Genomic DNA, 125,926 nt, shown 5'->3' on the forward strand with positions numbered 1-125,926 from the left:
TGAGGTAAGGAAGCTAAGCAAACAATCTTTGGGCACAAGGCGTTTATTTTTCTCTTACTGCTCTTTGTGTTGTGTCGGTATCAACCCATGGGCAGAGGAGCACACATGAACAAACACCCCTGTGAGGCTGTACTTTGTGATAGGCATAAAGAAGTATGTGAAGTACAGACTTCATCATGGAAGTGGGTCCAGATGGATAAAAAGTTCTGGAAGTGCTTCTGTACACTTTTGAATTGGGCCTCTGTTGCGATATCATGAAGGATTAAATCACGATTCCTCACTTCATTTAATACAATGAAATACATTGAATTCTGTTAACTGATGATTTCAGTCAAATCTGCAGTAAAGCTTGCATGAGAATCATTGTTTCATGTTAGAATAAGGTAGCATGATTAAGAGTTTCTCAAGATGTAATGAATTATTGATATTGTCTTTATAATGAAATATTAACGTTAAAAACCCTGTCAAGTTGAAAGAACAAAAAGTCAGGTGATGTCTATATTCAAAATACATTAAAATCAGGATTGTTCTAGCCTTTAGTTATTCAGTACCTGTATTTATAGTTATGATCTCACATGCTTGAACCCTTTAGAGTCCCATCATAAATATATTTTCAACATAGGTCAGAATACTTGCAATAGAATGCTGTATTTTTATGGTTAATATGCACCATTATGTCATATTCTAGAAAATGGAGGGACATAATTTTTGTTCTTTAAATCCAAAATATTTGAAGTGGGCAAACCAGACTCTCTGGAGTGTATTTGATTTTTTTTAAAAAAATAATTTTTCCTCTCCTTACTTTGGGGAGAACGAAGTTTGAATATGTTCTAGCTTCCCTTTCTATTGTATGAATAGCAGTTTTCCACCAGAAATTTAATGTGCAAGCATTGAAAAAGAGTACCTTTGTTTCTGACTCTTGATGCCAGAATACTGAAATAGTGAAACGTTCTGACAATATTCAATATTCTGAATAGAATATTTCAGTGGAAGGGACTTACAACAATCATCTGGTCTAACTGCCTGACTGCTTCAGGGCTGACCAAAAGTGTTCTCTGTGTTTTTAATTCTGAGAAGACTCAGGAAAACTTAAGAATCTGTCATATGCTAGCTCCTCCATTCTAGATCTTAATAGCAAAAGTATTTCAGAAACAAAAAAGTAAACATTTCTTACAAGTCCAAATATAATAATGATGTTAAACAGAGCTGTCTGATGCTGTGGTAATGGTGTAATAACTTTGATGGAATAAATAGTTTAAGAGAACCGAATGTTCTAAATCATCTTCCCCCCCCTCCCCATTTTGAAAGGATGTTGAATGCAACTGCAGTTTACTTAATATCAGCAAAAGTAATTAGCGCTTACAGCCAGCTTAAGAAGAGGAAAAAGTGCTAAAAGAGCAATACATTATGTGCAAGCCTTTTGCCTTTAATGAGTTTTTAAATGAAGAAACATCCCTTTCCTAAACCTCTAAACTATCTAAAGGCTATTAGTCAACATGCTTGGTGGGGAAAAAGACAGCACAGATGGAAAACGTAACTTGTATTTCTGGTGCTGAGTCTTAATTACAACCTGATCGATGAAATTTCATACTGTATGCTTAAGTGATGCAAGATATAGCAACCACTGCCACTGCTGGACTGTTTTGTGACAGCATTTGTAGCTGCCTTTGTGACTACAGGGTCATAGCGCTGTTGGGAAGAGTTACTCTGTAATGGCTGATCCTGATGCTGCTATTCAGAAAATAAACGAGGGAAAAAAAGGAAAAGAAGAAATGGGGTTTAGGACTTGACCGAAACCAGGAAAGGGCTGATGGCCTTGGAGTCTTTTTCTAGTCAGGATCTCTCCCAGGCCAGCACAGTGGAGGTCGATGATGTTATCCTGCATGCAGGATTTATTAAAGATGGGGAAGATAGAGGGAAACAACTGGGAAACTGATCTGTAGTTCTCCTGGCTCATAAAATAATTATGAGAAGAAACAAAGACACCAGTTGTACTTGAGCAGAACTACCCGGTGTCCTTGTGTTGTAGTTAACCTTTACACGTGTAAATGAGTACAGCTACCAGCCTTGAATCCCTAGTTTGGTTTGGGAAATCGGCGTTTTATACTGCTGGATAACACTATGCATGACCTACGACTACTGTTGGGGAGTGTTTTTGAGTTGTGTGTTATCTTCTCGCAACCACCTCTAGCTGGCACTCGTGTCAGTGTTTTGTGCCAGTGGAGATTTCCGCCCCCCCCCCCCACACCCCCCCCCCCGCCTCGTATCCCGGAGGCTTTGGTATTTCCTTGGGGTGGCGGTGTGCTGCTTCATGCATGTCCGCAGATCAGCACGCACCAATTCTAAACCTTCAGACCCATTTGGAAGCTCCGTCAAGACAAAATCAGATGAACCAGCTACGCGCAGCAGCCGAGTGTGTCACCAGTTATAATGGCGTGGTTATCTTGCGCTTTCCATTTGAGATTTTCCCAGTGTTTTACAAGAGCACTTTCTAACCAGTTCACCTGGAAGAGATACACTTGTGTACATTTTTTTTTTCCTTGACAGTCAGCCCACACTACTAATTAAGGCTGTTACGATAACGGCATGCAGCTGTTAAGGTTACTAACATTTCTCAGCTTGCAGGCTTCACTTTTCTAGGAAGCTCTTTGGTGACACGTTTCCCCAGCAATCCCGAGTCGCTCCCTGATGTGCCGAGGGTGCGGGTGCGTATGTACCCATCTGCGCTCGCTCGCCATCGTAGGCGTGATGCACGCGTTTGTCCCCCACAGCCCGCCTGGCAGCAGAAGCCTTGAAGCTGTAGTAGGGTTAGAAATTAAAGCCTCCATAAATATCTTGGCATGTGCAAGTTGCAGCCTGAGATCTTTGAGGGCAGAAGTAAGAGTAGTGTTTTAGATGTACATTGCTAGTAATACTGTATGTTATAGTATAGAGCAATACTGTAATACCACTACAGTATTACTACATATATAGTATACTATATATAATGCTACTACGGCTTGAAAATGGTTTGGGTTACAGACATGGCAGTTAGTTTTTTAAACATTAACAGTTAAAATCAACTACTAATACGCACTACGGGGGTATTTGGTGGTCTGTGGGCTTCATCAGGGTCTGAGGGAAGGATGGAGACGCCTATTAATTTCTATTGAAAGTGGGAACACAAAATGGTCAGTTGCCAATAAATAAATGCAAACAAATTTACAAAAATACGACGCTATTTATGAAAATGCCGGTTGAGTCACACACACACACACACACATGCACAGCAAAATGATTGTGGGGTTTGTGGGTTTTTTTCGCATTATACTTTTTCACCTACACGTTGCTGCGTTTCTCCGAGGCGGCTGTCCCTGAGCCTGGCGACAGCGCTGACTCGGGCGTGTGTAAGCGCAGGCCCCGACCCCACCGGGCCGGGCCAAGGCGGGCGGCGAGGGAGCGGCCGCCGTCCCCTCAGCCCTCCGCCGCGGCTCCCTCAGCGCCGGCCGCCCGCTCCCGCCCAGCCCCGCGGGCCGCCCCCGGCCAATGGGGCGCCGCCGTGGCCCCGCGCCGCCGGGCAGCGCCCAATGGCGGCGGCCCCGCGCTGCCGCTGCCCGGGGGGGGGCGGGCCGCCACCGCCTCCCCTCAGCGCGCTGTCCGCCAGCGCGGCCGGCGGCAGCGTCGCCCCGCGGAGCGGTTCCGCAGGTAGGTTCCGCGGGGGAGGGGGGGTGCGCGGCCCCGCGCTTCCCTTCCTGGCAGCCGGGGAAGGGGGCTGCCGGCCGGGGGGCGACCGGAGCTGAGGAAAGCTGAGGCGAAGGCAGGTGCCGGAGCTGGGGCTGCAGCCTGCCCCCCTCGCGGAGCTCGCTGCGGCGCTGGGGGCTCGCCTCGGCTCTCCGGCGCCTTCCCCTGGCCGGGGCTCCCGGCCGGCCCCTGCTGCACCCCCCGGCCCTCACAGCCTCCCCCGGCGCCCGGCGCGGTGCAGGCTGTTTACGGCAGGCAGCCTAGCAACCCCCGGCCATCTTCCCCCGCGGCAGCGCTCCCCGCCTGGCAGCGGCCGCCGAGGGGTTAACGGGCCGTCACGGCGTGTGCAAGCTGCCGGTGGCCACCTACCCCCCCGCCCTCCCCGCCGGCACTCCGGGCTGGGGTTTTCTTTTCACCAGTCCGCGGAATCGCGCCGGTTGTGAAACGGATTTCTGCGGCTGGGATAGCGCCGGGCGAGGGGGAGCCGCCGCTCCTCTGGCTGGCGGGCGTGTGTCTGCGCTGTGTAAATTGGGGGTTAAAAGGCTCAGCCGGCACGTTTCCGTGCAAAGTGCGTTTTTGTGTTGCTGTACGGCCAGGCAGCCCCTTCCCTGGGAGTTTGCCTGGTTGGTGGGCGAAATACCCTTTCCGTGCTGCAGCTCGGCTTTTCTCTGCTGGTTTTTGTTGTCTCGTTAACTAATTGCCTATGACCAGACTCAGCTTTTCTGGTTTATTTATTTTGTTCTTCGCCCATGGTTTAATCCTTTTTCAGACTTCAGTTTTTCAGAGAGAAACGAGTGGGGGAAAAAAAATAATGCTGGGTGCCTGAGACGCCGGGGCGATGCCTTACAGCTCCCCGCTTCCCCGGCTTGGTCGCGCCTTTCGCTGGGAATTATCCTGGCAACAACTCCACAGTATCGGTGTGAGGGCATTTTTAGTATTGTCAAGGCAAAAACCGGGCAGACGTTGCGTTTCTTGTGAATCGGCTGTGAATCATTCTTGTCTGCCATGGAACGTGCGTTTTGTAAACTTACTAGTTTGGGCAAGTAAATTTCAAGCTACAGGTTGGTTGCAAAATGTTTATGTTTGCTAATTGTGACACATGACTGATTTCTCCTTTATTTATTTATTTTTTTCTCTGCTGACATGATTGAAACATACCTTCTGACGTGCAGACAAGCGAGCTCTGAACTTTGCCTTAATATTTTCCGCATAAACACGTTTACGTTGGTAAGCCAAGTTTGTGTTATCACGAAGCAGCTTGGAGAGTGGTTTTCCCCATCTCCAGTGAGATGCATTACATGGGATTATGCAACACTTATGACCTTCCTAATTATTTAGTTTCCAAATGGCTAGGTTCTCTCTTCTCCAGGAATTTTCAGGTTTGATTGATTATAACATAAAGCTGTATTCACCGTGAATTATGCTTAATCTGTTATGTCATGCTTCTGTCAGGTAAATCTTTGACTTTTTCGGTATAAGAGTAAAGGCTTTTCATGTTACCCCTAAGCAGATCTCAAGTACAAAGCAAGTAGCAGTAACTCCCAAGCAGAGTTTCCTTAGATACAGGAGTACAGCTGGCAACTTTAGTGATTGCTGCTTTTTTATAGTTGTAGCTTTTAAATTATTTTAAAAATATGAATGCCATCAAGAGCATGACCATTAAACTTTCCAGTAGAGAGAAAAGTCAGCTTTTTTCCTGCTCTTGCAATTTGCACTGTATCTCAATTCTGACTAGCTGTACTCTCTCACAATTCATGTCCTTAATTATCATTAAGGACTTAACAGCATACCTTGGTCTTTAACAGCCGATCTCTCTGTTACCAAGTTCCCTGAATCCCTTGCTACATCAGTGGCATAATTGATAACTCAGCTGTGTGGTTGATTTAGATAACAGTCCAAGGGACACAAAGTAACAAAGCAACAGCTACATCTCAATAGTGGCAAACTCCCCATCTCCAGTCCTTGTTTGTGGCTACCTTGCAGCTATCTTGTTAAGAATCAGCAGTTGGTACAGTTCCCTGGTTGAGAAACCCAGACTCTGAGAGGGTTAAAACCATACCATGAGTGGGCTGAATACATCATGTTCATAGAGTCCTTTATTTTCAGCTATCTGAAGTCAGCATCCGCAAATGAAGATGAGAAATGGTATCTGTGTGTGTCACAAATCTCTCAAGATGTTCTGCTCTGCAACGCTTCTGTTGCCAGTGTTGTGAAAATGGTGACTTTTCCAGTCAATGAGGCAGTTGCCAAGGTGGCATCAGCTACAAGATCACAGCTTGTGGATTCTTCTGCTTTGACATTTTGCTCCTGGTAGTACCCTTTCTTCATGCATCTTTTAGCCCGAGCACTGCACTGAGGCTTTGGGCAAAGCACCTGTCATGGTCTTTGCCAATAAACTAGCAGAATAAGTGCATTTTGAGTTGTTGAAAAGCCCTGTTCTTAAAGGCAGACTGAAAGTAAATGTTTTATCCTCAGAAGCTTTGCAACAATGTTAGCTTTCCTTTTGAAAGTTGGAAAGCTAGAAAAAGTAACAATCAGAAAATAAGCTATAGAACTATAATGATTCGTGTGTTGATGGCAATCTTCTAAGGTAATCTTGGCCACCTGAAAGTTGCATGTTTCTAAGCTAATTACTTAAGTTTACTCTGCAGTCAGCTAGGAAAGGAAAGCCTTCAGAAGGCAATTCTTGGGCAATTTGTCTGAATGGGTAGTTGCATTATAAAAAAAAAATCATAAATTATTCAGTGGCAAAATTAGATAATTTTTTTCTTGTCCTCTGATTTCTTAATACGTTTTCTTTGGAGTCCAACCATGCTGGGTGGTTTCTTAAAGGACTGCAAATTCTACTAATGGATGTAATAATTTGACAAGTGGTTAACCTCAAGGAAGCTATGCCTGTCTGTATACATTGAGTATGAGCATGTGGTGTCTTCAGGACTATGGCTGTAACTGTGACCAGATGAATTTGAGTCCTAGGAAACATAACTAGAAGCCTTACAGCTCGGCTGATATGTCTGGAAACATTAGGGGTTAAATCTTTGCCTCTTTTAGATGGTGAAAGTTTTGCGAGGATCTTAAACAGGGCCAGAAATCCATCTGAAGGTGTCTGTATGGATAAGGTTGCTTCCCAGGTAGGGATTATGAATCACATCTTGACTTCTGCCATCAACTTTTACCATCTTCTAAATGTGCAAATAAGGTGAATGGGGTGGGAGGCTCTATTTCTTTCAGACTTCAAGGGTGTAAAATTTTAGAGACTGAGACTGAAAAAACTGAGAAAATGTGGTCCTGTGGAGGTAGCAGGGGACAAGCATCAGGGTTTCAGGATTCCCTTCTTTTCTGAATAACTACGGATGCAAATACATTAGTGCATTGGTTAGAGCAGGAACGCACTTGAAATGAATGTTCTGATCATTTGCACTTACTGCACTTCAGTTTGCATCTCAGAGCACATAAACTAATTTTGTCTGGGATAAAACTGAGTCAGAAGAACTCCAGGAGCTCATTTAATGTACTCCAAGTGCTAATGCAAATTCAGTTTACAGGATGAGATTGGAAATAACTGGAAGTAAAAGCCACAAAAAAGTGCTGTGAAAGCTCTGCCCTTGGTGCCAGGTGTTTCACCCTACAGCTCTGCTCGTATCGGTAAGGTTTTGCACTGCTTGCTAGTGTAAACTTAGGATATAGCATCTTGACAACTTGTTACCAATTTTTTAAATGTAACAATCTTCGGTATATATTTACAGAAAAGATACAAGGGAAAATATAAACATCATAGCGTGATGTTAAAAAAGTTGAGAGAAGGCATCAATGCATGTGTCCCTTGGATAACCACGGGAATAAATAGTGCCTTATTAATAGAAAATACTCATAAAGAAAGTAGGTTACTGAAATATATAGGTTTCTTAAATATCAGTTCTATAGAGATACAGTTCATGAAAGGCAAGCATAACATTAAAGAGCTTTTGTGCTTACCCATCCTGAAAACCCTTCAACAGGTACTTTTCTGACAGTAAATATTTCCTAAAATGAATGAAAATATTTTCTCAGCAATGATACATTAAGGTCTGTCAGTCTACTGCAGTGAAATGCCTAGAAATGTGTGTAAGGCTTTCCTGAAATTTACATTTTTATTTATTGGAAGATGAATGCTATAGGAACATCTTCATTAGTTGTGCCATTTCAGCACTTTGTGATTTCATCTCATATTGCTCAGGGGCATTTGTATGAAAGGAGAAATAAGTCTTCAAGTAACAAACGACTGCTGAAGTGTCTCTTGTTCATTCTTTGCAGAGTAAGGCGTGGTTCCCTGCTTGATATTGACAGGGAACGTGGGATAGACACATTGTGATCCCACTGATGTGTTTTGTTGCATAAAATGCAACAAGATATAAGATACAACAAATTATCTTGAATATTAATTCTTGCAGACATTTCCTGCCGGGAAGACAGAACAAAGTGAAACTCTTCAGAAAGAGTCCTGAAAGAAACAAATAGCAGCCCCAGGAGTACCGAACGAGGGAGCCAAAAAGCAGCATGGGAAAATAACCTGAAAGTGTGTGTGTGTGTCTGTGTAGGTGATTTGGCAATAACAATATATCCCTGCATAGAAGTTCTGTGGGATCAGGAGTGTGCGCTGTAGAGTTTGGGGAGTTAGACTTCCTGGAAGAGGGGAGGATCTAGACTAGCACAGCATATCGGTGAAAGGGGGAGTATAGGTCTAATGTTATTTTTGGCTGTGATTCAGTTGCCTTAATTTTGGTGTGAAAAAAGACATGCAAGCCTATGTTAATTGCTATAGTCTTTCTGGAGGGGGATTCACCTCTTTCGAAAATAGATCAGAAGAAGGATCCTCCGGAGGTGGTGTGTTCCTTCTATTGACTATAAACAGAGCATCAGGTGACTATCTCAGATATCTAACTGGGGTTCCGGTGTTAAATGAGATGTGATTCATCTTGCTTTATTAAGGTAACTGAACTAAATGTCTTGGCACAATTCCTTCGGCTTGCAACAGAGGATGGAACTGACCAGTACACTTCAGGAGCCTACGAAGGTGCTCTAGCAGCACAAAACTATCCTAATATTTGAAGAGCAGGCAGCGTGCTTTGGAGCGGACATTCGAAGTGGAGCTCCTGGTCCAAGGGCAGCAGACCTGCCTGGTGAGCTGGAGAGAAAGGATGTCTTTTGCTGAGCTGTGTTTCTTGTTTCATTGCACTCTTAGGCCAAGTTTTAGTTGGCATTTATAGACATGAATATTTATAGAAACTAATTCTCTCTGTGGGCTCTTGGGTTTGCCAGCTGTGAAATGAAATGAAAGAATTATCTTTAATTTACTTTTGAAAACAGGGGTGGGTATACGATGCAGTAATTTTCTTCTCTTGCTATCTGAACAAGGGGCCTCTTGTGAACAGAAGGTACCATTTTACAGAACTGCATGGTGGTTTTGTGGTTGTGTGGGTGATGGAAACACATGGAAAAAGCACAACCAAGCATTTTTGATGATGAGAAAAGGTATTACTAGTTGCATAACTGAAACTCGAGCTGGTCAAGCTCCACAGCACAAGGACAGTTTATTTTCTAATGAAGTGGTTTCAATGGAACAGCTGTAGGGAAGAATTTGGCCTATGAAGTTTAATGATTAATTGCTGTTTAATTGCTAGCTGCCTCTGAGGACAGACACTTACCACCAAAAATGCTTCTTTCGCTCTGATCCTTGCAGCGCTGTTTCCTGTTCACTGCAGTTCTGATGTTTACCTGGCTAAAAATCATATCCCATGTATAAAAATTATATGTGGTGGAAACATCTGGTGCATGTTCCTAAACATCCTTCCAAAGTATAACGTGCGTGAGTTCAGCATGAGGAGTAAGTTCTTAGCTGATAGGAGTATGGATTTTTGGGGGATATTCACTGCCAGAATATCTAATGTCACTGAAGGGGATAAAACTGAGGTAGAATAAGATGAGGCAGATCTGGGCTTTCCCCTCCTAAGTAACTCATCTCTGACCTCTGCAGTTTAATTGTCGAAGTCTCTCTGAACAGAGGTAGCGGTATCAGTTTACCACACTATATGTGTGCTCAGATTGCAAATCCTCCCTGTATTCAGTCCAGGTTATTGATACGAATATGCTTGGAGCTAAGACTGATTGAGGGTGACCACAGATCTTTAGGAGCTGCAGCTCTGAAACAGCTGCATTAAGCTCTTCAGTGACCCTGAAACAGGCCCTAACTTTCAAGCAATACTCACTTCTTTTCAGGAAGTTTGTCTTAAAACCCCCTGAAATTCTTCTAATTCTGCTAATTTTCAGTAGTTTGTAACAAACACGCTTTTGTTTGTGTCTGTGTGAATTATGCTGGTGTCAGATTTACAACTCTGCCACAGTGAGTCACCACCTGTCCTGGTAACAGAAACAGAAAGTCCCAGTCCCTCTGTGGGTCTGTGCTTTTATGAAAGAGGGAGGTAAATATCCCAAATATTCTAAAGTCAACTTATCTGTATCCCGTTTCCAAAATTTGTCTGCTTTGCCAAAGGTTAGCTGGACTCAGCTTCCCCAGAGCTGGCAAGAGAGCTGCAGTGCTGCGTTAATGTTGCTGTGAACTGGTATTTCCACATATCACAATGCTGCGCAGCTGAGGCGTGTTGTGGGCTGAGGAGCAGCATAACCATGGTCGCTTACAGCTACAGGGGGTTGGCTGGAGAGGTGGGGTGACCTGACCGTGTTACTTGTGTTTCCAGCACGGGCTCAGAAAGCAGCCATGCTGTCAAACATGCAGCCCTGCCTTATGTAAGAGGGCACGGGTAGAGAAGGATATTTGGTTTCCAAACTTTTTAATGAAAAAAGGTCTTGCCAGTATTTATTGGAGTGCCCACCACCTGTCTCTGTCTGCAGTGCTTTATACCGATTTTTCAATGACGTGAGTGAAGTCTTCATAATGTTCTTTCTGCTTTGTTTTCCTGACTAGACTCCAGAGCCTTCAAGGCAACAGTAACCCTGCTTTAAAATTCTGGGGGCTTGGGTGGGAAAGGGAGGGCTGGAGTTGGGGGGGTTTGGGGGGTTTTTAGTCTACTAAAGCACATGGATGACACACAACAGGTGAAGCATAAACCAGACTTGGTGCTTTCCTTTACAGAAAATTAGCTTTGGATTACACAACGTTTGACAGCACTCAGAAATGTAACGTGAACGAAATTCTTGTCTAAAAATCTGGGAGAAAAGATACTGCATTACCCAAGTCCAGCTGAGAGCTGAGTATGTTCATAAGTTCATTTCTCATACCATGTGATTTTTGTCTTACTCTTTTAGTTTCCACATGCATAATTTGGAAGTGTAGGTGAGTAGAGCATACTTCCAGATATATACAGTAGCTGGTCACCTAATGCAGTTAAACTGTACGCGATTTAATGATAGAATAAATGTCTGCTATTTGAAACTGTAGTTAGTTGTCTGAGAAGGAAACAATAGTGAAATGTCTCACTGTAGGTTTTGCCTTGGTTTGTTTGTTTGTTATTTGTTTGGGGTTTTTTTAAGAGTACTGATTTGATGTAGCCAGCTAAATTATTCTATATCCTCAAAAAATGGGATTTTGAAAGATCAAATCACATTCCTTTTTCTGCGTGAAAACTGGAGTTTTTTTCATTCACCTATAAATAGCAGTTTGTTTAGGTTTAGATTCTATGTACCATGTGCAAGTACATACACCTACAGCACTTATGTGCCACTGGCTCAAGCCAGGTATATGAGGAGTTGCCCTCGCAGAAGCTTCCCCAGCAAACAGCTTGGTCTGCGGGGCACCTTCTCCCCAGCGTGTCTGCACAGCCGTCGGTGTACCTGCTGTGCAGTGCTCCTTGCTATTCCAGTTTTGACAGTTTACTTTGACAATATGCCCCAACTGTTGAGTGATTAGCCATTGTCCATGTCTTTTTTTGAATTCTTAATCATTCTATGACCTGCTGGTTGATAGCCTCACGAGTGCATTGGTGCAGTGACTTTAACTGAGCCATTTCAGGCACTGTGAAACCAAGGACTGTGATACACTCTGTGGAGCTGATTCATATGAATTTCAATGTATGATACTGCATATTTGTCAGCACCCTGAATGCTTTGTATCTGGACTTTTGTGTCAGATTAAAAGACTAACATCTCACAGAAGCAGTACAATAATGTTGGTATTAACTATTTCATGCTGTTGAGCATGAGGTGCAACTGGTCTTGCTTCCTGCTGTTGATACTCAGACTTGTCATGGCTCCTCTTGTAGCTTCCACAGCAAAATACCAAGTGTGTAACAAAATACGAGTGATTTGCTGCCTCCATATGCCGCAGGGGTCTGCTTCTCACTGTGTACCCCAGCAGCACTTGCATGATCTCATGTAGATGGATGGCAATGTATCTTGGATTCCTCTTCTGGAACGTACAAGGTTGCCTGCTGTCTGACGGGCACAGCTAGCTGTCAGTGGGGTAGTCCCATAAAGATGAGCAGCTGCTGCTTGCTGAACCAGATGATGCCAAAGCGTTGGTAGTTAGAAAGCAGAGTATTCTGAACTTTGTTTTCAGCAAAGAGCCCTCCCTCTATGCACCAGAGGAAAGCCACCTCTTGTGTTCTGTTCCCTGTGAACTTCCAGAGATGAGCAAGCAACACTCAGGAATGAATATTACCTTTATTGTCATCTTACTAACCCTGCTCTCTAGGTATGGACCTGCTGACAGAAACACTACAAAACAGGTTTGCTTTTTTTCTGGCACGAGATGTGATTTGTTTTTACTAACACCACTTATTAGCCTGTGTTAGTAAAAACAAAGAAACCAAACAAAACTATAAACCCAAACAACAGAAAATGAAGGATTTTCTCATACCTTCTGTTCTACATCATGCTAGTATACCGTGCATTCCTACTCTGTTCTGACAATTAGACAAATACAATTAGACACAAAAGACAACAGTGTTGCAAACAAACTATTTTGTACTGTGTATGAAATTGACTTGTCAAGACCTTTTTTTCTATTTCATATATAGTTTTTGTAGTAGTATGTGTATATATATGTATATACTGTGTCCCTTTAAATTCAATCTTTGCTCAAGCTTTTTTTTTTTTTCTAGAGTTGCTTCTCATCCTTTTGAAACAGGCGTAGTCATGCTGAACTAACAGCACCGTCAAGTCTAATGGGCCTATATTTAGAGTGTCTAAAATAGAGAGTGACAACAAACATGATATTTGTGGGTTGCCCTGAAGGGCTGCAGTGTCCTGGTGTCACACTATGTTGCATAATCTCAATTGACTCTCCCAGACACTGGAAACGAGGAAAGACCAGTTGGATCATCCAAGGAATTTTCTGCCAGGGCAGGCTTGTTCCCTGTGATACCTCTTCCAGAGTACTGTTTTTTTGTCTGGCTTTAAATAATCAAGCAGGACTTCCTTAAACTGGGAGATAGCCTCACACTTTAAGGTTGCCTTTATAAGGGAGATCTTTTTAGATTGTTATATATAATGAAAATCCCTTTTTAAAATCTATTCCTTGGAAAGGTGCTGCTGATACAGCTTAGAAGTTATAAAGATGTTACATAGAAGTACAGTTATATAGAAGCTATTTAGACATATATATATATTGGTTGTTAGTTATATGGAAATACAAAGAAGGCTTGAACAGAAAACTGCTTTCTTGCTCAGTGTTCCTAATCTCCCTTTCCAGCCGACATTCAGCACAGGAAAATTTCTTTTCGCTCTTTCAGGGCTGTATCACTTCCTCAATAGTCCTTGTCTTCCTGATGCTTTCACAGTTGGATTCTGTGGTTTTTTCACTGCTCTGAATCTGTTCTCCCGTTTTGTGCGTACTCACAGCTCAGCTAGATGAATGCCTATCCTCTCTGTAGGCATACAGCCTCCAGTGAAGCATCTCTGTCTACAGAATCCAGTTTCTCCCTTGTCTTGAATGTAACTAGTGTTTGAGGGCTTGACTTCTTTCTTTCTTTGGTGGTGGTTTTTTTTTCTTTCCCCTCCCCCCAGCTTTCTTAGTATAAAATGAGTTTAACTGATGCTGGTTGATGGTAACTAATTATGCCCTCCATTTTCAGTGCAGATTTTTCACCTAACTTCTAGCATGAACTTTGTTGTAATTCAGAAGATAAAGCCCTGATTTCATCTGTGCAGTTGAAACCAGTCCTCAGGCATAGGAAGAATTATGCTGGCTCTCTTTTTACTAATGGAGGCAGGATCTGGTTTCGAGTTGTACGGTGAATATTTGTAAAGCAGTGATTTGTTGCAACACATACAGGCAGTGCTGGAATGTTAGTACCTGGCAGAACAGGATGGCGTTTCAAACAAGCCAGGATGTGTGTTTACTAGAAGAGTGTTTATCATCCGGCATAATATTCCAGTAAACTTACGATCGCTCACTCGCTTCCCTGTTTCTTTTGTCATTAGTTGTGGTTTAGAAGAAGGATAGATATGAACAAGCCTTTGTGATCTGGGTTCACCTCTTGATGGCTGTCTTCAGTGATGCCAGGCTGCAGTGACATAGTTGGTTCAAGGGTGATTAATTGTAGAATGTTATGCTTTTTATGTCAGTGAGATAACAAAAAACACACCTTGATAATCATCACAACAGCAAGTAAAGTACAATAGCTTTGGAGGGTTTGGTAAATGGAATACATGTGATTGGCTTGTCTGTGCACGATTTAGACAAGAACATATGAAAGCATCGATATCAGATGTGCAAACCAGGGTGCTCAGTGGGAGCTTTCTTCTGAAAAACATGTTCCTTGTATGATTCACTTTTTCAGGTTTGAAAGAAGCAGCCAGTTTTTAAACCCAGTTCTTCTCCATACTGTGGATTGGAATGTCACTTACTGTAGCATTGCGTTGTGCAGTAGTTGTGACTATTGCAAATTCACCATCCTGAAGCAAAGAAAAGCTGTGACACACGTAATGGTCAGGTGTGGAATTCTGGGATCAGGATGCTGCTTTGGAGTCCTGCCTCATGGAGGCCTTGAGAAGACAAGGAGTAGTGACGATCGTGCACCCACCCTTTCCTAAGGGGATGCTACCAACTTCCCTCCCCTGTACTGCATTTAGATTTCTTGTTGCCTATTGTTATTACCAACAGGACTTTGCTGAACAAGGAAAAAAATGATCTGTGAAGTGATTCTGAATTAATGGGACTTTCTTTTGGAAGTCAAGCCCTTAAATTAGTGTATTGCTTATTTTTTCTCCTATTTGTGCAATACTGATTAGGAAAAAAAGCCGAGATTTTAGAGATGCAAATGTTCTGCTAAACAATGCATGTTGCCCCCTCAGTGATCTTTTCCCAGTCTAGTTCTAAAGCACTGTTGCTCTATATGGTAAGAGAAGTGTTTGACTGATCTTTGCCTCAGTTTGAGTTGGAAGGCTGGTAGTTTGGGAAATTATCCTTCAAGATTTAATGCATGACTGGAGGCTTCAGTTACACTTTGAATGCATCATGGACCCACAGTGAGCTACATTTGTAGTCCTGAAATGTAGAGCTTCTACTTTCCTGATGTGACTGGAGATGTGAACTATCACTGCCAAACATTTTGTCTGGCATGCTTCCTTGGTTTCTGCCTGTTATACATTACTTCTAATTAAAAAAAAAAAAAAAAAAAAAAAAAAAAAAGATTCCCATTCTTTTCCTGTATTGCTGCTCTTTTATAGTGCCTTTCTACCTTTCTCAAATTTGGGAAGTACAAGGAATAGAGAAAGAGGCTGTACAATTTTCCTCCAGTATCAGGTTTTGAATCCCTCTAAACAGGATCTTGTCTGACCAGCTGTCATTAGGAGGCATCCAGAACCCATGAAGTATTTCCGAGGCATGGCCTTGGCAGAAGGAGAGAGACCATTGCCTTCTGAACTGCCTAAATACCCTGGTACTGCCTGCAGGAGAACATCTTTGGTGTTTTCCCTCTCTCCCTGTGTCTGTCTGGAAAACAGAGGAGCTTCTGTGGCAGGCAAATTGTGGCATAGAGAAAACAGCAGCTGTTGACCTTTCAGATAGTAGCGTTGACACAAATATTCCTGAGGGAGATGCTTATCACTTTCTTACCAACACATCCCCTGCAGGCTCTCTCCTCTTACTCTCAGGAAATGTGAGCTTCTAGCAAAGCTGGGATGTGTACTTGTGGTTGGGTTCTTGTGGCCTAGAGAAAATAAGGGCATTCCAGGTCACGTCAGCTGTAACGCTGCTGCTGCCACTGACCTGCAGTGTGGATTTAAACAGATCATATCTGTTGGAATAATTGGTTATGGCCATTAATTGGTGTGGCTGCACTGGGTCCTGTGCTCAGGGAGACCCTCACCCCTTTTCTGTCGTCCAGCATGCCAGATGGCTCTAGGCACTGTTACTACCACACTCTGCCTCACTCCATCTCTGTCTGAAGTTGCCAGGGGACAGCAGTAATGACCTACCTGGTAATGGCACAAAGTGGGTTTGACCAGGCTTGGAGGACAGAGCACTATCAAAGCTCTCGTTACCATACACTTAGGTGTAACCTGTAATGGGCAAAGCCATCCCTGCTTCCAGAGAGGCTGCAGGAGTTTCACAAAGGATGTCCCTTTGAGCCCTGGTTCTTCCTTACATATTGAGAGCTTTCATGCAAGTGAGCATGACGTGCACCAGGTAGCGACTGAGCTCCTTAAGCTACATCTATAGTCATGGAGTTTACATAAAGGCACATATGAATCAAAGTAGCTACAACCAGTATAAGGTCTAAAACCTGATGTTACCAGAGGTTTTCTTGGGGCAATTTGTAAGCTGGGGGAACTGTACACATGGAAAAAATAGGACTGACAATATTAAGAATGCAATAACTGAATAACCGAATATGACTTCATTCCTGTCATCATCTAGGTCATTCATAAGGTAATCTTAGCTCAGGCATTTAGGCCTGAGCCTAAATTCAGAAATAATAATAAAATCCAAATCCAGTTCCTTTATTTCATTGGGTTTCTCAAATTTTGGGGTTTTTTTCCTGTTGTTTGTCACTGGGGTTTGTTTTTGCTGTGGCACCCTGAAGTACTTGGGACTTTCTATTGATGCTTGAGAACCGATTTCCAGTTTGGAGTTTGTTTATTATTCAGGTCATGATGTGCTGATGGTCAGTGCTTGTTACACGCCAAGTTGAGAGGAAGAGCTGTGAGCTCTCTCTCACTTGGAGATTTGCCCAAGGCAGCAATCATTCCTCAGTTCATGCTACTTTGTTTTGTCTGTACAGGTTTGCCAAACACGTGATCAAGATAAAATTACATATTTTTCCTTGAGACTTTCCTGGTGTTAGTGAAACTTGATTGTTACAACAAAAGCCATGGTCAGAGGCTCATTTTTTACTGTCCCTTTGTCTTAGTTTCTTGTTCTGCTATGTGGAACTTAACAGCTTGTCTAGTTGTTTACTCTTCCATCGTCTCCTACAGTAACCAAATGCAAAGTACAGTAACCAACTAATGTTTAGGTCCCCAGGGTTTTAAGGGCATGTATAAGCAAGAAAACCAGTATCACTGTATGGATTATGGGATTTTTTTCCAGTGTGCTGCTGCCACGTAAGGCAATATACTTAGTCTATAAATTTAGCACAAACTTGCTATTGATGCTGCCTATATTTGCAAAACAAAACCTGAATTTAATCCGCTCAATTTTTATTCTATTTTTTTCTCCTTCTGTTTTTCCGTGCAACTGTAATCTCTGATTCTGGGCAGCAGTCATAAAGCCTACTGCAGCATGCATTATATGTATCTAACTTGAAGCAATTGGAGAAATTGCCCTTAGTGCTTAAAATGGTTAACTGTGCTAAGCTGTTTCTTTTAAACTGAGTTGAAATATACTGAGAAACAATGTTCGAGTTTGCCATCCAAACATGAGTAATTAAATACTTTAAATGGTATGTTTACAAAAACCGTTCCATACAGATACTTCTGAAGTGTCTCACAGCAGTGCTGTGAGCCATTACTACTGCTGGTGTTTGTACTCATCTGGTGTGTAAAAGTCCCACCTAAAGAGAGGGCTAATTGTACAAGGTGCTGAGTGTGAGACTTCTGGCACAAGATAGTTGTGTCACATGTGGCTTGGCAAACTAAAGGGAGAGAGGTGGTGATACATCTTTTCATCTGTTGCTGGAGTAGAGTTGTACAAAGAAGAAATGCCTATGATCTCTGCCCTTTGGAGAACTGTAAATAACTGACACCCCCTTGTCACTCAGATTTACATGTCCCACTGTGAAACTGTAATGTAAAAAAGGGACACCTGAAGCAGAAATTTCAGCTTCTTAAAGAGTTTCATTGCCTCATGGTCAAGTCACTGCACTGGAATTGATGGTGGGGATCGTTGGGGTCAACATGCATGACATCTGCGTTGCCTTGTATTTACTGTGTAATAGTAACAAACAAACTTTTGATTCACAATTTTTTTACCAAAACTCTGATAAATTAGTTCACTTTTGTTTTTAACCAAATCAGCACCAAAAGTTTAATGCACATTAATAATACAAATCCAGAAGTAACAAAATCTAAACAGATCCAAATCCCGTTAATGTAGAAAGGTGTAATGCTGGCCTGGCCTAGGAATATCTTGTTCCAAGAAAGGTGTTTCTGCCTCCTTTTGCTTGGGCTCTACAGCATAAACTTTTGCTTTAACTGTAGCTTACTTGGACTACAGAGGGTCCATTTGTTCCCTTAGTACTTGTAGGCTCTGAAATCTATTTCTTTAGGAATAGCCATGGATGTTTGAGAAGTCTGAAGGACAGGAAGAAAGATTTCAGAATTTACTTGCAGAATATTCAATGCAGTGTTGAAATAGCAGGTGTTGATTGCTTTGCTATGGAGAGGATTCGGGTTTATCCACAGTGTCAAATATGGAGCCTGGAGATGTACAAACGTACGAGTCTGGAGACGTGTACTTTTGTAGTAGTTCTGCAGATTCAGTTGTGTTAACTGAATACATGATGCTGTTGGTATTGTGCTGGGTAAGGCTCCTTGGTTCACAGTGGGGTTGGCTTAGGCTTTTTTCTAAGGAGGATTTTGGAAAGTGAAGAGAGGTGAAAAATAATGTGGGGGTGAAGTTGTATCCTTTCCACATAGTCTGCACAGGAGTTAGCTATACATGATTCATAATTCTGTACAGACATTTAGGTCGGGGGTGGGATTGATGCTTTTTTGTGAGAGCAGACAGAATGCAAAAGTCTGTCCTTTAAATATTTTTTTTTTATCCTAATACATGCATCCTCAGAGTGCCTCTATTCTGAGCATCTCTGATATTATGATCTACTCAGGCTGACTTTCTTTCAGACTGCTTGTCTAAAAGTTGTGATAACCCTGATAAGTCAACACAATCTTTTATTTACCAAACTTGGGAAGTCTGTAGAAAATTCCAGCTGTGGGGAAGTTGTATAGCTGCAGTATGTGCTTTGTGCTGCACTGCACAGTGCTCTGATGCTTGTCTGGGTTCGTGGTTCTCACTGTCCATGTTAAGGTGTTATGTTTTGCTGTCTGGTACTGAGTGGATTTAGAAAAATAAGTTTGTCACAGGGCAGTAGGGTAAAAGAGCAAATTCATCCTGAAATAATAGTGTAATTTTCCCACATATTTGAACAACTCAGGCAGGCCATTTTCTTGCTGCTTTTCATGGGGCTTTTTCCCCTTGACATTTAAAGAAAAGGAGCTCTACTGCAGTCCCTGTGCATTAAGGGCAAAATAAACTGTTTTCTTTTTTCATTTCCTGCCATTTCATGATTCTGTCAGGACTTTTCCAGGAGAAAGGAGACGTCAGTATTCAGTTGTTTGGGAAAAGAAGGCTTGGTTACAGCTATTTAAACATGCCCAAAACAAACAGTTTAATTGGTCACAGAAGAAAGCAAGTTACCGAGGTCATCCTCTTCATCCCTCCTATGGTATCCAAGTGACCCTAAACATCTGATTATTCTTTTTTTCTTAGCTTGCCTCAATGTTTAGCTTTGTAGTTTCTGCTAATAGCACCCAAAATGGGTGCTGTGCGAGGCGGGCAAGGGTGTTTGCCCACACCACGTGAAGGAGTGGGAGTGGAGGAAAAGGGGATGAGGTTCAATGCAGCTGTTCCTCCAGCATTTGGGAATTGGTTGTGTAACAAGGGAAAGAGATGCAAGGTGACTGACTGGCTGTGGGGTGGCCATAGGCTCTGGGAAGTCTACAGACAGGGGCTCAATCTTCTGGCAAATTGCACTTCACCATCAGGATTGTCTTCAGGAATCCTTTTCTGCATTTGCAGAAAACTGTACATTTTCTGCTTGATTCTGCTTGAAAAGATTAATCTTCATACAATGAACATGAACCCGTGAATTCTCTCTGGGTGTCAGGCTGGTTTGTGACTTCACACTTTTGAAATTTTCAGCTTTTTCATGCAGCTTTTATTTGCTGACCTGCCTTCAGCAGACTAACAACTTTGTGACCCTGAAGAGAATAATCATATTGGAAGCCATTTAATGATCTACTTCCTGCAGAAAATTCTTAAAGAGTGAATGCATTTAAATATCAGTCTGCTCTTTGGACCTAAATGTTGTTAATGTAGGGTAAAGAGAAGTCTCAGTGAAGTATTCGTTCTTGTACACCAACATGATTTCACTCCCAAAACCACCTTTAGTTAGGTGAGAGACAGCAGGCCAAGAGATGCCACTTCAAGCTCTTGAAAATAACCAAGTCTGAGTTTTAGTATTTTCTGGTACTTGAATACCATGGCAACAACAGCTTCAATGCTTGAGATAATAGGGGATGGAATTCACAGCTTCCCTAGGAGGAGGCAATAGTCCTCTTGAGAGTTTTTAAGTGGTCTGCAAATCTGAGGCAGTCATGGGTGCTTGTCAGGGGGAATTTCTCTCCCTGCACCTGATCTTCCCAGTTACTGGCCAACAACCAGAGCACTCTGCAGTGCCCCATTCCACCTAGCAGATTCCTAGATCTGTGTGGAGTAAGTCCTATTGGAGTGCATGCTAATTAAAGTTGCTGTGCATGTGAAAATATTTGCTGGGCAACAGCAAAATCATGCTTACCTCCAGACAAGATCTAAGACGCTGGTTTTTAAAATGAAAACGTGAAATTCCAGTCATGCGGGCAGAGTTGTAAGTGCAGCTAGCTGAGAGGGTCATCCCTTCATACCCAGATCATGGTGAGAATCATGGGCAACCCATCCCGGAACCAGCTTCATTAATATTACTGGTAATGAGCCATGCAGCTTATTGCTTGCCCTTGAGAAGGATCAGACTTTTTAAGTAGCAAGGTGGGCAAGGACATGCTGATTGATGTCTTGGAGATGGGATTGAGTTACATCATAACCAAATTTGCTAAAACTGGGAGAATCTCCTCATCACCTCACTTGCTGGGGTTATGAGAAGCATGGCTCCCAGAATAAGGAATAAAACATTGTTTTTAGTGTTCGACTGTTGTAACATGAGGATGTCTGAAGACCCTCAGTACTTTAATCAAAGAGTTGCTCAAGTGTAGCCCTCCTGGATGCAGGTGACATTCCTGTTTCAAAGGTGGCAGTACTTTTGACAGTACTGTGCCTGTGGTATATAAATTGGTTTAGTATTCTGTATTATTAAAATGGTGGCACTCATTTCTCCCATTTAATTTTCTGAAAGACATAGTTTACTCCTTTCTTATCTTAACAGCACTTGAAAAGAAAAGGAAGGGCAAAGGAGGTGTTTTCCCTTAGCGGCTCATCTTCACCGTACCTCTTCCATTCTGCTTTCTCCTTACAATCCCCAAGTGAAGATGAGTAGCCTGCTGCGAATATGACGTCTCTGTCTAGTGTCATTGCCTCCCACCAGTCTGAGTGGGTGTCCTTCGCTGATGAGCTGCTCCTCCCTGTTACCCCCCGAGGTAAGCTATCTGATTTTCTTTGAACCTTGTGAGACCTTGTTTGAATTAGACCATCTGCTGTCATGTATCTAGCTTCACAGAGCTTGTCTTCTAAGTGGAAGCAGTATGTGCACAGGTATAATTATCTCCTGCTGTCCCTATGTAATAGAATTTGGGCCAAAAATGTAAAATATTCTTTTAATGTGAGATTTCCTTAGCATAGGTCTATTACAGGGTTTGGATCTGTCCTTTGAGATTCAAGGCAGTATCCAACCAATCGTAGAGGAAGTCGCACCTATTATAGTTGAGTGTAAAACTATACCCAGTGTTAGTCTAAATACTACCTTAGTTGAAGGAAATTTTTCTACCTACATTTAATGGAAAACTTTAGATATTTCAATAAAAAAAACCCATGAAGTAACGGTGAGTCCTACCTATCTTTCTATTTTGTCTCTATTTTAGGCAGTGCTGAGGAGCCTCTGGAGAAATGTTTTTCTTCCTCAGAAACCTCCTCAGAAGAGAACCACAACGTGGATGGAGAATGTCAAGACCTCTCCCACACAGAGCTAGAAGATGCAGCTGACCAACCCAAGGTGGATGCTGCTTTGCTTGGGAACCATGTGTGTCCCAGCACTGATCTGTCGTCATCCATCAGTGCTTGGGTTCAGTTTGAAGATGCACCATGGACCAGTGTTTCATCGACCAACACACAAGCAGGTGAGGCAAATGCATGAAAATGTCATTCCAGTAACATAACAGAATACAGTGAGAGGCTACAGGATGTTTTCCTTGCTCTTTGATTTCTGAAAAGCTGAACTTTGACTAGTTTGTACTGTATTTTAACACAATTGATGTTATCAGAGTTTCAAAAAGGGCTCATAATTTTGTTCTGGGTTGAACTTCTCTTTTCATGAAGAAAACGAAAGGCTTCTATGATTCATTCCACCTATGCCTTGACCCTGGAGACTGCCAAAATGCATTCATGGGAAAACAGCATAGTTGTGTTTTCAGTAGTGACATTTCTTACATGCAGGTATGAACAGCCATCTGAACAGTCTGAACCATGTTTGTCCCTCTAATCTGGAACGGAAAGAACGGTGATCACTGACCTCCGTGTTCATAGTCTTTATCTGCTCATAGTCCCCATGCGGTTTTTGCCAGAAGCTTAACGAGACTAACAACTAGTGTGCCAGTGCCCATCGGTACTTTCTGCTGTCCTTTCATGCTATGATTTAGCAGCTGGATAATTGCAAAGACAACTGAAATTAAGCCGAATTCCAGGACTGCATGCACTTTTCTTCAAATGTAAAAGTTCTTTCATATAATTTAAACACACATGCAAAGGCTCTGGCTTGCCTCTTCAGCTTATGCTAACAGATAATGAACTACATGAACTTCTAGCTTTTCTGTACAAACAGACTTCTGTCCCTCCTCACATCAGGCTACGAAGTAATTGCTCAAAAAAACATTAGTTTACTTTTTCATGTTTAAATTGAGATTTGCTCTTAATTCCACTTCATTACTAGTTATTAAAGTAGTTTAAAGAGTTGCAGCTTTACTCTGCTCACTGAGTCTATCAGATACTCCCCGTGACATGAACAGTACTTGTGTCAGAAAACTTGGATTGGTGGTTTTGGGTTGCGTTTTGGGTAAAACTGAGGAGTTTTCCATCTGCTCTTTTTATGGGTGCTACAGGCTAGTCTGAGATGGTGGTTAGACCTTTGTGCAGGAGAAGTGGGTGAATCTTCAAGCAGAAAGATGTTTCTCTTAAGATCTGCTTAACACCATCTTATCTTTATTGTTGGCTATTCTTCTAACTTGTAAATGTTACCGATCCTGGTGATGAGGAGAAAAGGAAGAGCACCTGTAACTAAATCTGTAAAACTGAGGTGCTCTACCTCTCTATTACTAAATTTAATCCTTACTTTTATTCATACAGCCACATACTTTTTCAAATGGAGCTGTTGGTTACTCTGACACTGTATGTTCTTCCTGATGTTGTGATGTCCTTGTTGACTGGAAAACTCTGAAGTGCACCTTCTTATTAAATGGGGGGAAAAATATTTTCTCAGCCTAAACAAAGCTAGTCATAACAAAGAGACTTCTGTAAAACTAATTTCACGGTCTATTACTTGATTTCCCATCCTTAAAGGGATGCGGCCCAGTCTTAAGGTATGTGCTTAGCAGAAGCACTGCCTCTTGGTTTCAGTCACAGGGGATGCTAGGTTGTAGGCAGAGGTCTAGGATATCCAAAAGAGGTGATCAGAGGAGTCTTTCCAAAAGCATTGCAGTTTTGAAGAAGACACTAATTTGTGCCAGCATAAAGGCTTGTCCTAAGTGATCCGTGCCACTGTGGGAGTATTTACACACTAACTTCTAACATCTGACTGAGATTCTTGGAGGAGGATGGTTCCCCCGGCAGCCAGATCAGGATGTACTCCATGTAATTCTTGTGTAGGAGGCTGTTACTCTCTAACTACACAGGAACCCTAAGGAGGTGATGGTGATGTTGATACTTTAAAATCCTTGTTTATGAGTTAGTCCCGCTCCTGTTCTGGACCCTGTATTAAAAATGGCCAGATCATTGCAACTGACAGCCTCTAAAGGGGAGGTGGTGGGGCAGAAGAGGTGACAGCTTTTTGTCTCTGGCCCTCTACTCTAAGGGATATTTGACAGCAAAAGGTAGGATAAACTTCAGCCTTCTTGTTCTCAATTAATCCACAGGCCATGTCTTTTTTTCTGTGGGTGGCAGCAAAGCTGGAGACTTTGTGTTATAACCACAACACACTGACACGCGCAGTGGAAAGCCTGTGGTGACAGCAGTTATTCATTTTCAGTAGCAAAGAGCCCACATAAGAACAACAGCAAATAGCCAGATGTGGAGGCGAAGAGTATGAAGGCCAAGTACAGACAGACAGATTGGTGTGTGAGAAGGATGGAGACATTTGAAATCTGTTTCCTGTGCAGGCAGCTGTGAAGAGCAATGTCCTGACGGCTCAGCATCCCCGGCCGTGTTCCTGTTGGGGCTCCCACACTGTTAGGAAATCATCTGTCTCTCTGTCCATGCTGAAGCAGCTGCACTGCTGACTAGATAATTACCCAGGCTGATGGCCAGGCTGCCTGGAAACACATTTTGAAAAGGGCTTGCGAAGTGGCATTTCCAGAGTGCTGTGAGACTGGAGAGGATGGGGCCTAGAAGAGAGATGTGCTGTCTTACTCTGACCTTAAGGCTAAAGTATTTTTGTGCAGGCTCCTCTGAAAGAAAGTCTCTGTCCCAAAGCGCTCACAGTCTAAAAGAACAGTAATTTAAAGACAATTGCCATGTAGTGGTTATCCTATAGGAAGCACGTTCAAAAGAAAACCAAGGCTGGTGCTGGACCCTTGTTGTCCTGGAAAAAATGAAGATGTTACTAAGGGAGCAGAAATTAGGGGGACTGATAGCAAGAAACAGGGCTGAAAACACAGGCAAAGAATTTGGAAGGTGAGAAGAAAGGTCAAAACCTGAGATATATAAATGAAAAGCACCCATTGTAAGCCTCATAGTGGAAATCATTTAGGACATTCTTGTAATTCTCTGCCTGAACTTGAGTAAATGCTAGGCAAAATATTTCTTTCAAAATATTTCTGCTTTTCAGCTATATGCATAGATAACTGACAGCTGTGAAATCATATGGCTTTCTCCCTGGGAAGCAGTAACTCTTGAGCAACACCACAGAAATATTTAGTCACAGAAATGATGCATTGTGGTGCCCTCTTCCTCATTTCATTTTGCTGGGAAAAGAAGAAATTTGATTTTTCTCATAGTTACTATCAGGGCAGTCAAACTCATCAAACTAATACTGCAGAAGTGAAAAATGAGATTTTTAGGGTCCCTCAGAAGTTCCTATCACAAACATTACATAATCTGTAAAATGATCACAGTCAGCTGGTGACACAACATTTGCATTTGTTACACAATGGGTCTCCAGCTCGCAGTCTCATACTTGTATCGGTGTTAGCTGCACTCTTAAATTCAATGAGGTATTCAGCAAAGCACCAAAATTAGAGCAAGGCAAGATCTGTTACATCATCTGTTCCACACGCACCCCCTCCCCAGCTCCCCCCGCTTCTTCCCAAGAGCTTTGTCTGGTTCTAAAAGGCTCAAGTAACTTGGAGTCCTACCATGTTCCTTGGGAGGCTATCCCACAGTAAGGCAAATCTCGGTTTAACCATTTTATGTTGTTCTGTCTGAAAATAGGACGTACATGCAACATGAGATCAGCAGCTGAAAACTAGACTATGATGCTGCCCTAAAATCAGAAAAATGTGAAGTCCTCTGCGATAGGAAATGATCCTAACAAGTTTGATTGTAATACAGTGTAAGGATCAAGGAATGGTCCTCAAAACATCAGAGAGGAATGAGTGCTTGAAGGTAAATCTGCATATTAAAAGCCAATCCATTATATTAGGAACAAACACTCAAGAAAAGTAGAATGCATGTGGAAGGAAACATTTTTCAGCTTGGGAAACAACGAGTTGATTTTCAGGATGCTACAGGATTTGCATGTTAGGGACAGTTCTGGCACTGGTCTTTCAGCATAAACAGATCTCTGAGAAATTCCTGCAGCTGAAAGGCTGTGAGTCTGCATCTATTGGCATAAGATACCAAATTCCAAATTTCTAGGGGAAAAAAACCCTTACATTATTTAGGAATTTGAGCATTTCCAGGAATCTGGAAAGCAGGAGCATCTGAAGGAGGACCTAAACGTTTGTAGATGTTTAGTTTTGCTTGTCTTGCATTTTGAGATTGATACAGTTGTTTGGCTCAGCGCAGGGGAAAATGCTCTTTTACTAGTTCCAAGAGTTAGTGTTGGGGAACCTAGAACAGTTATAGAGCGAAGTCAACTGGTAAGATTTTAAAGAACAAATGTGGCAAAAAACCCTGTCCATGGTTATGGTTTTCCAAAGTGCAAGTCTCTTTCTTTAGAAAAAGAATAAATCTTTTCTTTCAAAGTGGCACCGCTTCCATGGAATAAAATTAATTTGCCCTTATTAAGAAGTATTCTGCAACACTATTCCAGTCGGTCTCCCTCTTAGTCAAAAATTGCTTTTGGAAAGCACAAAACAAGTTGTGACAGTATGTGAGTTTAGAAACACATAACATTTCATAATTAGCTTGTGTTTTTCATATTGCTGTGACTGACTTTAAATGAAAAAAAACCCCAACCACTGCAAATCTAAGATGTTTTTCTAAAATGATTCTACAATTTCTAGAATTCCAGATATAAACCTCACTTCAGAATAACTTGGCTGTTGCTACTGGTTCAGGTATGGAGCTCAGCTTTTAAGCTTGTCCTCTGTGTCCTAATAAAACACTCTGTCAAAGCAATTTCAGGTGAAGTTTTAAGGGTGGCTTTTCAGATGCCTCATGCCATGTTTAACAAAAGGGCTAAGAAAGGGACTGACAGATTGTAATTGTACAGTTGTCATCCTTTCTCTGCAGCCATCGAGCACGACACAGTGCAGAATTACTGGAGGGAGAAATGAGGGGGGTTTGGTCATGTCACTGACACAACTGTCAATGTGTGTGATGAGACAGATCTCCTGACTTTCAGTTCCTTATCCTTAGGGATGACTCGACTCAGAAGCAGCTTAGTACATTGGCTTACAGCTGTACAAATATAAATGTATTAGTGCCAGCTTACCTGAGGGTAACAATGCAGCTGTATAAAACAAATTTGCACTTCTCGACTGGCAAGGCAGAGAGCACTGGATATTCCCTCTGTGCAAACAGCAAGGTTTCCATAATGAGGTGGTGTCCCATCACACGACGTGGTTGGAGTAGAGTGTGCCAAATCCTCCTTTAACATTAATTTGCCATTTTCTTCCAAAGTATCTGTCAACTTAAGAGGGGTTGTTTATGTGTTACGTGCTGAGAAGAGAACCTCTCTGTTAGTAGTTGTGCTGTAACTGCAAGATTTGGGGTGCATGGAGATCTTTGTTAATTTAAAAGATAAACAAACAAAAAAAAGATGTACTTAGAAAACAGTTATGCTGACATTAAATTAGTATTAGTCTCTACCAATACACCTTTCCTTAGTTCAGGAAGATTATTTTTTTACCAGATTTTTTTTTTAATTTTTATTTAAAAAAAAATTTCTTCACTGGAGTCACCCATTCTTCCTAACATTTGAGTGATATTGTGGGCAAAGAGTATACAATACAAATTCATAACAATGGATGTATAATATTGTGTTCTGAGCTCTGGATGATGATTAGGCAGGACTTAACTGTTTGACATACAAGTCTGGCAAGTGAGTAGAACAGGATTTTTGCCCGACACTGAGCAGAAATATTATGCAGTTTATTCAGACTGGGCACTCCATCTTGCATGTTCAGAAACAAAAGCCATTTCTAGTTCACATCAATAGGTCGATCTCAGTTTATTTTTATACTGTTCCTCCCATGTGGAGCATTCCTGAGATGTTGACTGCATTTGAGTGGGTGTCACAGATAGGGAATGCTTAATTAAATACAGTAAAATCACTTTATAAAAATATGTGGTACTATAAAAACTCCAGTGTGTTGCACAACACAGATATTCAGATCTTGTCAGCTGTGGCAGAAACATGAAATCTTCCTGTTCTGAAAAGTCACAGCTTCTGCAGTACTTGAACAGGAACACATATGGCTGCCAGCAGTATGGGATCTAAGGCAGACAGTTAAGAAGTACTGGAGGGTAATGATGCCAGGCACTGGTGAAGCTCTGTGTGTTTGTTAGAACATAACTGTGTTGCTGTGGGTGTTGGAATTTATATTTACAGAGTTTCAATACATTGCTACAGTGTGTCTTTGGAATAGTTGTGATCTGGAAGATTGCCTGGTAAGTCTCTAACCAATACCTATCTGTTTTCTGCATCCAGTGTTTCCATCGAAAGCACCCAGTTGGACTTCTCCCTCCTCCAACTCTTCTGAGAGGCAAGCCCGTGCCTCAGAGAGCAGCTGGACAACCAACTCGGAGGACACCAGCAGCCCAAGCATTGCTCCCTCCTACACAGATCTGCAGTCAATTAATACTGAGGACTTGACCAGTGGTAGAACATCTGCAGCAGATTCAGCTGGTAAGAGGGAAGCCTTCAAGCTTCCATCTCGATCTTTTTGATGTTGCTCAAACTCAGTGCTCAGAAGTGAGCTACAGGGAACAGATCCAAAGCATAAAGAATAAACTGAAGGATTAGGCAGACTAACACTTCATTCTAGTCCAATTCCCAAAAAGTCCCACCTGGTTTTGACACATGCCTGATATAGGCAGGCTCCCAAAGTGAGATCCTAATGCGACTGTGTACCTGTTGGTGGACTTGTCCGAGTGATATGTTGGAGCATTTCAGGTTTTCACATACCACATCATCTTATCTAGGAGCTAGGTCTCACTGTATTGTGGGAGAGGCTGGATGCCCTTCCTAAACTTCTGTGCAGCAGTTTTCTGAATTCACCACTGTATTCAGCTGAGGCAGGTCTAGCTCTGCATGCCCCTCTCTGTTTTAGTGAGTGCCAAGTCACAGATCCAGGCTGCTGGATGTATTCTTTGCACTGTGCTTTGTACTGTTACTTTAAGGTAATGCAGAGAGAGTGTAAGAGATGACAGAGGGTGATTCAGCAGCAAATTTTGATCATTTAAGGATCCTTTATCTGACCTTGTAGGGATCTATTCAGATGGCATCCTGACTGTGGTGGAAAAAAGTGCTGCATGGCATTGTAGCTCATTGCTCCCTGGATGTACTCTAGATGGTCTCTGAAGCAGGGAGAAAAAAGCAGAGTGATGCTACCCCTGTCATGCAGAATTGGACAGATGAGAACTCTTAAATGACAAAGCAGACTTTCACAGAGCTTAAAAAGAGCTGGCATGTCGGAACATAAAAAGGGAAAAAATACACAGCTCCAGGAGGAAGCACCTGCAGTATGTTGGAAGCTGTTCACGTCAAGCTGAGGAAGGTCAGTAGCTACCCAGCTTGGTGATGAGAAATGATTCACTGGTGTCATGATAGCTCAGACATGGGAGGTATTTAATATGTTTTTTCTCAGGTGGTGAATATAATAATATGTGCAAAATAAGATCTGTTTGGGGAGAATGGACTTCTTAAGCCCCAGAGAGTTCGTATGTCCCTTCTGTGAGAAACATATGCATACATCACCTGAAAAGAATATTGACGGGTCAGTGAAACTGGGTTGGATATCAAGGCAGGTTCATACTCAGCAGCACAGTAGGTATCTGGCTGGGTGCTTAAGACAAAAGATTTGTGGAGAAGTAGTATTTTCTTTGGAAAAGTAGAGACCTTTCTTTCTTCAGATAATAGTTACCACAAGTCTGTCTGACTGTTTTTATTTTAGCATACTCGTCTGTGTGTCTGAGTTTGGAAACTGCTGGTAGAAAGGTAGAATACGCAAGCTGGCATCGTGTGCCAGCAGTTTGGATGCCAGCATGGGCATCAGTTCTATCCTGACGAGCTCATGTCTGTTAGGGTGAAGTGTAGTAAGAGTTTTCATCTGGGGTATGTGTTGGATAGTTTTGGTTTGTTGATTTGGTATAGGTTGCCAAAGGGTGGCTGTTGTCACTGGGACTGTCTCCACGTGGGCAAGGGAAATGACGGATGCACAGTTTATATATAACTTCACATCATATAGAGAAATGAAAAGCAAAAGTGCTGCTGTATATCACAGGCATACATATGGAATTATTTACTATATATGACCAAAAGAGAGGTTGATACTTCAGTAAAAGCTTTATGTGCAGCCTTCTTACTCTTCTTTCTTTCCCAGTCAGTCACAAACTGACACATTTGTTAGCAAAACAGGTACAAAAAATCATTCCAATCACTTACAATGTTTTAAAAGTAAAGAAGTAGGTAATATAGGCAAGGCTGTGTCATTAGCTAAAACATAAGATACACTGTCTTAGTGGTAGTGGAACTTGAAATAAGAAATACATTGAGTCTTCCTACCACTAAGTATGGAGTTTGCACAAGGGCACCATGAACGAAGTGCATCTGCTTGTTCCTGTTCATGGAGCGGCTCACAGCCCACACTACAAGGTGCCTGCTGGCATCAGGCAAGGTTTGTGGAGGTGGGGGAGCTGAGGACCTGGTGGCCATGGAACTGCTGTACAGTTCTGGCTGCTTTTCTGATATTCATTCCACCTTCATCCCACCCTCACAGTGCATAAGTGGACAAAAATGCACGATAACTTTCTTCTCTCCTTCCCTTCTGTCCCTCTCCAGAAACTCAGTTATTCAAGCCTGACTTGATTCAAGCATTTGATTTGCATTTCTCTTCTCAAAAGACTGGTTGCCTCAATCTGTAGTGGAGTTTGAAGGCTCCATCAAAGCAATGAAATAACATGTATTTTTTCCCATGAAGGAAAAGAGAGGAATCCTCACGCTCTATGTGATGGTGAAGTCACATTGGCTGTTAGCCAGTATGTTGATTCCAAGGTCAAGCTTGATGGAGGGAAAAAACCAGCAGATTCATTTCACTATTAAAAAACCCAATGAAAATAAGAAATAATTTATTTTTTATCCACTTAGTGATGGTAAAGAGTCGGGTCTATAAGAATAGCTTGGGTTTAATATTGTTTCAAGTGAGAAAAAGTGTGAAAAATTTTACTCAGCAGTCAGAGACTGAGTAAAATAACTATTTTAGCCATGGTGAATTTTTGTTGCCTGAACCACACAGAAGAGAATACAGAATACTCTGTTCCATAATTTCAGGACTTGGCTTGAATTTATCCTGCATGTAAAATGCTTAAGCATGAACTGCTTGTCAAAGTTCAGGGCATGGGGTTTTGTGTGAGTGCCTGAGGCGGCTCTGACTGCAGGTACACACGGAGCAGAGTTCCAGCAGTGAGAATGCACATCTTGGTGCTCAGGGCTGGTGGGCTCCAAGCAGGTGAAACTGGCCAGGAATCAACTTTCTCACAACTGACACAAGATGGGAGTGTAAAACAATTCCATGGGATTGAGCTTCATCTGGCACATGTGTTTATGTAAGATATGACCTGGGAAGATACCTGAGAAAGATGGTAAAGACCTGAATGATCCCAGCCTGAGAGTTTTACCCTTACGGTGGGGGAACTACAGAAATCCTCCCAACTGAGGAGGTTGGGATAAGCTCAGTGACACCCTGTGAAGGTAGCAGAGTTCAAGCGGTGAAGGTAAATATTGCACGAGCAGAGCTGAAACAGAAGATCTGCTTTTCAATCTAAGTGTAGCTGGAAGATGTACACTTCAAGCTCTGGCACCAAGAAGCCATTTATATTATCTTCATCTTTGCTGGGGGGGTGTGTGTGTGCGCTATTTTAGGAGCAAGGGAAAGACCTTCTTGTATCTGTGATTATAGATCTGGGAGCGCTGGGATCTGTTCTGAGGTTGTGCACAAATACCTTCCAGAATGATTGGGATTTCTGCGTTTCATCATTCATCTCTAAATTAATTTTTATTTTTATAAATAAGAATTAAATATTGACTTACAAAATAAAAATTATTACATATTATCAATACACATACAATAAAATACAATATATGCAAATATATAGCTTATATAAACTACATGTTGTATTATAAATTTAATAGACTATAATCTACGTAATAGAAGAATGTTCTGTGTGCGTGCGTATATAAAAAGCTGATGAGCCTTGTAGACGAGTTTTGTGATAGCTATTTTAGGTGTGTTGATGTTAGTTCTGTTGTTGTTTCTGTTGTGATTTGTATCTTAGGACAGCTGCAGCTACGCCATGTTTGCTGTGGACGATTCAGTTTGCTGACCAGTTGTTCTGTTTGGCATTCTCTTGAAGCTCTGGGACTATTGGGATACTGAGGAAATCGCTATGTTGTTGTTTTCTGAAAACATCTGCATATTTGGAAATAAAAGGTTGCATGTGTGACCCCTAACTGCTCAAAATCCAGAAAGTTAATAAATAGCACAAGGAATTAATTCTGAGAATGTTGTTATTTTCAAAGTAAATTGCATGGTTTAAGGGCGTTCTGCTGCTTCTGTTTTAAAACTTAGAGATGACAGTTCTGGCAAGCTTGAGCTCCAGCTACTTCTTGAAAGTAATGGAGGGAAAATATGAACTTTTCAAACCTTTTCCTGATGCTTTTCTGCAGTATTTCTTTTGCAAATATTTTTTTCTGTAACTGTAGCCAGCTAGGTACCAAGTCCCGATCTGATAGTTACAGGAATGGTGTTCTTTAGGTTTCAAACAAGCAGTTTTGAACAGATTATACAGCTGTGCACTGAATACCAGAAACAAGCTCTGAAGATACCCCGTGTTAATTACCAGAGCAAGGGGGAAAATAGCATGCTCTGATGGTTACCACCAGTAACTTTTGGTTCCACCCAGAACTGCGTTTCAGTTATGCTGTATAACTATTAACCAACTTGGCCTGGTGTGCCAGTCCCATACACGTGGAAAAATTTGTATGTGAGATCCTACCAAAGCCAGCATGAGAAACTGCAGAGAGGAACATCTAACCATTTCTTCAGGGAGGAGGGGACTCCAGAATACCATGAGCAAATAGCACCTCAAATGTGTTCTTGCACAACTCCAACCTGTAAGGGCTAAATCCAGCATGAGGCAGGGTTTTTTTTTTTCTTCCTTATGCCTGATAACAGCCACCAGCTAGCAATTCAGGAGTTTTATACTCTGGTTGGCATCCCCTATTTTTCTCAAGGCATTTCTAGGTTCTTTAAGAGTATTGCATTTGTAGGGCAGAACTGCGAAGCTAGGTCTTGGTGATTCACAGCACTAGGAAAGTTCTGATCCCAAGTGTCAGATCTGTGTACTGGAATCTGCTTCCTTTTCAGCACTTTATGGCTGCTTTAAGGAATCCACACTATCCCAGTGACCTCTCCAGCAGTGTTGAATCCTCCTCCCTGTTTTGCTGTAGGGGAGCCTGCAGCTCAGTTGTGCAGGCTGGACCTAGGTGAAGTAGAAAAGACCTTTGCAGTATAGCCTGGCAGTCTTGCTCTTTGAAGCAGGTGAAGATTGCAAGTGTAAGCAGTGGAACAGAGTCGCTGTCTCAGTCCCTCCTTATGGCAGGAAGGAAAGGCACAGAAAATCTGCCAAGGGGAGGGAAGAAATGTTAGAATGAGGAAAGAACAGGTACAACAATAAGCAAAAGTTTATTTCTGTCTGTTTGGTAGAAAGAATTACAAAATAAACTTGGGCTGTAGTCGTCTGATTCATGACTTTAAGGTCAGAAGGGAGGACTGTGATATCGTTATTATCATCTAATCTGGCCTCCTGCATGTCTCGGGCCAAAGAACCTCACCCAGTCATTCCTGCACCAAACTCATAACTTCAGTTTGAGATATATAGCATATTCTGAGCAAATATCTCCATAATATTTTTCTGATTAACATCAACTGCAGCAAAGTTTGCCCCCGTTCAGCCATCTCCAACCATTCAAAACTTCATTTTTAAAAAGGACTGTCCTAGTGATAATACTTAAAGTGGAACTGAGATGTCACAGAGCTCAGCTCTGCCAGCTTGTGTCATCAGCTGGGGATAAATGTAGTACCTAGTCTCTAAAGGTTCAGTATTTGCCTCTTCTGTGCCCCAGAAAATAACACTGATTAGTTTATCTTCTTTATTACCCTGCCTCCCAAAGAAGTGTGGTTGAAACTGCTGTTTCAGAATATCAGATTCTTGCTTTTTCTTCAGGAGTGATGAGGAATTTCAGGGTGCAGGAGGAGGGGATATAACATTGCTCTCAGAGCAAGAAAGGAGTTAGAAGAAACCTCAAAAGGGTCTGCTGCTACTAATTCTTACTAGGCAGTGTCTTATCTTGCTTACTTGTGTCAATTAATCAAGCCTCCCTTGCTCCTCCACATTCTGAGAACATGAGGTCTAAGATAGGGAGGAGGCATAGTGTGAGAGGAGAACATGAAAGGTGTAGGTCTGATTTTCATTATTGCTTATACATGTTTTAATTAAAAACAATTTTATTTTTTTCAAATATAAACAATATAGTAATTTTGCTGTTTAATGGAGCGTTTTCTTACCAGCATGCCAGCATAGAATCAGTTCTGCTTTCGTTCATGTCATTGGTCCTGTGCTGCAAAGCACTAAAGGAGCATCCCTTGGTTCAGGTGCACTCTGAAGTGCAGGCTACAGTAACTGTGGATTTGTAGCAGGGTTATACTTTGTCATAAAAGAGCTAAGTGCTGAGCCTACATGGTGTTCCTGATGAATTTCACTCTTTCCACACCTTTTCACTGACGGTTTTATATAGTCAGACCAGCTGGAAGGAAAGTGGACAGAATTCCAGCCCCAGTCATGGAACTGACCTGCTGATCACCTTTTATGTCGGCAGTACCCCAAGAGAATAGATGTGGGTAGATGCTTTGTAGCTATCTCATGCCAGTGAGGCAGACTAGGTGGTAAGAAGCCCTCTGTTTGTGTTTGTAAGGCTGTGATTCCTCAGCCACGGTGTTTACATTGGCTCCAGTTGCTCTCTAATGCAGTGCAGAAAGCCACATGCCTATGTGATAAGCCAGACGAGTTCAGTAGGAGATTTTGCAGCTGGGCAGGACATTTCAAGTTGAAGCATAATTGGAGATGGAACACTTAAGTGCAGCGGCTATCTGTGATTGCTGTGTTGAAAGAGGAAAGACTTGGTTTGTTCTGAGCGGTTCTGCAGGATGCTAAATAACTTCTGAACTTAAAGCTGCTGGGAGGGAAGAGAACCAAGGCATCCCCCCACATCCAGTGCTTTCGAAGTGGAAAACGCCAGTGGTAATCTTCAGTGGAGTTACCTCTCCTTCTGCATTCAGTTCCTGGCAGCATGATGCCGAACCACTGATGGGAGGCAAGAATGGCACTATAGCGATAGGATAGCAGTGGTGCAGCACTTTCCCTGCTTCGTGCTGCATGGTGATGTAGCCAGTGCCCCACGGAGCTGGCTGCACCCAGGGGAACCCAGTTCTGCTGCTCTTGGACAACATCAGGGTTCACCATGAGGGGAAATTACCCATCTGAGAACTCATATTTTCCACTCTCGATTCTACGTGGCAGAGAAGTAAGCAATGTTTCAGCAGTAGTACTAATTAACAGGAGCTCTAAATAATTTTCTGTGGTCTCAAAGGTCTTTTCCAACCTAAATGAGTCTATGATTCTAATTAGAGATCCCAATTCTGTGTGGTATTTCCTGTCTGAATACAAAGGGGCTGAATAGAATTGGCAGTGTAAAACAGCAGGTGAAAAGGCTGGCAGGAGCAGGCAGCAGGTACGAATGAGAACTTTCATGATGCATGGATTTGCTTGTTTCTCCATTACTGTGGTATCATCTGAAACCTAAAAAAGGCTCAGGAGATCACTTGACTATGCAGCACAGGAATGGGAAAAGTGGGAAGTAACGCCTCTGGGGATCAGTTACAGAGTCGTTTTCTCAAAGAACAGTGTGGGATAACATGTGAAGCAGGTTTGTTTAAAACAGGAAGAATGTAGGAATCATTTAAGCAAAACTTCCAGCTTCTGTGTTGATAATTTTTTTTTTTTTTGTGCTTAGAAACTTTTTGTGATTATTGTTGATGTCTGTTTTTATCACAACTTCCGCCTCATTTATTCTTTTATTTAGCCCCAGTGTTAGGGAAAAAAATGCCACCCTTTCTGCTCTTTCAAGCCAGAAACGAACAGAGTTGGATGAGAGTAGTGTAGGGCAATTGCTGATGTATGCCTTTAATTCAGTATCTCCGTTTTCTAGCTGATCTACCCCTGATCAAACCAAATACTGCTAGAGCACAGATATAAGATGAATCTTGCATAGTGAGCTTTTTCATCTGTTATTAGAAGCAATTTGGTCTTAGTTGTCCTTGTGCTTGACAGATGAGACTGAAATCCTCTGCCTAATCTTAGAACAGATAAAACCTGGTATTTGCATTATGACCGTGCTTATTACACGAGAGGAAGAGGAGACATCACACTACTTTCTTCATTCTGTTCTTGGCTACCAAGAATGAGAATTGTGATCCTGGATTTTGTGACATGGATGCAAGTCTAATTTACTTGTCGTAAACTTCCTAGCGGTATTGCAGTAAATCTTGTGGAGACTACTTTGAACTAATCACTTAAGTAGTTTTTAAAAATTGAATCCTAAATTGCTCAGCACCTATTGTGAAAGAGTCCACATCTGGGTTTGGCACCTAAAACTGCTTACAAAATAGTCACATCCCAGCTATTCCTATTATGGCGCAGCAAAATTTTCAAATTAGCTGCAGCTCAGTCTGCTCCTCTCCAAATCTAGTTACTTAGCTTAGCACCTAAAAGGAGAGTAAAGATCATGTCAGCATATGTCCTGTAGCAACGTGTCCTCATGCACGTCACAGGCTTTGTGAAAATTATGCTATTTAAGTGCAGATTTTGGTGACCAATTTATTGAAGCTGGTGTATTTTCACATGTAGACATTTCACAGAGCTTTAAACATGACTCACTTAAGATCGTAGGAATGGAAGCTATTTCCCAGGACACTTGTGTAAATGTATTCACGACCATTTCCTATCCATGTGTTCCTGTGCCAAAATTGCCTTTCAAATAGCTCTTTGCCCTCTCCAGTGTAAGCCCGCTAATATATTTAGACAGTGTAATTTTATATCTCTCTATTGTCATTTGCTAAACTGAATGAGACAAGCATTCAGTATTCTGGTTCTTAATTCTTCTCCTCATCCTAACAAGCCTTTCTCAGCTCGTGTTCTTGTTTGAATTAATCTTTCCTGGATGTAGTGACCAAAACTGCAGACTGAGGTCTCACCATAGCCTGGTACCAAAATATTACTGTTTCCCCATCTTCTGGAATTCTCTCCTTGTTGCATCCCAGGGTCTTACTTCCTTTTGGGCTAGTGCATCAGGCAAGTACCCATTCACTGTATTCAGATTAACTCTCTGTATCCTAGATCACTTTCTCTCATACATAACTGATGAGTTCCCTCATTATAACAATTGCCTGATTGTGAACTTTTTATTGTTTAATTGCATTTCATGTCATTTCTGTTACTTCAGTTCTCAAGATGAACCACTCCTTTCAGTATGATGTTCAAAGCTTCCTTCATAGACCCAGTTCCTCCTAATTGTGTGCATTCAGCAAATACCATTAGCATGTTCATTTCTGTGCCATTATCCTTATTTAAAAATAAGGACAAACATAGGGCTAATCCTGTAGTCTTAATCGAGAAATTCTACTTGTAGCTGCTCTAACAGGATTTGTCTTAACACTCAGTGGCTATCTTCCTTTTAGCTTGGTTTTTACTTCTGTCTTAATACTGGCCTCAGTCTTCATTTTAACTCCTTTCCAGGTGGCATCACATTAAATGTTTTTCCTAAAAAACAGCGTGGTCAGCAGGACCAGGGCAGGGATCGCCCCCTTTACTTGGCACTGGTGAGGCTGCCCCTCGAATTCTGTGTTCAGTTTGGGGCCCCTCACTACAAGAGGGACACTGAGATGCTGGAGCGTGTCCAGAGAAGGGCAATGGGGCTGGGACACAAGTCTGATGAGGAGCAGCTGAGGGAACCGGGGATGTTCAGCCTGGAGAGGAGGGGGCTGGGGGGGGCCTGGTCGCTCCCTGCAGCTGCCTGACAGGGGCTGTGGGCAGGGAGGGTCGCTTTCTGCCCCCAGGGAACAAGCGACAGGGCAAGGGGAAATACCCTCAAGTTGCACCAGGGCAGGTTTACATTGGATATTAAGAAAAATTTCTTCACTGAAAGGGTTGTCAAGCATTGGAACAGGCTGCCCAGGGACGTGGTGGAGTCACCATTCCTGGAGGTATTTAGAAGACTTGTACGTGTGGCACTTAAGGATGGTTTAGTGGTGAAACTTGCAGTCCTGAGGATGCCCTTAAAGGTCTTTTCCAGCCTAAATGTTTCTATGATTCTATAATACAGACAGATCTATTTTGGTCTAGAAAATCTAATGTCAATGAAATCTGTTAGGTTTGGCTGGAACAAACAACCTCTTTTAAAGCTAGCTTCCATCCCCTTTTTTAGCTTACGCTTTTCACTTTTTTCCTTCCAAAGGCTTGCATACTGTTGGGGTCACACTTCAGCCTTGTATTTTCCGAAGTAATTTTTACCCCTTATAAATATGGTTACTATTATATATGCTCTTCTCCAGCTGTATGGTGCTATCCCCCTCTGAACCAATTGCTTTAAAATCCTTGTGATGAAGCTGTAATTACTTATGTCGGTTCTTTCAGAGTTTAGGAAGGGAGCTTATCAGACCTCCTGATCTGAGCACAGGAACCTCTCCAAAATGATTTCTTACCTTATTAATGTTAATTTCCATTTCCCCTCCCACCTTTTAATTATCTAACCTGCCTCCTGTGCCCTTATCATTATGCTCTGCATCATCATTCCTACTAAAGAATAGTGGCAAAGTATTCATTAGCTTTGGCACAATGTCTAGATGTGTTAATGTTTAATTCTCACCACAGCCCTGCTTCCTTGTTCTTTATATATGCATATACGTGGTTTGCTTTAGCTCTGGTATGTAACATTACCACCAAAGATTACTTCTGAGAAAGGTAGGGCCCATTGGGACCCAGCTTTCCAGGTTTAACTAGTCCTGTGTAGGCTTTATTGAGCTTGTATCCTCAATAAGAGTTCTAGCTGTAGGGTGTGAGTGACTTAAATTAAACAGTGAGACTGACAATATAAGTAATCTCTGTAACAAAAAAAAATATCCCTTATTTTTGTGGCTTAAATATTAGGCTAGGGATGGAGCTAAACCTCCTTTGAAAATCAAAAGATGAGGGCAGGATCCTTTTCTGTCAGGTTTATGTGCTGATTAGTGCGTCCATCACTAAACATCCAGGAGTAAAGGGAAGAAATGAATCTTCAACCCTTGCACTAGCACAGTGGCAGAACCGTATTGCCACATACTGCTCGGGTAAGGAGCATGAGGGGAGCTGGGCAGAGGCATCTGGTGGTGGGGAGAGGGGTTCCATGCGGATGAGGGGTCTGATGTGCCAGGGAGCTATCGATGTGGTCAGGAATCCCTTTTCAGTCTTCCACTGCTTCTTTTCCTCTCCCTATTGCCTTCTGCTTCACCATGCCTGAGGATACAGGACCTGTCTCCGCAGCATCCTGTGCTTGGGGTGGGACAGGGTCCGTTTCCACTGCAGAGAGGCGAGAAGCAAGGCTAGGAAAGATGAGGAGAAGAGCAGGAGCAGGAGCCAGAGGCTTTCTGGTCCTCCTGCTGTTAAGGGTGTGGGGACTGCTGTTTGCCAGGGAAGCTCCCGCACCCTTGGCAGGCCTGGGGTAAGGACCAGGGGGCTGTGGCAGGTAGGGATCAGCTGCTGGAGGCAGAGCACGCCATCTCCATCCCTGGCACAGGGCAGCCAGCCATCTGCCGCTCCTGGCAGCCTGGGGCCTTTGGCTGCCATTTGCTTTTTGCTTTCAGCTGGCTGCACACACGTAGACACAAACATGCACGCTGGCACTCGGACGAGACACAAACTCCCTGAGCACGGGCTGTGAGATTGTGAGCTCTGTGGGTGCCACCGACTGCTGAAGGCTCGGTGTGGGTAGCATCTCAGAAGGTAGATGCCTGGAACAGACACCTTCTGGCCCCAGCCCCAAGGTTTGTTGCCCATTTAAACAAACTTGGTAATTACAAAGCGCACCGTTTCCTGCAACATCCCAAGGCAGATTTTGGAGCAGTGGAATAACTTAATGTATGAGCAGCATAAACAGGTAAATTAATGCTTAGGTGTCTTCAGTGTTCCACACCAAAAGTGAGCAGTGTAGGACAAGAGGAGATCAGTGGTTACTACCAGAGAGGAACAGGGCTGGGTCTGGGGTCAGGGTGTGCCGTGCGCGGCGCTGCCCGGAGCTGCCCCGTGCCCCAGGAGCCCAGGCCAGCGGCTCCCAGCCGGGGCCAGCGCTGGCCACGGCCCAGCCCGGCAGCCGCGGGGGCAGCCGCGGGGGGCGGCTCTGAGGAGGGGACAAGTGCCCGTGCGACGGCCACGGCGGGCGGAGCGAGGGGGGGCGGCTGTGCGGGCCCCGGCCCGGGGCAGGGCGGGGGGGGGGGGCTCCCGGCGCCGCAGCAGAGCAGCCCGCGGCCAGGCGGGCCGCCCCCCGGGGAGCAGCTCCCCCCGCAGCCCGGGGCAGGGGGTGCCCGGGGCCCACGCCGGGGCGGGCCGGGCTGAGGGGCAGCGCCGGGGACCCCCTGGGGCAGGGGAAGAGCGTGAGGGGGAAGGAGCAGCCGGGACAGCGTGAGGCACTGCCCCTGCCCCAGCCCCTGCGCCGGGAGGAAGCAGAGCAAATCCGGAGGGGAGCTGAGCCCAGGGAGAAGGGAGGGGTGGGAGAAGGTGTTTTTCGGTTGTGGGTTGTAGTTCTCGTTATCCTACTGTGGTTGAATGGTAGTAAATTAAACTAATTTCCCCAAGTCAAGTCTGTATTGCCCCTGACGGTAGCTGGGTGATCTCCCTGGCCTTGTCTCGACCCATGAGCCTTTTGTTATATTTTCTCTCCCCTGTCCAGTTGAGGAGAGGGAAGTGATAGAGTGGCGTTGGTGGGCACCTGGCATCCAGGCAGGGTCAACCCACCACGGTAACTCATAATAAAAAATAAACACACTGAAGTAGGTGTTTCAGCAAGTAGCTGTTTTGATTATTATCTGAAATGCAGATAATGCGTAAGCTTAGACTTGCCACTTTCCCAGGTTCCAGGTTATGTTAAAACGGACCTTTAAGTCTTGGTTTTCTGGCGACGTGGAGAGGATGGTTCTCCACAGCACCCTGACATGGCTGGAGAGAGCAAGGTAGCTCTGAGTCTGTCTTCGGACTGGTCTGGTAGATCTGTGAGTCTGCAAAAGATGGGGTACATGCCATACTGTCATTAACTGCAGATGTCTGACAGTAGGTAAAATCATCTGTACAACTACCTGTACAACTCTGTCTCTACACAAAGAATAGGTGTCTAGCACAGGCAGCTGACAAGCTTTAGGCCATTTTCCATAAAATTTTTTTGAAGTATATCCCAAATTTAAAATGAATCCTCTTTCTGAAAATTTTTTATGTGGTTGCATAATGGTGAGTGTGGTGCTGCTCTTACAAGAAATGCGTAGTAAGAAGAGTGGAAGTCTTCAATTAAGTGAAGTAAGTTCATGTTCTTGTGTAAGCACCAAGAATATTTTTGAAAATTTTCTCCTCCTGAGAAGCCCAACATAAATGTTTGTTTAGCGCAAAAAAGCACAAGGATTTCTACGTAGTTGTGCCTGCTATGTTCTGCCTCCACTAAACGTGCATTTGTATCTTTATGGTAGGCATGTGTCTCCGGGAGGGATGGGGATGGAAAGGGAGGACATGGCAGCGCATGGGGCACAGAGGCATGTGGTCCATCCAGCAGAGCAGGCATGTGGGGAGTGTGAATGTTTGCCACGCCAGCTTCAGTGCTTTGCTGTGCTTCAGGGCAGCACAGCGCTGTCTCCGGCACAGCCACTTGGCTCTGGAAGTGGGACACGAGGAGGATGGAGGGTGCTCCACTGCAGCGCCTCTGCAGCAGGCCCTTCTCCAGCCAGCCAGGAGGAGGATCTGGGTGGGAAAGCTTACACAGAAGTAGGGGGGCTTTACTGGAGGCTTTGCTTTCATGAACCCAACACTCCCTCTCCCCTGGATTGATTTGTTTGCTCAGGCTTGGTTGCCTCCAGCAACACATTATTAGCTGGACTATAGTGTATCCTGGGAGACCTGTAGGATTCCCTGCAAACCTTTTGAGTTCCTCGTCTCCAAGGAGGGAGAGACACAAAGGCATTTCACTCTGTTGATGCAGTTGCATATAAATTGTCCCCCTTCTCTGAATGTTGGTGTGTCTCTCTGGCAAATGCGGTAGCTGGATTCCACAGTCCTCATCTTGTTTCTTCGTCTCACTCAGTAGAATATATTTTTCTTGGTAAAGCCACTGAGCTGCACTGCTTTAAAGGCTGTATTTGAAACCATGCTTAGGTGAGGAATGACAGCGGGGCTGTGCACTTGCTATCTCTGTACACACAGGGCAGTCCTTGCTGATGGTAGACTTCAGGCTTTCAGGGTAAATCTGGCCTCAAGGTAAATACAGATTGCATCAATCATGAGCAGCTTTCCACTTGATTTAGCATGGCCCCAAAAGCAGCGAAGACACAGTGACATGGATTAACAGCATGGGTATGTACTCAGGGCTCTGCTAAGACCCTACATCTCTGCTAAAATCTGTGCCGCTGCAAATTCTTTAGATATGATCAAGTGTTACGAGAGCCTTTCCATGATGTGGTCAAACCCTGCAGGTATGCTTTCCATCTCTGTTCCATTTGAAATTACAGGACTTAAATGATTTTCCTCAAAAATCTGCTTCAGCTCCTTTGACTGTTCTGTGTCTTGAGCTTACAGGGACCAGCCTATATGTCACAGCATAGTTAAAACATCATGAAAAGCTTGACTTCCTGATTAGTCACGTATGTGTCCGGAGATGGACAGCATCAGGTGAACTGATCTCCCATAAAGGTCAAGGCAGGTTAGTGCTCCAGTAGTTAAGGCATCAACACCAGATGGCATCTCAGTAAGGGAGCAGAGTCAGAGGCAAGGCACACTAGTGTTCCGGTGAGAGTGATGCTGGTGGTAATGGGGGGCTATTGGCAGGAAGAGGAGGGTTAAGGAAATGCAGAGAAGGTGTCTTGAGTGTGATCTTCTTTCACCCGGCGGTTCAGTTAGCAAGAGATTTGGGTGCTTAAGGGCAGTGCAGTTTTCTTGGGTGTGCTCGCATTGGCTGCGTGCATTTTGCAGGAGTTGAGCAGCGAAGGATGCCGAGCGCTGCTGGTTCCTAGGGGCTGTAATGCAGAGCTGCAGGCATGCTCACAGCTGTGCCCCCTGCCCTGCAAGGCTTCCCCATACCTGTGCAGACCTGGCTGCTGCCTGCAGCTAAGGCATCAGCTCTGCCCTCCATCCTGCTGCCAAGCTGCTCCAGGCCTGGCAGGGGGCTGGGATGCTGCTGGGGCGAAAGGGTTAGCTGTACTTTGCTGAGATTGACAGTCCAGCTGCATCCACAGAACAAGACCAGTTTGTTTTGTGTGTCTGAGGAACCCAAACCTGAACTAATGGAGCAAACAGGTGTGAAAGGAGAAGGGTTTTGCCTGAGCCAGTAGCTCCTTGTCTGCTGGGTAAAAGGAAAAGAGGTCAGTAGGAATCAACACTTCCCTCATCAGAGGGCTGGGAGAGGAGTTGCTCTTCAGCGAGCAAAGGCACTTGAGAGTAACCCATTAATTCCTGGGCTCGCTGCCAAGGACATCTCAAGTCAAACAGCATGGGACTGGGTCCTGTCAGGCTTCTCCGGGACCTGGAAACCCAGCTCAGGTGCCTCTTGATTTCTTTTTCCAGGGAAGAAGTGAGGAGAAAGGAAATATGAGAACAGATGGCTAGGCTATACTTTTTCTGTGCTTGAATTCTTTCTTACTATGTTAAGTAGTGAACAGCTTTAATGTACATGCTCCAGCCCATCCCCTGCTTCACAGAAGAGTTTCTCAGTAGCTCTTGAGCCTCCTGGCTGCCAGCACTTTCTGAAGAGAAAAGGGAGCCAGCAAAGGCTTCCTGCTGAAAGGCAGCTCTGTTTCAGGTACAGTAATTGTAAATTATACTGCCTCCTTACAGGTTCTTGCAGTTTTAAGGAGAGAGGCTATTTTTTGCTTGCTGATCTTTGTACACTTCTAGAAAGACTTTTTATTCTTTCTCAGAGGTGACTGTTACTTCAAGATACAAAGTTTTTATTTAAGTCAGTGAAGTCCAGAGCATTTCCTGGAATAATTTTCGTTGGAAACTGCTGTATTGTAGGTAGATAAGATCATAAGTGAGGTCATTCTTTTCCTCCAGAATTGCCAGCCTTGCACGTTTACCAGATTTTAATAAAGCACTCTTAATACATTTTTTGAACAGCTGAACAGCCTGTCTGTTGTACAAGCTGGACTGAAATGCCATCTTACCAAAGACAGGTAAAACTTCTACCTTTGTGGGCTTCATCCACATTTCTAGTGTGGTCCAGGATTTCTTTTGCTGTGTTACATGACTTTTAGACACCTATGATGCAGAGAGATTCTGGACAGAGATAAAACTTTTCTTTCCATTTTTGAAATCTCTAAAATCCGTCACCTAGCTCAAAGAAATGCTCTTTCACCTGCAAGATCCCTTTTCTCTTCTTTCACCTCAGGATTTTCTCTCTTCCTGTTAATTTTTCCTTTTCTGGGTGCTGCATTATTTTTTTCCAAATTAAAATAACTTAAATGCTTAAGAATTGTGATACAGGCAGCTTCAACTTGTTCCTGCTGGGTCAGCCTGCTGCATCTTGCCTTCTGCTTTGAAGGTGAAATGGGTAAAGGGGCTGTCATTCCCTTTACTTGACAGAAGACCCCTCTGTGTGCAGAAGAATTTCTTCATATTCTGCTTCATAACTTAAATTGCTGTTCATTGACTGGATAATTACAGTAGCGCTGTTGCAAAGTAATGAAATAATGGTACTCTTTGAGGAAAATCCATACCAATTCCAGCAGTAACTCGTGCTATACTGAAGTGCTCTGCAGTGTCATTTAGATTTCATCAGTGATGATAATTTTTGTAACTTACAGAAATCTGAACCTACAATATTTTTCTAGTAATTTTCTCTTTCTGTATTCTGCTCTAGTACTTTGGCTCTTGTATCTGAAGTTCTACTGTTGCATAAGAAGAGCGTGTTATCTTTAAAATTCAATTTTCTGAGTGAAAATTTTATGGATATTTTCATTTTTCAAAATTCAGTTAGTCATCCCTCAATCCCCTCCCCCAAATCTTTTATTTCCTATACTCTAACACCATGACTCTAGGCCCACTTAAATGAGTGTAAATTGGGAAAATGCCACTCAAGTCAGTTAAGAAGTTTTGGAGGTAACTGATTACTACACTTAATTTTAATCACCTACAGTGCCCCATGCAGCATGCTGGAGAGCCACATAATACAGGCAAATTTGCTAGACTCACACCAACCCTGTCACGTAACCAAAATGAGAGTGTAGAAGAGGTTCTTGTGCCATTTTTAATCTAATTGCATAGTAATCATTGGGAGGTAAACACTCCTCGCTATTTATCCTCAAAAATTTAAGAACTGAACTATCCCTTTATATTCCTTTAGTTTTCTGTCTTAAAAGCCTTTGACTCTGAAAATCACAGCTCCTTTTGGAAAATGCTATATTCTGTATTTTGTCGTGTAAATGGAGTTAGCTTTGCAATGCATCCACACTGACTATGTGCAACTGAAAGGGAAGATGTTGTAAAGGAGGAAAACGTGATGGTGAATATACAGACACGTTTAAGGTCTCCAAGCTGTATGCTGAATCTGCTGGTATAGTTTATTTTAAAGTACATTTCAAGTTAACACCTGTACAAAATGGTAAACATGGTGAAAATATGAATTCTGTTGAAAAATAACTGCTAGAATCACTAAGGCAATGAACTACAGCCATGGCATGTTCCTTGCTATCTCACTGTCCTCTGTGATGAATGGCAGGACTGTTGATAATTCTCTTTATTATTAGCACTATAAGGATAAAGTCACTTTTAATTCCTGTGATGAGGTAAGATGGTGGGAACAGTGAAGATCCTTCAACATAATTTTCTACTCTGTGGTTTCTTCTGCAGAAGTCTGAGTACAAAGGCTGTCTTTATCAACTGTTTGTTTTCCTCAGCTTCTCATACTTTATAATTTGGCTATGAATTTTAAAGAGCATCAAATGGAGCAGAGATTAGAAATTGGCACCCTTTGTGTCCTGTTGAAAGCAGGGCAGCCCCTCCTCCTTAGGCACTGCAGAGTTCTTTGCTAATAAGGCTGACTGAACAAGTCTTCATTAAACTTCATGTTGCTGGGCTGGAGAATTTATTTGGCCCCATCACCCATTCAGGCCATGACCTGGACAATCAACTGTGATGCCTCAGATGTGAAAAGCCTTTGTTTGGCTTCTGGAATTCTTAACACAATTAATAGCTCTGCAGCTAGCTGTCTTGGGCAAGATAGGGTCACGCCTGCCCTTGGTGTAACTACTGCTCTCAAGCTAAGTTGCTTGGAGCATCCTTCAAGTGAATCAGCAGCGTGTGATTTTAGTTGTGTGAATCCTGATCCCATGGAAATGAGTGGCAGATGAGGATAAAGCTGGTTACACCCAGTTGTCATAGCCACTCTGTGCTGGCAACCTGCTAGGAAATGTAATAGGCCAAAATTTCTTCTAAATTGGTAAAAAAACTCAGTTATGCAATATGCCTATCATAAGGGTGACTGAGGCTTTTCTCCACTTCCAAAACACTGTGGTCCAGATGCTTACCACCTCTTTTTTCAACCAGGAGTAGGTTACAATAGGTGTGACTTCTGCGTATCATGGCAGACTACATACAAGTCTGATTAAAAATCACATTCCACTTGAAGATAAACTTGCTACAAACAATACCAAATAGAGCAGACAGCTTTTTTGATATAGTCATTAAAGCCTTAGGAGCTATTTCACAAATATGTAATTCCCTGAGCATGTCGGAGTTTGCTTTGCTCCAGAAGAACGAAAGGCCAGAGTTTTAAATTATATTTCTTCATCATAAATCCCGAGGATGATGCATTTCCTTTGGCACTGGTTTTGCTGGTTCTTCAAATTAGGTCTCTGCTCCTTTCAGTGTTACTGCACTGGAGGGAGTGGTATGATTTCCATTCAGTACTGTCAGGAGTTAAGATTTCAGGTTTCTTCCCCCAGGCAGTGGTTGAAGCCTTTCCCTTTTCTGTGCCTTAAAGTCACAAGGTGGTGGAAGCATGCAGCAGGTGAGCCAGGGTGCTCCCTGTGTGCCTGTGCATATAATTATACATATTTCTATATGTGTGTGCATGTATACGTGCTCTTATTTGTAGGTCCTTGCAGGACATCAAACAAAATAAGTTGTGTGTTTTTTGTTGGAAGGGGTGGGTGAGCATCAGACAAACCCAACCCAGTGGCTGTTGAATCAGGCCTTAATGGTGCTACAAATAATAACCCTGTCCCCCCACCCCGGGTTCCTGGCCCACCCCTGGTCCTCTACACATACAGATCCAGACCTCAGCCCGCAGCACAGATCGCTTCACAGCACCAGGAGAACCATCTCCTGTCAGGTGGCATCCGGCCAGGGTATGAGAAAAATAACATTCTCTGACTTTTCTGAACCAGCCCCAGCCTTGAGGGGCACAGAGGTCCTGCCTGCAGCTCGGAGTCGGAGAAGGGCTTAGTTACATGTGATAGGAGATGCAGCCGAAGGGATCCGTTTCAAACCACAGCAAAGCTGGTGTGGATTTGAATGGCAGGCACAGTTAGGACGCCCTTGGGGGTGAAGGGGGCATCTCTCAGAGTTCCCAGCATGAGAACTGGACCAGCTGGGCAGCAATCTGTGGCCTGTGAACTTTTCTACACACTCTTCTTCTCCCAGACCGTAAACACTGGCAAAACACTGCTTCAGCCATGTGGAAACATGTAACAAGCAGCAGCCCATCCGAGACCATGCCTCACAGAGCTCCCGGATATTAGTGGCTTTGGCTGTTCATGCTTTCAGTCATAGAAGCTGTATTTAGCTCTGACTGGTGCCTGGACTGAGCTGCATGTTATATAGCTGAGGCTTAGCTGGCTTTCAGTTAATCTTTCTTCCCAATGTGCCTTGATGCCTTTCATTCCTTAAGTGCTTTTTTTGCTTTGGCTACATCCTGACCTATTCCATCTTGTCCTGCCAGGATGGTACCCTAGAAACACATTCTGGGCCACCGAGCTTTAATTTTGCCATCTTTCCCTCCCAAGAAAAGGATCCTAGAATGGCTCCTGTTCAGAAGTTGCTGGTTGCAAGACAAATTACATGTGAACACAGGCCAAATGCAGCTGATGGGATTGTGTTGAGCTGAATTGTACAGGCTGGGCTTGGTTCCTTCTTTCTTTCTCAACTGCTGCAGGATGAACACAGGCCAGCAGTGACAAGATACTGTTTAAGAGCAAGTCCTTATCTGTTATCTAGGCTTCAGATGCCTCAGGAAACTGAGCTGAAACAGACTTTCATCCAAGTTTCGTGTTTTGTAAGGATGAATATGAGTAAAGCCTGGTGAGGTGTGATGAAAAGTAGACCATGTCATGGGTAGCTGGGAGAGCTTAGGGCCCCTCCAGCGATTTGTTCTCCAGTGAGATCCATTAGGCTGTCAAACAGCCCCTGCAGTAAAAACTCCACTGGTTAGCTCTCTACAGCAGTATCTGCCAAAGAAGTGTCAAACATCAAAAGGACAATCTTGGAAGAGGTGAACCAGACACCCGATACTGATCAGCTGATTTTAGTTTTTCTGCAGGGGGTTGGAAAAGTTTTGTGGCCATACTGGTTTGGACGGAACTTCCATCAAGGTCCGAGGTAGGGTTTTGACAGACTGGACCCAAACTGGCAATAGCAGGGTGGGTAGGGTCCTTCTCTGGGATGAAGGACGTGAAGCTGAGCTCTTGCATAAACAAGCACAGAGTTGCACCTAGGTTTCCCACAGCCGAGCAGAAAGCCTGAGTCACCAGCCTAACAGGCACTTTGGAGTGAGTTTATCCTTCTGCTTTTTCACAAAGGCTGTTGAGAGTCTTTGAGGTGTTCAGCTTAGAGATAACAACAGCACTTTAGTGCATGCATTTTTTGGAAAGCAGATTATTATTTTTTTCTCCACGAATCTGATTCTACTTGTAATTTGACTTAATTGCTGTGCACATTTTAGAAGTTTTTGTATCAAACAAAGGGTCAAGGGACAAATACCATGTGAGGAAAAAACTGTTTCCTGAGAAACAAGTTTGCTTCAGTATGTCCATGACATCCCAGCACCCCATGCAGTGCTCTGTCGTGGTGGCCAGATTAATTATGGACTTTAATTGGGAACAAGAAACAAAAGAGGGAGTCTAGGGGAGGATGACTTCATCTCTCTGCTCATCTTACATTGCTCTTTCACACAAAAAGATCGAGGCAGCAGACGGAACAGCAGACAAGCTTGTCTACATAAAGGTTTCCCTTGGCTGAGGAGAGGAAGAATAAAATGAGAAAAGGATCATTGTTCATCTGGAAAGTCACAAGAGCAGGTCTGGGTTTTCATCTTTTCCAGCCAGCATGTTTGTTTAAGCCTCACACCTTTAAAAGTCTTTGTTCAAGCAGTTTGTCCTTGGGCTAATTTCCCCATCTTGTTCTGCCTTAGCCTCAACTTGCTACGAGCCTGGGAATGTCTAGCCTCTGTGAAACAAAAAGTGCTTTTTCTTGCACTTACAGAGAAAGCCCTATCTGCTGTATGAAGCTGTTACAACAAGGTGCAGGAGGGAAGTGAGCAGTAACAGCATCACATAAGGGATGGCTTCACGGTTGGCAGAGCTGGGGGTATTAGAATACAAATGTTCCAGCTCTGCCGTTAATTACCTAATTTCAGATGAGTAATATAGGTTCAAATTTGCAACGGGCTAGGTGGAGAGGCTGGCACCAGGCAGGATAGTATATGGCCACTCTTAATTTGTTTTTTCCTGAGGAGAGGCACGCATCTAACCACTGATCTGCCCCCTCACCTGCCAACACAAATGTACCCTGTTAGGAAGGCAGGCACGTCTCTTCCGCAGGCTGGCAGGCACCAGCTTTGCTGCATGCTGTTCTGCACCCTTCCCACCTGAAAGACTCCTGCACAACACACTTGTCCTTACAGTACCTAATCACGTAGTCATCCATTCCATCATCTAGTCCCTCCTTCATCATCTAATTCACATCATTAGACCAAAACCCAAAAGTTGTAGCTTGGTCTTTCCTTGTTGATTCTGCATACTGTCATGCTCTAACATTCAAACCGTAAAGCCATTTACCTTCTGCAGTTAATTCAGTGTCCTTAAAATTATTTCTATACTGATTCATTTTAATGGTTAAATGTCAAACCAATAATTTATTTGTAAGCCACGTACCTTCTGGCATGATTTCCAAATTATCCGGATAACCTTCCCTTCAAACAATCTGTTTGTTTTCCTTAGTGTGTCAAAATCCCAAGTACACTTTGTTTCTCCATAGTAACCACTGAGGGGAAATGAGAAAAACCTGAGTAACCCTAGAAATGTCACAACGAGGCGGAAGGATGCTGGCTGTTCCTCAGAGGCACTGACAGATTGTCCCTGTGGTGTTCGGTCTTACATCCAAACTGCTTGGGACAGGAGAGGGGGCAAGGACAGAGACAATGTAGGCTAAAATGGGACATTTGGAAAGACCTAGAGGTGTATTTGGCAGGTGGAGTGCTCCGTTGGTGGACCTGCTGCTTTGGGGAGTAGGTTAGCTTTCCTTCTTTCATTTGGTTTTTATAGGGAGAACTTCCTGGATTGTGACGTCTAATCCCCTGCTGTCACAAATGGATGTATCCTGTTATCACTGCCATAAATTTCTCTTGTTTGGTCTTTAAAACAGGAATTTTATGCCCTTAATTTTCCTTCTGTAAGACTGCACTAGAATCTCATCTGCTTCCAGTGGCCAGAAACCACCTTTTAATTTCTGTCCTTTAGTTTGAGGGAGACAGAGGAAAATATTTCCAAGGAGGTGCAAAAGTAGAGATTATAAATGACTGACTTTGAAATTTGTTAAATCAAATCCAGTTCACCTGAGGGGACAAAAGAAAACCCTAGTCCTAAAACCAACTGGTGTCTGAAGAGTTAACTGGACACGGTGATTCAGCTGCTGACACAGGGAGCAGCCTGCTGCATTTCTTGCAAGGTGATCAGTTGAAATGTTTTGGGGTTTGGTTTGGTTTAGTTTTGCCCCAGAGCTTTGCTTTTGCATGAGAGAGGAAAAAACCAAAACTCAGGGTTTTTGTTTGGCAGGGTTTAACGTGACGTTTTGCACCCATCCAGCCTGCTGCTCCCAGCCTTTCTGTCCATCTCCCACCTCCTGCTTCGCTGGGTGTGCCAGATCTGAACTTAACCTGCACATTTTTTCATCTCTCTGCCCTGCCCACCCAGCGGAGAGGGGCTGATTGGCAGGCGGCGAGCCACGATCCTGCTCCGGCACGCAGGGTGCATACCTCCCCACTCAGCTCCCACAGCAGGCAGCCATGGATGAACACGGGCTGAGGCAGCCAGCCGGACTGACACGCCAGCGGCTGCCACCGCCAAACTGAAGTTGTCTGAGCCCCCGGTAAGTGCAGCAAGGAGAGAATCCGTTCATCTGAGTGGTCTGGATTTATTTTTTTATATCGGTGGGAGGAGGAGCGTATCAACTTCATGTGGAAGAAAGGTGCTGTAGCAGCAGGGGCCGGTGAGTGGCTGGGTAGGATGGCTGATGGACAGAGGGAGAAGACTGGAAGAAACGTCTCATCCCATCAAGTCCAAGGGAACCTCTAACAGGATACCACCGGCTTGGGAAAGTTTTGTGTACAGAAAGAGTTTGATGCTGTGAACATGGGTAGGATGAGGCAGAGGGTTGACTTTTGGTCTTCCAGGAACAAGTAATTTTAAAAAGAGAATTGTAAGCTGTATGTATACAACTAAATCAGCATGTAATGTCCCCCTGTGCCTTATTCATAGTGCCTACTGCACTAGTACAAATGCACCGTGTTTTGAAGCCGAGGAGGATGTGGGGGAGGAGGGCAATTGGTTCATGAACTTTTGTGGGAGGTTATTTCTTTTCTGATCGGACGGAGGAAAAAGTAGGCTGTTTCCTTGTTGATAAAAGCTTCTCTGTGGTATAAGAAGATAAACTGAAACATACAAAAAGAGCTATATTAATTTTCTCCAAATATTGCTGAAGGGATAATGGAAATCTGTGTCTGTACCCGCTGAGGTGTTCAAGAAAGGGAAGGTTTGGAAGCAGGTTTTGCTGTGAGATTAACAGCTCAGAGCTGCTCTGTATAGAATTTCAGTGGGTGAGTGAGCAATTCAGATTCGTCAAGCACTGCATTGTTAGGGGACTTCAGTGTTTTGGTGTTTGTTGAAAACACAAGAAACTCATTGCCCTTGTGTACGAGGCAATAAGCAGCTGGATTTACACATAAACATATATTTGGAACAGAGTTCTGAAGTGCAAAAAGCAAATTTCAGCTGACTCTTGTGATCTGTAAGAAAGGATAATTTGATGCCATTCCTTTTTTTCTTTCTCTGTTATTTTTAAACAGCAGTTTGTACTGCAATATTATCATGTGTAGGAACGTGTATGTCTGAGCACTCTCAGGTCAGGTTGCGTGAGGACATCCTCACAGATACATTTGGCCTCCTGAATACTGGCCTGGCTTACTTTGTAACTTTACTTTCCATTCCTTACAGCCAATTCCAAAATGCTCAATTCGATGTCAACTCTCCACACTTAATCTAGTTACGTTAGTGTTTTTATGTGAGGGAGCAGCACTAAAATTCATTTGGCTATTTCTGAATTCATCACACAACAGGGGAATGAGATGGAGCTACTTAAATAACCGTTGCTGTATTTTTTCCCATGCGGATTAAGAGGTCAGAAAACTTTAAAGCACTCATGTAGCTGGAGCTTCTGCATATCATAAACCATATCACATCCCTGACTTAGTTCCTGTGAGAACTAGAATAATCTTGCCTGCCTAAAGCACTCCTGTGACATGGGACTTCACTGCGCAGAGTTTTTGGTAAATCAGTTCAATGGTTAATTGCTCTTGCTATTAAAACTCTGCATGATTTCTAATCTCAATTTCTCCATGTTGCCTTCCAGTTATTAGATCACAGCAATTTTTCTTTTAAAATTTTCTGTGTAGGTGCTTACAGACTGATTGTTTCTGAATCTCCTGTGGAGCAGACTAAATATATTGAGCTTTTGTCTTTCGTTGTGTGGTAGGGTTTTGATTCCTTTATAGTTGTTGCGGATCTTTTCTGAACCCTCCTCAGTTTTTCTATATCCTTGAACTCTGGACGAAAGATGGGGTTGTAGTGGTCCACCAGGAACCAGGCCACACTGCATACGCAAGTGAAATGATTTTCCTTCTGCTTCACGTTTCTCTCTTCCTAAACCCTAATATTACATCAGAACTTTTAGCCTCAGGATTGTATCAGAGGTGATAATCATCCATATTTTTTTTCAGAATCACTGCTTCTAAAGGTGCCTTCCATCCCATAACGCTGCCCTACTTCCCTCTCACCCTCCTTATCTGAGTGAAACCTATGCACATATTCCTAAGTACATACTACCAAACGTACCATTCAGAGTAAAACACATTTACAGATGACAGTAAATGAGATGTACAAAAATTATTTCTGTCTAAAAGTGACTCCTGCTGGCTCAGTGTAGCAGGAGAGGCTCCCTCTTGTCTCTTCAGCAAAACTGCTGCTCGCAGAATACGGGAGTTCCGCTTTACATCTCTCTCACCTGCTGCATGGTGCAGAGTGTAGACAGCCTAACTCTCCAAGGAGCATCTTCACTGAGTACTGAAATCTGATTGGCATCTGGCCACCCACGGGCAGATGCGGTGATCCCCTTTCCAGGTGGTCCCTTGGTAGGAAATGAATGAAGTAACATAGATGAGAAGAATCAACCTGAATTTTCTCCTTCCCAAATTTAAGCTAAACTGCAAAGCTCTTCCAAAGCTGGAAGCTGTTCAGTTGAGCTTAGCTTATTGTGTGTTTTGCAGCTGCCTCAGCATGTACAGGTTCCAGCTGGGACCAACAGAGAATCACTGAAATGTTGTCAGGAATGCTGATCCAGGAGACTTTCTGTCCTGACCTGAAGTTCAGATAACTCTCATGAGAGCTCCTGTTCTCAAGAGATTTTCAGTCTGCTTTGCAGGCCAAAAAGACGATGGAGAAACACTCAGACTTTGGTGTACTGATATGAACGTAGTTTACAAACTGTTGGAGTAGACAGCTGCAGCAGGCAGGATCCTTGTTCCTCCAACCAAATCAAAAGTAAGGCTGCTCTTGGCTGAGAAGGGAATTGCTTTGTCTGTGGACATTGTTCCCTCCATTTCTGTATCCAGACATTACAGTGTATAAGAAGGGAAATAAGAGAACAACTGATCTTTTTTCTTCTCTCTTCCCCCCCCCCCCCCCCCCCCCCCCCTCAAAGATTACAAAAGACAGTCTTGCCTATCACAAAAGCAACCACAAGTTTTCAGTTTGGACAGCAAGGCTTAGGTGTGGGCTATATAAATCTGCATATTCTAGAGCTGCATGTACATTCAGACACTCAATGCTGAGCGCCAAAATTGAGTTAAAGCATGCAAGATTCCAGTCACTGCCCTCCTGTTAAACTCTACCCTGAATTCACAGAGGATAGTGCTACCAATGCTATCTATATTTATTCTTTGTGCTCGGGAAGTGTTTGCCACTTCCATTAAATGACTTCCTAATGGTTCACGCTGTAGCATGTGTGCAGGAGGAAGAGATAAAATATGCAGGATTAGTTCTTGCTGTATGTGAAAGTTGTAAAACTGCCACTCAGCATCCCTGGTCAGCTGGAGCCTCCTGGAGAATGGCTACAACCATGGACACGTCCCATCTCTTCTCTGCTCTATCTGGTGGACCCAGAAGGATGCAGGTTCCAGGCATGCTACGTTTTTAACCTGTTTGGTGCATGTTATTTTGATCTATTTGAAAATTCTGTAATTAGCACCAAGGCTTGTCTGTACAGGCAGATGCTCCAGAGGAACGCCCTTCGGGGGAGCCAGCCCGCACCCGCTCTGCACCAGCAGCGTGCTTCACAGCTGCTCTTTCTGCTACCTTCCCCATCTGGAGGAGACACCATTTATCCCCGGCGCAGCAATCCGGCCTCCTTCCCTTGCTGGGAGAGGGCAGGCAGGGGTTAACATTTCTCCCCATTCATTAATGCCTTCGCAGGGGCAGCCCCGATGGCGCAGGGGGGGCTGCGGTCCTGCCCGGTCCTCGCTGCTATGGCAACAGGTTGGGAATGCCTAATGCCTCCGTCGGGGCCAGCGCTGCCTCCATCCACAGATGCCTGCTCTGCAGACAGCTTTATTGTCTGCCGGACAGTTGTCTTTCCGTCAGCTTCCAGCAAAGCAGCCTCTTCCCGAGGAGGACAAAAGACCCCGGTACAAAGATGAGACTAAACAGGGCTAAAAGTTTAAAGGGGAGGGGAAAAGAATCCCCTTAATTTATGTTTTAACTGTAGGGGAGAGAAGAGAAAAATAATTCTGGCTTCTCCCAAATGATAGCTCATGAAGGAGGAGAAGGGGGCATAATTAGGTTTTGCTGGGATTCAGTAATTGCTTCCTGATGCCTCATGAAACTATTTACAAGGAGCCTGGCTTGCCCACAGGGCTGTGTGGCACCGTTTTTACCCCAGCAGAGTCAGGCTGCTGCCATCTGACAGCTGCTTGGATCCTATAATAAAAGAGTTGGGTTTCAGTTTGCTTTATGGGTGAACCAATTTTCATATCCAAAATCATCAGCAGAGTTGACCCCAAGGAACATTTTTGTTCAGATGCAGCTCGGATCGCTCAAGCACAGATTTCGCCTTGTGGTAAGTGGATATCTAGGGCTTCCCCCTTATGTTGTGGTGCAGGGATGATGGGGTATATTTAGGAGGGAGGATACTGCTAAGTCAGTAAATACAGGATTTAATCTCCAAAGCTGTCAGCATTTCTAAAGCATTAAAATTCTCATTCAGATAAACACACTCCCTTCCAGTACAATCTCTTTCCATGTCCCAAGCAGAAACACGCTTTCATTTAGCCAGAGCGAGGGCAGAATCCTCCTTCGTAACTTCAAGTGCTCATATGTGTGTTTCTTAACAAATCCTACAAGAAATGGCATGTCACATGAGATGTTAAATTCAAAGCTTTCCATAAGGGGCATGTCCTTGTCCACATGACTAGCCTTTTTGTTTCTGCCATTTGACCTTGATGTGACCTAGATGAGTGGTGAGAACCTGTGAACTGGGGAGATGCAGTGCAAAAGATCAGACTGCATTGTGTTCCTAAGCCCCTTTGTATATTTTTTCTAGACTCGTTAACCTAGTATAAGTCCACTGATGGTACATTTTCACCTGACATCTATTTCTGACACTTTATCTAAATACTTTATCCACTGTACACAAGTAAGCCAGTGGGCAAAAAAATTCCCCCCACCCTTCATTTCCGTAAAGTACTGAAACAATCATGCAGCATCATCTCATGGAGGAGAAAAAAATCTCTTTTCCTAGGAAGTGATCAGCTTATTTATTGAAATGTTAGAATATAACGCTCACTAGTGAACTGAGGCAGTCATTCTTGTCCATAGCAGTGGTGGTGGTGTTTGTAGGCAGCTCCTATCAAATCTCCAGTGGTCAGTGTCACTATATAATAAGATATTGCTTTAGGGTACTTTAATCACCTGTCTAATGTTTGTTGGCCGTTCATTTCTTGAATGCCTATTTGATCTGTTTGTAGGAATACATTAATAATTATTTTTTTCATTTTATACTTTGGGTACCTTTCTTTTCAAGCTCAATGAAGTCCTCATATTATCTTACTGTCCCATATTCCTCCTTTCTCTAATTGCTGTTGTTTCCTTTGGGCAGACCTTGATTCTTTCAGGGCTCTTCTGCAAAATCTCACATGGCCCTTCAGAAAGCCATGCTTTGTTTACAGGGCACAGCAGCTGTGAGGCCCCTGTTGTTTTCTTTCAAATCGGTCACATTCTGTGCTCAGCTCTTGTCTCTCCGCTGCCACCAAACCAGCTATGCAGTTTGGTGATACAGGCAGTAAGGTTTCCTATCACACTGTCCATCTTTTTTTTTTTTTTTCCCTTCCCTAATCTTGTCCTGTACCCTGAAGACCTGCTATATCTTCCACATTTCAAGAATGCAGAAGTTTTATTTCCACTTGGCTTTCTGTAGTGTATTTTGTATAGGGATTGCCCTGACACTGTCAAAGCCCTGTCCCTTCGAGCCTCTGTACTCTGCCTAATTCCTGGTACCTGCTACCCCAGGACAGAAATTATCAGGGTTCCTTGTTCATCATCTTTAAAGCTGACAACGTTCTTGTGTGTGTGTGTGTGTGTACACAAATCTATGGCAAGGGGCTCACTAACTCTGGTGGCTGACATTTGGGGTCTCTTCTTTACTTCTCCACAGGATTACTTTAATGTTCTCCACCGATTGTTTCTATCTTACAAAGAAAAAGCGATGACTTGGCAAAGCCACTAGCTGAATTCCTGCCCCTCTGCATCCCCATCAAAAAAATGGAGAGCATCATTCAGGGAAGAAAGAGGACACATAGCCAAGAGTAGGTGATGATGGGGGAAGCTAAAACTTGACAGTAAGAAATTGGCATGGCTGAGAAGTTATGCAGGACTAGCACGATGGAATTTGGGCCCTGGATACCTGGTGTTTTGCCCCCAGGCAGAATCGTAGTTCAGAGGGAAGATGCCTGCTAGAGATGGGAAGATGCGAAGTTGCAATCTGTGCAGAGAGGAAGGAAGTGTGGGTTTCCTCTTCACTTCTCACCACAGAGCACTGTCATAACACCATTCTTCACACGTGGGTCTCTTTTGGTCAGACTCTCACATTTAACAGTGAGGCCAGTGCCTTTGTGTTTGCTGTAATCACACCAGCATGGCCCAAGCGAGAGAGGAAGAAATTGCTTGTTGGATCATTTCTGTTTGGCTGCTTCTGTGGAGCAATCCTGAATAATCCCGTGTACTGTGGTGGCTTTGCACACACATACAAAAGGGAAAAACAAAACTCTAAATAACATAAGATAGATAACAGCCCAGTATTTGGTTCTGTTGATTTCCTGCAATTGTAAATAGCTGTGCAACAGCTGGGCTTTTATGGTGGGAGCCTGGCCTGAAGGAAGGGCTGAGCTAAGGGAGTCCCAGGCCTGGAACAGCTGAGTGTGGAAAGAGGGGAATGGCCTCATCAGTCAGAGCAATACATGGTAAAACAAGCCGTTCCCTCCTAACGGCCTCCCGGGCTGGTCAGCAGCTGCCTTGGGGTTGGAGATGAGGCGCTGATAGCACCATGGGATGATAACAAGACTCTCACTGGGTCAGAGAGCCGTATAGCAGGAGCTGTTAACTAAACCATCTTTGGATGAACATGCTGACAAGTTTTCTGCCTTCCGCCACCCTTGGGAGTTCTTTCATTATATGCAGATGCAGTGTGAGCTGGGTCAGCTCCGTTTGTTCCCCGAGCTGGCTGTAGTACGGTTGCGCTAGTCAGACTGGCAGGGCAGGTGTGAACTCTGCCAATACAGCCATGCTTTTAGAAACACTCCGAGACAGCCCTTGTAACATCACTGTAGTTTTCCTGGATGGGCAAAATCAGAGAATGGTGTCACTGTAAAGGAGGCTGAAGTTAGGTTACCACCAGTGGGAATATTTCTTCTTACTACACCCTATCTCCCTAAACTGTCTTGCACAGCATGTATCCAAAACACATCTTTAAAGGCCTCAAGCAGTGAAAACCAGCGATGCAGCACCCTAGCTCTACCCTGCAACACTTTAGCAAGAGCATAATATGGATTTTGAAGACAAAGTTTATTTCCAGAATGAAGTGGTGCCTACCTGAGTATAACAAGGCTGTTTCAGTCTCTATTGCAGCAAGTTTGCTTTCTAAGGTCTTGGTACGTGTTTGGAAACTGCAAGATTTCTCTCAGTATTCTTGGTCGATATAAAGCTTCTCATGTTTGGGATCTCTGAGCAACCTACTTTTGTCATCCCAATTTCTACCTAAGAAAATATTTATGTCTTTCAGGTGCACAGTTAAAATAGCAGTTATAAATAGTCTTTACACCCTTACAGCCCAGGATGAGGAACAACCCCATGCTCACCTTATGCTCCTGGAAAAAAACCCCAAATCTCTTTCCGTTTTATAAATGTGCTCCACCCACCTTACCACTTGATCTGGGTGTCTCAGACCTTTCTTTGTCCCTGTTCTTGCAATTTATTTGAAGCAAAATGAGGCATGAAATACTTTGGGTTTTCTAACAAAATAATAGGGATATTTTCTGCATTTTGTTTTTCTATAAGAACAGGTCTCCCAGATCATAATTTCTGGTGTTCCAACATTGTGCAAGGTAGATGCATTAAAAAATAACTGAATTTAAAATCTTTAATTCATGTGATAGTTTCCATTGAGAGCTGGAGAGATACATTCTTTCTACCATCAGTTTTGCCCCCAGTTAATATCAGGTCAGTCTTGGCAGAGGGAACCATGCCATACACTCTCTCACCAGAAAAGATAGTATTTGTCATACTTAGATCTCAGGTGAGACTATTGCTGACTGGTACTAGAGGCCTTTTTGGCTCACCTCCAATATTTTGGTGGATTCCTTCTTGCTTGTAAATACTGGGCACAGTGCTCTGTTTCTCAGCGGAACAAAGAGTAAGAAGCTGATGCCCAGCATTTCTCCTTGCAGTTCATGGCTAGTCCTGTACTTAAGCATCCAGTCTTAGCTGTTTACTGCAGCTTTTCTACCTTTATTTTTGTTCTTGTGCTGATACACCTACTTGCAAGCAGCCAGTGCACAAGGAAATTCCTTGGCACGCATGAGTTAAGTTTTGCTCAGCCAAGGGCCACAGCTTCTACTGTCTCCAGTTACTTTATTCCCTACAGGAGCTCCCTTGCTTATTCCATTTATCCTGCCTGGCCTCCAGAAAGCCCACAAGCTCTCACATGACTTATGATAGCCTATTCATCAAACACACTTCGCAACAGCCATTAACACTTTCCATTACATCAGTATTTTTGCTTTGCTACAGAGAGAAAACTTGCGGAGCAGAGGATATCGGTTGCTAGCTGAAGGTCACTTAGACAATCACATAGTTCAGATTAGCACCTAAGCTTCTTGCAGCCCATTCCTATGTCATACCCTTTGCACCATGGCTCTTCTCAAGCACCTGTAATTATCATTATCTGTTGAGGGTGGAGGTGTTGCATTGGCAGGTGCATCCTCAGTGATATCTGCGTGGGTCAGGCATTACCTGTAGATCAGGCTGTCCGCTCCTGTTTTCTTACACTCTCCAGCCAGTCTCCTTCTGTCCTTTGTGCTATAAGACAAAAATCCCTCCAGGAATTAAAAAAAAAATTTAAAAAATTCACCTACACATGGCTTTGTTAGAGCTGCTCTCACCTTTGCATTGAACACCTCACCTGTTAATTCATAAAACTTCACTGTAGCCTGGAGCTCCTATATGCTTTGGGTCAAGAAGGACTGGCCAGACTGGCTACCCTCGTGTAGATACATGGTCTTCCCTGCACTTCAAACGGAAAATGTTTGCATAACAAGCTACAGGGGGAAAAAATATTTAGCATAAGCTTCAGGCAGAAGTGGAGCACTGGTAACTTCCATAATTTATAAGTATTTATCAGGTGTATTGTCTATGGAACTAATCTGTCTTTACAGTTCATCAGGTAACTAAATTCTTAAAATATGAATGGAAAGCTGAAGTTGAAGTTTCCACAGAGCCCTACATTAGAAATTGGGAAATAGGTCTTTGGGTATTTTGAAATAACAGCAGTCGCATAACTTGTAAATCATTTTGATATTGCTCAGGGTAAATGTAGTGTATAAATATGAGATTACCTCTTGCCCGGATAACCTGAGATATGCAGACAAATCTGGCAGACAGGATGTGAGCTGCTGACTTGATATGATAGAAAACTTGATCCTGGGAAATGCCTTGGGGGCAGGAATGAGGAAGTTATTGCTGCTATTTTTAGATGTTGTGGGGAGCCAGAAGTGTTGGCAATAGTGTATTTTGAAGATGTAAAATAACAATGTCTGTTTTTTCCCCTCCTTCCCCCCACACTTTATTCTCTGCGGTATAGGGTCTAAATCTTTGTCTATCAATATAAATTTTAATTTTGTAGCTTTTTACATCAGTCGTCAAGCAAAACACATTCCTTCTTTCCCTGGTATATGTTGCCCTGCCTTTTTCTTACCAAATGATATGCAGAGGTGGACATCAGTGTTTATTTTTGTGAGCAGTGAATTGAGTGCTGGTACAGGCTTATCCCTGTGTACTGACTTGGGTTTTTTTGCGACAGAATCAGCACAAGACTGAGCAGATAGTTGGGGTGATACTGGCTTCGGTCATGCAGAAGCTGCTCACCTAGGAATTAAGAGATCAGTGAGTTATTTTGCACTGACTACCAAGTTGTTGTCAGCTGGTGTTAGCATTTGTGGCCACTACCAGTACAGTTTCTGAACTGATGGACTGGCAGTAGCAGACCCAGAGTATTTCAGGTGTCTGACGTACATGATGGTCTCCTGCCTTCAGTTTTCCTATGGCTATGGGAACGTTTCCACGTTTGTTCAGCTGAGCCAGCCCCCCATGCTTATGCATTCTGCAGCTGCCTTTTGGAGCCACAGCTTGATGCATGAGACCGTAGTGTGTTGCTTTACAGTCAAAGGTTATGCTGCTTAACGGGACCCCAGATTCTGAGAGGGTCCAGTAGCTGGCACATTTCCACCTGCAGTCTGGCGCTGCAAGTGTCAGGCTTATTCCACAAGGTCACATCTCAAGCACTGAAGACAAAACTTAGGAGGTCTGCAAACCTCTGTATTTGTCCATCATATATTGCTGATCAAATTACCGCATAATAAAGTAGCATATTAGTTGTGTATGAGAGAATTATGCAATGGCTTTTTGCAAAAGAGAGCTTGTTCAATGAATGCTAGTATCAGCTCTGCCAAGATGGGGTGGGATTGTCTTTGGATTTGTAGGATTGCCTACAGGTTTGTTCTGCTTGCCAAATATCATTAACTTCCTGAAACATTCTGGGCTAGCAGGAACATTTCTCTTTCCTTATTCGCTCTTGGAATATTTCTTCATGAGCTCCAAGGTCTCGTCTCAGTGGCAGTTCCACTATTCTAGGATATGCTGTATGTACTGCTGATTAAAATCAGAGAGGGAAGCAGACCTCTGCGGGTAGAAGTAAAGTCCAAAGTACATTCAGAGGCAAACCGACTTCATTTATATTTGCCAATGTACTTTGGAAGGAACTGCTTTTGAAAAATGCCATGTGCCTGTCTTCCATTGTTCCTGTTTGCTCTTTGTTCTCCTTTTGGGTGAAAGATGAAGCAGACAGAGTCATTCTTCTCCAGAGAACCTGCCTTCTCTTATCGATCCCTCTGCTGGAACAGGTTCAGCTTTGTGTTTCGCAGCTCTGCGTTGTCCCCTCACACACAGGCTTTGCCTAGCTTTGCCAAACTGGGACCGTAAGTACTCCGACGCATACCCTGACACAGTAATGATGACTAAGGCTAGGGTGTAGTACTGGGCTTGGTAACCTCTGGCCTGAGCACACCTTGCTGAGAACAAAGTTAAGATGACACAGTGCTCAAAATATGTCAGTCGCGTCTATGCTATGTCTTCAGGGATGACAACAAAGTTGCTTTGTAATGAATCATGTAGGTATGCTTAGCTGCTAAGATGTTTATGAGTGTATTGTGTTTGTTTAGTAGAAATAAGTTCTAAGGAAAACCAAGCAGGTTTCCATGCTTTCTCCACCACTTATGGGAGACCTGTTCACAGCTTGGCTCAAATGATTCTTATGTATAAAATAGTATTATGTCACATATATATTTTGAATGCTTTGAACAGGCGTAGTCTTGTCTAAATCTTGTAAAAATCTTGAAGACGACTTCTATTTCTGTCAGTCTTAATGTACCACCTTCTGGCCAGCTAATGGAAGCACAGGAACTGATCTTCAGGAAGAGCACGTGCTTTCTAGATCTGTGACTCTCAAATGGGTTTAAATCAAAAAGCTGTCTTTCCTGTAGTAGTTTTGGGACCCATTCACTACCATTGTTTTACACGTTAGAGAAGAACTCCACTTCTTACTTTGATTTCTCTTCAAAGTAGCCTTCTTGACTGAAAAGAACCCCCACAAAACCAACAACAAAGCTAGCTGGGTTTATGTGATAAAGAGTGCCTTCCCTTAGGGTATTTAATGTCTTTCAGCTATTGCTAGGAGAGGTTTTTTTTCCTTTAAAGTTCCTTATTGCCTCTAACTTATTGCTATGTAATTCCTACCTGATGTGAAGATGTAACAGTTTCTTTAAGACACTAACAGCCTTGTCCATGACTTGCATGAACTATGCCTAATTTGGAATTTACTGTCAAATAATAAATTGGTATTAATTGGAGACCCAGGCACTTACCTTTCAAAGCTATTTTTATATGTATACATATATGTGTGTGCGTGTGTGTATCTTTGCTGCAATGTTTTGGTGATTCCTGGATAGGTTGTGTGTTTGTTCTTGACTGTTATTTTGTCGAAGACTATTAGTACACTAATTTCTAAGTGTTTACTGACTAAAACCTAAGCAGTATATTTGGAAAGCACATTTTCTGAATACAGGTATCTGTTGTAGGAATCTTAATTCACCAGTCGGGTGCATGAGGTGAGTTACAGATGCTTGGGTTTGTTTTAAGACTAGCCAGATCCATTCTGATTACCCAGCCTACTGCACAATACAGGCTGCAGAACAGTAAGAAACTTTTATAAAACTAGTTACAGCCAAGAGCAGACAGCATAAGATCTGTGCAAGAAAAAGGGGAATTAACTGTACATAGATTATAGTTGCTGAAATACTGTTTCAGTTATTCCATACCACATCTGAATTTTTTTTTATGAGCCAGAGTTTTAATGACTCAATAAACATAACACAATAAAAATATTTTAAACTAAGTCATGCAGGAAATTATTTCTAACTTTTAAACTAATTTTGACATCTTTAACATTTTCTTTACCCAAGGAGTAATGACAGGGCTCTGATTGAATTTCAGTCGTCATTTAGTTAGTTTCTCCAGTTGAATAAAGATAAACAGAGGAGAGGAAAACAAGTGAGACAAAAAAAGGCACTCAAATAGCATCGTACATAGCTGGCTGCGATGAGACTTCCCACTGCAACTACCACTGTTCTTATGGGTAGCCTGATACCAGTTTGGTATGGTTCGGTCAGGCTTAGTTGCTGGGAAGACGTTCTCTCCCCTCTCCAAGCAGCAAGAGGCAGCGTGAGTGAAGGAGACACAAAGCAAATAATTCAGGGCAGTGAAGCACGATAAGCATGAATGTGTGAAATACAGTAGTTCTACCTTCCCCTGAATACATATGTTTCTGTAGATGTAGAATAATAAGAAAATGTCAAAACATCAACGACGAAGTCCACAAAAACTTGTGGAGTCCTTTAAGATAGTACATGGAGGACAGTCCTTTTCAACAGTTCTCTTGCAGTATGAGGGCTGCTGCAATCTAGCAGTGAGGGGCTGAGTCATAATTTGCTCATATTTCATCGTCAGTTTAGTATCTGCACGATGGCTCACATTTAAAATGAAATATAGGTGTTCTTATAAAGATTAGAGACTCGTGGGGATAAATTAATTGAACATAGATGAAATTCATTGTGTTTTAAATAGAGCTGGAAGCTTTGTGATAGAACTACTTTGTAACTTGAGATGATTTAACTTCTTTTGACAATTAAACTTCTTTTGGGACTTGTGATGAATTTGCAATAGTTAACCAAGCAACAGGCATCGTATTTAAGGAGTCATTAACCTGCTGCTGGGAACAGACTAGTAGTGCAGATTTGGGATAATCAGGCCACAGATTTACATTTAGGCATGCAGGTTCAAAGAGATGTAGTGATAGAATATGGCAGAGTATGATGAACTGAAAAGTAATCGAAGGATGAATCCATTCAACATGATCAGAGAACTTTGTCAAGCGGAAGGAGAAGGATTAAGAAAGGGAACCATAGAGAACAGGTCTGCGACTTAAGTCTTTCATCTTGCAGCTTCTCCTGCTGGTTACTTTGTGATGATTTTGAAATGTCTCTTAGCTGTGCCATAAAGTATGAAGTTAAAAATGTAACTTCTATATTAACAGTTCAGCATGCTGGAGAACCAGACTGCTGTTAAATTTTTGTATGGTGTGTTCAGCAGCAGGAGTATGAGGGCAAGGACTGTGTGAGCAGTCATCTCTTCCACAGCTCGGATCTTGCAGAGACACTCAAAATCTGTAGGAGTGGTTACAAATCTATGTTTCAGCCTGTCCGGTGTTGGTGGTCAAGTGGTGTGGGGCTTTCCAGCCCCTTCCCGTAGTCCTCTTGCAAGGAGGCAAGGCGATTGCCTCTTCTGTCTGCAAAGTCTGCTCTGAAGCTCATGGGAGGAAGGTGTCCTGCAGGCTGGGAGTGGGCACTTCCAGGTATTCCCTTAATGTCTCCACACGCTGATTGATAGCATAGGGACCCAGGAAGCATGTGGAGGCAATAACTGTTATCCTCACTACCTGGTGGGTTTGGCCAAAATAGTTTAAATAGAAGAATTAAAAGACAATACAAGAAAGAGAACAAATGCCTTCCTTGTACCAAGTCACAAGAGGCCGGTCACAGCGAGATGTTCTACATCCATTATAACAATGCTGTTTTCCAATTTATCATACTGAAATGATTAACCATTTTGCTGCTGAATACTTGCAAAGCCAACAAAACATTAAGAGGCCTGTGGACAAAAAATAACCTTACAGTGCAGGTTGGCATTTTATTGTTCACTGAGGACTTAGGTTTGCAAATTCTTTAATGGCTTCGTAATGATGTTCAGGCATGTATGTAGCAAAGTATGGCCAGTGCTGGTTGCAGGCACCACTTACGTGGGGCAATGAATGCAGGTGCACAGTTGTGTGGGCAGCCTGAAGCTGCTTGCCCCAGAGCTCAGGTTGCTGGTGGCACTGGGAAAGAAGACAGAGCTACTGTCCCCTTCAGCTCCTTGGTAAATCAGCTCCTGTGTTTTGTAGCTGGCTGGAGCAACCTGCCAGGTTGGAATCTGGAAAGGTCAGACAATTAAAAGATATTTTAATTTTGCAAAGTACACGCCTATCGAAGTCATTTGCTTCAGAAAGCAAAGTCAGTCGGTCAAGAAGGGGAAAAAAAACCCCAAGAGCTTTGTTTTGATCACTTCTTCCTTTTTTTATGCAGATCTAGTCTTTCTCTGTCAGGAGTCACTCTGGGTTGAAGACTGTCCACACCCCACCAGCAAGCTGTTGAAAACCGTTGTGGCTGCAAGAAGTTCATCTAGGGGATCCCTTTCTTAGGTATCTTCTCCCAGGCCTACTGGGATGCTGCCAAATTGGAGGACATTTATATTTTAAACTTTGTCACCCATGTCCAGGAACTCCTCAAAAGTCAAGGAAGGAAAACCCTGAAGTAATTGTCTAAGCCATCCTCTAGCAACATCAAGATTTTTCACCATGCTGTATTTGCCTTTACAGCAGAGGTTCCAATATTTCTCTTGGGATACACACACTATTTCATCTAGTTCTCAGGAGCTTTCTTTGTATGCTTAGCTGCATTACCATATTGTTATTTTTATCCTTCCTGCTATTAGTCATTCCCTTACAGACAAAGCTACAACATTGTCTTTTCTAGAACCACCTCTGTATTCTTCTAACAATTGTAAACTCAGCCATATGGTTCTTTGGCAGCAGAAGAATTTACTTTTGATTATAGTTTGGAAAAGAAAGATTATTTCACTTCACAGGTTTGACACTTCCACATATCAAATCAAGTAACACTTTACTGATATTTTCTAGAAAATAAAGGCACACAAATTATTACATATATGAAACCATCTTCTCTTAATGCTTCTGCTATATTTCTGGGCATCTGGATCAAAAAAGCAATTTATAAAACTGGTTCAATTTAGAAAGAAATTTTTCAAGTGATTTCTGTGTGTTTTTCACATGGACTCTCAAGGAGGTGTTTTCATCTGCCTCTCTCAAATTTATCAGAACTGTTAATACTTTATTTGTGGAACCACCTTTAGTTTCTGCAATTCAAAAGCTAAGAGACAGGAAAGGGTGACATTATAATTGCAAGCAGACAAGAGGTGGTCTTTCCTAAGAAACCTTGATGGTAAAAACATAGGACTTTTAGAAGTCCTGAAAGAAATGGGTAATGTTTTCCCAGAAATACCATAAAAACAGGGACTTTTGCCACATCTTTTCATTGCCTTTGCTTTGCCTCAAAGGACTACATGCTTGCTGACCAAAGTACTGGAAAGGCATGATAGGAGGTATTGGTGTGGACCTGAGGATCAGAATGTCAGATTATTCCTGGTGGGTTTTTTATTACTTTCTCACTTAGGGTGTGGTTGTGGATGATAATATGTTGGCTTGTTTTTTCCCCCCACAAATCTATTTATAGTCTTGTGGCAAAACTTAATAGGTAAAAGACCCACCACTACATACCCAGTGGTGCAACCAGTAGCAGGGACTACAGAGAGGCGTTGTGCAAGGCCAGGAGTGAAAAGGCAGGGTAGAGAAGAAAATCTGAGAGATTGAGATAGGGCCACTGCTTTGGAAATACACTTTGAAATGCATTAATAGTCTGTAAAAGCTGTCTGTTCTTGTTATTGCTTTGTTATTATTGTGGCTTGAAAAACAAATTGGTATCATTCTGCTTCATATATAACTCTCAATTGTAATAACCCTTAGAGCTTACATGATGTGTTTTGTCCTTAGATCAAAAGGTTGGGTGAACTTCCATACAGCTGGGAAGAGAGGCCCAGAAAATCAAGTTGCCCAAGACATTATAATGAGCTAATGGCAAGACTTTGGCTAACATGAATATTCCCTATTTCATATTCTAAATGGTAACTGGAATAAAAATTCAAATCGTCTATCATGGTTGAGACGGAACGGAAATCAAGCACATCTTTTTGGGTAGCTGGTGGCAAGTGAAATAATGACTTAAATAGGTTGTTATTGTTAATATTGTAAAATATGCTGAAACCACAGGTGTACAGCCATAGCAATGTGCTACATTTTACACTCACTTTTCTGCTTGTACTGAAGAACACTGACTTGTGTAAAACACAGGATCTCTATGTCTGTCAGAAGCAAAAGGCACAGATGCTAGCACTACTGTACCATATGCAGAGCCAACCCGTTGTGCAGCTGCAAAGTATAATTTCATGCTGGCTGCTCATTTTAAAGAGCACTCTGATTCATTAACCCAGTGGGAAGAAAATGGGAAGAAAACCCTTTAGTTTCTGAACTGTGAGAATTTATGCTCATTTTGGAAAACACCTTATTACCACTGCAGCTATCTCCTCCAGAAAGAGATGGGATTGAAATAGCACGGTATGATGCAGGCTACTGGGAAGTGTCTTGGCATAGCCTGAGACTGGGAAAATAGTGGTCAAAGGTGCCATGTCCTGACAGAGAGTGAGGACAGCTTCCACAATACAAGGCAAATATATTTTTTTCCTTATCCTAATGTCCATCCCTAGATCACAGCTTCTCCGAGAGATTTTTCAGAGACATCCCAGAACTGGCAGACTTTTTCCCACTGAGTAAGCCAGAGTCTCTTTGCTGAACACATCCTGGGCAAAAATGCCCCCTAGGCACCTTTTATGGTGCCTTTGCCATATCCCCACGTGCTTTTGTGGTAACAACAAATGTTCAGACGAGTATGTGGGGACAGAGTGGAGAAGTGCTTTTCCTCAGTGTTCATTCCCTCTCCCTACTAGATTCTTCTCTAGAGCAAAGGGTATGGGGACAGAAAGGGAAAAAAATATGAGAACAAGAGTAAGAGGGAACAAAACAGGCAAGTGGCAGAAGATAAGTGGAGAGAAGAAATGCAGCCTGAAAGTTTAGAGAGGGAAGTTTTAACAAATCACTGCAACATGTGGGCTAAATTTCTTTTTTAGGTCATTATGTTGGAATGAGAGCAATACAATCATTGCTGTCATTCCTTTTGTATTTCTTCCTGCATTCCTTTTCTGTGTTCAGCTGTCTATTTCTTCATTAATTCTTGCCAGACTCTTCAGTGTTTTAGCCAAGTCTTTTGACTATCTTTCTTGGCCAGCATATGAATAGGCCTTTCATGAGCATGCAAAACTATTGTGCAGACTGTGGTTTTCTTTTTGTGGAGAGTACTAGGTAACATCAGAATAAATTGCTGAAATTTCCTTCCCTCCCCTCTTTTTTTAAAGACAATTCCTCGTCTCTCCAGGAAGATGAAGAGATAGATATGGAGGCTGTCAACTGGCAGCTGAACAACACCTCCATGAATGGGCATTCATCTACCCCAACCACAGTTCGCTTTCCCAGCTGGGTGACTTTTGATGACAATGAAGTCAGTTTTTCACCACAGAACCTTTCTCCCTTGAAGACAGACACCCCACCTGCAGAAACACAGATGCCAGATGTTAACTTTAACCTCACTACATCCTTTAAAAGAGAACGTCCTAAAAGCACATTGGGGGACCTCTCCAAAATTCAAAAACTAGATCTCTCCTCCTTAACCAAGTTGCCTTCTGTTGAAACACCACCATGGAGTGCTACTAATCCCTTCCTAGATGAATCTCTGCGAGATGTCCAACCCTCACCCATCAATCCTTTCAGCTCATTCTTTGAGGAGCGAGACAGGCGTTCCAAAAGCTCCTCTGTCTCCAGCGCTCCAGGCAAAAGCCAAAGAGAATCTCTCATTATTCTCCACCAAGAGCCTGATACCATCAGTTTCCATGAGGCAGGCAAAAGTGTAACCCACACAGATGCTGTGGAGCAGCTCAAGCAACTCCAGATTGGAGACCCAGATCATGTGAGCAGCCCTACCTTGCCTGATGATGACCCCATGATGCCGTATGATCTGGATGCAGCCTTATTTAACCTGTCACCAGCTCAGCCAAAGGATGGCTGGCCAATGATGCTCAGGATCCCAGAGAAGAAGAATATTATGTCATCCAGGCACTGGGGACCAATATACGTCAAGCTGACTGACAGTGGATGTATACAGCTTTTTTATGAGAAGGGACTGGAGAAACCTTTCCGAGAATTCAAACTTGAAATCAATCATGAGATTTCAGAGCGCAAACTCCAGAACTATGATGAGAGTGGAAGGATACACAGTGTGCGGTTGGACCGCACAACCTACAAGGAGAAAAGGAAGTATCAGCCCAAGCCAGCCATTACTCACACAGCAGAGAGAGAGCAAATTATCAAGCTCGGGACTACAGATTACGAAGACTTCCTTAGCTTCATCAATGCTGTGCAAGACACACTGATGAACTTGCCAGCCTCATCAACAGATCTGAGCACAGTGGGACTAAACTATCAAGAAGAAGAAATCACGGTTGATGTCAGGGATGAGTTTCATGGCATCTTGGCCAAAGGAGACAGTGTGATTCTCCAGCACAGTGTGCTGACCCATATCTATGTTCTGAGCTTCCTTTCGGGCCTGGCAGAATGCAGACTGGGCCTTAATGATATCCTGATCAAAGGGAATGAAATAGTTGCAAGGCAGGATATCATGCCCACTACTACCACTAAGTGGATTAAATTATACAGCTGTCGGTTCCATTCATGTGTGGATGAGGATATGTTTAATAACTCCCGTATTATCCTGTTCAACCCCTTGGATGCCTGCCGGTTTGAACTGATGCGATTCAGAACTGTCTTTGCTGAGAAAACTTTGCCTTTTACCCTGAGGACAGCTGCCAGCATCAATGGTGCTGAGGTGGAGGTGCAGAGCTGGCTGATGATGTCCACTGGGTTCTCTTCCAACCGCGACCCTTTAACTCAGGTCCCTTGTGAAAATGTGATGATCCGCTACCCAGTGCCAAACGAATGGGTGAAGAACTTCCGCAGGGAGAGCGTCCTGGGGGAGAAATCTTTGAAAGCCAAGGTGAACAAGGGGGCCACTTTTGGATCAACCGGTCTGTCTGGTTCTGAGCCAGTAATGAGAGTCACTTTGGGAACTGCCAAATATGAGCATGCCTTTAATTCCATCGTATGGAGGATAAACCGACTGCCTGACAAAAACTCAGGTGAGTGGTGCATTCCATCTCTGCAGGAGTAAACTAAAAGGAGTTACGTATTTGGGAAGATAGGGAATACTAGGTTTACATGGGGAGGGATAAAGCATCCTCTGTAGCATCCCAAATGCATAAGCATTTACTTGACCCTTCATTGCAGGAATTTTACATATCCTACAACATTGCTAGTCATAAAAACAGGTTTAGGTTTTCCAGATGCAAAAATATGCCTTCTGTCTCTGCTTTTACATTACGGGACTTGGGCATCAGACTTCTCTATGTGCTTAGCACTGCTACTGGAGGTGGGGCTTTTTCAGCTAACTTACAAAAGCAAGATACTACGCTATGGGGCTGATGGACAGGATCAGATAAGTCGCTATAGTTCTAGCACATGTGATTTCTTTTCCACGGATTGCCAAGCGTACTGGGCCAGTGCTGTATATTTCAATGCATATACCACGGCTAATGCCTATAAAGTGTCTGGAATGGGAACCGTAAGAGGACAACATACTGTGCAACCATTAAAAAAAGAGAAATTTCTAAATTCCAGTTTCTGGCTGTGTTACCGTAATCGGTGCAGACAGGTAAATACAGCTTAAAACTGAAGAGAGAATACCAACATAAAACCCACAGGTCTTTGTATTTCTACTAACATGTTCATAATTAAACATTCAAATAATATGGGCAAGCTACTGTTCCCTTTGGCCATCGCTGCCAGTCATTCCACTTCCTGCCTTTCATCCATGGTGTGCAATAAAGCTGGACAACTCAGGTTTATTTTTATTCATAGTGAATTCTACTTCTTGATTCCTCTGATCTAGACTAGCTTTTTACAGACGAGATGGACTTTTTAGGATTAATGCTGTAGTAATACTGCAGCTGGGTGACTGGGAGGGTTTCTGTATTTGGTGTTCCCTGAAGGAAAGTTCAGTGTTGTACCAGGTTTGGCACTTTCTAAGGACATACGTTTTTCCTGAATTTGAGCTATAGTGTCAGCAAAACCGAGATCCAAGTCTTCTAATCTTTTGGATCACATTTCAGCCTAAGGACGCCAGCTTACACCACAGGTTACAAATTTGGAGGGATACCAGCAACAAAAGCGAAGGCTCTGTGTTTTCTGTAGTGCAGGGCATAGGACAGAGAGCTTGGGAACTCAAGAGGAATTATCACAATGAAAAATTAACCTCAGGCTGTTTATGAGCAATAAGATGCTTGTGAGGAAAATCTCACTGTGCCATCTGCACAAGCTTTGGGAACAAGATGCTGTGAAATTGGGCCTTCTGTGGCATCTTCTCTCCAAAGATCTCAGTATACCATATAGACATTACAGCTGGGGAAATGAAAGCCCCCAGACTTGAACACAATCACGGAATAAGCCGATAGCAAACCAGGAGAAGAGGCAGAACTGGCTCTTCTGCCTACCCACCGCTACTTTGAGGGCAATGCTGGTCCATATCTCTTGTTTCCTTGGTCTTGTGTCTCCCAGTATGAGGCTTTATCATATATACCCTGTGTCAGGGGGAAACAGATGACAGACTTGGTGCTCTTGGAGCCCTGCCACAGAGCATCTATCCATCAGTGTCACTGTGCAGAACACAGGGCAATTAGTATTTGTTTACATCCTGAGAGGAAGAGAGTGTCCTCACCCCTCCGGTCAGGGCAGATGTAATTTCAGGGAAAGGAAGGGCCTTGCAAGCACTGTCTTGGCCAGGACACATGAGGTATCTGAGAGGGAGGGAATCCCACCAAGCATAAATATAGTCCCTTGACTGGCACTTCACGCTGTCTTGCTGTGGCACCTGCGACTGACCCCTAAGAGCATTCTGGGTCCTCTGTAAATGCCTGGTCTGCTAATGAACTGCTCTGGTGCCCGGGACTCCGGAGCAGGAGAGAGGTAGCGGCATCGCGCTGCCTCTCCATCAGCCCTGCCTGCGGTCTGCCCTGACAGCCGGTACCACAGCCCCACAGGGCCGGAGAGCCGGTCCCCCCCGAGCTCACTGCTTACAGTCAGGCTGTAGCACCCAAATGGTTAAGGATTATTTCAGCAGCCTCCTTGTCTTATCCATATGTTTTCTCTTTGTGCTTTCTAGTGGGATGGGCCCTTGGCACTCTTGCTGTAGGAACTTGTTATCAGCCTTGTCTGTGTTATTTTGTAGCCAAAGCGTCTGCTGATGACTGGACATTGAGAAACATATGACACATGAAGGACTGTGTGTACTCTATGATTTGATCTGAGAAAAAAATATGGACTGGGTTCTAGTGAGCACATTGCTGAAATCCTTTCCAAAATAGCATGCTAAACTTTATTACCCTTCTCATATTCACCATTAACATGATCAAAGCAGTTGAGGAAGAAAGCCTATTTACAGGCTCTGCAGAGCTTCAGCTGCAGATGGCTGGGCTCCACATGTTTGTGGCGGGGGTTTTTAAATCCACCAGCAGAATATTAGGAAAACATCCACCCGGTCTTCAATCGTGGGAAAACGCTCTCCCAGCGATGCAGGGATGTAGCCTCTACGCAGAGCCTTGGATCGGGATATTTGACCTTTGCTCTAGTTTGGCTGTGGATCCCAGGCATGCTGCCTGGTATACTTTCTGAAGTAAATTAAATCAGTTAATGCAAACATGTTGAGACATCAGAGTCGTTTAGAACATATTCCCTCCAATCACGGTAACCCATGCATATATATGAATTTTATTATCAGACCCTCGATTGTCTGAATGAAATGTCAGTAGCTCAAGGAAGCAAGAGATGCAAAACAAAAGCAGTCTGTTGATTTCATCCGGATTTTACTAAAAAGTGTACCTGTCTGTCAGGGAAAGAGCTCTGCATGGGCCTGTTGAACAAACAGAAAGTCTGTGGAAGTTGTGCCTTGTGCGCCTCACGCTCAGGACACTAATGAACACTGATGTGCTTGGTATTTTCGCTATAGCTTTGGTGCAGGAGTTACTTTTTAATCAGTTCACCTTGTTGCCTAGCACGCTTGACCTGGTTTAAATTAATAACTTCCATTTTTTTTTTAGTGTTGTACATGGTGTTTTCTGTCAGCGGGTGCTCCTACTAGAAGAAATTAAAGTATTGAAGTTGCTTTGTTAGTTGCATTACATTAATTCTTTAATTTTTTTTTTTTTTGCTTTTTTCCCCTTTACCTCCCCTCTACCCGCTTTTTTTTTTTTTGAGCCTGAATATCCACCAGGTTTGGGTGAATGTCCACCCATATTCAGCTGTGTTAGAAGAGTGGTTGCTGATTCCATGTGTCCAGTTGAAATTATGCAGAGTTTCAGAGCTCAGCTCTCCAAAGCACCTGTCGCAGTGTGCTGAAGCCCAGTTAAACACTTCCCAGCGGTACCTTCACATGCGTCCATCCCAAAAGCACTGGGCACACGCCAGCTCAGGGGTGTAGTGGCGCAAACTGAACATTTTGTAGCTGTGGACATGGCTTGCGCCAGAGCAGAGAGCTGCCTCTCCTGGGCTGCTGTGGGCCTCTGCTGCAACCCAGGCAGCCTGAAGGAGGGAGCAACCCATGGCAAGCCAGAAACGAGGAAAAGCAGGGCAAAGCAGATGAGCAGGAAGGGTTACAAGGAGGGGTCTACTGAGACTGGTACAGGGTGAGGGAAGAGAGAGGAGTGGATGGGGAGCCTGAGACTGGGAGTTGGTTGCCAGTTCTTAGTGCTGTACACAGAATTTCTGAGCCAGGAATGACATTTTTAGGCATCTTCATAACGCAGTACCAGAGAACAGAGATTCCCAGGTATGGGCAGTGGCACCCGAGTGTCCCATGGCAGGTGTGCCCACCACAGCCAAGCTCAAGCACTGGGCAGAAGCAAGAGCCCTGCGGTGCTGGAGGACACAAGGATCTCCCAGAGAGCCACACGGGGCTGCTGCTAGCCCACGGTGGGTGGGATCATCTCAAAGGTCTGCTGTGCACCACTGCTTTTAATCTGGAAAAGGTATGCTGCAGGTATGAAAAGCTGGGAGGCGCTGTCAGAGAGAGGTCCCAGCTGGCTCTAGAATGAGGGCAACTGAATCAGCACTTTTCTTGGGATAACTAATCCTGATGAAAAGCAGGTGATGTATTTTAGTGCTTGCAGAACTTGAGCTTTTATATCTGCTTGATAGTGCACCCACTCATTCATAACTTGGCTCCAGCTGCAGCATTGCATATCTCTGCAGTCTCTGCTGAACTGTGTAGTTTCTCGTTGGATTTGCTGCACGGGCATGAGTTTATGAACTCTGGATACACTGTTTGGAAATATGAGGCTGACTCCAGATGAATTTTTTACCCAGATTTACACCGAGTTGAATTTTTTTTTCAGTTCTATTTCAAAGGTTAACTGGGATGCTCCAATCCCTAAGCCATCCAAAGACTGCTGAGTTTCATCTTGTTGGGACAAGCAGTATCTCAAAATCCCACATCTTGCTTTTCAAGCTTCAGCACACCAAGGCTGACTTTTGGGCTAAGCTCTGGATGAGGAGCTGTCTTCCTTTTCAAGACTCAGGCTTGCAGGTCCTTTGCAGGTGGTATTTTCCTCTTCTTGCCAGGGAGAACTTCTGGGCTTTCGCCACCCAATTCTTACTCTGTCTGCCTTTTCCCTTCCTTCTCTCTGTCCTGTACACCCTGCTGGGCTGCATGGAGAAGAATTTTCCCAATGAACAAGCAATCAGAAATCCTAGAGCCTATAATAGTGGCAGACAAGGATTCGTTCATTTATTTGTACATGACTTTCATTTACACACACTTAGATAACAGGATACCTTCAACCAGAAAGCTCAATGTGGCTTTGAAGGATTTCATCCTCATTTTGCAGGCAGAGAAGCTAAGGTGCAGACCTGAAATTACTTACTCAAGAGCTTAGGGAGCTCGCAGCAGTCAGAAATAAAACCAACCTAGCCTGAGTAGCAGTCGCTACTTTAATTTTTAAACATCACTCCTGTCAAGCAAAACATGGGGGAAAAAATAATAAAGGTTATCACTTACAGAAGGCAGCGCTAAACGTGATTACTTCCTCACCTTGCATCTTTAGTGACTAGCCACCTTGTCATAGGTTAGAGTAAGGAATAACAGTTATGGCTAAGCTGTCCACAAATTTACTTTTTGAACCCTTATGCAGTATATTTTCTTTTGGTAAGAACAGGGCTAACAGTTTCAAGTAAACGTGAAATACCTGCCAAATTCCACCTTTCCTTACTATCATATGACATTTCAGAAGGATGTGCCACAATGTACCTACACGGGGGGATGTGCCACAATGTACGTACATGTTACATACACTGGGGGAATGAGAAGAGGGGAAATACCTTTAGCCTAATATGCTTAATTTACACCTTGTATTGTCACCCCCTAAAAGCAAACTAGAGTGATTTGCAGTTTGCCTAATTCCTCTGGAAACTCCCAACAGCACTGGAATAGGTAAGATATTGTCACTGGCTGTGAACTAGCTCACCCAGGCAGTTTCTCGGCTTCTTGCAGTTTTGTGATGTTGCTTCCACCTGGATATTGTGTTTTCTGAGCCGTCCAATGCAACTTTCAGGCCTGTTTGCTCTCTTTTTCCAGCTTCTGGCCATCCTCACTGCTTCTTCTGTCACCTAGAGCTTGGCTCTGACCGGGAAGTGCCTTCCAGTTTTGTCCGCTATGTAGATGTGGAATTTGACATGCCCACCACTTCTGCGTCCAAAGCCACTGTTCGCTCCATCTCTGTTGAGGACAAGACCGATGTGAGGAAGTGGGTCAACTATTCAGCACATTATAGTTACAAGGTAAAACTGAGCACGTGGCAGTCACCGTGGTGACTTTGCATACTTCATTGTCTTGAAAAAAGTGTGGGCAGACAAATAAAATACCACGGGCAGCTGAAGTGGGAATTTAGCACATGCCAAGCTCTGTGCAGTAGCTACCCGTGTGCAGCCTATTGATTCATTTGGCAAACAAGCAGTGAATTATCCCTCAGCAAAGATGGAATAAGCTTGTTTGCAGTCGCTTTGTGGAGGAACGTACCGCCAGGCAGCTACTGGGGGTTAGCTGGTACAGTAAGAGTGTGAACAGGGAGTTTTGCTGCCCTTCACAGCAGCTACAGCAAACAAAAGGTTCACATTATTTCTCTGCTTAAATATTTCTTCTTCCTGCCTGCCCTGAAGAGAGGAGCAGATGGGGAAATGCACTACGTATACACCTGCCAAGAATTTCAGTACGCCAAAATTTGCATGTTAGCTGATCACTCAGCAGAGAAATTGGCATCCTACCTGCCTTCTTTAAGAGCAATGGTGAGACATAGTGGGAAGATTGTCGTGGCAAATATTTTTAATGGTAATTGTGATTAGTCTCTTATTTGCCTGGAGATGGTATTTGATCTTCCTAAGTATCCCTTTTAAGGATTAAATATTGGATTATCCCTGAGTTTTCAGAGATGTTGACATTTAGAACACAAACGTCGATCCCCTTGGCCCTGTCCCGGTACTAATTGGCATTTGTAGCCCGAGGATGGCAGGGAGTGTGCCGATGTTTGGGTTAGTGTTAGGCAGTCCTGTGAGGAGCAGGGAGTTGGATTCAATGATCCTCATGGGTCCCTTCCAACTCGAGATCTTCTATGATTCTATATGCATTTTCAAAATTAAATCTCTCTGCCTCATACATCAGTCTGAAGAGTTTAAAATTGAGGCTGGTGTGTCACTTAGGAAGCCACCTACTCTCTGCAGATTTGGTTCTGGGTTTGGATTCAGAGTACAGCTGGGGATGGTAATGAATATAAAATCCTGTGAGACCAGTACTCTGCGTATTATCTCTTCTGGAAATGATGTCGTGACACAGTTGAATTGTAATACTGTTTGGATTAGACTGAAAACATTTACAGTAAATAAAATCCAGCTTTTCCTCATCAGTCTATTTCTCTTCACAACCCTCTCAGTTTACCAAGAGTTTCTTCACCTGAGCAGGACATGAACCGCCACTAAGGAATATTTGTAATCTTTTGTTTTCCTTTCTCATTACAAATGTTCTCCCTCTTTTTCCTCTGCCAGGTCGAAATAGAGCACAAAAAAAGCTTGAATGAGGATCTGAAGGGAGAAGATACCGCAAATGTCAATGAGTGTGCCACGCAGTGAAGGAAGATCAGTCTGCAAGTCCCAAGAGGGGTGGTCAAATTAACAGACCTGGAAGAAAGGACTTGCAGGGTTTTGGTATTTTTTCTTTTTTAAAGTATGGAATACTACTATTAAAATAATGCTCTGAAGAGTGTTATTTTTCCTTGTGATGATCCATACTCTGAGAAGAAGCTCATCAGTGGTTTGTTTGGAGCGAACACGTGGGCTTTTGCTGGAACTATTTAAGTACAGTTGGGGTATAGACAGAATGACTCGTACTACAGTCAAGCCTGCCTTTTCTGCCTCTTCATCTAGGTTCTGCACTGAAGTATGGTCTGGCCACCACCACAGCCAAACCAGAAAGCAGCCTTTATCTCATTTACAATTTTGCCCTCCTATGCTGAGCAGTTTTTTTGTAAGCCTGTTGATTTGGTCAGTGGCAGATTCACCTCCTTCTGAACTGCCAAATAAAACCCAGGGAGCACGGAGTGAAAAATGATATAAAATGTCATTTCTGAAGTGGACAACAGAGTGAAAACTCTGAGCATTATTCTGGAGAATCAACAAATTCTGCATCTTAAACATAGTAAATGGTCAAGCAGATGAACTACAGACAGGACAGTTAATCATGTAGCTGTTCTGTTCACCCCCTCCTGTCTCATCCCCTGAACAACAGCAGGTCGTTGTGCACATTTTCGTGGGGTCTGCACAAGTTACAAGAAAGCCTCTGGAATTTCTTAAAGTTTTTCTTTGTTAGTCTGGGCTGTTCTGTTATCTTGTCTGAACATGGTTACGGCTGCTAGTAACAGGGAATGTGTGTTACAATAGAGGTGATGCGGGAGGGACTTTGCTAAGATCAGACCATGTCTGCCTAGAAAGGTATTTAAGGGAAAAGCATTGGGGTTTGGTTTTGGGTTTGTTTTTTTAATATCTTTTCTTGGATGGGTAAGGTGGGTGTTTACTGAAAATGTCAGAATGTGGTTATTTTAACAGACAATGTGTGCTTGCCTTCCTGAAAATCCTTGGAATTCTGTCCAGCACAATATTACTTTCATGTTCTATCTTGAACCTCCAATATAGGTAACTTGTATGTTTATAAAACCCCCACTAACTGGGACCCCAAATCTCCTTTCATAAATTAACAACAAGCTCCCATCATGGAGATTCTTTTATCTCCACTTAGCTGAAAGTAACAGCAAGTCTTAAAACTTCTTTCTAAATAAAAATGCAGAAGGCAAGAATCACTCATTCATGTATATTTTCAGAGATAGCAGTGTTCAAGGTACCCAGTTTTTGTAGCTGTTTCCATGGCTTGTGTAATATTTTGTCTCAAGGTAATTCTAAATGTAAAAAAAAAAAAAATATTATTAAATCATTTACCTTTTGAAAGGTTACTGCTGACTTTAAAATCACACATTTGGAAGCCTTAACATTGTAATTTTAAATCATAATGAATTAAAATTAAAATTTTTTAATAAATTTATAAATTTATTCTATTTTACATTTCATATAACAGAGAATTAATACACTCTCAATTTGCTAGTTTTTACTGTGACTCCTATAAAAAAAATCACTACAAAATTAAAATCCCACATAAAACATGAGCTTAATTACATCGAGTCTAAAACTGGTAGTGGTAGAATTTAAAACAAATTATAGGGAACTTATGAATGCCTTTTTATATACACCTGAATTTCAGGCTCATGCCAACCTAATGATATGTATTTACACAAGCATGCCACTGTAAATATGTAAAGTCTTGGTCCTTCTAGGACTTCTTAATAAGCATGTAACATTCTCCTGCAGGTAGTCCTACTGAAGCCCAGGGAGCTCCTTGGGGCGCACCAGTATTTGCAACGTCCTTGTAAATGGAGACGTGCCGTTAACTTTTATAAAGCATTTTGAGATCAGTGGATTAAAATTACTGATAAAGTGCAAAGACTTATTTATTAAAGGATAACTTGTATAGGTTGTGAAATACATGGGAGCGTGGGGCTGATTCTCAGCTCTGTCACAGGCGGGCTGCGATGAGTTGCATAGCAACTCCTTTCTACAAAATTCACTCTTCAAAGGCATTCAAAGAACTTCAGGATGTTTTTCCTTTTTTTCACTGCGGCTCCTAGTGTACAGTTTCTGAAAAGGACCAGCAAGAAATCCAACAAAACCAAGCTGAAGGAGTGCTGAGGTGTTGCTGAGGAAGCATGAGAATGTTTTGTGAAAGAAACAGTCGGGAGCTTTCCTCCTCTGGTCTGCAGGCTCAGTGTCTGAATTTCTCTGCCTGTTGCCCCCAGCTCTTGAAAACACAACTAAGTAATAGCAACCAAAAAAATGTTGTACTCCTTAAAGATGGGAGAAAATGAAAGGAATATAATTTTCCATTTCTGTTAATTCTTGAACTGTTCAGTCTCTGTCTTAACTCCAGCCACAGAAAATCTCATGCCCCAGAAACTAAAAGATTAACATATTGGAGGTTTCTGGATTTACCTGATTTGTTTATCTCTTCATCACTGTTTTTTTTTTTTTATTCAAAGTTAATGAATGAAAGAAAGAGTATGGGCTTGACTCTGATCTGTCTTATGTAGTTAGGTGTACGACCGATGTATCTCCTCCAGTCCTCATGGAGTTATGCAGACAAAACTGGAAAAGTGTTCTGGTTTATAAAAAAAGCTATTTCAATCCATCCTGATCTCTGGAGAATATTTTTCTAATGTATCTGCCACTGAATTTTTAAGACTTTAGAATGAATACCTCAGCCAGAGTTTCAAAAGATCTTATTTCCTATTGAAGCACTAGAGTAAGTAGTTTGATTTGTCAAAAGAGCACTAACAACCGAAATCTTTAGGAAATCTTGTGTTGGTATCATTAGGTGTCACCACTGAATTCTTTTTTCAGCCCAGCACCATTACAAGCGCTGAGCATTTTGAACACTGGGATCCTAAGTGCCCTTTTTGAGGCTTCCACTGTCCTTGCCTGGTTAAACAATGCCAGTTTTTCAGTGTTACATACACGAACCATACACTCTTTATCCATAGGAGTTGTGTAGTAATTTAGACTGTTGATGGGAGTGAGGGGAAAAGAGCTTGAGAGGTTTGTCAGTTTTAGAGTAGCAGAAGTGATTTAGATACAAGCTATGCCGGTAGTGGGGATGATTTTTATTTTATCTTGGGGAAAAATATCTTTGAATAGTTTCCTTTTAATGCTCCTTTTGAGAAAGATTTAATCACTGTCCTTTGGCTTATTTGAAAGCTTTGTAGTACTTAAGTACTCCATGCAGTAAATGTGCCCTCAAGGTAAGCATACATTTACTCCCTGAAGCTATTCCCACTTTCAGCCTTCTTTCTATTTCTCATTATGGTTTTGTTTCATTTTTGCACTGTGGTAAGACTTGAGGCATTGCAGGGAATTTTGCCTGGAAAAATAAACAGTCTTTGATCGCTAGGGGTAAAGATAATATCTCTGGGCAGCTGAGCTTTATTTTAGTGAATGCCTTTAACTATGGACACTGCTAGCAAAATGGGCAAATCCAGCTGAGAAGTACTGTAACTGACTGATGGGTATTTTCTCCTTTATTTTATTTAGACTCAAATTTAGTTATATTATGAAGGAGACAGATATAGCAGTATCATAAGAAACACTTGGGGAAATAACTTACCTTTTCTGGTGGGTTGCTGGCTGACATGTTTACTTGACAGGACTTCCAAGACCTGCTGATCTACCTGTCTACGTGACTTTGTAGCTGCTAGAGCTCCCTCTTGATCATTCACCTATCAGAATAGAGAGCAATTGCCTGCAAAAAAAGCATGAAGGCAAGAGGAAGAGGTGTACAAAGCTCAGCCTGGAGGTACTTTTTTGCTTGCATGAAATTCTCCATAATTTCCTTGGCCCTTGACTGCACACAAACCAATCAAGTCCTTGGTAGCTCACCTCTGTTCCAGAGGGTGCAAAATGCCTTTCAGTGACTCTTAGCAGCTCTTGTTTACAGCTGTATTCATCTCCAGAACTGGCCAGCACAAGAATTTGCAGCACACAGAGATCACTTATTGGTGAAGGACTTGCCCTCTGCTGCCACTAAAGCGAAATCTACGTCATGGGTTGTCCAAGATACGACAGTTTGTGTGGTAACAGGCATAGCTCTTCCTAGCCTTCCTGTTTTGTTCAGCCAGCCATCCACCCACCCACCCATCCACCCACCCCTCCACCCACCCACCCATCCATCCATCCATCCATCCATCCACCCATCCATCCATGCATCCACCCATCCTCCCATCCGTCCTACCCACCCTCCCTCTCTCCCGTACTTGCAATTCATTCTTTGCACTATTGACATTGGTTGGTTTGATGGTTATTTTGTAACGTGTTCCTACCTTTTTGTTTTGTAAAATAAGGAAGTCCATACACTGGCTAACTTTGTAGAAGTGGTTTATTATTTTTTCTTTTTATTTTATCAGTTGAAACGGGATGTCATGTTTTGTTTGAACTATGGGAATACTTAAATAAATGTTAAGATGAAGCAGCATATCCACATTTTTGCTGTGAAATTGAAGTTGTATATGTGCTGTATATTCTGATAAGTCAGAAGTCTTGAATTCAAAAGAGGAAGAGGGAGTGCTTTGAATGGCATAAAGAAGGAAATAATTTGGAATTAATGGGACTATATGTAGAAAAAAGATTATTTCACTTGGTCATCCAGTTTGAACAATAGAACACAAAGGAAATGGAGCAGGCCTAGAGCCTGAGCCACAGAACAGATGTGCAGAGCAGTGCTGACATCATATAGAAGATGACCCAGCATTTGAATGAAGCCATCCTGAAACAAAGGTGATTGAGAATTGAAGCTTCTGCTCAGTGGGTGTCTTCTGTTCTCTGACCAGTAAAGCCAGGAGTACATGTGAGGGCTGCGTCCTCCTGTGATCAGAACATCTGTTTGCAAAGCAGGTGTAAGGATAAAAGTCTCAACTATTTACTATTCTCTGTGTTCTTGCAAACTCGAGTAAGCCAAACATCTTTCATACAGCTTTCTCCTTCCCTCACAGTCCCTGAGACGAGCTGCAGCTTGCTGGTTTTCTGAGAAGCACTCCCTGAATCAGCCCAAAGAGCTGGGCAGTCTCATTGACCAAAGAAAAGCAGATCCCCATCGTAAGGGCTGCTCAGATTATTGCTCTGAGCTCGGCAGGTTCTCCATAGTGTGCCTCAGCACAACTGACAGTAAGTCAATAATTTTACCGTATAAGAAAATGGAGGTATGCAGGGAACAATGCCTCATGTTCATTATTCAAATCAGGTCAGCCAGAAGAAGGAAAGTTAAATAGAAAGATTCAGGGGCTGTCAGTAATAGCAATTTATTTACTATAATTCATGTGTTTAGTGACATTTGTTAAATGATACTATCAAATTGAGAAGGTGGCATTATATTAACCATGATAGCTTGATAGTACGCAAAATGGTTTTTTAGAAGAGAGTTATAGAAAAAGCAGAAAGTTTGAAATTGGGGAGCTCAGAGTTCCTCGGCAATAGCGCAGTCCTTCCAGACAAGCCAAAATAACACCCTACAGGAGATGCAGAAGTCAGAGTGCCAGCGCAGCATGTACCCAAACAAAAGACATCACTAGAGCGAGATAGCGCAATTTGGGGAGAAAAAAGCACCACGGCTGTTCTTTCAGTGCCCTTGGTTGCCATGATTGCCCTTACCATCTAACCCAGATATGTTGTAAATTTATGAGCAGGACAGAAGCTGCTGAAGGTCGGTGAGGTAAAGCAAAAGAGAGAGCAGCAGCTCCTTTTTGCCACCCAGGTGCAGGTCTGTGCCACTGTGGATGCATCTGAAACGTGGAGTGTGCTAATCCCAGAATAAAATCCTGTCTGTTTTTGTCAGGGTATTAGAAGCCCAACAGCGACTGCCATATATAAAAATGTAGTTGGAGTAGTATTTCAGACACCAGCCGTGAAAGGTGTCTTTCTCAATAATGGGACAGCAAAGCCTGATGGAAAGGGGTGACTACACCCCTGCTTGTGGCTGCACTGGGGTGCTGCAACAAGCGGCTCTGCCGTGCTGGGGTTCAGGGCTGTGGGCAGACTGGTCCTTCCCTGCTCCGGGACCTTCTGCCATCTCCCCAGATGCTACTGCCCAGGGGCTGTAGATAAACTGGGAACTGATCACTTGGCCTACAGAGCTTCTGCAGGAAAAAGAGGAGCACAGGGTGAATACAGCTGAAATGAAATTTCCTAAGGTGAGAGCCTCCGGTAAAGGTTTCCCTCATGCAGAACAGGAAAGGACAGCGCTACTCCTCTGTGTGGAAGCAAAAAAATGCGTTAGGGCAGGGTCAGTTCAGCAACTGTGTTAGCACAGGGAATGAAATGGGAAAACCTCGTGTCACTGCACAGATGCAGGCAGAACTGTAGCAGAATTGTGGCTTCTGGAAAAGAGAAACAAAAGCAAAATCGCAGACATTTTTCAACTAAGAGATTAATGGAGTTCAACCGCTACGGCATCCGCTGTCCCCACATCCTTTTGATCAAAATCTTGCTTAAATGGCACTGCATCGGGCAGCCGGCTTTTTTTTTTTTTGCTTTTTTTTTTTTTTTTTTCCTTCCCCAAGCTGTTACAGGTACCCTTTGCCCAGGAGGAAGAAATGTCCCTGGCAGTCAGGAAGTGACAGTTGGCGCGAGAGGAACAACAGGGGAGTGCGGGTGGCAAAATAGGATACGCTGAAGTTACAATCTCAACAGAGAAAAAATATGTGCTAGTACATTAAGAAGTGACAAGTCGGGAACTACGCAAAAAATATGACTTGGGGAGTCCCAGTCTACAAACACTGACCCTAGGAACAAAGGAGAAAATAGTAAAAAACCCAATACGAGTATTACGAAAGATTGGAAGGTTTGTGAACAAATGGAATCGGATTTGAAACTGAACCACATTGTCAACATCAGCTCTCAAATTGTACGGGGCCAGAGGACCTAAAAGACTCAGAAGGCTGAAAGTGAGCTGACTGTGACATTTCTGCTGGGTAAGTTGTAGTCTGCGGTATGGCTCCTACCTGGAGAAGTAACCTGCAGGTTGGAAGGATGGGGTGCTGAGCTGGTGTTCCCTAGGTTGGCAGGAGCCAAGGGACTGTTGCTCTCTAGTGGTCGCTGCAAGTTTTTGCCTGGACTACTGACCTGCTGCATCGACACACAGCTCTCACTGTGAGCCCCGTGCAGAATTTGGCCGTGGTTGACACACTGGAAGCCAGTCAGATCTCAAAACTGAGTGTAGGTGTCGACTACCTTGGTTGATCACATGTTTAGCTGAGAAAAGGCCAACAGACAAAATAATTTTTCAGTGGTGTTGACTGCTCTTTGCACCCAGGGAGTACCTACCTGCCCGCACGTTCATGCATCAGTGTGAATTTACATCCATAAAGCCCTTTAAGTACCTCCAACAGAAAGTGCTGCGAAAGGGTAACTTTTAACTACTGTCTATTGAAAAATAAAAGCATACACGTGTGTTGTACAGGCGTGCAGAGGCCTACACAATTATGCACTGTACGATGGGAAGAACAGTAGTTTGACCTTTTTAATTGCTGGCCACCCTTCTAAACGCCGGGCACCCCAGCACCCCGCGGTACAGCACTGGGGCTAAGACCCAGCCCGGGCAGCCAGGCTTGCTACCCCCGTCTGGAAACCCCCGTGCAGCTGCCGCCTCATTCTGGAAGTACCAAAATTCCCCGGAGCTCTCAGAGATGTCATGAAAGACACCTCCACACACCTGCTGCCCCTGTGTGTGCCGCAGACCGCCGCAGTCCTGGAGGGTTGGACAGCCAAGGCCAGCCCGGGCTGCCAAGCCAGGCGTTCTCCCTTCCCTCCCTCCAGGATTCTGCCTTGCTGCCCGGCTCAAGAGGAGCACTGGGTGCTATAAACCTGGGCTGGTGGGAGCGCCGCAACGCTGGTAAGCAAACGGGGTCTGGCTGCCTTTCTCCCCCTTGTTTGAAGCTGCCCAGGAGGGCCAGGGCAGAGGTGCAGACAGTTCAAGGCTGAAAAGAAGGACTGGAGGCTTTGAGGGTTGGGAGTACCGACCAGGTTTGTCCATCCTGGACTGCAGTTGCTGAAATGCTCTTGAGCAAATGACAGAAACAGTCCTTGGAGCAAGACCTGGGCACCAGACCCGCCCTTCCCCTCCAGCCAGATTTCTTTGCCCAGCCCTCCACAACCTAGAGGGCCTGCTGCCCAGGGGATGGGCTCTGCAGGGTAAGTGACAACGCTCTTTGAGGGTAGCGCCTTATCTATTTGCTGAGGTGCTATGGAAAAAGAAATGTTGAAATACATCCTCCTCGTGCAGTATTTTCTGAGAAGTAATTTGTTATAAAAAAAGTCTCCTTCCCGCAACAAAACGATCCTTCTGTATTAGAGCCTGGCAAGAACACAACTCTGCCTTTGAAATAAATCCCTTACAGCGTGGGGACAGTTTTCCTTTCCAGCGCCCACAAAAAGCACAGGAAAATCAGTCTTAATCTGTCCTGAAGTAATTTCTTACTTAATTTTTAGGTTTAAGACAAAGATGTACTAGTTATTAATTTTCACGTACACTGTGCATAATGAACCTGCTTGTATAGGAGTTACAGCTAACAGCCATTGCTCGCACTGGGAGCGCTACTGGGCAATTTTAGCACAGAGGGAATTTTTTACAACCTATTTCTCTGGTTTATTTTGTTTCCTGCGGGAGTGACTGTACTGGCATCGGAGTTCTGCCTCCCTCTTGTGGCTACATCCCTTACTTTCGGCTTCGAAAAGGAACTTTTACAGTGCAGCCCGAGACAGAGCTGGTGATAGTCACCGTCCTGATATAAGCCTCCTCCTCCTCCTCAAGTTTGTTGGAAAAGCCCCATTATGTTAGGAATCTCCCACACAAAAATTTCCTATCTAAGGGAGAGTTTCCTTTTCACTTCCATGTGGGAACAACGGAACACGTTTGATAAAATCAGTGGTAATTCATGCTGGTTACGTTTTGTAATTGATTCCAAATGTCCAGCTTCAAGTCAGCCAAATGTATGAGCTCCACCTAGGAGTTAAGGTATATGCCAGGTGATGTGATATTGTTGGGTAGTGCAAAAACTCATGGCCTGTACATTTCAGGATAGCACTTTAACCTTTCCTATCGCCTCCCATTTAAATATCACCTTAGTCCTTTTCAAACAGTTAAGAAATTAAGCTACCTGAACAGTTAACTGAAATAAAAGACTGTACCTCCTAGAGGATAAGGAAGCTAAGATAGCATTAAATCACTGCCTTGGAGGCACAGAGCCCCAGCTGAGCGCAAATCGCATCATGTCCCTAACCCAGAAGAACAATTTCTCCCTTCAAGGTCCTTAGCAGACTTAGAGCATTTGTAGCTTGATTTACCTTGAGTGTCTCTGCCCTGTGCCCTTGTATTCTTCATTCCTTAGCAATTTACACTGATACCAACACAGCACATTGCCTGCCACAACATTCGGAAAGACATGTGCAGTGTGTCCTGAAAGCCAAAGCTGGAAACTGGACAGGAGGGATCTGGAAATTTGGAGCAGAGGTCTACAGTAATGGAAAGAGAACAAGCTGCACAGCTTAACCTCCGCTGCTGGTCTTGTTGCTTTGTTGGGTCTAAAAGAAAGTGACCCTGTAGTTCTACACCACTGTTACTCACTTGCATCCTCCAGCTGCATCTCTGATTTCAGCTGGCTTTGGCAGCAGGGCAGGGGACTTGCTTTGACCACTCATATGTTTACCAAACCGTCCCAGTGATGTGGACGGAGATACTATCGCTTTGGCTTTGAAGGTACTGTGAAGCTGCTTCACATTAGCTGATACCCATCAGCACCTCCTTGGTAGCTGGCCAGTGAAAACATTCACAGGAGCTGAGCCCAGCCCCGGACAGACGCTGCCAGGGGCTGGCTGCAGCATGGCCGGGCTTGAATTTCTTGGGAAAAAACCATCCCTGGTGCCTACAGACTGTATCCAATGAAGGCGGTGTTGGTCCCTCACCCTCTAGCAGTCCCGCGTCTCCATCTGGCCAGGCGGGTCGGAGCAAGGACCCGTCCTTCCAGCACAAACGCAGCTGTCTGAAACCTCTGTAAACTGGAAGCGCTGTTTTCTGCCCGTCGTGCAGCTCTGCCCCTACCATAAGACAGCGCAAGCAAAACGGCAGGTATAGCCGGTGCAAGGGGGCGTCTCACTGGAGATGTTTTCTTTCCACAGGGACACAGATGTGCCCACTACTAATCTGCCTAGAGCCCGTCTGAGGGAGAAATGAGATGGCTGATGACAGTAGGTCATATTGCAAATCTAGGAAGATTTGTAGTGGAAGGTGATGCTTCACATGGAAAAACAATCCTTCATCCAAAGCAGCCAGGCAGGGAGTAGGAACAAGCAGCTGAGGGAAAATGTGGGCTCCGGTCTATAAGCACAGCTTCCCATTTTTCTTACACGTTTGCAGCTGTCAGAACCTTGGTATGCCCAGGACTCCCAGGCTACACATCATTTAGCATGAAGACTCCAGCGGAGAGGAGCTCTGGAAATGGGTCACAGGTTAGAAACGGCAATAAATGCCCAGGGTCCTATAGCTCCGTTACAGGATGAGCCGGGCTGGCTCGTTCCTGCCATCTTCCTTTCTCTCAAAGCCAGGGGCCCGGATGGCCCAGCGGTCCTCACACCAGCACAGCTCTGCCAGTTCGATAATTAGCCTCAGCATGGGAACTGCACATTAACTGCTCATAAACGATAGGCTGGCCGCGACTCAGAACCGAGTTCGCATCCACTGTTCCTCGCTGGGAAGGCAGAACACAGCCAAAACTGAGCTGGAGTTGTTTGCTACAAATTCCATCCAGTCCTGTGAAAAACAACCCTAAGATTTATCTAGGGGGAGAGAATAAATTACAAAAAAAAACAAAAGGGCAAAAAAAGTGCAAAGGTTCATCTTATCTGCCTGATGCCTGTCATGCTGGGTCCCAGAGGGGACACACGATGACCTCAGACAGCGTGGTGCACACCCATGGTTTTCCGCGAAGGCTGTAGCCTCTTTGCCCTTAGAGCAGCCCTACGTGGTCCCCAGCGAGGCAGACACTTGCCTGGCTCGCTGGGCCGCGCGCTTGGGCGCAGAGGAATGGCTATAGCAGGTGGGTGGCAGCGAGCATCCCATGTGGAGCAAACCTGCCTTTGCACAAAAGCATTTTTACTTTACGGACGTGCGACTGTCTAAACCACTGAGTAAAACACACCACAGCGCATCCCTGCTTGGCGCTGGCTGCCCATGCGCGGTGTGCCATGGTTGTACACTGCATATTTGTATCCTGGCGTACTCCGGAGCGATTCCTTTATCCTTTTCACTCTCCGGTGCCCGCATATATCAAGACTAACACTGCAGAAGCGAATACAGTTTTGCTGTGGACCTCTGCACATTATAGCCTCCGATGCAGCAGTAATCGGTAAAAACCTTCATGGGAGTGCTAGGGAAAGCTCTGCTTCAGGTCGGTAACGTAGCACATCGCGTGCAGGGAGACTAACTGGTATTTTCAGTGCAGATATTTTGTTAACCGCCTTGGTTTCATGGATCAGAGCCAGCAATATTTTGGCTGCTGTCAGAACCTCCTCACAGTTGAGTAGCTGTGATTCATAACAGTGGCAGTCCAAGTGATTAATGTTACTACTTAAAAAGCACTTAAGCAAGGTAGTACTGACAGAACGTGTGACTTCAAGGTACTCCTTTAGCTCCTGCCCTTGCAGAGCAGCTCTGGCCTTCAGAATTTTAGGGGCCTTTTTGAGCTATTTAAGAATCAGTACTCTGTGTTCAAATTATTATTCAGCCTGTAGAGACCTAAGCATCGGGTCAAACTTGCCTACACATGTGAAAAATGAAGGGGTGGGCTCTGCCCTAGGACGGGATATCTTCACACTACAAGCATTAGGGCTTGCTTACAGCAAGCGGGGTGTGCATTTTAGCAACGGCCAATTCTTCTTCAATAAAAGGAAGCCTGGAGACTTTTCTACATGACAAAGCATTTGGCAACAATGTTGTTTTGAAGCATTTCCTCCTCTGGTCACTTATTTCTACTCCTGTCAGCTCTTTCAGTCACACTAACACATCTTTTGTGCGGCTGCCCTACGAACCAGATGAGGAAACTGATCCAGGTTAAAAATTAGCCAGCAGAGGAAAAAAATAATTAAAATGGCACAGCAAGGAACTGGCACAACTGCAAAGCAAGAGCGTGGTGGCACAGGGACATGGAACGAGCACTCAGGGGTATGGGAAGGAAGTAGGAATGCCTGACATCCTCATTATCACTGAGTGCTCGAGGGTCGTGGGAACCACGGGGTCAGTGTCTCAATTAAGTTTTGCCTTTATGGACTAAGCGTAGTTTTGTCAACCAGAGGCATGAAAGAAACAATCTCTGATCCACAGATCCGTGATGGCAGAAACCTCTGCTAAGGTGTAAGTAAATGCAGCTCATGGTAACAGCCTACAAAGGAGCTTGTTGCCTCCTCCAGCTGTAACTGATCATTTATTAGAAGCAGCTGGTATGAAAGGCCATGGTGCAGCTCTGTGAAGTGATTTTTTTGAGGGATGAGCTGAGGGAGGCTAAGGGAAGTCAATTCCCTAAGCAGAGGAGGCACAAGTGGCCCTAGAAAAGGGAACAGGTTTTCAAAATCTGGTGTGGGGAGGGACTGTGTTTCTGCTAGAGGAGAAATCGTAGCACTGAGAGGGGAAGATCTAGCAGCTGGTGGCAGCTGTAGAAGAAAGTCTTTGGATGGGTGTACAAGCCTCTGCGTTTTGTGGTGATGTTCCTCAGTCTTCGAAGCCCTGAGAGGTCTGTTGGAGATGTGTGGGGACAGGAGTTAAAGTAACAGACCAGCTAATGTGCCCTTCTGTGAAGGTACAACTTTGGCATTTTGTTTGGAGGAGGGAAGATGGCTTTCTAATGTTGGCAGCTATGTGGCTTTGACTGTATTACTAAGCGCGGAGTTTTATTGTCCTGTTCAGACACGCTGTAATGAGGAAGGTGTGTATATATAAGCTGTTCTCAAACAACTATATGTATTCTAACAGTAAACAGAACAGCCTTGGCCGATGTCGAAGAATATATTGAAGAATTCTTCGCGCTTCCTACTTTGCCTAAGTAAGCACTGGGTAAGAGCAGAGCAAGCCTGAGACTCTAAAAGTCTAATAAAGAAATAAAAGCTTGATGTCTAGCAAGCTTCTCTGCAGGCATTGCCTGCTCTAGCACTTTAAGCTGAGAATTTGCTGAAACATGGCCTGCCCTCTGAAAGGTCGCTGGGGACAAACCAGGTCGCTCCGGGATGACAAGGCTCGGCTCTCCGTGGGCTGCGAGGAGGGCAGCAGCTGAGCTGTGCCTGTGTCAGACTCCTAAACCCGCTGTTGACGTGCTTTGGTAAAGCATGTTGCTGTGCTTCAAATTCTGCACGTGATGGCAAATCCATCTAAAGAAGCAGAGGTGCCTTGGAATAAGGGTGATAGGAGCTATTCCGTTCCACTTCTGCCTTGCTTACAAATCAGAGGGGGGGGGGTAGGGCTGAAGGCAAGAGGGACGTGTTTACTGCCTTTTGTTTCCGGCTACTAGATGATGGCGAGCAGGCTGTTAGAAGGAAAATGTCACATTCTCTATATATCTATTTTTATACTTTTAATTAAAAAGTGTTTATAGAGTACCTGAACACTGAAACTAATATCACATGAGCTCCGTTATGTGTCGGTGTCTCTTCTGACTCTTGAGGGCTGGTTGCATCCAGAAAAGCTTCTGTATGATGTGTCTGTTGTTAACTTCTGCCTGTGCCTTAAGATTTGGATCATGGTTGGGCCACTTACTATTTTTTTTTTGAGCTCTGCAGGGACACTTAAAAAATGACAAAAACCCCAACCACACAAAAAACGAAACGCTTTCTCAGATTGTATTTAAGGTTGTATTCCCTCATTGGTACAGTGAGTGGAAGCAGCGAGAGTGAGTTAAACAGAGGTGAACATAAGCTCTAAATTCAAAATGTGTGAACGTAACTGCAAGCAGCTTTTTCCCCTCTTAACGTTTCCTAGACTGACTTGGTTCTGTGTATGCTCCCATTTCATCCTTTTAACGTGTGCTGTTGCAATTTAAACATGTATCTCCCCATTCTTCTGGAAAACTGTCATTTCAGAGACTGGGTCAGAAAGTTTACCTGCTTGACTAATAGTAACGCTGTCTTGCTAACGCCTTCTGAAAAGTATTCGATGGCTTAGCTTGTTTCTAAGGAAAGAGTGTAAGATACTGGGTGAAAATTGTATGTTGTCTTCATGCCCACAGTGGGAGACTTCACCAGCACAACGACAATAGCAGATTGGTAACGTGGGCAAGATTTAGGATGACAAATCTGGAAGGCGTGCAGACGGTAAGCCTCATTCTGTCAGCTGTCTTAAGATTTACACTCCCGTAATACAGTTAAGACCAATTTTTGTTTTCCTTGCTCAACCGCCCCCCAGGGGGGAGCTGAACCAGTTGACATGATCACACTTAACATGCTTTTCTGTTGTTTCAAGAAATTATAAACCACTGTGTCAGCAACACCTCATACTAGGCACTCTATGCTTTGGTGTACAATCAGAAATGTTTTCAAAGAAAAATGAGGGTGTGCTGATACTGACCGAGCACTGATTTCTCCAGGTACAGGAGGTTGGGTGTACTGATCTGCTCTTTGGAGGCAGAAAAGTAACTTCAGATATCTTTTTTTTTTATTTGCCATTTTCAGATGAACCAGAAACCATTTACAAACTTCACAAATAAAAACTGAAGATCACAACTTTAAATTGGATGTGTTTTGACTTAGCATCAAGATTTTGTGGTTCTTATTTTCAGCTGAATGGCTAGCTCCGTGGCTTTCACTGGCAATCACAGGTACTTAGCACCTCTGAGTTTCTAAATTCAGGTGTGTCCCATCACCACCCCCATTAGCAAATACTTATACATCAGTTATCCCTTTGCAGGATATCTTCTTCGAAGATATGCTGTGAAGAACAAGACATTAGTACTTGCCAAGAACTTAAGAATGGAAGTGCATTGACCCAAAAATCACACTGCAGAAAATTTATTTGTGTGTGTCCGCCCCACTTCCTACTCACAAGTTCAAAAATGTCTCTTCTAAAAGATGTAGTTCTCTGATGGACTGCAAAGGGGAGAAAACAAAAACATCTCCATGCCCTAGACCCTTTATATTAATTCAACAAGCTACTGTTGCAGTAGTAAGTCGCTTGCTGTGCCGAGGAGAAGCAAGGGATGCTTCTGGTACTAACAGGACAACCGTTAGGGCACGATGCAGACTGCATACCTCTGAGTGCAAAGTACTGGCTATAAAAGACTGGCTATAAATTTGTTTGTCTTTTTCTCAAACATCCAGTAGAAAAAGGAGGATGCTTGTGCCTAGGATTGAGCGGGAGCTCTTTCATTTTATTTCTTCCTCAAGTACACCAAGGATCGGCTTTCGATCTCGTACATAGATGTGCTTTCCCCTGTGTGGGAGAGAAGGATAGAGAATGTCTGAAGAGAGATGTATGAGAGGAGGATGGAGAATGTCTGACCATTACTGGTAGGAGATAAGAGAGAGGAGGATAGAGAATATCTGAAGAAAGATGTAAGAGAGGAGAATGGAGAATGTCTGATCTGGCAGGAGATGAGAGAACAACTGGGTATTGTGAGGGAGAGTAAGAAAGATAAACATGGATATTTAGTAGTCAAAAGGTGTTTGCATGCTCATAGTGATATATAGCTACGTAACTGCACAAATGCTTTCTGCCCCGAGCCTGGTTGTACATACAGCTGGAACTTCTATCCGGGCTCAGAGATAAAAATATCAGCTTCTCTGTACAATAAAGTGTCTCTGGTTGCCCCACAACCAGAGTTCGCGCCTTCATACGCCACACCCCTATGTTACCCCATATTTGGCACGATTTTTGCAGTGAAGGGGAAAGTTTACCCAAATGCCATCATCTTTGTTCTGGGTATAATGTCAATCATCACTGTGGAGTTCAAGTCTACACAGCACAATGGCTAAAACAGAAGTGTTGAGCCAACAGTAAAGCTGACATCGCTGCTAAACCTGGTGAAGCCACCCTGAGCTGTCAGTGGTAGAAACCTTCGGGAGAAAGAGGACGGACGAGGCAACACAGAATCATGCCTGACTGGCTAACCAAGGAGAGCACTGGTAGATAAATACAGTTAACTGGAAAAGTAATGCTGTTACGTAGCTTATGCCTTCTGATGCTATCGAGGTTATCAGTGTTGCTACTGAACTATATACCAACAAGCATGTTGTTGCAGTTCAACAAAATGCTAAATGAAGTAGAATCCCCTAACATCAGCACAGCAGGCAGCTGTGATGCTGGGGAAAAACAAGGTGAACAGACTTCAGCAAGCGGCTCGCTCGCTCGCTCTCTCCCAGCAGCAGCTGAATTGCCATGAATTAGATGGACCATTAGTCTGACTCAATGGGGCATTGCTCATGAGGGCTTGATTTTGTTCACAACAATATTCTTTAGAGGCACTCTGTGGGTTTGTAGTGCTGCACCGCAGCTTGGTATTAGAGACCGAGAAACTGTGGCAGGGCTGCACACACCGGTCTTACCTTCTGGGAAGTCAGTCTGAACTATGGAAGGAAGCGTGATACCAGCCTGAGCCATTACTGCTATCGTGCCCATATGTTAATTTTTTTAACTCTTCAGTAAGCCACTCTGGAAAACGGAGGGGGTTCCAGGGAAGGAAACTGCAGCTACCCAGTGCCTCGTGTCAAAAAGAGGAAGGGCATGAATGGCAATCTGATTACTTCCTGGTGGCGTGCCAGTCACTTCAGCAGCTTAACTTCACAGTGAAGTACAAACTCTGCGAGAAATTACTACCTTCTTGTGGGAGGCATCGGAAGTCAAGTAAGACTAGCGCCCTGCAGTTTATTCATCAGACCATGAATTATGGCTTCTGAGGGGGCAGACCCTCTTCAGTCACGTTCAGCTGTGCTACGCAGGTGGAAAACTCCAGCAAAAAGGTGGGGTTTGGCAGCTGAGAATGGTAAAATGTAAGCTCTTTTGGGTTTTGGCCAGGGCTCCAGCAATATGTACAGTGAGCAGTGGCTTCATCAGCTGGCCCACTGCGAAGCAGTCACGTCCCTACACCAAGTCTGCTCTCCAGAAGGGAAGGAGGTGTTCATTACTGCAGGAACGAAGGATTTAGAGGAATGGGAAGGGAGAAGGGAAGGTCTCCTGTACCTGCTAACAAACTCCTTCCCATCAAAGGGTACCAGGCAAGAGCTCCTGAACCTGTTACCTGGGCTGTTTAATAGGTAGAACTTCAGGCTAAAGGTAACTTAATAAACGTAGCCTGCACCATCGCAGTGTTTGTTGGAGATGTAACCTGCTGTGTCTTTCGTATGCCAAGTCAGAATTCAATGTTATTTTTCCATTATGCTTGACTGGGACTTAGAACACGTGACATACTGGTGGAGATCTAAGGGATGAGCAGAGTTGGCAGTTGTGCCAAGAAGGACTGAGTGAAGGTGGCAGAGGTTAACTCTGGTGGAACAATACTCGTCGAAAAGATCTTCCTGCATTACGCATCTCAACAGGCTGCCAGAGAGAAAGGGGGCAGAGAACGGCAGAGACAGCAACAGAGAGGGGAAAGCTGGAGTTAAGCCAGCTGGTGGGGCTCTGCTAACTTCTTACGCAGGTTCTGTGAGCAGCCGCTGAACACAGCCGTGCTCCCGCGGGCAGGCCCTGACGGCTGGCATCCTCATTCCGCGGCCTCTCTCGCCCCGGCCTCGGCTGCCCGCCCGGCCGGAGGCCAGAAGCGCCGCGGGGCCTGCGACCACGGCAGCGCCCCCACGGCCCGGGGTGCCTTTGTTTGAGCGCCTGTGAGGGGAGGTGAGCGGGCCGGGCCCCGGACCCCTCCCGCGGGCCGGGAAGCGCCATTTCTGCCCTGAGGCAGGCGCCTGCCGGCAGCGTCCCGCCGAGCGGGCGGCTCCCGGCGGGCCGAGCTGAGGCGCCTGCCTTCCCCACCTCCCCGGCCCGGCCCGGCCCGCTCCCACCCGCCGGGACCGCGATCCCCGGGCCGGAGCCTGAGCCCGGGGCCAGCCCTGCCCCTCAGCGCCGCCGCCGACCCGCCTGGCGGGCGCCGTGACGTCACGGGCGGGGCGGGGCGCCCCCCGACTTCCGCCTCGGTAGGGCCCGGCTGCGCGGGAGCGGGCAGCGCCTCACGCGGCCGCTTCCGCCTCGGTAGCGTCATGGCGGCGGGGCGGGCGCCTCACGTGACGGCGGCGGGCCCGGCGCGGTCTCGCCGGCAGCTCTCGCGGTGCCTGGCCGCCCCCCCCCCCCCCGCGTCCCCCGCTCGCCCTGGCCGCTCGCGCAGCTGCTCGCCTCTCGCTATATAAAGGGGCGAAGCGGGCAGAGCGGGCGGCTGGCGGCGGCGGCTGCAGCCCCGGGGCCGGCGGAGGAGGCCGGGCCAAGGCCGCGGGGTCTGCCCGTGAGCCGGGGCGGGACGCGCGGGCTCTGGGGGGAACGCAGCCGGGCAGGTTTTTGTTGTTTTAGGGGCGACTCCCCCCCCGCGGTTGGGGGCGTCCCGAGGGGCTCGGGACATGGCGAGCTCGACTAACACAAACCCCGTGGTAAGGACCGGGTCGGGGGGTGAGGGGGGCCCCGGGGGCAGCGCGGGCGGAGGGGGCTCGGCCGCCCCCTCCCCCGCTCTCCCTTCCCTCCCGCCGCCCGCCTCGGGCGGCCCCGGCCCCCGGCGGGAAGGGGCGGCGGGGGGGCGCGGGGCAGCCTCACCCCCGCGGCGGGGAGCCAACTTGTGGCGCCCGGCGGCGAAGGGAGGGGGGCGGCGGGAGCGGGGCGGCTGAGGGGGGGCGGGGGGGGCGCGGGGGGTGGGGGGGGGGGCTGGCCCCGCGGGGGGAAAGGCCGGGGCCGCGCCGCCGCCCGCGGGCTGGGGGGCTCCGGCGGGGAGGGGGCGGCGGGTGGGGGGCGCCGCCGCCGGAGGGAGCCGCCCGGGGAAGGGGGAGAGCAGGAGCGAGCGGTGGGGGAAGCGCGGGCGCTGCCGCCCGGCCCGCCGCCGTCCCGGGGCGAGGGGAAGCGGCGCCCCAGCCAGGTTTCGGTTTTGTGGCGGCGGCGAAGCCCGCCCGGGCTCCGCTGGAGCCATTTTATGTTGCTTTGTAAGAAGGAGACGATGGTTGCAAAGCACTTATCCCAGCCCGGCCGGACCGGCCAAGCCCTCAACTTCTCTCCGGCGAGCGGGGCAGTATTTATTTTAAAAAAAGAGACAAAAAAAAAAAATACCCCCAGACCTCCCCCCGTCCCTTCTCGTGCTCTCTGCACCTCGGCGGTGGCTGGCTGCTGCACTCGTGCTCACGGAGGTTCCGCCACAAGCAGTCACACAGCCCGGCGCGGCCGCCGACCCCCCGGCTGCCGCGCTCCGCTCCGCGCCCCCTTGCGCGCCCCCCGGCCGCGACCCCCCCGCCCCGAAGCGCTGGAGGAGACAAACCCGGCGTCCCGGCGGCGGGCTCGGCCCCCTTGTTTGTGGCTCTCAGATCCATCATGGCTTCCCCCTGCCTTTCTGCCTCCCTGCTCCTTGTGTTCCTCCTCCCTGTGGCTGCCCTGTTTATATAGAGCTATTGCCGCTCTCTAATATAGACTCTGCTCGGATGGGAAGGTGCTTTCCAGCCCCACGTCACCGCCTCTCCATTTAAACACCACATCAGCCTTTAAATAGGGAGCGAGCCGCGGAGCGCGGGCTGGGAGGTGCATGCGGCCGCGGCGGAGGCTGCCAGGCGGGCGGCGTGTCCCTCGCATCCCGGCCGGGCTGCGAGCCGGCTCTGGCCGCCCGCCGTGCCGTGCCGTGCCCAGCCGTGGCTGCCTGCCCCGCTCCGGCGGGGGCGGAGGTGGCTCCCCTCCCGGGCACCGTGCTTCTACGCATTGCACAAAGACACATTGCATCCTCTCTTGCCTTTGGAACCGTTTACCTTTTCCTTCCCCCCCCCCCCCGCCCTTTTTTTTTTTTTTTTTTTTAAAACCCCCCCCCCTCCCCCCCCCCCCCCCTCCGGCATAGAGCTAGTGCTCCCCTAAGCTCTTCGAAGTAGTTTTTCTCCTGGGTGGGGAAAGTTAAGAGTTTAAGCGGTTGTTACCCAGTACGTCAAGGAGAGACGTGGTGCTGATTTTATGGTGCTTTCCCAAGGTCTGACTACAGCTGTCGCCCTAAAAGTAACGTTAATATTACTTTTGCCTACAGGTTGTGGGCTGCAAATACTGCTCAATGATTTCTGTGTGTTTTGGTGGACTGAAGCGTACAAATACTTTACAACAATCCAGGCAGAGCACAGGTTTTAGAATTTTCACTAATACTGGGTTGCATTGCAATGTTTAGCAAGCCACAGAACAGCGACACAGAAGAAATTGCATCCTAGTTTTCCTTTCCAAACCTGAAATTTTGAAGACCTGCCTGCAACTTAGCATCATGCAATTGCAAAGTAGCATCGTTGCTTTGATATTTTGTAAGGTTTTGTATTGGGAAATTTTAGGAAAGCAGTCAGCCATTACGTGCAGGGCAGTTACTCAGTAGGATGCATATCAAACGTGTGTGATGTGAAGCTGTTAGTTGTCCTTCTGTTTATAAACTTTTGACTTCGTTTTTTGATTACAAGACAAAGGGATCTGTTTCTGTACAGTAAATCAGAGGTTTTGCTTCTCTTTTTTGACTGAGTTAGTACTGAATAGCAAAATATATACATATCTATATTGAATAATCACCAAGCTACTTGTAAATATCTTGGATTCAACAATGAACCAAGATTTCCTTTCTCTTGGCTGTATTTCACTACTGGCATAACTTCCGTGAAGTTCTCTTGGAAGGTGTCTGTGTTTGAACACTGTGTTTGGAATTGCAAAAGCCAAGCTTAGAATGAGCCTACTTCAAATAGGTACGCTTTAGGCTAATATTTCGGTTTAGTATTAAAACCTTGCCATGCAAATAGCACATGGGCAACTTTGTCAAATTCAGGTCTCGTTCAGCAGCGAGGATCAGGATGCTTGCCCTGGCATTACCAAAGATGAATACGAACATTTTGAAATCCTGTAACCAGGTGAGAACTTTAGGAAGCTAGATGTCCAGTCTAGTGTGTTAAATATTATCGTGTCAGCATCCGATCAAATTGGGATCGCTAGGAGTTTGTTTTTCCTAATAAAGGACAAATATAAAACATTAACGGTCATATGGCAGTATAAGATTTTGTAGGTGACAAAGGTAATTCTTTTGTAATAGCCCATGACAATGCAAAACCAGCTGAAATTTCCATGCTTGCAACGTAGATTATATGTGTTACTTCTTTTTACGTGCATCTTTGATGTAGTTGCGATTAAAAGGAGTTACCTTTACAGTGTGCTTTTCTAGCTGTCATCCAGCTAGCTTCCAGCTGTAACTGCACAGACAGGAGAAAGATTAGTGACATTTCAGGGATAACTGCAGAAGCAACCAGGATCAAACTGCTGTCAAATGTACAAAGCGTGCTGTGGTATCTCTCTCCATAATGTGTTCGTTATTGGAAACCCAAACTGCTGAAATGCCAGGTGTTGTGGTAATAATTACAGAGAGATGCAGGTTTTGTACCCTGGAAACTGAAGGAATGTAGGAAGTCTAAGCCCCTAAAGGAATGAGGCATTTCTTAAAATAGCTGGCTGGTTGCTCCTCGGATTTGGGGGGTGTGTGTGTGCATGTGTGTAGCAGTCTCTCCATACTCGGGAGTTTTCTTTACAAGATGCACAGAGAAAGTGAAATATAATCATTCCCTTATGTTCCCAGAGGGGGAAGTACTAGATTTCAAATATCTTCTATGTGTTTGTGGTTGTATCTAATAAATCAGGAATTTTAATTGTTGTCTTTAATCTATAGTAAGTGTTTGGAATAGTGTTTATTGAAGAGTGATTTGAGTATTTTGCTTTTAAAAGAGCTTGAAGTTTACAGCAATGTACTCTTTATGAGGGAGGCACTTTAATATAAACCAGATGAAAGCATGATTATTTTAATAGCAATCTTTAAAGTTTCCATTATGTTCTCATTGCTTTTTCTTACTGAATGCAGAGATTTATTGGAAAGCATAACTCACCTGCTATCCCATCCTTAGATTTGTTCAGTAATTGTGTTCCAATGTTTATTTTTTAAGTAAGCAGCGTATGAAAATAATTTTGTCATTCAGCTCCAGAGTCTTAGGTGGTTTGTATAAACAGCTTGAGCATCGTATAAATAATGCTTAAAGCCAACACTTAGTGTATATCTAAAACAATACAGTGTGCTTCCTTTTAAAGACCAGGGCTTAAGGCGGTTTTGTAATTTTACTGGATTTGCCTCTGCTGAGATAAGGAAAAAAGCATTCTGTGATATTCCTCAAAATTCTGCTGTGGAGGGCTCTTGAAGGCATCGCTGCTCCCACTGCGGGTGGTGGTGCATCCACCTGGGCTGGATGTTCAGCAGGAATGTACACAAGGGACTGTTTTGAACTAGACAGGATTTTTCTGAGTGATACATAAAATAAGTGTGCAGCTATTCTCTGTTCCCTTCCTTCTAATCATACAGCCACGAATGTTTCATATATTGTGATAGTGCGTGATTAGAACAGCGTCCAAAAATTCTGACCCATCTTCAGATCCAGTCACCGTGTGGCTCATGCAGAGAGAGACGTGCATGTACAAGTGGCTTGTGGTTTTGTTAACCTGCATTGCACCAGGCTCCCTGCACCCCAGTGGTGCTGTTGCTGTCCTTTGAGGGGGTCTCAGCCACCTCCTTGGGCTGCTGGAAGTTGTGCAGAAGGACGCTGCATCAACAGCAGAGTGAACATCTATTATTGTATAACCCTCCTTTTTGTGCTCTCTTCCTAAACGAATGCTGGACACTTAGAAACCAGCATCCTGCTGCTTGAATTTTTTTTCCCCCCTTACTACCTAGGGGAAAAAGGAAACGTTCCCAAGCAGACTGTTGGGGCTGTCGCGTTAGTTTGTTGTATCTGAATGTTGATTTTTTTCCTAGGGCTTTATAGGCTGAGGAGGCTTTGTGAATAAACCTCACAAAAATGCCTGACTGAGGAGATAGGAGGAGGTAACTGCTGCTGGAATTTTTTAGGACCTATTTTTGTAAAATATGTTTTACTAGAAAAGTGGACCTAATAGATGATTTAAGGAGAAAGCGCAGTCTCCATTGTGAGGGTATTTCGATTGTAGTTTCAGATATACAGGTAGTTCTCTTCACTTAAGGAAAGTAACTCACGTGCTTGAGGTTGAGCGTGTTTGTTTGCAGAATGTGGTTTTGGCATTAAGAAACAGATGCTTTTAATACAATAAGGAACACTATACAGAATAGGTTAAGTAGCATTTCTGCGCTAGTTGAATGGTATAAACCTTACGCAATCTGTTTAATTACAGAAATAATAGGGCTTAATAACATTAAGTAGAATGTCTTTTTGCATCTGCTGTGAATTAAATCTATGTGAAAAAATAATCTTGTTAATGATGCTTGGCATTTCTGAGTTACTCACAGATTTAAAGTACTAGAACTCAAGAGTAGTCTGGCTTTGACAGTCTTGTTTCCAATGTCTCTGTAAGCACAAATAATGCTGTGCTTGAAGCCTGGGTGGGTGAGCGTGCACTATTGTTTTGAAAGAAAAAGATCTGCAAGTAGTCTGGTATGGAGAAGTTAAATTTTGGGTATAGATGCTCTAAATGTAGCTTTGAAGGCTGGCAAATTTACTCTGTTACTTGAGGCCAGAAAGTTTTTTTTAAGAGACAAGGAAAAAAGGATGAATTCTAACACTGCAGCTACTTCATTTGCAGCAGCATGTTCTAAAGCTGAAAAGTGGCAGACTGGTAACATGTAAAATGATGAAAAAACAGGATGCTGATAGCATGCCATTTGCCAAAATATTGATGCATGGTCAATAACAGAGGGGTATGTTGGGTTTTGTTGGTTTTTTCTGGCTTTTCTTTTTCTCTTATCTTTTACCGTGGTTTGGTTTTCGTTTTTGTTTTTGTTGGTTGGTTGGCTTTTGTGTAAGAAAAATCACTTGAGCATGCCCCAGTGCAGAGGTTGTTTTAAACACTTCAGGGCATAATGCACTAAGCAGCCATCAGACAACTTAGTTCCAGGCTTCCAAATAGGCTCTTTTCTCCCCTTGTAATACCAGTGCATTTCTTTTAGGTTTTTGGGTTTGTGTGTTTGGCGTTTTGTTTTAACATTCAAAAGTAAAGATGTTCAGCTTTTCTTGGTGCTTATTGGCCACACAGCTTTTTCCTGTACTAGTAAATCATGTGCTGCTATTCCCCCTCCGTTATTCCATAACATAGGCGTAACAATTCCATAACGTGTACAATATAATCTTTAGCATATCTGTAACAAATTCAACCCTTCTGGGATGCGTTAAGCAACTGCGTATGCATAAAATAAACATTTCAAGTGCATGCAGTACATTTGTGTAGCTCCAGCACTGCTGGGCTAACTGCATGTGCTTGGTGCAGGTTTTCTACATGTGTATTAAAAGGCACAGCCCTCCTGGGGTGCCAGACCTGCTGCGTGATTGTTTTGCGTGTATACCGCATATCTGAGGTGTTCGTGGCTTCATTTGTGATTTACTGCTTAAGGAATGAGGTAGAGAAAGATGTGGACTTGCAGAAAGTCGTCGCTACTTTCAGATCAGTTTAAAATGGTCTGCTCGCGGCCCAAGGAACAGCCTTGGTCAGTGAGGTATATACAGTTCACAGGCTGCAGATTGATCAGCACTAATTAGTGAATGATCAACACTAATCAACTTACTAATTAAGGGCTGGTAGTCGCTACCTTGGAAGTAGCACAGATGTTTAAACCCAGCCAACATACCGTTGAGGTTCACGTGTAGGTAGAGAGGTCCAAGCTGTACTGTTTAAAAGGTACAGCACGTGCGTAGTGTAGTTATCCTGTGGTCCTCTGAATTAAATTTAGTGCTTTAATTGGTAAGGATAAGTATTTACATTCTCCTTTTAAAACTGTACCTGCATTTTAAAATTTACAGAATGATTGAGGTTGGAAGGGACCTCTGGAGGTCATCTTGCCCAACTTCCTGCACAAGCAGGGCCACCTAGATCCGATGGCCCAGGGCTGTGTTCAGATGACGTTTGAGTATCTCTGGGGATGGAGACTCCACAACTTATTTTGGCAGCCTGAAGTGAATTGACAGTTCACTTTATCATTGACAGTTCAGGCATGAAATCAGCGTAATAGAATAATAATGTATTTGTAGTATTTCCCCCTGAAAAATTCCTAATGTGAAAACATAAGTACTGATTGAAAACAGAAGTATGTCTGGCCTAATACCCTGTCTTCAATAGTTTCTGTAAACAGATGTGTAAGGGAGAACAGGACATCCACATGAACGCTTCCAGTTTTTTGAGCCTTCAACGTTTTCAGCTTGAGATCATTCTGAGCTGTACTTTGTTCCTTTCCAACTAGCAAGCACTAACAAGTTTCTTTTCTCTGTATTTATCTAATATCCTTTTGGGCTTTTAACATTCTTTGACATGAGTATTTTGCACACGTGCAAATATTTTTGCATGTTCAGTATGTCCATTGGCAAGCAGGAAACAGATTTACTGAATGGAGAATAATCTCCTTTTCTCTGTTTTGAATTACACTCCCTGTGGCTTGAAAACTCTTGTGCTGTAGTTATCTCGGCAATAAAGATAGCAAACAGTCCCCTCCCTTTTCTCCTTGTTTGAGCTGTGTCCCTCCTTTATTTTACTCACTCAGAAACATGCAGTGTATTCTGTAAGGGAGTTTTCACAAGTTTGTTTGTTGTTTTCTTTGCGGGGTGGGGGGGGAATCTTGCTTTAATGTTAAAGTGATAAATGTCTTTCAAAACAAAGTTACTTTTTGTTTTTTAAAGCCTAAATTGTACAGGTCTGTAATTGAAGATGTCATAAATGATGTCAGAGAAGTTTTTCTGGATGAAGGAGTGGATGAACAAGTTCTTATGGAACTCAAAACAGTAAGTTGAAGCTTAAGTTTTTTTTAATAGACCAGTACCACAATTGTTTTTTCAGATCTGCTTACTGTTGTACACAAGACAATTACTAATTTTTAAGTAGCTAAGCATTGTATTAATCTGCATCTCTGTTGCTCCATACCATTTGAATTACACTGCTGTATAGAGAAATCTGCTCACCTTGTGTACTTTCCTTAATCTGGCATGTCAAACTTGACATAAACTAACAGCAGGCATCTGAATTCATAGTGTAATTTCAGTCCCCGAAACATTTTATCTATAAAAAAGAAAAGGGAGAATATGTTTAATTTAGAAGCAGACAATTCTTAAGGTTTCTGTGCAGGAGAAGTATAGCATCTGCTCTGATGTTTTTGTCTTTCTGAAGAAGAGGAGTTGTGTCGTCAGAGTTTTGCATGTATGGTTTGCGGTTTGCAGAAGTACTGTTTCTGGGGGGTGGTATGTAATAAATTGCACTGGGTGCATCACCCTTTTCTGAAGCTGTCAGATTCAGAGTTGTTTCACATACGGTGGGTTTCAGCTGTTACTGGGGGTCCAGAAGTAAGACAGGATGTTGACCTGAGCTCTGCTGAGTCTTCTATGACTTTCTTCAAATTCTTCCTGAGTAAAAGAAGCACTTCAGAGGGGAAAAGGCAGGGGAAAATAAAAAGGAAGAAATAAAGTAAAAGGTAACTGGGAAAGTAGGTGCCTGCTTAATCTTAGCTGTGGAATAAGGGCTTCTTCAGAAAGTGGGATGTCCTGCACTCGGTACTTTTGAAGTATTAAAAGATGGATGGAATGGGAAAGGAATTTTGAGATGTAAATAGGTAAACACTTTTTTTTTCCCCATGAAACCATGACCTGGCTTGGTGGAAACTGAGTGAGTGCTATAAGAAAAGCACCTTGTTGTATGTGTCACAGATGTATTCTGCAAGTGATGTCAGAAAAGATTGAATGAGGAAAGAGACAAGAAAGGAAAAGAAGTATTGAAGAGAAAGGCTTGGGGAGCCCTAAGCAGGGTTTGAAATCAGGAGTCCTGGCTGCTGGTAGTCTCTTTGACTCTGATGTGTTACGGGGTACTTGTGTTGCTGTCTTTTTGCAAGAGCTTCTTTTTTGTATCTGTGGCTTTTCTTGGGAGACATGTCAGCTGACATTAAGAACTGAAGGGCTGGAGAAGCTGAATTTGATGCTGTGGTAGGAACTGTGTAATTGCTTGTGCAGAGGCATTATCTTAGGTATACTGGTAGTTTCTGTTGAAGTGTGTTACGAGGCAGTAGTCTTTAAGCAACTTTTATTGGGGAGCTCCAGGAAGAAATGGCTTGAGGAAAGCTGTAGTAATTATTTTTGTGATTAAAGAGGTAAGAAAGAAAGAAGGTAGAGAAGTGAAAACTTGAATGCCAGTTTAAAAGTTACCAGCTTATTCATGCTTCTGTTAGGGTTGTTACGAATCTTCCACACTAGGAGGAAAGAAAGAATGTTAAAGCTTAAGCTTTGACTGACAATTCGTAAGGGATATTTAATTCTTCTTCTTAAAACGTTACCTCTGTGGAGTTATCTCTTCAGTCTGAATTTGCCTAAGGGCTTTTTGGGCTAAGTAGACGGCACAAGATAAACAGTGAAAACAAATTTGATTTTAGAATACTGTCTGTATATTGTTACAAATCCTGTTGAGTAAAAATGGTACACAGAGATTTCTCTTTCCTTTTCCAAATTAGCTGTGGGAGAACAAGCTGATGCAGTCCAAGGCTGTAGATGGCTTCCATTCAGAAGAGCAGCAGCTTTTATTGCAGGTGCAGCAGCAGCAGCAGCAGCAGCAGCAACAGCAGCATCATCACCACCACCATCACACACAACCTCAGCCGCAGCAGACTGTGCAGCAGCAGTCTCAGCCACAGCAGGTCCTTATTCCAGCATCTCAGCAAGGTCAGCCTTACTCTCTAATCTCTCTGGCAAAGGACTCTCAAGTTAGACCAACTTCTTGGCATATTTTGAATCTAGGGCAACATGTTTATCTGATGGATACCTTTGTATCTTTGTGTTAAACTTTGTATCAACTTGCCTCTATTTAATGGGTCAAGAGAGCTATTTTGGTGAAAAATATCTTGGTATGTGTGTTAAGTCATATTCTTCAGAAGATTTTGGAAAAGCTGAATTCTTCTCTTGGTCTTCTGCTACATAATGTTTTCAGAATACGTGACTTTCAGATTCGGTAAAAAAAACCCATTAGCAGCTCTGTAATTTCAAGCCAATATACATATGCAGTTGACAGTTTAGTCATGAGATAGTAATGTCATTAGGAACAAATTAATTAAAAAAAATATTATTGTTCAGCATAAGTGGCTGTTAGGATGTGAAAAATCATGTGAAAAATTAACAGTCTGAGTATATGTGGGAGATGGTTTTTCATGTTAAACAAGTTTCAAGTGACAAGCATAATGGCTGGGTATTTTTGTGGTCTTAAAAGATTGCACACTGTGTAGGTGTGGATGTTCAAGGTGTATTTTAGCTAGCCATAACAGTATTGCTTCTTGTAATTATTGTCTTGTGTATTTTCTGTTAATAATTTAAGGGAAACATTTCCACTAATTACAATTTCATTTGAAAACTAAGATAAATATGCTGTGTAAACAAATCTGCCACCTGTGAAGTGCTTGAGTTGATTTTTCAGTGTGCTATTAGCATTGTGGCATAAAATATTTATCTGTGGTAGTCAGTCACAGACTTCAGTCTTTATCAGATTTCGAGAATTGGAACCTACATTGTCAGAGGCACAGAAGTAGCTATGACTTCCCTGCCCCCCTCCCCCCCAAAAACCAACCCCCAAACCCAACCATTAACTCAGAAGAGAACCAGTGTGACAAGAACCTCTTGTTGGGGCTTTTTTTCCTTTGGTGTGGGTTTTTTTGTGTGCATGTGCGTGTTTGGGGTTGGTTTGTTTGTTTTGGGATTTTTTCTTGGTTTTGTTTTGTTACATTTGGTTTTTTTTTTCTTCTTACAGTATTTTGGCTGGAAGTAAATCAGTTTCAAGTGTTGGGATAAAATTAATTTTGAGTTTGAGTCCTAAATACACATGGCTTCAAATATTGTGGGTGTTTTAGCTTGAGTACCAGTCAGCAGAACCTGGAAAGTCTACTTGCCAAGGCCTCTAGTGGCTCTTTAGCTAAACAGCTGTGAGTACTGACCAGGTTTCCCTCCACTAATATGGAGGTCCTTGTCCTCTTGTTAGCTTCTTGAGATGAATAAGATCCTGTATGTATAAATTACTATATATATGTAGTAATACACTTGAAACCAAGTTATTGTTACCCAGTGTTGTGGCTTATGACCAAATGACAGTGGAGGCTAAATGAAATTAAGATACAAAGCACTTTAATCACAGACATGCAGTTTTACGATATCCTTGACTTCCCTGTTCCATGGGAGAGGTGGTAGAGTAGTTCCTTGTGTGACCTGGTGCGGTCCCAGAGAGAGATCAGGACGATTGGCACGGTGATTCCTGCTGCCCTGTGTGTGGTCCTGGCACAGGGTCACAAGATTTCCTTGGGCTCTTTGGCCTTCCCTGGGTTCCCTGAAAGTTGGGGAGATGGCCTCTGATCCCAGTGCAAGGTTGTGGGGCTTCCCTCCCCAGAATCTTTTCCAGAAACTCTTCAGTTATCCCCAGCATTCTTAAGTGTCCTTGGTTCTAGGACTGGATGGAGAACATCTTGTCAATGATTACTTTGTTCAGATTGCTCTGATGTTTCCCAGTTTATTGCCACTGATATTGGCCCTGGCAATCTGCTTGTTGCATAGACTTGTATGCTTTTGCACTTACAGATGATCAACAGATGTTTGCATAGTTTAGCTATTTCCTTTAGCACGCCAAAACTGTTCTGTTGTTTGGGGCAGGGGTTGATCATACTTTCATCTGCTTCTGCTAAATTAGAAAGACGGTGAAGATCATGAGCTTACACTAACAGCTCTGCTAACTAGACCTAACTCGGGCTACCTGCTGCATCCTGTTAACATGTTCTTCATCTTGCAACAGCCCTTGCTTAATTCTGTTTTAAGAGTTAACCACTGTCAGCTGATGGGTTTGGAGAACTCTTGCTACTGGACATCAGCGAGTTTATCAACATTTCACTAGCACTGTTAATTTCAGAAATGGTAGTTTGAATCTTACTTTACCTGGGGTCAGAATGGGTAACTGAAGCCCTTGACATAAGATCTTTAAAGCCAAAATAGCTGTATCATCTCTCAGAGCTGCTGTTGTGTATTGTATTGAGAGGAAAACTTAATTAAGATTAGAGACTGTTCAGTAGCTGGTTTTGTTATGAAGCTCAGCTGATGTTTGGGTGATGTTCTTTCTAAGCTACTTGGGCTTTGATGTTATTTTGAGACCAGCTGCATAGTTTTCTTGAAATGCTGTTTGTTTTTTTTTTTTTGTTTCTAGCACCTCAGCAGCAGGTTATTGTACCAGATTCCAAGCTGATACCGCACATGAATGCATCAGGCATGGTAAGAAAAGCAGAAGTTTATACATGTGCCCACTGTTGTTATGTAAATTGTTTCAATTAAATAGTAAACACAAATCTGGCATTAGTTGTCAGATGCTGAAAAGTGGTGTAGAACACATTGGTAAAGCTGTCTGCCATCTTTCTGAGTTTTGCTGCTGCACTGACAATCTAGGAACAGTAATCCAGGACTTCAGTTTTGACAACAAATGTAGGACTTACCTTGATCCTCTGCCTTAATTGTGTTTAACCAAAACTTTTTTATTTTTAATCAGAAATTGGAATACTTTTAGTATGAATCTGCATGACGATGTGTTTGTCATATACCAACACAGCACTGTTAACTGATGGAAGCATACTGTGTTAGATGCAGGAAAAAGTATCGACTACTCTGAAACTTCAGCTTGTATCAAATGAGAGATTATTTAGCAATTCACATCCATCTTTTCTGATCACGTTAATTTGATTCACTGATTCCATATTAGCATTTAAAATGGAGTCTACTCGTTTACACTTTTCTTGCAGTTTTTATCTCCAGAGGTTAATTTTGGTTATCTTGCTTTAAATGCATAATTTAAATTATGACTTAATTAAAAAAAAAAATGCTTGCAAGAAGGCACTGATAACAACAGCTAATACAAGTTAAAATGTATATTAACACCAGACTTCATTATATTCCTATGACTTATAGGGTAAAAGCACATGAAACAAAGTTTCATGATTTGTCAAAGCTGCAGCAGCTTTTTTAGCCTTCACATTGCTGTTACCTGCTGACCTTACTACAGGAAAGAACCTGAACTTCGTTACTTAGAGTGATTTACTCAAGAGGCTGAGAGCACGTCAATGTCTGCCTTTTTCTTACATGTTTTACAGCCATTTCAGTGTGATTTTTAACTTCCAAGTCCCAACAGTTAAACATTCTTCTTCTGTCTCATTCAGTTTAGATCTTCGTGGTGGTGGGTATTGCGAAAATGAATGCCATGCTTTTAAAGCTCTGCTGCTGTCAAAATGTAGATGAATTGTACGCTGCAGAAGGCTGCTGTTCAGTAAATAGCTACAGAATTGATTTGGAATTATTGTGTGAATTTATTAGAAACATTTAAGTTGATATTAAAGAATGGATCTGACAGACCTTGAATCCCCTGGAAGGCAGAGAGCGATGAGAGTTTATTCGCCTGCCTTTGTCTGGGACCTGAGGATGCAGACAAGTGCTTTTCAGTTTTGTTTGGCGATCCCTAATTTTGGCAGTTGTAATGACTGTATTGACCAGCCAATATGGGGGGGATCATGTTTCTTACCAACAGGAAATACGTGCTCTGCTCAGTAATAAAGTTTAAATCCTTCAGTAGCAGAGTCATCGGCCATGGTTCCCTTCTAGCGGGGAGAGGGAGGCTTTTCCATAGACAGCTCCAGTTACACCCTCGAAAGGGAGAGGCCCTCTGGAGAAGTCCATCTCCCTCTGCGAGTTAGGGACCTAATGCAGATTTTTGTGTTCAGATCTCCCGTGATGGATGTTGGAATTCAGTTTCCTTGTAAGTTCAAATCATTACCCATTTTGAATCTTCGGCTTTCTTTTCTAACCAGCTGTCTTGAGAGAAAAAAATCAGTCATTCTGTGAACAGTCAGTGTACACTGTGTGCGTATATTCACTCAGGAGAGCTGTGTATGTGGGACTTGAAATGCAAATCATTTACAGAGTGAAGAAAAGTGCAAACCTGATTACTACTCCTTGTGAAAATAAGACAGGCAGACATGATTGTTGCTTCAGTACCTTATGTTTCTTCAGATTTGTGGGCTCGTATCTTTAGCTGCTTTGAAAAAAGTGTAAGTAAAATTGCCACATGAGCAATTCCAGTGTTGGACTCTATTAGATTGGCAGAGGAGGAAAAAAAATCTGCTGAGCTTGCAGATAAACCAAGAAACCACATGGAGCTGGGTTAAGGTATGACACTTAGTGATTGTTGCTTCAACTTTCTTCCTACTAAGGAAGAAGGAAGATAATTTTTGTGTGTCGTATAATGTGCAGTTGATTAATGACCGCATTTCAATAGCTGCAGAAACTTGTGTGCAAACGTTGTAAACGGCAGTAAAAGGGTACATATTTTCAGGCAGTGTGTTGTGAGATGAAACACTAATGTCTGTGGTTAAAAAGCTTTTCTTGTATTTCAGAGTGCTGCAGCCACTGCAGCTACATTGGCTCTCCCTGCTGGCGTTACTCCTGTTCAGCAGATACTTACAAATTCAGGTAACTGTCTTAACATTGAGATCCAACAATGGTTCAATGGTTTTGAGGGTGCTGGGGGCGAGAAACTGGGGGTTTTACTCCCTGCAGTATATTGTTAAAAAGCAGAACCTGGGAATCCACCTCTAAAAGGTAGTGCAACCTCTTTGCTGGACTCCTGGATTCTTTTGCTCACTGACTTGCTGGTCTTAGGAACCTTGTGGTTCTGACCTAATGGTGGTGTGGGTTAGATTTGGTGCAAGTTTCCCCGGCTTCTCACAGAAGCACATGAAGCAAGAAGGCAGGCATTTCTGTCTCCCCCCTTGGCGTATTCCTGAGCTTTGCGATGCATGATCTGAGCACAGATACTAGACTGGTTATAAAAGAGCAGGATCGCTTCATCTGTGGATTCAGATGAGGAATATCTTCAGGTTACTCGTACCAGCTAAGCACACTCAGTGGAATTTCTAATTTTGCTGGCAATGCTAATTTTATTTTAGATTTATCATTTTTAAATATTGTCGTGCTGTCCATTTAGAATATTATTAGATGTTACTTTATGAACAGCATATTTGATGCTTCATGTACTTCTGTGTTACGCTGCTTTTTCTAGATCTGTTCTGTGTGAAGAGTAAAAGAAGATCTGAGAAACCTCGTTTTCTAGAATCAGTTGCTGTTTTTGCCAGAGCAATTCATCTAGTCTGCTCAGAATCACCTGAGACTTAACCTCCCCGCTTTTAACATTTCAATGTTTAATAGATATATGGTTGAAACAAGACTTAAATGTGTAGCTGTTCTAGAAATTCTTCCCAATTTTTAAGGAAGCAAATCTGTGTTTGTCATAGCGTAGAATGATCTGCAGCTCATATTTGTTACTTTTCTTATGGTCATAATTTTTTTTTCCCCCTTACAAGTATTTATAGTATGTTTTCTTAGACAAGGAGCTGGGATAGTTGGTTCCTTCAGATATGCATAGTTATTTTGGTAAATAGGACTTCACATGTTGTTGTGGCGGGAGAACAGGAAAAAAATCGATCTTTGAGGGAAACTTATGAAGTTCAGGATTATGTAGTTTAGTTTCTTCTCCTTCTCCATCTTTCTGATTAGAAGTGTGAAAACCTAATGTTGGAATATGTCTTAGCTTTTGCTTGTCTGAGTCAGAGGCCATCTCCAAAGGTGTGTGAGTTTTAGATGACCTTTGTGAAGTGAGGAAAAGTATAAAATGATAAAGCTACAGGATAATAAAAGGATATAGAGTGCAGGCATTATGGGAACAGAAAGGAGAGGTGGATAATAAGGACAGATTTTTCCAAAAGGCGACTGCGCAATAATATTGCAAAGAAAGTTACGCATAGAGGAATTTCTTGTAATGTGGTGATTGGAGGGAAATGGATCTGAGGAAGGGACATCGTCTGACAGGACCCTGGAAATACCAGTGTTACCAGCGGGTAGAATTTTTGTGGTGTGAATACCTGTGTTCCTATTTTGGTATGTGTTCCTTTGTCTTTCTCTCTGTAAAAATCTATCTTATGAAACATGAGATATGTTCATAAGTGGGAGCTAATATTTAAAATGCTGTGCTGTGTTAAAGGATTACACTTTGGCTTGCATATGCAAATTTATTTTTGGATTGCATACCTCATGATGGTATTTAGATGGTAAACAATCCTATTAGTTCTTTGTTTCTGACACAGCTACTGTAGCATAGTATCTTTTCACTCACAAAAGTGAAACAGAAATGGCTCTCCTTTAATTGTCATTGGTGTTCTTCAGGGAAACAAGCTTCTAAACTAAGATAATTTAAAAAGTGAATTTCTACATTTGATTAATTTGATAATTATTTTATTACAGGCCAGATCCTCCAAGTAGTTAGAACTGCAAATGGAGCTCAGTATATCATTCAGCCACAGCAGCCTGTTGTTCTACAGCAGCAGGTGATACCGCAAATGCAGCCTGGTGCAGTACCAGCACCTGTTATACAGCAGGTAAAGAAAAATTTTTGAATAGGTACACTTGAAAGAAAAACTTTATAGTAATTTAAAAAACAAAAACCACACAAAAAGAACTGTGTTAATAAGTGTGGTTTTAGAAACTAATTTTGAAATGTCATTTTCAATGTCACTTTTATTCTTGCCGAATTCTGTCTGCAGTTTAGAATTTCTTCCATGCATCCCCTGATGACAACTATATTATGTGCATAATCCTAGTATACATCCTTTAAAAAACATGCATATTGGTTAAAACGATTCAGTGTCACAGAACATGTAGAAGAAAATACCTAAATGAAACATGCACACCTGCCTTGGTTATTTTAGTAGTAAACACACAAGGATTTTTGTTCACCTACAAGGTCAACTGAGTCCAGACTGTGTAAGCATTGAATTTAGCCTTGTGTCACAGTTCTGCAGTGTAAAGCATGAATAACAATTTGTAGAGTTGAAAGTTAAATGTTTTATAGAAAAGGTTTGAAAATAATCTTTACTTGAATTTGAACAGTTTTTCTGCTCTACTTGGAATTCAAGTGTGATGGTAGTGCTAGTGTTTTAGGATGGAAAGACAGTAGGTTTTCTTAGATTTAGCAATGCAAAATGCAGAAAACAAACACAGAGTAGTGAAAGAAGGTATATTATTGAAGATTAGTGCAAGTCAGATTGATAATGCTTTAATTGTTTTTGATAAGTGATGTGGTAGTCTTGTTCCGTTAGCAGCCACAGTACTTGCAATGATATTCCATCAGGTTTTGGCTCCTCTTCCTGGAGGGATTTCCCAGCAGACAGGAGTGATTATTCAGCCCCAGCAGATCCTGTTTACAGGAAATAAAACACAAGTCATACCTACAACAGTGGCTGCCCCTACGCCAGCTCAAGCACAGATTCCTGCAGCTGGTCAGCAGCAACCACAACAACAACAGGCACAACCGCAAGCACCACTCGTGCTCCAAGTTGATGGAGCAGGGGACACATCTTCTGAAGAAGAAGAAGATGAGGAAGAAGACTATGATGATGATGAAGAGGAAGACAAAGAAAAAGATGGGGGTGAAGATGGCCAAGTTGAAGAGGTAAACTTAACATTATTTCATAAGACTGGGGCATGCTTGTGTTCGATTTTTTTGCAAAATTTGAAAGAAAATTACATGTTTCAAATTATACTATATCCCAGTAATGTTGAGAATACAACTTTTGTCCTTGTACTTCAAGTTCTTTATTTCCCATGTTGAAGTTGTGGAAACTGTATTATCAAAGAACCTTGAAATGCAGTGGGGGAACGTTGGGGACGCAGTAGAACCTGTTCATTGTCATGAATGGCTTTTTGAAAACTTCAGCAGTAATATTTCTGATGTTATGGAGGGGTTAGCCATGAAATTATGAAACAAACAAACGGTTGACTCCACTTGGGACTGAGCGCGTACAAAAGCAAGTTGTTGGGAAGATTGACAAAAGGGAGAGCATGTATTTAGTTTGCTGCGGGGACCACTAGGTGGGGTCTGACCTGTATCTTTCTCGACTATTCCATTGCTTTCTGTTACACTAGAACAAACCTGAGAACTCAAATTTGATTATAAAGCACCTTCCAGAAACCCATCTGACCTTGATTTAATTAAATCAGGAGATAGGAACAGAAGCGTATGTTCTTCATAACTTGCTGGATTCTTAACAATATGTGCTTAATTCAGGCTTTGAATTTGCTTGGTTTTGGACTTGAGCCAGTGGTTCTTAACTAAGGTTTGGTGTGTTGCACCAAAAAGCCTCAAAAGAATAAGAAATAAAAAACCCCAACAGTGTTTGTGTGTGTTGGTTAAAAGTACTGTTATTTCAGTCTCTGACAGGTAACTTGGCACTCCCTAAATCTATCCCTACATTACATTTTGAACTGTCAGCTCACTTCCATAGTTCTCTGCAGCCTTTCCAGTTATTTTAAGATTCCATTTAAAATGCCAATAATGAGGAGCACATGTAGCATTTCACAGTCTGTATCACTCGCGGTATATGCAGGTAGAACTTCTAATTTTTATCAAGGAGTTAAAATCGAGTTTTCTGTAGCACATCTACAGTGGTGTCTAACAGTATTCCATTACAACATCGCATTTCCATAATACTGATCAGCATTGATGTCAGTTTGAATGTCTTAATGATTGCCTTATTAAGTATAGGTCATCATGCTTAAATGTTAAATGTTCTTTAACAGTGCCTTAATGCTAGCGTTCTTGGGGATTTTTTTTATACGCTAAGACTTCATTATCAGCATGCCAGAGATCTCGTGTTGGTTTTGCTACGTTTGTTCATCAGCTGTTACTTAATGAGTAAAGTTTTTGTAATCACTTACAGCATTACTTTGGAAGGAATTAGGATGGTTAGGACACCTTTTTCTTCTCTCACTAGCGTTTCCTCCAGGATAGTTTACATATTTGGAAATAGGTAGGAAGATGACGATCATACAGGAGACTTCAGAAAAGTTGTTCGGCATTTGTTATAGGTTATTTTAGCATTTGAAATGTTTGTTATGTACGTGAGATGAAAAAAAACAACATCAAATTTCTGCTGGAACAGAATGCTAGCAGAAAGAGTTAAAAATCAAAGTAATTTTTAAGGAACATGAAAATGCGTTCTAGGAGCTCTGGAGAAGTTATTTTGGGTGTGTCTATGCCAGATCATCTTAAACCATCCTTTTTTTCCCCCTCCATGTTTCTGCATGTGTTGAGGTCTGTTTCTGTTTGCGGTACATCAAGTGTGACTAGGTCATGGAGTGTCTGTTTTTTTTGGCACATGGGGAGTGATGTGACTAACGTCACCTTTCCACTGCTTAGATGCTATAGAAAAATGAAAATCTGCATAATGATAAATTTTTTGTAAAGACAAATTGCAAGCACCAGAACATTTACAGTAAAGGAGCAAGAATGGTTGTGGTGCCAGAAGGCTGCAGCGCCTGGAGTCTGGCCTGGACACTGAAGGTCCAGACTGAAGTTGGTAAGGATGTCTTCTCAGGATGCAGGGCAGGAAGGAAGTGTATGTACATCAGCCCTCTGCTGGAAAGCCTAATATTCCTGTCTCAGATGCGTTTTAGCTCCTGTAGTTCATAGACAAGACTGTAGCCTCGTGAGTAATCAAGGTAACAGCTCTGATCGTACTAAACAGCGTAACTTTTTGCATCATGTGTTTCTTTCAGGAGCCTCTTAACAGTGAAGATGATGTGAGTGATGAGGAAGGACAAGAACTGTTTGATACAGAAAACGTTGTTGTGTGCCAGTATGACAAGGTAATCTCTCCGGAACAGAATCCAAGAATTCTACTTCCTCTGTTCTTGCTATCAAGTTGTAATTTTAAAGTATTTGTGACTGTAAAGTACAGGTAGATCTGTAAAGATGATAATGTGAATGGTAATATAAGAATTAGCGATTGTTTGTTTTTAAAACTGGTTTGCGGGACATATTTGTACTAAACTTGGTAATGAGTAAAGCTTAGAAAAATTTGGCTGCATTTTCTTTTTCTTCATCATGTCTTTTTGTGACCTTTAACAAAAGGTCAGTCCTCTAGGTTCAGGAGAAGCGAACTATTATAAGCAAGTTTCTACATTTGCTGTAGCCATGAATGAAAGAAGCAGTCGTTATGATTTAGACTTGTGGAAAACTGTTCCGTGATCACTAAAAATAACCTCTTCTTGATGACAGGATAGTTATCGCAGGAGAAGGCTCGCTCTGTGCTGTGCATTCTTTACTGTAATGGCAATGCGGAACACTTGCTTATTTTGCTTTAAATTCTGCTGAACTGTCTTGCCTCCTCTGTAATGACTAATTTCTTCTTGCACATTTGCCCTGGGTTATAAAAGGATTCATCCATGTCTGGAATTGTTTTAAATGTCTGGAGGATATTGGACACCCTTTTACTGTGGTAACATGCAGAAAGATTATTTAGTGTGGATTTTCTTTCTTTTCCTGTGTTAGATTAATTGGACTACAATGAGTAATGATCTTTTTTAAAGCAGAAAAAAGCTGTAAGCTTATTGAATAAAAACTCCTACATGATGTAGAATGGCTTGATTAGAAAATCTTCAGTTATGCCCAGACTCTGCTTAGGCTTGTCATCAGATTCAACAGAGAATTCAAGATACAGGGAAGTCCTGTCAGGATCTACATTCCAGCCATCTGTCTCCTCCAGACTGCAGTCCAAAACTTGTTAGTTTTGAGGCAGTTCCTGAGGATAGTGAGGGACCTCAAAACAGCTCTCAGGGAAAGCTTGTTAGGAGCTGCTAAAGCTGAGCAACATGAACTGCTCTGAATTCCTCACCCTCTTAAAAGTTAAGAATGTGAACCCAGTAGGGAACAGTGTCCATCGTTAACCCCTAGTGCCAAGCGCTCTGAAAGGAATTCATCACTTATCAAACGATTGTGGTTCAGTTTGTCTCTATAAAAATGTACAGGATCAGCTCACTTGTTCTGAGCAGAGTCCCCTCGTGCACAGTGTCCTGCGTCAGCTGACGTGGGTGCCTCTGGGACAATGAAACAAGGGCAAACAAGTAGCGATGCTCATGTGGAGGATTTCACCATCCTTCTGTGAGGAGGGTTTTTTCCTTAATTGGACAGAAATTAATTTGATTCTTTTCTGAATCCTTGTAAACTTTGTCTTGTGACAAGGAGCTTCATAAATGAATTATGTGATGTTTGAAGAATTACCTCGTTTTTAACCCATTAGTTTCATACCATAATTCCTAGTTCTGTATTTGGAAGTTTCCTCTTTCTTTCTTGGTGCCTTTTATGATATTGCAGACCACCATAACCATCCTCAATCACCTCTTTGAAATCAGAGCTATGTTTCGCTTGGCTGTTATTTGTACATCTGTCCAAACGTGATTATTCTTACTTGTGTTCTCCAGATCTGTTTTATTCTTCTGTATCATACTTGATACAGGTAGATAAGGTTGAGGAAGGATCAAGCTATCCATAACACGGGTGAACCTACAGTTTAAGTGGTGTAGCAATGTTCTGCAGTAGTTCGTTCGTGAACACAGAGCTGATGTTCTCATGGAAAAGTCTTTGAACACTGGGATCTTGTCCCTGACTTGTAACTGTCAACTGACACCCATTGTTTTTTCTATCCATGTAAGTTGGAATTTTTTCCATCCTTGCTATCTTCATATACATTAAATGCCACCATTGTTCTACTACACAATGAGTTAGGGCAGTAACATCGTTCTGCAGCTCGTCAGTAGCTGTTCTTTTGTATCATCAGAGACGTTTTGTCATTTTCCAGATGATTAGTGAATTCTTAAACCATGCAGACTCCAGCTAGCACAAATCTCTTCTGGAATGATCTCATTTCACTGTAAAACAGTGTTCTTACCCTTTTTTCCCCATCTTTATTCAGTTACTTATTCATCCGAGGACCTTCCTTCTTACCTCATGACAGCTCAGATGGTTCTGATGAGGGATTTTTGTGGAATGGCATTTGGAAGGGCAAGTAGAGTATATAAGCCAGACCTTTCCTTGTTCATTTCTTTGATGTTGCCACCGACTTTTTAGCTTAAAGTGAACACAGACCAAACAATAATAACAACAATAATAATAATAATAATAACAACAACATAAACAACAATTATAACAACGATAACAGCAACAATAATAATAATAGATTGAGTGCTATGGTCATATCTGTTCTGGTGCTACTTTACTTTTTTTTTTTTCCTATACCACTGTGTAGTAGATGGTGAAACTTTCTGTCCTTGCAATGAGGTTTCCTTGGGTTTATGCCCTTTGTAAAATTTTCTTAACATTTTTAGATTGCGTAATTACATTTTTATGTTTTATTTGCAAAAGTTTATGATAATCTTTTACTCTTTGGACAACATTTCAGCTTTCTGAAGGATCTTTGCTTTCTTTGAATACCTTGCTGTTCTGCTTCTTAATTGTACTTGTGGTCTTTCCTCTTTTGGATGCCCTGTTTGATAGGTGGCAGGTATTTATCTGCTCTGTGCTTACAGTATATGTTTTCTTTTTTTTGGTTTGGGTTGTTTTTTTTTTTTGGAGGGGGGGGGGTTTTGCAAAATTTACTATTCTACTTTCAGACTGAATCTTGTTCAGTTTCCTTTATTTTTAAATTAAACATAAGAACATAAATTCGGTAGAACACCCTTCTAGTGGATTTACCAACGATGTATTACCCTTGGAAAAATGTTTGTCTTGTGTATTTGTTGTTAGTGCTGGTGATATTTTTCTGACTTAAGCCCTGTACAACACCGTCTTGGACCCACAAAAGGATTGTGTGTTTTGTGGGTTCTTGACTTAGTTTCTCTGTGAAGTAGGACTCGGCTGTATAGTATCTAAAACACCCTCAGTGCTGCACGTTGATGTTATGCTCAGGAAGCATAAGATAATTGAAGTCTTCCAATACTACAGCTGTTTCTTTTCCTTGTGTCTTCTCTGATCTCCTTCACCACATTGGTCGGCCTGCTTCCTGTAGTCAGGTAGTATCTTTTTGGGAATGGGCATGAAGAAAGAAGTTACTTTTGTATTGAATATTTTTGTAAACAGAATACGAATAAAACTTCTTTTAATATTTTATTTTCCCCTTCTATGTGGGTGGTGTGGCACTGGAGCAGATTGCCCAGAGCAGCTGTGGATGCTCCATCGCTGGGAAGTGTTCAGGGCCAGGGTGAATGGGGCTCGGAGCAACCTGGGCTGGTGGAAGGTGCCCCTGCCCATGGCGGGGTGTGTGTGGAACCAGATGATCTGTAAGGTCCCTTCCAACCCAACCCATTCTATGATTCTAAGATATTTTTTTTTTTTCTGTCGTAGTATTTCTTGGGTTGTTGCAAATAGCTTGACTGATCTCACAGTTTAATATCAAAAAATTCTTTCAAACAAAGCCTTAAAAGGGCCCATACTTTAATTGGGAAGACAGTAGGTTAAAATTGAAGATTCATGCCATCATTCCCAATACGGGACATGTTACTTCTCTCACTTGATGCTTCACAGTGAGAACTGGAACATAGATCATATGCAATGACTCACCATTGAGGAGAAATTCTAGAATATAAGTCTAGTACATATATTCTCTTATCAGCTTGCATATTTTGTACCACAGAGATTTTCAGGCTGAAAACTATGTAAATATTCTGCTTGCCTTTTAACCAAAACTGAAACTTTTGGTAACCCGGAGTCCAACTCTAACATTACAAGTATAAAGCTGAATAGGCTTGCTGTCTACCTAAACATAACATAGTCAAACTAGTTTTCATGCAGAATGGAGTTTAGACAAGAGGTGCAAATACTAAAACAAACAAACAAACAAAAAAACCACAAAAAACCCCAACAGCTAAAACTTAACATTTGACCCTTTAAGGGCTGGTTTAAAATACTAGTCTTTCTGTTACAGTGGTTGAAATGGGGATTTCTGGCTTTCAGGTGAGCTTTGTGGCTGTTGTAATCAGAGATAATTTAATTGAATATAAGGCAGCTCAGGTGGATATATCTCCTTTCTTTTCAGTCACCTCTAAAAATGTGCTATATGCTTTGGATTTTGGAATGCCTTTGTGCTTGCATGGGTTTGTGACAGTTGCTGTCCCTCGTTTAAAAAAAGAAAGCAGAATATACTGCTATATGCATAATTAGGTTTTGTTTTTCATAGCTAAAGGCACAACTGATTTTCAAGATATTTGTAGTAATATAGTGATGTATGTCTAATAATTTTCAGTTTTTCTTGCCCTTATGATTTACTTATATATTTATTATAGATGATATTACTTACTGTTACCTATTTCTCATGCATAGTAATAGTTAAACTTTTTTCCCTGTTTTTAGATTCATAGAAGTAAAAACAAATGGAAATTTCATCTCAAAGATGGCATCATGAATCTTAATGGAAGAGATTATGTATTTTCCAAAGCCATTGGGGATGCAGAATGGTGAAGTTTTCAAAGACAAAACAAAACAAAAAAACTCCCTGTAAAAGGAAAAAAAAATCAGATGCAGGAAAGGTTGAGACTTGGATGTATACTCCAATCAAAATGTGTATCTGCACATCAGAAATAAACAAAAAGCAAAAGTATTGGAACAAAGGTAAAACGTGGCAACAAAGACACTACTTCAGATGAGCAAGCCATGGACTGTAGCAGCTATAGCATTGTCTGGGAGCTGGTTTTGTGTGTTAGGAATACCTTAATTATCAATTCTACATACAGGTACCTACAGCTGGTATTTAGCATGTAAGGCTTTGTTCCCCCGCCCCCCCCCCCCCCCCCCTTTCCCTTTTTAAGATTTTAAACTACTTCTTCCACTGATTGAAGGAACTCTTCCCTTTGATAGATTATTAATCTGAAAATGCTTATTGTGTGTACAAATCTTTGCTTTGAACACTTCCTTTTGGTAGTGAGGATGGTCAGAATGTTACTTAAAACTGCGTGCAAGCTTTGTACAGAAGGGTAAGAATTAAGGTGTTAAATTTTAAATAACTTGTATAAGGAAAATATTTTTAATTCTGATATGCTCATTAATTATTATATCTATTTGTTGTTTTCAGTTCAGTTCCCCATAAACAGGTGGTTGTTTCTAGCAGTTATGAAATGGTAAAATGATCATTTATATTTCAAAATTATTTTAATTTTCATGTAAGTGATATCTTCTATTTAGGACTGTATTTTTTAAATACTAAGCACCTGTAGCTCCCCCCACCCCACCCCACCACCAAAGTCAGATTGCTTAACTTGTTAATTATATTCTTGCTGTTTGGTGGTGGTTCAGCATCACTGAACTGAAACAAGTAATACAGTTTCCATTGATTTTTTTTTTTAAATTTTTTTTTTGTTTGTTTTAAAAAGGCATTGGAGATCTTTTGAATCAAGTATGTAGGTAATGGCATAATAGATGCATTCCTGCACCTGCTTACTACATATGTAGTCCAGACATCCACGAATAATTAAACAGACCACAAGAATGACTAAATTTTTAATGTAGAAAATTGCATAAAAATTCTAACATCCTGGCTGCAACTCTGTTAATCAAAGATCTGCTTTACTAAAAATTATAGCCATAAGTTACCTGCAGCAGTTAATCTCTCTAAAGTTTCCAGGTGGCATGTAATTTCATGAAGAGAGCTGCACAGCTTTAAGAACACAGATTTTGTTAGAGTATCTTTAGACTGTCTTGGTAACAGAAGATCAAGCAGTCGGATGCACTAAACCTTGTGTAGTCACTTTTTCACTTGCCTTTTCCAGAGGTGTGGTTTTGTGGTGGGGTTTTTTTGTTATTGTTGTTTGTTTGGGGTTTTTTTTGTTTCTTTGGGTTTTTTTTTTTTTTGAAAAGCAACAAGGTTGCTCCCCCCTCCTTCCCTTCCTCTCTTGAGAAGTGAACACCTTTTCTTCATGCATAGGTTATTCTTGCAAACCTTGCTTTTGGAAATGCAGTTACTTTTGAATGAGGAGAGGCAATGGGCATTATACTTCGGAAACTGTTGAGGAAGGAATGTTCATGTGGCTCGCCATTTCAAAAAAAATGTCATGTTTCATTGGGTGCTTGGAATGATGATGAGAAAAGGACACAGTGAAGATAATTTTAACTGAATCGGGGAAAACTTTCAGAAGCAGACGTTTTGATCCATGATTTCTGACGTCTTTTGCTTGAGAATGAAACTTTTTAAAGGTTATTTTAACAAAGTCACAAGTGTATTTTAGCAGTGTATAAAGACTGCTCTAGTTTTCATTCTCGTGACGTACTTGCCTCCACGTGCATTCAGAGTCTCAGTCGTACATAGAAAACTCAAAACACATCGTGACGAGGGTTTTTTGTCACTGTGGTTTTGTACACCTGTGCTCTCATTGATACAGACTCAAACTGCCTGTAGGCTACGTCCAGAGCCGTGTGGGTGGTAGTAAGCCATCTACGTACGTAAGCTTTATGAAAAGTTACTTGATGTTTCTTTTAATTCATTCTTAAGTAATGGAATAGTCATTTAGAGTGCGTTTTTGGCTTGGGGCTTCAAGGTATCTCAAACTGATTGGTGTTTGCTTTCTTCTGAACAAAGCAGATACTTTATTTTTATTTTTTTACCACTGTTGACACTTCTATGTACAACTGCAATGAAACTAATAATGTACCAATTAATTCCTTCCCTCACCTTTTCCATATCTGTTACCAGTAAGTCTTAAGTAGTGGACTTCAGAGAAATTCCCGTAATGCTGCACAACCAAACCAATAAAAGGAAAAAAAATCCCTTAAGTTATAGATTCCTTTTTTTACTACTGGAACCCAGATTACTTGTACAACACTTGTTTTCCTACATCTTAGTGACTTTTTTCACCCCCATATACTAGAAGCTGCATAGCCTTTTTATTTATTTTTAAGGGATAGCAGAACTTTAAAGGTAACTTAAGCTTAGCCTGTTCTGAAGGACGTTAAAAGCTTTCTGAACTTGCACAGTCTCTTGCAAGCTAATTGTATGGTATGCTTTTCAGATAAGAAGTTTTGTCTTCAAATACAAATAATACCTGTGAAGATTTTGGAAAGCCAGTCAAACATGATCGTACCAAACTGTGCTCTTATTGCTACATCAAGTGTTCCTTTTTTAAAATCAAAAAGCATGTTTTAATTTCATTTTATTGTAGCAGCTTGCTGTAAGAATGTAGTTTGCTTAATTTTATTATTGTACTTGAATTTTTAATCATGGTTTTAACAATGTAACTGAACAGACCATTTCATTAGGTTCCAAAGAAACCATTCCTTTCAGAGGGCAAGGGATTCCCATGGTCACAGTTCATAACTAATCAATCTCCTCTTCCCTCCCCCCCCCCAATAGACTTAGTTGTTTTTTGTTTTTAAATTGTCCCCCATTTAAATAGTTCAGTATTATGGAAACAGTTAATGATTTCAAGAGGGCTTATGTTAAAATTTGCACAGATGATGGAGCACCTTTTTATGATGGAAAAAATGGGGAAAGAACTTCGTAATTATAACCATGGTGGCTGATGGAAACTTGTAGAGCAACTGGGCAAAATTGGGAGTCTTGTGCCTTTTCAGTTTGCAGAATACCTTTTTTGCCAGTATGACAATACTCTTTTTTGATTCCTGAGAACGTAAATTTCCTGCAGTGCTTCGATCAGATAAGCAACTTTTTTTGCTCAAATTCTGATGGGTTTTAGTGTGTGCAATCATTTTAAAACACCTAAGTTGAAAACAAGTTGAAATATGTTTTCTGTTAAGGAGATAATAGAGAATTTAGTCACATAAGGAACTTTATATTGGACTATTTAAATAAAATATGTTTTTATTCCCCCTCAGTTCCTGGTTAGCAACTTCATGCTCCTTGTTCCTGCATTGTACTTACAAGTTGCATTTGAACATCATTCAGTTCCCTAAACACAGTTAAAAGTGATAATTGTGGTCTGAGTTGATTTCCGAGAGTGTGATACATGATTCTGAAGCACAGTTTCTAGAAAAGAGCGAAGAACACGTTGTGTCATGTAACAGATTTTTTTTTTTTATAAATATTTTTTCTATTTCTGCTGCACAATTAGGAGTGTTAAAGTAAAGTTCATGGAGTCTGTGAAAACAATGCCACTGCTTGACAGTTAGCAGTAGTTAACGTCACCACGTAACACTACCAGAGTAAAATTTCTTAATTCCAGTGAAGGAGTTAGAGACCTTGTTAACTAAAGTTCATTTTGATTCAATCTCTTCAATTTGTAAAAGCTCCTTTAAAAGCAGTAAAGCCCCCCCCCCCCCCCCCCCCCCGCCAAAAAAAAAACCAAAAACAAAACAACAACAAAAAACCAACTTCCCCCAAAGCAAGAGCTTCCTAGGAGAATGCAATCAGATGTCCGGGAAGTGAACAGTGGGTTTAGGATAACGCACACTGGGTTGATACTGGGCTGCTTTACACAGAATTGTGGGGTTCACTGTGTGCCACCCCACCCCACCCATGCACCCCCCGCTGAAACTGCAGTTCCTTGCAGACTTTGAGGTTAGTGACTATACAAGATGAAGAAACTTGCATATTGTTATATACCAGTGTCTGGCATTTAAAGTCTTGTTTTCCCATCGCTGTGATCGGTTGGGAAATGTGTAAAAACCAGTCCATTGGTTTCCCTGTTGTCTACTTTTTTTTTCCAGGCAGTTCATGCAGTGTGTCGTTTAATTATTATTTGGTGGAATAGACATTGTGGAACAAAAGGAGCTTTTTTAAATAGGAAGAACTACCCTGGGTTAGCTATATGTACAGTCATCCAATGAGACATGTTCCAGAGTGCGTAGGGTACCAATAGATGACGGAGTGGGGGAATATCCTTTTTTGCTGTTCTGAGCTACTATTGTCAACTGCTGTTGTACATATACTGTTATGTGTAAGGGGGTAAATATATTTATTATGTTTGTAAAATTCATTCTGTACAATTGCAGATCAAGGTTGCTCCTCTGTGATATACAGGATATTATGTTTCAAAGGCCATGCTTGGAATACGATTAGAGAACTTAGTATTTTGATGTACTAAGACCTATTTTAAGTTTAATATTTTGCCTTTGCAAAAACTTTAATTAAAGATGTTATTTAAAAATGTTTGCCACTTCATTTACTATCTTGCATGTGCATTTGTTTAATATGTGACGCTTAGTGACTACTATGTAATAACACTGAAGATGCCGAATTTATTTTCGTCACACAGGGGTAACTTCACTGTCACCTACTTGTTGGGCTTGCCTTGCAGACTTCCATTTCACATCATCACAATGTTATAAAAAAAAAAATCACATTTTAATCTTGAGGCCAGACTTGCATATTTATTTAAGAATTTTCTCCCTATGGTAACTTGAAATGAGATCGGCTGAATAACTTGGTGTGCCGT

General features: G+C 43.0%; 2 protein-coding genes and 1 long non-coding RNA gene across 5 annotated transcripts; 2 read left to right on the top strand and 1 right to left on the bottom strand.

Moving 5' to 3' along the window:
* The first annotated feature begins 3,529 nt into the window (after nucleotides 1-3,529).
* On the top strand, nucleotides 3,530-79,866 carry STON2 (stonin 2). Of its 3 annotated transcripts, XM_056347271.1 has the most exons (8): nucleotides 3,663-3,684; nucleotides 10,850-10,968; nucleotides 21,357-21,567; nucleotides 22,009-22,263; nucleotides 28,449-28,646; nucleotides 69,481-71,313; nucleotides 76,857-77,059; nucleotides 78,317-79,866. In XM_056347271.1, the coding sequence occupies exons 3-8, from the start codon at nucleotides 21,480-21,482 to the stop codon at nucleotides 78,398-78,400; spliced, it is 2,661 nt and encodes an 886-aa protein (XP_056203246.1). In that variant the 5' UTR covers nucleotides 3,663-3,684; nucleotides 10,850-10,968; nucleotides 21,357-21,479; the 3' UTR covers nucleotides 78,401-79,866. The 3 variants fall into 3 exon arrangements, with proteins under 3 accessions (XP_056203245.1, XP_056203246.1, XP_056203247.1); XM_056347270.1 differs by lacking the exon at nucleotides 10,850-10,968 and having other exon boundaries at nucleotides 3,530-3,684; XM_056347272.1 differs by lacking the exons at nucleotides 3,663-3,684; nucleotides 10,850-10,968 and adding an exon at nucleotides 4,927-4,947.
* LOC130152957 (uncharacterized) lies at nucleotides 73,974-76,863 on the bottom strand. The gene is made up of 2 exons (XR_008823164.1): nucleotides 76,747-76,863; nucleotides 73,974-75,928 (listed from the first exon to the last, which is right to left on the bottom strand). It is a non-coding gene; the product is annotated as an uncharacterized LOC130152957 (long non-coding RNA).
* A 16,842-nt stretch (nucleotides 79,867-96,708) lies between the features above and the next one.
* GTF2A1 (general transcription factor IIA subunit 1) lies at nucleotides 96,709-124,809 on the top strand. The gene is made up of 9 exons (XM_056347273.1): nucleotides 96,709-97,015; nucleotides 104,297-104,398; nucleotides 106,108-106,315; nucleotides 108,825-108,889; nucleotides 111,055-111,130; nucleotides 112,958-113,091; nucleotides 113,844-114,164; nucleotides 116,270-116,359; nucleotides 120,897-124,809. Exons 1-9 carry the CDS (start codon nucleotides 96,986-96,988, stop codon nucleotides 121,002-121,004), a joined length of 1,134 nt encoding a protein of 377 aa, XP_056203248.1. The 5' UTR covers nucleotides 96,709-96,985; the 3' UTR covers nucleotides 121,005-124,809.
* Nucleotides 124,810-125,926: the final 1,117 nt, after the last annotated feature.

Source organism: Falco biarmicus, chromosome 7 (genome assembly GCF_023638135.1).
Source record: "Falco biarmicus isolate bFalBia1 chromosome 7, bFalBia1.pri, whole genome shotgun sequence".
In the NCBI taxonomy this organism is placed as follows: domain Eukaryota; kingdom Metazoa; phylum Chordata; class Aves; order Falconiformes; family Falconidae; genus Falco; species Falco biarmicus.

Coding starts and splice junctions, on each gene's coding strand:
- STON2 (XM_056347270.1), top strand. CDS start 21,480: ATGACGTCTCTGTCTAGTGTCATTGCCTCCCACCAGTCTGAGTGGGTG. Junction 22,264..28,448: donor ATCGACCAACACACAAGCAG/GTGAGGCAAATG, acceptor TTCTGCATCCAG/TGTTTCCATCGAAAGCACCC. Junction 77,060..78,316: donor CAGCACATTATAGTTACAAG/GTAAAACTGAGC, acceptor TTCCTCTGCCAG/GTCGAAATAGAGCACAAAAA.
- GTF2A1 (XM_056347273.1), top strand. CDS start 96,986: ATGGCGAGCTCGACTAACACAAACCCCGTG. Junction 97,016..104,296: donor CGACTAACACAAACCCCGTG/GTAAGGACCGGG, acceptor TGTTTTTTAAAG/CCTAAATTGTACAGGTCTGT. Junction 111,131..112,957: donor GCAGATACTTACAAATTCAG/GTAACTGTCTTA, acceptor ATTTTATTACAG/GCCAGATCCTCCAAGTAGTT.